Genomic DNA, 106250 nt, shown 5'->3' with positions numbered 1-106250 from the left:
AAGCACAGATTTCCACCGGTCTAATGTCCATTGCTCGTGTTTCTTGGCCCAAGTAGGTCTCTTATTCTTATTGGTGTCTTTTAGTAGTGGTTTCTTTGCAGCAATAACACCATGAAGGCCTGATTCACGCAGTCTCCTCTGAACAGTTGATGTTGAGATGTGTATGTTACTTGAACTCAGTGAAGCATTTATTTGGGCTGAAATTTCTTGTGAACTTATCCTCTGTAGCAGTGGTGATTCTAGGGCTTAATTTCCTGTGGCGGTCCTCATGAGAGCCAGTTTCATCATAGAGCTTGATGGTTTTTGCGACTGTACTTGAAGAAACTTTCAAAGTTCTTGAAATGTTCCGCATTGACTTTATGTCTTAAATTAATGATGGACTGTTGTTTCTCTTTGCTTATTTGAGCTATCTTCTGTATACCACCTCTACCTTGTCACAACACAACTGGTTGGCTCAAACGCATTAAGAAGGAAAGAAATTCCACAAATTAACTTTTAACACGGCACACCTGTTAATTGAGATGCATTCCAGGTGACTACCTCATGAAGCTGGTTAAGAGAATGCCAAGAGTGTGCAAAGCTGTCATTAAAGAAGGCTACTTTAAAGAATCTCATGTATAAAATATATTTAGATTTGTTTAACACTTTTTTGTTTACTACATGATTCCATGTGTTATTTCACAGTTTTGATGTCTTCACTATTATTCTGCAATGTAGAAAATAGTCAAAATAAAGAAAAACCCTTGAATGAGTAGGTGTGCAAAATTTTGACTGGTACTGTATACCTCTGTAATGCCATGAACGTATTTCTCTACGGCCTAATTGTTTCCTCCTTTTTCCTTATTCTATTCTTCTCTATCTCTACACAAGAGGAAATAGTAAATATGCACAGCCCTATGTTTCACAACAGAAGGACAACAGGTCTCGATTTCTATGTCATCTGGATACAATTACAACCTAGGGAGCTGGGATATATGGACATTGTTTTACTTTTCCTACGTGTTTTAATGACATTAATTACTCACTTGGACATGTGTGGTGTTTGTTTCTTTGAAATTATATCCCAGTTAGATTTATTTACATTGTGGACAATTCTCCTGTACCACTTTACTTTTGTACGTATGGGTTCTCCTCTTCGAGATGGAAAGAGGAGGTTTTTACCTGCTTTGCCTCCATCAAAGTCTGGGACACACTGCCCTCTTGTGGCCATAGTATCAATCTGCACTAGGTAGGGGAGGAAGGATGTTTCCTCAAATGGTGCTCAGCTACAGAGCTGATGTCTGGCTGGGGATCGGGAATGATACAATTGCCATGAGCAACCTGTCCCAGTTGAATTGACTCCACTCTCTCACCTTGGACTCGTGCAGATGCCTGGACTCTAACCTTCAGGTCGTACTCACCTCCCCTTATCACCACAGAGGGGTGTGGCAGAACAATCGTCAGATGGTATTACTTAATGTCTCAGTTATTAAATGGGTGTATCTGTTCTTTGTGTGTGTGTGTGTGTGTGTGTGTGTGTGTGTGTGTGTGTGTGTGTGTGTGTGTGTGTGTGTGTGTGTGTGTGTATATATATACACACTACCGTTCAAAAGTTAGGGGTCACTCAAATGTCCTTGTTTTTGAAAGAAAAGCAAAAAAAATTGTCCATTAAAATAACATAAAATTTATCAGAAATACAGTGTAGAGATTGAAGAGTGACGAAGCGACTGGGATGCTGGCCTTCTAGGTAGAGTTCCTCTGTCCAGTGTCTGTGTTCATTTGCCCATCATAATATTTTACTTTTATTGGCCAGTCTGAGATATGGCTTTTTCTTTGCAACTCTGCCTAGAAGGCCAGCATCTCGGAGTCGCCTCTTCACTGTTGACGATGAGACTGGTGTTTTGCGGGTACTATTTAATGAAGCTGCCAGTTGAGGACTTGTGAGGCGTCTGTTTCTCTAACTAGACACTCTAATGTACTTGTCCTCTTGCTCAGTTGTGCACCTGGGCCTCCCACTCTTTCTATTCAGGTTAGGGCCCGTTTGCGCTGTTCTGTGGAGGGAGTAGTACACAGTGTTGTATGAGATCTTCAGTTTCTTGGCAATTTCTCACATGGAATAGCCTTAATATCTCAGAACAAGAATAGACTGACGAGTTTCAGAAGAAAGTTCTTTGTTTCTGGCCATTTTGAGCCTGTAATCGAACCCACAAATGCAGTTGTTCCAGATACTCAACTAGTTTAAAGAAGGACAATTTTATTGCTTCTTTAATCAGACCAACAGTTTTCAGCTGTGCTAACATAATTGCAAAAGGGTTTTCTACTGATCAATTAGCCTTTAAAAATGATAAACTTGGATTTTTAACACAACGTGCCAATGGAACACAGGAGTGGTGGTTGCTGATAATGGGCCTCCATGCCAATGTAGATATTCCATTCAAAATCTACCGTTTCCAGCTACAAGAGTCATTTACAACATTAACAATGTCTACACTGTATTTCTGATCAATTTGATGTTATTTTAATGGACAAAACACGTGATTTTTAAAAAACAAGGACATTTCTAAGTGACCCCAAACTTTTGAACGGTAGTGTATATACTGAGTTGAATGTGTATATACAAGAAAAAGGTTCCATGTATAGTGTGTGTGTGTGTGTGTGTGTGTGTGTGTGTGTGTGTGTGTGTGTGTGTGTGTGTGTGTGTGTGTGTGTGTGTGTGTGTGTGTGTGTGTGTGTGTGTGTGTGTGTGTGTGTGTGTGTGTGTGTGTGTGTGAAGAATTGTTCCTGAGACAGAAAAGGGATTTAAAAAATACACCTCAAAACAGCAAATGACAAGAGGGGGTACACAAGCATGGGTACACACAGGAGCACATCCCATGTCCATGTCTTCTCATTTGAGCTGTGTATTGTCCTTTCTTGGTTCCCCCCACTTAAGGAAAAACAAATCTACATTTTTTCTTCCCCCATGCATGTTTACATCACCCTGTTGTGCACAAAAAACAAAACAAAAATGTAATCCTCACACACACGAAAGAACACCCTTTCACACAGACACACATGCCGAATCTAACTAAATGAATGTTTTATCTTTCCCTTCTAGTCTAACTGTATGGCACTTTGAAATACTTGTATGTGTTGGTAATTTCTGTATATAAATTGGGACAGTAGATATTACAAAATCTTGCTTGAAACGTTTTTTTTTTTCTTTCAATTTTTCTTTTCTCATGCTGTAGTTCTATTAAGGTGAATATATATTTACTTTCAGAATTTTGTTGGTTTTATGAGTAGACCTTATGGTAAGTTGATTTTGTAGTACGTTTTTGAGATAGTTAGGGATTTAGGTAGACTGCATTTAAGATGATGCTTTTCATAGATACAGGTGCAATATATTGAGATGTGATTCTGTGCCTCTGTTCGGATATCAGATTTTTTTTAAACAATGCCACAACCCCTTTGGGGTCATTTCTCTTTTCACCTACAAAAGCCTCAGATCAACATCTTCTCACGTCTATAACCAAGTGGTCAACATACAAGTGAATAGCATGGAAATGTTTGCTGTAGCCACGAGGAATGAATTGCCATATTTTGATTTAGCCAATATAGAAATGTTTTCAAGTTTCAAATGTAAATCATTCTCAGCTGCTGTGCTACAACATCTCGTGTGTATGACTCCTAGACACAAGTAGATTGTCACACCAATCAACTGAACCCTTAACCTATCATATTGAAACTACCTATCTATTAATTACAATGACTGACATATGATATAATGCCTTTTCTCATAGCCATTCCTGTAATCAATTTCTGTGTTTTGCCTTCCCTTTGATGCTATCCTTATGATGGGGACTTTCCCCTTTTTACTTCCCTTAAAGTTAGCCATGCCCCTTGACAAGCCATAACCCCTCGACACCCCCTCCTATTGTCAAACTTTTAATGGACATTAGGGAACGTCACAGGCATTTGTACACAGACATTAATATGTGTGCATACTGTAGATCAGGGGTGTAAAACTCATTCCATGGAGTGCCTAGTGTCTGATGGTTTTTGGTTTTTCCTTTCAATTAAGACCTAGGTAACCAGGTGAGGAGAGTTCCTTACTAATCATTGACCTTAATTCATCAATCAAGTACAAGGGAGGAGCGAAAACCAGCAGACACTCAACGCTCCGTGGAATGAGTTTGACACGTGCTGTAGATCAATGAAAAACATATTTATCAACATTTTATGAAGATATGATTGTTAATATTCCCATGATAGTAATGATTATTGTAATTATTTTGATGATTCTTGTAATTATTATTACTATTACAATGATTTTATTGATATTTACTTAATTATTCAACAACAGTTGATTTTATGTGAATAAGGGTGAAGTTTATATTTCTGGAGATTTAAATAAGTGAACAAACTAATAAATAGATTTATCTCTATCCTCCCACATGCTTTGTGTGTTCTGTCAATTACAGTGCAGTATCTAACCTTCCTACAGAGTGTTGTGATTTTGTTTAATGGAAGTCTGCCATCCCCAAAGGGACTACTATAGATGGGACGAATTGATCAAAGTTAACAAGGGGAATGCTATGTTCGCTGAAGGAGGGTTAGGGGGGTCCACAGGCATGCTCATATTAACATTTACAACAGTACATTTAGATCATAACTAAAGCATGGATTGCAGTTTCTCCCTGTCCGTAGACTGCTTTCAAGGTAAGGAAACACCATAGAGATAAATAGAGGACTAGATGGATATTTAAGCAACAAGGCCTGAGGGGGTTTGGTATATGGCCAATATACCACAGCTAAGGGCTGTTGTTAGGCACAGCGCAACGCGCCTGGACACAGGCCTTTGCCGTGGTATATTGGCCACATACCACAAACTCCCGAGGTGCCTTATTGCTATTATAAACTGGTTACCAACGTAATTAGAGCACTAACAATACATGTTTTGTCATGGTATATGGTCTGATATACCACTGCTGTCAGCCAGCCAGTGAGCATTCAGGACTCACATCACCCAGTTTATAAACCCGTTTTAGCATGGACATTGCCACAAAGGGATTCCACCATTTTAACTTACTCAACTGGGTGGGGATTCCTATTGATCAGCCAATTATCAGAGCATTGTCTTCAAATTGGGTTGCCTATGGTTTCTAAATGGCTTTAAGCTATATTACCGCCATCTGGTGGCCACAAAATATGCATGATAAAATTTGGTTCAGGACTCCAGCAATGAGGGTTCATCGCCCCGATCGATGTTTCCCACATGCTGGGTGTTTGAAAATGTGCATTTTTTCCCTAAAAAAATGTACATTGGGAAGAAGTGAAATAATACATGGGGAATAATTATTGCTAACACAAGCACACTAACTAACTACCTTTGACCACTGACTTACATCAACTATTGTGAAATACCAAATACATTAAGCAGATAAAATCTCCTGAAGACAAAATGGCATAAATACACCTTACGCACATTCCGTGTCTATTTATTGTCTCCAAAGCCAGTTCGAGCTTGGTAGGCTATGTCAGAGTGAACAACTGGAAATGTGAGTTGGTCCATATTGGAGGCAAATAAAATGCTGACCGGAGCCTGCATTTGGGCCTATTTTAATTATTGTTTATTGAGAGATGTAAAATACACCACAAAAACGTTTGTTGTTTTGAAGTCTAATTCCCTGTATTTCATCATAATATGTATAGGGTAAATACATTTGGTAAACAATTTTACCAAATATATAATATAGCTCATTACATTATAAAAACCATCAACAATTTACAGAAGGTGAATACTGTAGCTCGGTTGATGGTGACAGTCACACATTGTGTTAGATTTGAGTCCTTGACTTTAGAGGGTCGTTGCTCAGCCATTGAATGTCATAGAATTTAACCAAAGATATCTCCATGTACTGTGCCTTCGGGAAGTATTCAGACCTTTCAACTTTTTCCACATTTTGTTAGGTTAGTGCCTTATTCTAAAATGAATTAAATGAATAAAAAATCATCAGCAATCTACACACAATAGCCTATAAGGCGAAAACAGGTTTAGAGACTTTTTTTGCACATTTATTCATCATAAAAAATAGAAATACATTATTTACAGAAGTATTCAGACCCTTTGCTATGAGACTCGAAATTGAGCTCAGGTACATCCTCTTCCAATTGATCATCCTTGAGATGTTTCTACAACTTGATAGGAGTCCGCCTGTGGTAAATTCTATTGATTGGATATGATTTGGAAAGGCACACACCTGTCTATATAAGGTCCCACAGTTGACAGTGCATGTAAGAGCAAAAACCAATGAGGTTGAAGGAATTGTCCATAGAGCTGCGAGACAGGATTGTGTTGAGGCACAGATCTGGGGAAGGATACCAACACATTTCTGCAGAATTGAAGGTCCCCACGAACACAGTGGCCTCCATCATTCTTAAGTGGAAGAAGTTTGGAGCCACCAAGACTTCCTAGAGCTGGCCGCCAAAGTGGGCAATCAGGGGAGAAAGGCCTTGGTCAGGGAGGTGAACAAGGACCCGATGGTCACTCTGACAGAGCTCTAGAGTTCCCCTGTGTAGATGGGAGAACCTTCCAGACGGACAACCATCTCTGCAGCACTCCACCAGTCAGGACTTTATGGTAGTGGCCAGACAGAAGCGACTCCTCAGTAAAAGACATATGACAGACCGCTTGGAGTTTTCCAAAAGATAACTAAAGACTCTCAGACCATGAGAAACAAGATTCTCTGGTCTGATGAAACCAAGATTGAACTCTTTGGCCTGAATGCCAAGCGTCATGTTTGGAGAAAACCTGGCAACATCCCTATAGTGAAGCACGGTGGTGGCAGCATCAAGCTGTGGTGGTGTTTTTAGCATCAGGGACTGGGAGACTAGTCAGGTTCGAGGTAAAGATGAACGGAGCAAAGTACAGAGAGATCCTTGATGAAAACCTGCTCCAGAGTGCTCAGGACCTCAGACTATGGTGAAGGTTCACCTTCCAACAGGACAATGACCCTAAGCACACAGCCAAGACCATGCAGGAGTGGTAAGTCTCTGAATGTCCTTGAGTGGCCCTCCCGGGAACTCGGACTTGAACCAGATCGAACATCACTTTAGAGACCTGAAAATAGCTGTGCAGCAACGCTCCCCATCCAACCTGACAGAGCTTGAGAGGATCTGTTGAGAAGAATGGGAAATAAAGGTGTGCCAAGCTCGTAGCGTCATACCAAAGAAGACTCATGGCTGTAGTTGCTGCCTAAGGTGCTTCAACAAAGTACTGAGTAAAGGGTCTGAATACTTATGTAAATGTGATATCTGTTTTTTATTTGTAATAAATTAGCAACATTTTCTAAAAAACAGTTTTTGTTTTGTCATTAATTGGCATTGTGTGTAGATTGATGGGGGGTGGGGGGACAATTTAATACATTTTAGAATAAGGCTGTATGTAAAAAGGAAACCGTCAAGCGGTCTGAATACTTCCTGAAGGCACTGTACGTCTTTCACATGCATTTGACAGATTTTTCCTCAGATTTTTCCTCTTCAACTTTTTCCTGTGCCTTTTTCTGATATTGTACAACAGCTGATGAAACTAACTCTGTAAAAGTGTGAAACAATGTGATACGTATTATTGCTGGTTGAACATTCAATCTACACAGAACCCTCTCATCAGCAGGTTTTGTATGGGTGGAGTTTTGGCTTACCAGGTGACATCGCCAGGTGGTATATGTTGACAGACCAACAACAGAATTCCAAACCTGCCAATAACAGCTAGTTTTCAGGTTATATATCCCTCTCATTAGGCCCTTCCGCTCTGGTGGATTGATCCAAACTGGTTAATGCACTGCTGTGGTGCCCTTCCCTTCCCCACCCAAAGACAATCCTAGCAAAAGTCTTGCCCTATAAATCGTTTTTTGCTTTTGTTTCTTTCTGTTTTAATAGGAAACTATTACATTAAGGTACCTAATCATTACTCAGAAATGATTTGATATTGAGATCTGCTAAAGCAACCAACTCTAGATTAAACAGTCAGCTAACGCTTCCAGTAAACATCAGCAGAACTTAATCACTTCCTGTTGAACACGGAACGAGGGAGAGCTTGGGTTGTTGTTTTAAAAGTGTATTAGAAAGTTTCTTAACTTTTTAGTTTGGATCCAGCGACACAGTTGGCATCAGTTGCTGGGACTGCTACTCTCTGTCCAGTGATCCTGCCGACCGAGGCCGGGTCTGGGGAGCTATTTGGTGTAGCAGCTAGCCTAGCTTCTAGCTAGCTGCCTATCAAGCTAGTGTGGTTTCTTGATGGCCTGTACACAGCCTGTGATGTGATTAGCCATTGTGGCCGGATCTCTGCTGTTTGTTTTCAATCCTCCCTTTGATCTGCCCTGTCTGGAACTGCAAGGAGTAACAGCGTAACCGACGTTGCTAGCTACCATGACAAAGACCAAAGCTGGCGGGAGTATTGTTGGGGACAGTGGTGTCACCCTATCACAGGTGAAGGATCTTATAAAATAACAAAAAGAGTTCTACAAGCAGTTGTTACAACAATAAATTATCTTCAAGTGTTTTGTCCAAAAACTGGTGGATTCAACTAATAAAATAATGGACGACCTGACCAGAGAGGTCCAGGACCTGAAGAACAGCTTGCAGTTTTCCCAGGGTCAGCTTTATGAGTTGAAACAGGAGAACGGAAAGATGACAGCAATCTGTAAGTCATTGAAAGAGGACATCAGTTCTGTGTGTGAATGATAACATCTCGAGGGACAACCAAGGTGGAATAACATGGATGTGGATAGAATTGCAGAATCTCCACATGAGACCTGGACTGAGTCTGAGGACAAAGTGAGGGAAATGATCACTGAGAATTTTAAGATGGACCACAGGAAGATAGAGGTGGAGTGTACCCACAGGACTGGAAAGCCACCACCGGCCTAGGTGACAGGCCCAAGACGATAGTGGTCAAGTTCCTGAGGTTCAAGGACAAAGTAACTGTTCTGGAAAGAGCCAAGAACTTGAGAGGAACATATATCTTCTTCAACAAAGACTATCCTGAAGCTGTGCGCCAGAAGAGGAAATAACTTATCACAGCCATGAAAGCTGTCAGAGAGTGTGGGGACATTGCTTACATCCACTATGACAGGCTCATTGTCCATCCCAGAAGGGATGAGAGAGCCAAGCCTATGGGTTCATAGCTTCAACCCTGCAGCACACCCACACCAATTGATGAGTGGACTGAATGAATGTGTCTTTTTTCTCTTGTTTTGTTTACTCTTTTCCATATTATGTCTATCTCTGATAAGCTACTCAGGAAAGGGCTGAATATAGCCCAGATTAATATACTGTTTGTAACCTTAAAAATAAGGATAATGGAATCAATAACTTGCTAATATCGATAACATTAAAATATTAGCCATTTCTGAGACTCACTTAGAAAATTAATTTGATGATACAGCAGTAGCAATACAAGGATATAACATCTATGGAGACAGGAATGCTTATGGGGGAGGTGTTGCTGTATATATTCAGAGCCATATCCCTGTAATGCTTAGAGAAGATCTTATGTCAAGTGTTATTGAAGTGTTGTTGTTGCAGGTTCACTTGGCACATCTAAAACCTTTTCTTTTGAGGTGTTGCTATAGGCCACCAAGTGCTAACAGTCAGTATCTAAATAATATGTGTGAAATGCTTGATAGTGTATGCGATGTAAACAGAGAGGTCTACTTTCTTGGGGACCTAACTGGTTTTCATCAAGCTGTCCGCTCAAGAGGAAGCTTCTCACTGTAACCAGTGCCTGTAATCTGGTCCAGGTTTATTAATCAGCCTAACAGGGTGTATTCAAACACACACATTTTTAATAATACTGTAGAACTGTGTTCTAAAGCTGTATCCGTACCCATTGGATGCAGTGATCACAATATAGTGGCTATATCCAGAAAGCCAAAGTTCCAAAAGCTGGGTCTAAAATAATTTATAAGAGATCAACAAACGATTTTGATGACTCTTATGTGGATGTTTGTTGGGCTGATGTGATTAATGAGGAGCATCCAGACCCTGCACTTGATGAATTTATGAAATTGCTCCTTCCAATTAATTATAAACATGCACCTGTTAATTAAGAAACGGACTGTTAGAACTGTTAAGGCTCCATGGATTGATGAGGAATTGAAAAACGGTATAGTTGAAAGAGATGGGGCAAAAGGAGTGGCCAATAAGTCTGGCTACACATCTGACTGGCTTACTTACTGCAAATTAAGATTTATGTGACTAAACTTAACAAAAAGAAGAAGAAACTGTATTATGAAGCTAAGATCAATGATATAAAGAATGGTGGGAACAAACTTTGGAGTTCTTTAAATTAAATTATGGGCAGAAAGACAAATTCAACTCCATCTCTCATCAAATCCGATGGAATATTCATCACAAAACCATTTGATGTTGCCAATTATTTTAATGATTACTTCATTGGCAAAGTGGGCACACTTACAGTAGGCAAGACATGCCAACAACGAACAGTGAAGCATAGTATTCATGCATAAAAAACAAATAATGAAAGAAAAGCATTGCAAGTCTAAATTTGGTAAAGTTAGTGTGGGAGAGGTGGAAAAGTTGTTGTTATTGATCAATAATGACAAACCTCCTGGCATTGACAACTTAGATGGACATCTACTGAGGATGGTAGCTGACTCTGTAGCCACTCCTATCTGTCATATCTTTAATCTGAGCCTAGAGGAAAGTCTTTGTCCTCGGGCCTGGTGGGAAGACAAAGTAATTCCACTACCCAAGAGTGGTAAAGCGGCCTTTACTGGTTCTAACAACAGACCTATCAGCTTGCTGCCAGATCTTAGCAAACTGTTGGAAAAAATGGCGTTTGACCAAATACAATGCTATTTCTTTGTAAACAAATGAACAACAGACTTTCAGCATGCTTAGAGAGAAGGGCACTCAACATGTACTGCACTGACACAAATGACTGATCATTGGCAGACAGGTAATGGCGGACTGAACTAAGTTAAAAAGTGCACCTCAAGATAAAACGTAATATTCAATATTGGCAAGTTAGACTAAAATATTAGCACTACACAATCTGGTAGGTGATAACCTTCAATCTGGATAATAACACAAAACAAATCTTAAGACTAGAGACATTTATCGACAAATATTACGAAAACAAGCAACACCCAAACAGGACGGAGAGTAAGACAGGGGAACCGATTCCAAAACGAAAACGTGACTCTTCTACAGACACAGACGATTTAATATTTTCACCACCGGGACTGGTAAAGGTCAAAACCGATCTGTTAAAATCAATAGATTACAAACTGGGTATACTTGAATTAGTTAGTAAGGATATAAAAGAGTTGAAGGCAAGCCTCGAGATGAGTGATGAAAAATCTGCGACATTGGAGAAGGAAACAAACAAGTTAAAAGGGACAGTCAATAAGATTGAACCCGAAGTGAATGAAATTAATAAGAAGAACACCGTTCTGAGAGAAGCCTTACTGGACATACAAACTAGATCCATGCAAGAGAATCTGGAACTTACAGGTATCCAGGAGAAAGAAGGGGAAGTTCCTGAATCTGTAGTTAGAGAGTTCCTCCTTACAGCACTTAAGATCCCACGCGAAGCTATCGACAAAATCCAACTTTTTTTTTCCTAATAATATTGTAAAATTAACATCTGTACAGAAAGACTCATGTGAAGGCCAAATTACAGAGGAGGAACTGCTTGATGCAATTGGGGCATTTAAGGATGGGAAAACTCCAGGGCTGGATGGCATACCAGTGGAAGTATACAAAACTTTTTTTAACCTGTTGGATCTCTAGGGGCGCTATTTCATTTTTGGATAAAAAACGTTCCCGTTTTAAGCGCGATATTTTGTCACGAAAAGATGCTCGACTATGCATATTCTTGACAGTTTTTGAAAGAAAACACTCTGAAGTTTCAGAATCTGCAAAGATATTGTCTGTAAGTGCCCCAGAACTCATTCTACAGGCGAAACCAAGATGATGCGTCAAGCAGGAAATGAGCAGAATCTCTGAAGCTCTGTTTTCCATTGTCTCCTTATATGGCTGTGATTGCGCAAGGAATGAGCCTACACTTTCTGTCGTTTTCCCAAGGTGTTTACAGCATTGTGACGTATTTGTAGGCATATCATTGGAAGATTGACCATAAGAGACTACATTTTCCAAGTGTCCGCCTGGTGTCCTGCGTGGAATTCGGTGCGCAAACGCCAGCTGCTTGTACTTTTCCATTTGATTGAGGGGAGAAACCATGCTTCCACGAACGATATATCATTGAAGAGATATGTGAAAAACACCTTGAGGATTGATTCTAAACAACGTTTGCCATGTTTTCAGTCGATATTATGGAGTTAATTTGGAAAAAAGTTTGCGTTTTGAGGACTGAATTTTCGTTTTTTTTTTTGGTAGCCAAATGTGATGTGCAAAACGGAGCTATTTCTAATACACAAAGAATCTTTTTGGGAAAAACTGAGCATCTGCTATCTAACTGAGAGTCTCCTCATTGAAAACATCCGAAGTTCTTCAAAGGTAAATGATTTTATTTGAAGGCTTTTATGTTTTTGTTGAAATCTTGCGTGCTGGATGCTAACGCTAATGCTAACGCTAAATGCTACGCTAGCTAGCCACTTTTACACAAATTATTGTTTTCCTATGGTTGAGAAGCATATTTTGAAAATCTGAGATGACAGTGTTGTTTACAAAAGGCTAAGCTTGAGAGATGGCATATTTATTTCATTTCATTTGCGATTTTCATGAATAGTTAACGTTGCGTTATGGTAATGAGCTTAGGTCTGTAAATAGAATCCCGGATCCGGGTTTGGTCGACGCAACAGGTTAATATACTCAAAGGACCACTATTAGCATGTTTTAACCACTCCTATATAAATGGTAGATTATCAGACACGCAACAAGGTCTGATATTATTATTACTGAAACAGGACCCACGTGGTATAAAAAAGATCCAGTCCATTTAAAAAAATTGGAGACCTCTTACACTTCAGTGTTGTGATGCAAAAATCCTAGCAAAATGCTTGGCACATAGAATTTAAAAAGTATTGTCAGATACTATTCATCCTAATCAGACAGGTTTTTTACATGGACGATACATTGGAGATAATATAAGACAAGTACTGGGAACAATAGAATACTATGAAATATCGGGGACACCAGGCCTGGTTTTCATAGCTGATTTTGAAAAGGCTTTTGATAAAGTACAACTGGAGTTTATATATAAATACCTAGAATATTTCAATTTTGCGGAATCTCTTATAAAATGGGTTAAAGTTATGTATAGTAACCCTAGGTGTAAAATAGTAAATAATGGCTCCATCTCAGAAAGTTTTAAACTCTCTAGAGGAGTAAAACAAGGTTGTCCACTATCGGCATATCTATTTATTATTGCCATCGAAATGTTAGCTGTTAAGATTAGATCAAACAATAATATGAAGGGATTAGAAATCCGTGGCTTAAATCTAAGGTGTCATTGTACGCTGATGATTCATGTTTTCAATTAGAGTCTCTCCACAGCCTCATAGAGGATCTAGATACTTTTGCTATTCTCTCTGGATTAAAACCAAATTATGATAAATGTGTTGGAGCACAAAAAAAATACCAATTGTTGTACATTACCATGTAGTTTACCAATAAAATGGTCTGACAGAGATGTGGACATACTCGGTATACAAATCCCAAAAGAAAGAAATTCTCGCTCCTATAAATTTGTATAGAAAGTTAGCAAAAATAGATAAGATCTTGCAACCATGGAAAGGAAAATACCTGTCTATTTGTGGAAAAATCACTCTTTAGTCTTTAGTCATATCACAGTTTACCTATTTGCTTATGGTTTTGCCTACACCTAGTGACCTGCTTTTTAAATTATATGAACATAAAATATTCAATTTTATTTGGATCGGCAAGCCAGATGAAATCAAAAGGGTCTATTTATATAACGACTATGAATTCGCAGGGCAGAAATTATGAAATATTAAAGCATTAGACCTCTCACTAAAGGCATCAGTCATACAAAAGTTATAATTAAATCCAAACTGGTGCTCTAGTCAATTGATATGAATGTCTCATCCCATGTTCAAGAAGGGCCTTTTTCCCTTTATTCAGATTACACCGGCCCACTTTCGATTGTTTGAAAAGGAAATAATCTCGAAAATATCTTTATTTTTTTAAACAAGAATTAGAAAGTTGGTTGCAATTTCAGTTTAATCCACCTGAAAAGACAGAACAAATAATACAACAAATATTGTGGTTAAATTCAAATATGCTAATTGATTTAAAAAAATGTATTTTTCAAATACATTTTTTTAAAAGGTATTATTTTTGTGAATGATATCATAAATAGGACTGGTGGAGTTATGTCACACATGCAGCTAACACAGACATATGGAAATGTCTGCTCTACCCAAAATTACAACTAATTAATTACAGCATTACCACAAAAATGGAAGAGGCAAGTAGAGGGGGAAAAAAGTAAGGAACTTGTATGTCGGCCCTGTATTAAAGAACATAAATGGTTAAAAAAAAGTGTGATAAATATAAACATATACCAATTTCATATAAGGACCAAAAAACTGACAGCTGTGCCATATAAATCCAAAATAGTTGGGAAAAGATTTTCGATGTACCCATTCCATGGCACATGGTTTATGAATTGATACACAAAACAACACCGGATGCAAAACTTCAAATTTTTCTATTTAAATTACTATACAAAATTCTTTCAACTAATATAATGTTATATATATGGGGGATACAATCTTCACAGCTCTGCAGATTCTGCTGTGAGGAGGCAGAGTCATTAGAACATTTATTTTGGTATTGTCCATATGTAGCTCGTTTTTGGTCACAGGTCCAGGAATGGCTGAAGAATTGCAACATTTGCCTAGAACTAACGCTGCAGATAGCAATACTGGGTGATTTGAAAAGCCATAGTCAATTAATCAATAATATAATAATTATTTTAGCAAAAATGTTTATTTTTAATTTACAATCTGTAGAAGCTATGAGAATAGAAAGGTTCAATTTGTTTGTGAAGCATCACAGCACAGTTGAAAAATATATGACAAATAGAAATCCAAAATGGATGATGTTGAGAGATAGATGGGAGAGGTTGAATGGAGCTGAAGGGTGGGACTAATAGCAAAATAAAACATGTAAAACCTACGGGGTCTGTCAAATGTATATAGGATCAGAACTTTAGTGAAATAGCACAGTTACAAATAGAAATCTAACTGGATGGACATCAGAAATAGAGGAAGGACTAAAAACAAACAAAAAACAACTATTGTAAAATAGACTGTGTCTGTAAAATGTGTATAAGATGTATAAATTGAAGGTAAAAGCCGAAGTGTTTATTAGTTTACTCCAATTGGAGGATCGGTGGTAGTGTTTGGGTTCCTCTGGGGATCGAGGCAGCAGGCAGGGCACTCTGGCGCCATCCCAGGTGAGCCGGCACCCTTCTCACCCAGAGCCCTCTGTTGCACACATGTTTTTGTATGTTTCTTTCCCTGAGTTTTCCCCGCATTCCCAGCATAAGGCGCTCGTCGATTCAGGCGCGGCTGGGAATTTTATAGACAGATCGTTCACCCTTAGTTTAGGGATCCCCTCTATTCCCGTGGCTGTGCCCTTCCCTGTTCACGCCTTAGACAGTCGACCATTAGGGTCAGGGTTGATTAGGGAGGCCACCGCTCCTCTGGGTATGGTGACGCAGGGGCTCACAAGGAGAGAATTAGTCTCTTCCTCACTGACTCTCCTGCGTTTCCCGTGGTGCTAGGCCTACCCTAGTTAGCTTGTCATTACCCACTGTTTCTTGGCAATGGATGGCTCTCACGGGATGGTCGCGAGAGTGCTCGGGGAGTTGTTTAGGGTTTCCGTTGGTGCTACTACGGTGGAAAGTCCAGACCAGGTCTCCACCGTGCGCATTTCCCCTGAATATGCCGATTTGGCTCTCAACTTCTCCAAAAAGAAGGTGCCTCAGGCGCCTTACCACCCCATTGACGGGGCGATTGTGGAATAAATCTCCTGGTAGACGCCGCACTTCCCAGAAGTCACGTGTATCACCTCTCACAGAAGGAGACGGATGCTATGGAAACATATGTCTCCGAATCCCTGCGTCAGTGGTACATTCGGTCACCCACCTCCTTGAGTTTATTTATTGTGAAGAAGAAGTGGGGAGGTCTGCGCCCGTGTATTGACTACCGAGGCCTAAATCAGATCACGGTGAGGTACAGTTACGCGCTACCTCTTATCACCACGGCGATTGAGTCAATGCACTCTTTACCAAACTAGATTTCAGAAGTGCTATCAACCTGGTGTGTATCCGGGAAGGAGATGAGTGGAAGACGGCGTTCAGTACGACCTCAGGGCATTATGAGTACCTCGTCATGCCGTACGGGTTGATGAATGCTCCATCAGTCTTCCAAGCCGTTGTAGACAAGATTTTCAGGGACCTTCACGGGCAGGGTGTAGTGGTGTATATTGATGACATTCTGATATACTCCGTTACACGCGCCGAGCATGTGTACCTGGTGCACAGGGTGCTTGGTTGACTGTTGGAGCATGACCTGTACGTCAAGGCTGAGAAATGCATGTTCTTCCAGCGGTCCGTCTCCTTCCTAGGGTACAGCATTTCCACGTCAGGGGTGGGGATAGAGAGTGACCGCATTTTAGCCGTGCGTAATTGGCCGACTCCCACCACGGTAAAGGAAGTGCAGCAGTTCCTAGGGTTTGCCCATTACCACCGGAGGTTTATCCAGGGTTTTGGTCAGGTAGCGGTTCCCATTACCTCACTGCTGAAGGGGGGCCCGGTGCATTTGCAGTGGTCGGCTGAGGCGGACAGGGCTTTTGGTCACCTGAGGGCTCTGTTTACCTCGGCTCCCGTGCTGGCCCATCCGGATCCCTCTTTGGCGTTCATAGTGGAGGTGGATGCGTCCTTGGCTGGGATTGGAGCCGTGCTCTCTCAGCGCTCTGGTACGCCACCAAAGCTCCTGTGCCTTCTTCTCGAAGAAGCTCAGCCCGGCGGAGCGAAACTATGACGTGGGGGACCGTAAGCTGTTGGCTGTCGTCAAAACTCTGAAGGCGTGGAGACATTGGCTTGAGGTGGCTAAACACCCTTTTCTCATCTGGACTGACCACCACAATCTGGAGTACATCTGGGCAGCGAGGAGACTGAACCCTCGCCAGGCAAGGTGGGCCATGTATTTCACCCGTTTTGTTTTTTTCTCTTTCCTACAGACCAGGTTCCCAAAACGTGAAAGCAGACGCACTGTCCCGACTGTATGACGCAGAGGAGCAGCCCATGAATCCCACTCCCATACTCCCGGCATCCTGCCTGGTGGCGCCGGTAGTGTGGGAGCTGGACACGGACATTGAGCAGGTGTTACGTGCAGAGCCCGCTCCCCTCCAGTGTCCCGCTGGGCGTCTGTACATTCCGTCTGCTGTCCGCGACCGAGGGAAGCTACACCCCTTACCCATTCCACAGCGGCCTTGGTCGCACCTCTCGGTGGATTTTCTTACCGACCGGCCCCCCTCACAGGGCAACACCACAATCCTGGTCGTTGTGGATCTGTTCGCTAAGTCCTGCCGTCTCCTCTCTCTGCCCGGTCTCCCTACGGCCCTACAGACTGCGAAGGCCTTGTTTACGCACGTCTTCCGGCACTACGGGTTGCCTGATGATATAGTGTCTGATCGAGGTCCCCAGTTCACTTCGAGGGTCTGGAAGGCGTTCATGGAACGTCTGGGGGTCTCGATCAGAGTGAACCAGGATGTGGGCAGGTTTCTGCGGTCGTATTGCCAGGATCGGCCAGGAGAGTGGGCAGCGTACATGCCCTGGGCCGAGATAACTCAGAACTCGCTCTGCCACTCCTCCACTAACCTCTCCCCCTTCCATTGCATACTGGGGTACCAGCCAGTTCTGGCGCCTTGGCATTAGAGTCTGACCGAGGCTCCTGCGGTGGACGAATGGTTCAGATGCACGGAGAAACATGGGACACCGCCCATGTTCACCTCCAGCGGGCCGTGCTGCACCAGAAAGCCAGCGCAGACTGTCACCGCAGTGAGTCTGGCTCTCGACTCGGAACCTGCCCCTCCTCCTGCCCTGCCGGAAGCTGGGTCCGCGGTTTGTGGGGCAATAAAGTCCTGAGGAGAGTGAACAGGGTTTGTTATAGGTTACAGCTTCCCCCTGATTACCGTATTAACCGCTCTTTCCATGTGTCTCTCCTCAGGCCGGTGGTGGTTGGCCCGCTCCAGGAGTCTGAGGTGCGGGAGGTTCCTCTGCCCCCTCTAGACATCGAGGAGGCCCCGGCGTACTCCGTTCACTCTATCCTGGATTCGAGGCGTCAGGCGAGGGGCCTTCAGTACCTCGTGGATTTGGAGGGGTACGGACTGGAGGAGAGGTGTTGGACCCTTGTTCGGGCGGCGCATGGCGGTCAGCATCGCCGGTCTTCTAGCCATCATCGATCCACTTTTCATTTTCCATGCGTTTTGTCTTGTTTTTCGTCACACCTGGTTTCAATTCCCTCAATCATTTGTTGTGTATTTAATCCTCTGTTCCCCCCATGTCTTTGTGTGGGATTGTTTATTGTAAGTGCTTGTGCACGTTCTGTTTGCTGCGCGACGGGTTTTTGCACCCAATTATTCTTGTTATTTTTATGCTGTGTGTTTTGCTATTAAACTGCTCCGGCTATTACCAAGTTCTGCTCTCCTGCGTCTGACTTCCCTGCCACCGATTACGCACCCCTTACACCAGCACCCTCCCCTTGCGAGGATAACGACACTGAGCCTTTTTCTCAAATATTTTATAGATTGGAGAACACATTGAGAGGGTTCTTAGACCATTCCTTCATTCAGAATCTTTCCAGATCCCGGATATCCTTTGTCTGCACTTATGGACTGCCCTCTTCAATTCAAACCACGGGTTTTCAAAGGGGTATAAGTCCGGAGACTGAGATTTTTTATTTTGTGGTCAATTAACCATTTCTTTGGGGATTCACTTGCTGCCAAGTTTTAGCCCCCTGGCAGAGGAAACCAGGTTTTTGGCTAAAATGTCCTGGTAAATGGTCAAGTTAATGATGCCGTTGACCTTAACAAGGGCCCCAGAACCAGTGGACGTAAGTAGTCCCATAACATCAAAGATCCACCACCATGTTTTCTCACAAGACTTGTCTGAAGTCGGTACTGCCGATGTGACAACTTCTGCCTGTTGCGTGCAAACAGTTTGGGCCACAAACTAATATGACCCCACCATAGAAAGGTGAGACTCCCATGAACACGTACATGCTGGTTCTTTGGTTATACGATGCCAGCAAAGCTCACAATACTCATCTGAAGGTAACCCAGTATCAGTTTAAAAAATGAAACATATTATGGAAGTACATTGTTGCAAAGAAATGGGTTAAATATGGGTAAAAAAAAATCCTTAGACTCTAGGTGGTTAATCAACCCTTATTCCAATATATTTATCAATTTCTACCCTACAGAGTGCTACCCTACAGAGTGCTGTTGAGGCTACTGTCGACCTTCATTGCAAAACAGTATGGTTTAATCAATTATTTGGTGACGTGAATATACAGTATTTAGTATAATGTTATACTATATTTAGTATATCAATATTACATATTTTTTATGTTTTACTTTTTACTTTTATTAAACTCACTGAGGATGGTCCTTCCCTTCCTCCTCTGAAGGAGCCTCCACTGTTAGTACCAAAAAAGGGTTATTTGTTTCTCTCTGTAGGGAACCCTTTGGATTATATTTTTTAAATGGTTCTACAGTGCATTCAGAAACTATTCAGACCCCTTCACCTTTTCCACAGTTTGTTATGTTACAGCCTTCTTCTAAAATTGATTAAATAGTTTTTTCCACTCATCAATCTACAAACAACACCTCATAATTACAAAGCAAGAACAGTTTTTTTTTAAATGTTAAATGGCCAAATGTATTCAAATTAAAAACTGAAATATCACATTTACATAAGTATTCAGACCCTTTACTCAGTACTTTGTTGAAGCACCTTAGGCAGCAACTACAGCCAGTGTTTGACAGTGATTACAGCATAGAGTCTTCTTAGGTATGATGTGGAAAATGTGGAAAAAGTGAATGGGTCTAAATACTTCCCGAATGCACTGAATATAGAATCATCCACAAATAGTTCTACCTTCATAAGTGGGTTCTAAGTAGCAACATTAAGGTGCTATGTAAAACACATTTTTGAAGAACATCTTTTGCTGAAGATTTTTTTACTTGTGCATAAGGCATATGTTTTCTCCATTTGGAATATGATTTCATAGGACGTCAAAAGTCAAAAATAGCAAAATGTTATAAAAAACTTCACACACCCTTAAAAAGTGCTTTCTGGACCGTTTTTCGAAATTCTTTCAAATTTTGTGTCAATTACACACGTATAAGAACTGTATCAACATACTGTAGTCATATTTTATTATCATAATGTTTTTTTGTTTTTTTTTACTTGTGCATAAGACATATGTTTTGTCCATTTGCAATATGATTTCATAGAAAGTCAAAAGTCGAAAATGTGAACTTTAAAAAAAAAAACGTATCACCCTCGTAAAAAAAGTGCTTTCTGGACCGTTTTTCGAAATTGTTTCGATTTTATGTCAATTAATCATGTGTAAGAACTGTATGAATATACTTTTGTAAAATGTTATTATCATAATTTTTTTTTTACTTGTGCATAAGGAATATGATTTGTCCATTTGCAATATGATTTCATAGGAAGTCAAAAGTCAAAGTCAAAAGTCACTTTTTTGGGGGCCAAATGCCATAAGAAATTTGACATGCTCAAAAATCCTGCAGAAATGCAAAATTTACTGGCCTGATGAACTCGGGATGGCCGGGCAGTGATAGTTGTTCCTTTCCATCAATTGTTGTGTTGATTTCATCATGTCCATTTGGTGATGTTTTTTCACTATAGAATCATATTGCAAGTGCACGTGCATTTGCAATATGTTTCAATGGGCATTTACCATCACGAATTTGTCATGCTCAAAAATCATGCAGAATTGCAAAATTGACTTACCTGATGAACACAGGATGGCCGGGCAGTGATAGTTGCTCCTTTCCATCGCTCGTTGTGTTGACTTCATCATGTCCATTTGGTGATGTTTTTTCACTGTTGAATCATATTGTATGTGAACGTGCATTTGCAATATGTTTCAATGGGAATTTACCATCACGAATTTGGCATGCTCAAAAGTCAAACTATACTTTGCTCAAACTATACTTTTGTCAACTTTTATTATCATATAATTTTTTTTCACTTGTGCATAAGGCATATGTTAGGTCCATTTGCAATATGATTTCATAGGAAGTCAAAAGTCAAAGTCAAAAGTCACTATTTTTGGGGCCAAATGCCATAAGAAATTTGACATGCTCAAAAATCCTGCAGAAATGCAAAATTGACTGGCCCGATGAACTCGGGATGGCCGGGCAGTGATAGTTGTTCCCTTCCATCACTCGTTGTGTTGATTTCATCATGTCCATTTGGTGATGTTTTTTTCACTATAGAATCATATTGCAAATGCACGTGCATTTGCAATATGTTTCAATGGGCATTTACCATCACGAATTTGGCATGCTCAAAAATCCTGCAGAAATGCTAAATTGACTGGCCTGATGAACACAGGATTGCCGGGCATTGATAGTGGGTCTTCTCCATCGCTCGTTGTGTTGATTTCATTATGTCCATTTGTTTATGTTTTCTCACTTTTGCAAAGTCACTGTGCATTTGCAATATGGTTCAATAGGCATTTACCATCACGAATTTGTCATGCTATAAAAATACTGCAGGAATGCGAAATTGACTGGCCCGATGAACTCGGGATGGCTGGGCAGTGACTCTCCATCGCTCGTTAGGGTTGATTTCAGAATGTCGCTTTGGTGATGGTACCTCACTGTTTAAACATGTTGCAAATGGACAAGAGTCACCAGCAAGTCACCCTCCATCAGTCAATTAAATGTCATTCTGACACCAAACTGATACAAACTGACACCAAACCCACTTTTTCCAACTCGTTTAGTAGCCAACTATCACATACTACAGAGCTGGCCCAAAATTCACAACGCCTTTGGTTCAAACCATAAAAAAAACCGTAAAACATGTAGTTACGTTCTAGCTGCGGGTCCAGTTCTGATGTTATGTGTAGGCCTAGCTGAGGCGACCCCGAATCCCAAGTTTCGGCATGATATGTCATTTGGTGTCTGAGCAAGACCCTAATTGGTGCAGAAAATCCACTTTTTTCCATGACTTGCTACGGGGTCCTTGAATGAGCTATCAGACAGAAACCTTGGCGTCCGTCCATATGAGCTGAGACGGTCGCAATGCACCTAGTCTTGCGACTCTGGGACATTTCTAAATGTCGTCATTTTCGTGATGCAAAAATGAATTGAAGTCATTGCAAATGTACTAGGCTGTTTCTCGGTCCGAGAACCTTCTAGAGCCACGTAACTCACCACGCACTATCGACCCGAGGTCTAGAACAGGTTTCTAAAGTTTCAGAACTCTAGGTCTGATGGTTCTTTAAAATGTCCAACAAGGTTAACTAATGCAGGCAGTGTATGTCTCTACGCACCCCAATGTGTCCCTCCTTCCAAGCTGTGTTTGTGTGTGATTTAGTTTTTCTTTGAAATTTTATGGGAAAAATGACTGATTTACAGTTCATGGGGGTTGCCTAATCACATGTATGAAGTTTTGGAAAGATCAGACTTTTTAAACCCCTCAAAACAGCACCTGAGACACCAATTATGGCACTTCCGGTTGGCACAGGAAGCTAGCTATAAGTCAACACATATTCTCATTGGGGTATGCTTTTACAGAATCCTGAGTTTTAAGTCTTTACATTAAGAACTGACTGATTTACACAGGGTTGAATGCACTATGTCTATCAAACTGCAGGCAGGGTATGGATATACACTTTTAGGGTGATTTTAACCACTTCAAGGTTGGTCCAGGAAGCTTAGAATCAACACAGGTAGACCTCATAGTTGCCTGTCACCGAAGACAGGTTCATACGGCATTCATAACCCAAATAGGCTTCAGGTTGAATTTAGGGGTGCAGGCAATGTATTCCTATGGGGAGAGAAGTCAATGCAAACTGTTTGATGTAAACACCTTCTTTTAACTGTTAAGGGTTAATGCCACACGGTCAATGTTAGGCTTGCACGGATCGGGAGGACCTCAGGAACGTACCTGATGTCAAATTGTGCTTCTCACCCTAACGGTTCTCTCACTGTCACCCAAAAGCAAATGACGTTGTGGGGCAGGCTTCATTTTGGGCCTACTTTTCTCATGGTCGCTGCGCTCAGACCGAGCGAGCTACGGTCAAGCGGGATATCTCGTTGAACTCGGCACGGCCTAGAGATTATGGTAATGCCATTGCCTGCTCTCTGTGTCTTTAACCTCTTGATCCTAATTGAGACGCAGACGTCTCAACTAGGCACCTGGAAATGCAAATGCGCTACGCTAAATGCTAAATGTACTCGTTAAAACTCAAACGTTCATTAAAATACACATGCAGGGTATTGAATTAAAGCTACACTCGTTGTGAATCTAGCCAACAAGTCAGATTTTTAAAATGCTTTTCGGCAAAAGCATGAGAAGCTATTATCTGATAGCATGCAACACCCCAATATACCTGAAGGGGACGTAAACAAAATAATTAGCGCAGCCGGCGCTACACAAAAACGCAGAAATAAAATATAAAACATTCATTACCTTTGATGATATTCTTTGTTGGCACTCCTATATGTTCCATAAACATCACAAATTGGTCTTTTTCCCGATTAAATCCGTCCATGTATGCCCAAAATATCCATTTGTATAGCCTGTCTGGTTCAGGAAAAAAGCTCTCTTCCAACGCAACGTCATTTTTAAAAATTATATAAGTTGCCTATATTCTTTGACAAAACACTTCAACCTACTTTTGTAACCCAACTTTAGGTATTTGTAAACGTTAATAAGCGATCAAATTGATCACTGGGCGATCTGTATTCAATAGCAGCTACTCAAGAAAACAATGTCCATTTTTCAATCTTCCAAAATCGATTGTTGTAGGCTGGGTGGAATGACGGATCTATTGGTCATGTCTCAAAGGATTTTTGTCAATGAAAATGACGTTTTTGGCGACATCGTGTGGAAGCTGTAGGAATTGCATCCGTGTCCATATTTAATTTGGTGTCCTTTAAACAATACATGAAAGTGGCGCATGGATACTTTTTTCAGCTTTCAGTGACCAGTTTTTCTTGCGCTTTTCGATGAAACACACGCTCTGTTATAGTCACAGCCGTGATTTAACCCGTTTTAGAAACTTCAGAGTGTTTTCTATCCACACATACTAATAATATGCATATACTATATTCCTGGCATGAGTAGCAGGACGCTGAAATGTTGCACGATTTTTAACAGAATGTTCGAAAAAGGAGGGGGTAGAATGAAGAGTTAAGCACCGCACTTTGTCACTCCATCCTTGCTGTGTGTGTGTGTGAGAGCTTTTCTTTGACATCTGTTGGGAGAAATGACTGATTTACAGTTCAGGATGGTTACCTAGTCACACATATGAAGTTTTGGAGAGATGTGACGTTTTTATGACGTTTTTAATCCTTCAAAACAGACAGTGTGACCCAATTAAAGGCACTTCCGGTTGGCACAGGAAGCTATAAGTAAACACATGTCTTGATTGAGGTAGCCTCTTACAGAATCCTGAGTTTTAAGTCTTTAAGTTAAGAATTGACTGATCTACATAGGGTTGAATGCAGTGATTTTCATAATGACAGGTTATGTGTTTCAAAACACTTTTAGGGTGATTTTAACCACTTCCGGTTGGTCCAGGAAGCTTAGAATCGACACAGGTAGACCTCATAGTGTCCTGATGGACTGTCATCGAAGACAGGTTCATAAGGCATTCATAACCCACATAGGCTTCAGGTTGACTTTAGAGGAGCAGGCAATGTATTCCTATGGGGAGAGATGTCATTGTAATCTGTGAGATCAAAAAACCCTGTTTTACTGTTAAGGGTTAATGCCACACGGTCAAGGTTAGGCTTGCACAGATCGGGAGGACCTCAGGATCGTACCTGAGGTCGAATTGTGCTTCTCACCCTAACGGTTCTCTCACTGTCACCCAAAAGCAAATTACATTTAGGGCCAGGCTTCATTTTGGGCCTACTTTTTTTCACGGTCGCTGCACTCAGAGCGAGAAACGGTCAAGCGGGGCGTCTCGTTGAACTCGGCACAGTCTGGAGACTATGGTGATGCCACTTTTTCAAACTCATTTAGAAGCCAACAATCACATATGTCAGAGCAGGCCCACAATTCACAGTGCCTTCAGTTTAAAACATAATAAAAACGTAAAACACATAGTTACGTTCTAGCTGCGGGTCCAGTTCGGACATTATGTGTAGGCCTATGTGAGGCGACCCCGAATCCCGAGTTTCAGCTCGATAGGTCCTTCGGTGCCTGAGCAAAACCCTAATTGGTGCTGAAAATCCACTTTTTTCCATGCCTTGCTACGGGGTCCTTGAATGAGCTATCGGACAGAAACGTTGGGGTCCGTCTCTATGGGCCGTTTCAATGCACCTAGTCTTGCGTCTCTGAGACTTTTCTAAATGTCGTCATTTTCGTAATGGTCAAAATGAATTGAAGTCATTGCAAATGTACGAGGCTGTTTCTCGGTCCGAGAACCTTCTAGAGCCACGTAACTCACCACGCACTATCGACCCGAGGTCTAGAACAGGTTTCTAAAGTTTCAGAACTCTAGGTCTGACGGTTCTTTTTTAGCTCGAACAAAGCTAACTATTGCAGCCACTGTCTGTCTCTACGCACCCCAATACGTCCCTCCTTCCAAGTTGTGTGTCTGTGTGATTTAGTTTTTCTTTGAAATTTTATGGGAAAAAATGACTGATTTACAGTTCATGGGGGTTGCCTAATCACACATATGAAGTTTTGGAAACATCCAACTTTTTTAACCCTTCGAAACAGCCCCTGTGACACCAATTATGGCACTTCCGGTTGGCACAGAAAGCTATAAGTCAACAAATATCCTCATTGGGGTATGCTTTTACAGAATCCTGGGTTTTAAGTCTTTACATTAAGAATTGACTTACACAGGGTTGAATGCACTATGTCTATCAAACTGCAGGCAGGGTATGGATATACACTTTTAGGGTGATTTTAACCACTTCCAGGAAGCTTAGAATCGACACATGCCACACGGTCAAGGTTAGGCTTGCACAGATCGGGAGGACCTCAGGATCGTACCTGAGGTCGAATTGTGCTTCTCACCCTAACGGTTCTCTCACTGTCACCCAAAAGCAAATGACATTTAGGGCCAGACTTCATTTTGGGCCTACTTTTTTTCACGGTCGCTGCACTCAGAGCGAGATACGGTCAAGCGGGGCGTCTCGTTGAACTCGGCACAGTCTGGAGACTATGGTGATGCCATTTTTTCTGTTGATTTCAGAATGCCATTTTGGTGATGGTCCGTCTCCGTTTAAACATATTGCAAATGTACAAAAGTCAACTAGCAAGTCAGTGTCCATCAGAGCGAGCTACGGTCAAGCGGGGCATCTCGTTGAACTCGGCACGGCCTAGAGAATATGGAAATGCAATTGCAGGCTCTGTGTGTCTTTAAGCACCGCACTTTGTCACTCCTTCCTTGCTGTATGTGTGTGTCTCTGTGTGTGTGTGTGAGAGAGAGAGCTTTTCTTTGACATCTGTTGGGAGAAATGACTGACTTACAGTTCATGGGGGTTGCCTAATCACACATATGAAGTTTTGAAAAGATCTGACCTTTTTAACCCTTGGAAACAGCCACTATGACACCATTTAAGGCACTTCCGGTTTGCACAGGAAGCTATAAATAAACTCATATCCTGATTGGGGTATGCCTTTACAGAATCCTGAGTTTTAAGTCTTTAAGTTAAGAACTGAGTTATTTACGGAGGGTTTAGTGAGTGTGTGTTATTTCAGAAAATCATAGAAAATCACAGAAATCTCGCAGAGCTCCGCAGCACACTTTAAAAAGATTTGTATGAACACCCTGCAACTGGATCTGTAACTGTTTTAAAAAGAAAAACTATTTTTGAACATCACCAATTTGACATAGTACGACTTCTCTTACATGACGATAGATAAATGGCTGGTTCTTTTTTTATTGACACCGGAGGCTCCTTGACTTTGACGTGAAGCGGAAAAATTATTTCTCTATTTTCATTTTGGACCTTTAATCCCAGAAAAATGTCCATAACTCAAAAACCGTTGAGGCCTAGACGCCATCTTGTTCGGTGCCAACTGCCCATTATGCCAAACCTACGCTCACCAAGTTTTGGAGATAAGGCCACGTCGTGATTCGTGATGTTTTGTACATTTGCAATGTGATTGCATATGCCCTCTTGTGGGATTTACCGGGACATCGGACAAATGACCAAAATTTGATTATTTTATAAAACGGAAACCGAATGTCAGAGAAAGTTTGTTTGATGACTTCCCGGTAGGTCCGGCCCTGCCGCTCGGCCCGACGCCGTCCGCGAATTTTACAAACGTTTTCGGACGTCTAGTAAGGGACCGTACATTTGCAATATGGACTTTCTCACTAACCGTACGGCGAATGTCAAAATGTTCCCTTAAGGTATGTAAGTAATATTTGTAATTAATGGGTAGAATGTATGTATAAGCATGTATAAACTGTCTTCGGTCGCTGGAAAGTATCTTTGCAACCATTTTACATTGTGTATAGCATAATGTCAATTGTTAATCTTTTCTGCAAATTAAAGTGTTTGACAATATATTTTCTAAGCGCATACATGTATAAACTACTGTGTAGGTTACGTGATCATATCGAGGATTACAGTCTATGACTGTATGGAGAGATTTAGCATTAATTTCAGTCAGCACTAATACATTTTTACTGAGAATCGACTATACACAAGCCGATACTACCCCAGGCACGTGTACAGATAGGGCTCTACCTGTGCAGAGCACATACTCCTTTGCCTTTCCAGTCTCCCAAGTGCCCTTTTCGGTGATGGTATAATTTCCCCCAAAATATAGCTTGTTTTTTTGTATAAATGTTTTGTCATTGTTTATTCTGAACCCACTGCCCGCAAGTCGTCATTAACTTCTCCCCTATGTTTCAGAACCAAAAAGTTGACCGTCTTGATTGTTGACCAATGACCAGTCATCAACATTCGCGCGCAAAGGCCATAGGGGTCAAGTTTATGGTTTAGGGTAGGGACGTCCCGAGGATTCTGAATAGCACTAACCTATCCAGATTAGAGACCAGAATTAACTTGTTTTATTTCCTCCAGTTGTGCCTGGCAAAAACAGACTAGGTCTACGATTACCATCCAAGTAAAAATACAGTTTAGCAATCTACTACTACTACCGACTCATCTTTGCCAAAACAATAGGCTACCTGGCGATTTGATTGATCATTTTTATATTTTAGATAGACCTAGTTTGGGTGGCTACTGGTTATAAACTGAGTGTACAAAACATTAAGAACACCTGCTCTTTCCTGACGGACTGACCAGGTGTATCCAGGTGAAAGCTATGCTCACTTATTGTTGCCACTTGTTAAATCCACTTCAATCAGTGTAGATGAAGGAGAGGAGACAGCTTAACTAATCATTTGTAAGCTTTGAGACAATTGAGACATGGATTGTGTATGTGTGCCATTCAGAGGGTTAATGGGCAAGACAAAAGATTTAAGTGTCTTTCAACAGGGTATTGTTAGTAGGTGCCAGGCGCACCGATTTGTGTCAAGAACCGCAATGCTGCTGGGTTTTTCCACGCTTAACAGATTCCCATGTGTATCAAGAATGGACCACCACGGAATTGACACCCAGCTAACTTGACACAACTGTGTGAGTTATTGGAGTCTACATGAGCCAGCATCCCTGTGGAAAGCTTTCAAAAAGTGGGGGGAGGGAAACTCAATATTAGCAAGGTGTTCTTAATGTTCTTAATGTTTCTACAGTCAGTGTATGTCTAAAGATAGGCAGCTGTAACAATGCACTGCCTTCAATATTATGGGATGAAGATGTAACATTCTGGCCAATTTTTTACGATATTTGTGAAGAAGAACAAGGCTACCCGGCTGGCAACGAGCACTCTACAGGCAGACCTCCATAGTGATGGCATGGGTGCAGACAGAACATGCTTTCCATCCAATCCTGCAACCTCTGCTACAGAGGCCGTATAATTTTGCTTGCTCTGGACTCCAGAGAAGTGACATGATATATCCCTTTGTTGATATTGGCCACTAACGTGAATGACTTTCAGCTCCAAATGCAGGTGTAAAACACAGTTTATTTCTGTAGCCTATCTTGCATTTTGAAAATGCATCACTGTTTGTGGCTATAATGACAGGCTACATTTTCTCAGCGATTGTGCTTGTATGTTTGTGTGTGCATGAGTTCGCACGTTTTGTACCATTCTTTTTTGGGGATCGGTGGATCAAACAGTTTGAAAACTACTGGGATACATGGTAATGGTAACAAATGGAGTTGGGTTGGATATAGTAATAGTAAGTTACAGTATTTCTTACAATCTTCTATTTTGACTGGAATTGTGTTGGTCGTTGTTTAGTGCTGCATTTATTACAGTTCAAAATAGTTCAGCAAAATATTTGACTCATCAGATTGTGCTGCTTTCCCCTCTTCCTTGTGTGTGTGTGCTCTTTTATTAGTTTGAGCATATGCCCCCCAAAAGGTCTGTGCACAGCCCTATACTACCCAATGACTACCTCACTAGCAGTTGGATTAGCCATCCTAAGAAAAAGAGGCCACAGACAGGTATACTGTACATCTTCATGGTGATTTCAACTGCCTACAACTGAAACCCATTCAATGAGTTTAAATAAAACAACTGGTTAACCATTAAACCAGGGCAGAACTTTGACCTTGTGTGAATGATCATACGATCACGCTTGTGTGATGTTGGTGATAAAACACCTGAAAGCCAGGCCCAAGGAGGAGGAAGTGTACACAGGGGCATGAGTCTTACCAGTAAGGAAGCATTAGGCGGCCACACACACAGGTTCACACTGCACTTGGCCCAGATCTAAGCGAGTTCTTAGGAACAGTTTTACAGGGCTTGCCAATCAGAGAGTTCCATTGTCACCTAATTGTAATATTCAATAAGCTTAGTCCTGGGTTAAGGACATGCCATTTGAACCCAGGTGATTGAATAAAATAAAACCCTTTAATCACTGTTTAGTTTTTAGATTGCTGTGAAATACATCATTTTAGTTTGTTTGTTTCATATGGTTTGAATTAATATATATTTTTTACAATTTCATTTAGAAAGACAGTAGCATAGTTATAACATTCTGGTCATTAGCAGCCAGCCACTGAGTCATGGATGGTGCAGACTGGTCCATATTTTGACCCGAGATGTGTAAAACTGTGTCTCTCATTGGCGTCATTGTCACGCCCTGACCATAGAGAGCCCTTGTTTCTCTATGGTGTAGTAGGTCAGGGCGTGACGAGGTGTTCTAGTTTAAAATTTCCATGTTGGTGTTTTGGTTTGGTTCCTAACTAGAGGCAGCTGGTAATCGTTGCCTCTAATTGGGGATCATAATTAAGTAGCTATTTTTCCCGCCTGTGTTTGTGGGATATTATTTTGTGTTTGTGCATGTGCACCACTTAGTCACGTTGTGTTGTTTGTTTATTGTTTTGCTTAAGTTTGACTTTATAATAAAGATGTGGAACTCTACGTACGCTGCGCCTTGGTCCAGTTCTATAAGGAGAGTCAGAGGTTAGTCTGCCATTTCTTCACAAGCAGCCTATGTCTCACAGCTAGCGAGACTAATAATATTATTTATTATACAGTAGGTACAGTTTAAAATAAGAAACAGGTTCATTTCATCTTGTGGTACACAATGGAAGCCTCTCTTCAGGCCACCAACTAATCTCTGAGCAGGAATGATATGTAACTGTCCAGTGCGTGACATCCCTGACCACTCATTAATAGCAAGTGCAATAAAACATACACTGCCGTTCAAAAGTGTCGTGTCTTTGGCTATGCCAGATTAAGTGATATGACATGCTATTCTATAAAATAATTTCTCTGTAATTAATATTACCTGATTAAGCTAATCAGGTAGATAACTAACTAGAAAGTCGGGGCACCACAAAATAATGTTTATAGAGCTGTTATCTTCCAAATAAACTCTTAAAGACCTAGTAATCTTTTACATCAATAGCAGTCAATATTAATCGTCACCTTATTTCAGTCTCATCTGAACATCGTAGAATTCTTGAAATCTTCACGAACCCTGGCTAACAAGTTGAATCAGCAATACAAACTTTGGTTTAATTATTTATTTACTAAATACCTAAATAATCACACAGAATTACATAAACACAGAATGGATATTATGTCATACAGAAAACGTCCCTGGTGGACGGAGCCGACATGATGGCTGGTTACACAAAGGAAAGGTTGGGTTTGAGTGAAAGAGTAGGAAGACTGAGGGACAAAGGGAGAAGCTATGCTATCGTAAATACAGTATCTTATGCATACTACATTACCGCCCATTTCAAAAAGGAGAATGCAATAAATATTTACTCTGGCATTTCGATCGTCACCTTCACATTGAATCACGATGCTAATTTCGTTAGGTTATTATCTGACCCCTTTTAACGTAGGACTGTCGTCCACACGTCGTCGGAACAGAAATTACTATTTTCGTAAAGGGCTTATATAGTGGAGGGAGAGAAGGGTGTGTTTCATAGTTTATAACCAATGTCCCTTCACAGGGGCGGGCCACTGATTGAGCAGAGCTTTAACCTTATGGAAACCCAATTCTCTCATTTGAAAGCTAAAATTACATTTAATCTTTTCACAAATAGTTTCAAATGTAAACGTTTAAATTGCACAACAATTCTATGTGAATCTGATAACTATAATGTGTAGACTTTCCAAGATACAGTTTATGTCATCCTATCATTAATAAGAATGTCTCAAATGGCAACTGAACTGACATTATATGCATTAAATCCCAATGCACATTTTCAACTGGTTGGATTACCGAAATATGTTTCCTTTCGCCCCACCTTTTGATGTTCCCAGACTCTATATGTTTAACAAAGGCTCTTCAAGAGTCCTTCTGTAGAGTCAAGAGAGAGAGACAGGGAAGGGAGAAAGGTATTTATCGGGGGGGGGGGGGGGGGGCTGTGTCATAAACCTACCCCCAGGCCAACGTCATGACAAAAGTTTGGGGTCACTAGGAAATGTCATTTTTTTGGGCCATTAAAATAACATCAAATTGATTCGAAATACAGTGTAGACATTGTAAATGAATATTGTAGCTGGAAACGGATGATTTTTTATGGAATATCTACATAGGCGTACAGAGGCCCATTATCAGCAACCATCACTCCTGTGTTCCAATGGCACGTTGTGTTGGCTAATCCAAGTTTATCATTTTAAAAGGCTATTTGATCATTAGAAAACACTTTTGCAATTATGTTAGCACAGCTGAAAACTGTCGTCCTGATTAAAGAAGCAATAAAACTGGCCTTATTTAGACCAGTTGAGTATCTGGAGCATCAGCATTTGTGAAAAAAAAGTAAAGAAAAACAATCTGGGGATGAAGTAGGTAGATTGGGTGGGCTATTTACAGATGGGCTATGTACAGCTGCAGCGATCAGTTAGCTGCTCAGATAGCTGATGTTTAAAGTTAGTGAGGGAAATATAAGTCTCCAGCTTCAGCAATTTTTGCAATTCGTTCACGTCATTGGCAGCAGAGAACTGGAAGGAACGATGATGATGACCTAGATGACCTAACTGACTTAACCAGCCCAGCTTGTCAGGTGGGGTATCGTGACTCAGCAAGTGCGAGCAAGTAAGCTACCAAGTAAGCTAAGATGATAGCCTGGCCAGGGCTTGAGCCTCTACATTGCTCCATGTGGTCTCTACAAACAGCTGGGGAATTAGTTTTAATGGTAGACTGCCTGCTTAGCATGCGAGAGGTAACAGGATTGATGCCCGCATTCTCCAATACACATTGTTTTGAGGACCCAAGACAGCTCCTGTTCAGTGTGCCTGCATTTCAGTCTTGTGACAACCTACTGTGATGTAACAATGATGTAGCAATGTCAACCTAAAAACATCAATACTTTCTGAAGAAGAGGGCAGCACACAAAGCTTTGGCCATGCTCCTGGTGGTCAAAGGGGAGATTGTGTTAGAACCAACCTCATGCTGAAAACCAGAAGCAAACTAGGGACCTTTAGATCTCTAGTTTAATGCTCTCCCAACTGAGCCGCTTTGCTTATGTCAGTGAGCACCTTTAGGTACACCCACAAGTGGCACAGAATATGGACACTCAAAAGGCATATTGTGGCCAGCACGGGGACTGAACCCGAGATGTTGGCGTTATTAGCACCACACTAATCAACTGAGTTAACCAGTCCGGCTTGTCAAGTTGGTCAGTTGTTCCGAGTCTGAACTTAGTTCACTGGATGATTTAACGTGGTTGTTCTTCAAGCCTTGGTGTGCATATTGCAAATTAAGTAATGACCTTTGAAAACCTGAATCTAGTGATAATGGAACAAAATCTGTGAGATTTTACTAGTTAGAGATGATATGGCCAAAGGCTGATGGAGACTGCATTATACTTTCCTCCAAATCTGGAGCGTATGCTTGGACCATGGGCTCTTACTGTCCCTGTCTGTCCTCTTTCCCAGGAAAGGTCTTACTGGAGCGTATGCTTGGACCAGTGGGTAAAAGGAAATGGGTAAAAGGAAAAAGGGATATGTAGTCAATTGTACCACTGAATGCATTCAACCCGTCTTAATCAGAGAGGTGCATTGACCACCTTTGTTGTTTTCTTTTTCGAGCCATCTAGATCCAGATTAATATTTTGTCCAAGTATTATTGGTTGCAATTGGGTGGCCCAGTAGTACCACACAGGGGCGCAACTTTGGTTTTCGAAGTGGGGGGGATAAACACTCCAAACAGCCTACCCGACCGCGCGGAGGCGTCAGCGTGGTCCTAAAGCACACCGTTGCCTCGTTTTGTATCACATTCCAATGATAAAACTGTGTGGGAAAAAAATGCAATTTCAGTGAAAGTTGCGCCCCTGGTACCACGTCAAATTTGGTAAACCTAGGTCACCTGATTCCTTTGGCTGTGGAGTCTCGAAATTGAGCTCAGGTGCATCCTGTTTCCATTGATAATGTTTCTACAACTTGATTGGAGTCCACCTATGGTAAATTCAATTGATTGGATATGATTTGGAAAGGAAAATGTCAGTTCATGTCAGAGCCAAAACAAGCCATGAGGTTGAAGGAATTGTCTTTAGAGCTCTGACACAGGATTGTGTCGAGGCACAGATCTGGGGAAGGGTACCAAAACATTTCTGCAGCATTGAAGGTCCCCAAGAACACAGTGGCCTCCACCTAGACCTGGCCACCCAGCCAAACTGAGCAATCGGGGGAGAATGGCCTTGGTCAGGGAGGTGACCAAGAAACCGATGGCCCATCTGACAGAGCTCTCGAGTTCCTCTGTGGAGATGGGAGAAACTTGCAGAATTTACATATCTCTACAGCACTCCATCAATCAGGCCTTTATGGTAGAGTGGCCAGACGGAAGCCACTCCTCAGTAAAAGGCACACGGCAGCCTGCTTAGAGTTTGCCAAAAGACACCTAAAGGACTCTGACCATGAGAAACAAGATTCTCTGGTCTGATGAAACCAAGATTGAACTCTTTGACCTGAATGCCAAGCGTCACGTCTGGAGGAAGCATGACACCATCCAGGGACTGGGAGACTAGTCAGGATCGAAGAAAAGATGAATGGAGCAAAGTACAGAGAGTTCCTTGATGAAAACCTGCTCCAGAGCACTCAGGACTGCAGACTGGGAAAATGTTCACAGTAAGCACACAGTCAAGACAATGCAGGAGTGGCTTCGGGACAAGTCTCTGAATGTCCTTGACTGACCCAGCCAGAGCCCAGACTTGAACCCGATTGAAAATCTCTGGAGAGACCTGAAAATAGCTGTGCATCAACCATCCCCATCCAACCTGACAGACCTTGAGAGGATCTGCAGAGAATAATTGGAGAAACTCCCCAAATACAGGTGTGCCCAGCTTGTCGCGTCATACCAAAGAAGACTAGAGGATGTAATCGCTGCCAAAGGTGTTTCAACAAAGTACTGAGAAAGGGGTCTGAATACGTATGTAAATGTTATATTTCACTTTTTTTTTTTTTTATTTGCAAAAATTTATAAAAGCCTGTTTTTGCTTTGTCATTATGGGGTTTTGTGTGTAGACTGATGAGGGAAGAAAACAATTGAATCAATTTTAAATTGAGCATACCCATGAAGGAGCCATGGGATGCTGGGGGGGATCCTGCCCACATGCTAGAATGCCCCAAATGGCGGACAGCAGTTGCACACTGTTGCTCAGGAGAGAGGAGGTGGATGTGGTAGTGCCAATGAGCAAGGCAGCTCCTAAGGGTCTGATATGGGCAGTAGTGGTTCAGAGATGGCAGGAGAAGTGGAACAGAGACACAAAGGGCAGGCATCTACTCCAAGTAGAGAGGAAAGTCTGGGAGGGGAGGATGGTAGGAAGAGACAAGTGAGGAGGCCATCTTTACAAGGCTAAAGTTGGGACACAGCTGGCTGAATACAACATTAAATATGATAGGAAATTATCCAACAGGAAGGCGTGATTACTGAAAGGAAGCAGAGACAGGGACATGTACTAATCAGTGGTTTAGTGGAGGGTAATCACAGTTTACCCACATTTTTTATTTTTCCCAACAGTTTACCCTCCTTTAGCAGAGAAAAACTCCCTAATTATAGGGAGCATTCATTTTTTATGCGTGAGCAAGACAAAGGAGATGATAGTGGACTACAGGAAAATGAGGGCCGAACACGCCCCCATTCACACCGACAGGGCTGAAGTGGAGTGGGTTGAGGGTTTCAAGTTCTTTGGTGTCCACATAACCAACAAACAAATTATCATGGTCCAAACACACCAAGAAAGTTGTGAAGAGGGCACTTTTCAGTCCGTCTAAGCAGACTGAAAAGATTTGGCATGGATCTCCAGATCTTCAAAAAGTTCTACAGCTTCACTATTGAGAGCATCCTGACCAGTTGCTATGGCAGCTGCTCAGCATCCGACCGTAAGGTGCTACAGAGGGTAGTGTGTACAGCCCAGTACATCACTGGGGCCAAGCTTCCTGCCTTCCACGAACTATATACTAGGTGGTGTCAGAGGAAGGCCCAAAAAATTGTCAAAGACTCCAGTCACCCAAGCGAGACTGTTCTCTCAGCTACCGCGTGGCAAGTGGTACCAGAGCGCTAGGTCCGGTAGGTCTAGGTCCAAAATGCTCCTTAACAACTCTTTCCTCTTTCAGTGTGAAAGGGGATCAATGTGAAGGTGAGAAGGTGAAGTTTAAGTGTTGTAATTCTGGGAGGGAGACATAGGGCAGCATTTGGTGGATGCCAGGTGCAGATAGATGCTACAGAGGCTCAATATAGAATCAGTCATGATGCAGAGACTGTAAGATTGCTGGAACTACAGTGTGGAATGATGTTTCCATGGCTGCTCCTGTACTAAGTGGACCCAATGTCGGGGCTGGAAGTTAGTAGGGATTTATTATTTTTTAAATTGTATTTGCTTTGTTATACAGAATTTGGCAGACCATGAGTGGTCACACACTCCAGCACAGTAGGTAGCGGCCTTTGTTTATGTCAGAGAAGAAGGGTAATATCATGCCTGTTTGGCCCTGTCCGGGGGTATCGTCGGACGGGTCCCCGGTGTCTCAGCCTCCAGTATTTATGCTGCAGTAGTTTGTGTAGGGGGCTAGGGTCAGTCTGTTATATCTGGAGTATTTCTCCTGTCTTATCCGGTGTCCTGTGTGAATTTAAGTATGCTCTCTCTAATTCTTTCTTTCTCTCTCTCGGAGGACCTGAGCCCTAGGACCATGCCTCAGGACTACCTGAAATATTCAGGATTGTCTAAATCTAACTAGCTTCAGTTGGCTTCACATTCATCCATGTCACAAAGGGTGGATATTGATCAAACGCATGCCGTTAATTCAAACCAGGCTTCTAACTGCATGTGCCTGTCACACGTGGACAGCCCAGCGAGTCAAAAACTGATATCTTAATTAAAACGATGCTCACCAACTCTATCCTGATTTGGGACATACCCCCTATTCCTCAACTCTGTGTGTGTGTGTGTGTGTGTGTGTGTGTGTGTGTGTGTGTGTGTGTGTGTGTGCTGTGAAATGTACAAAAACATATGGGATTTACTCATGATATAAACTGAATGTAAGTACGACTGAAGCCTACGCTATGAATGGTTTCAACATCCATCGGGTACCCTGTCTGGCAAAGGAATAAAATGCCTTGGAATTACTATCCCTACCTCTATTGAGGCCATGTATAAAACTAAATATACTGAATTAATTGAGGTGATAACCTCTCACTGTAACAGGAAAGGTGGAAACAATTAAGATGAGTATTCTCCTCAGACTGCTATTCCTATTTCAGACGCTATCTGTTCTGGTCCCAGAATCCATATTTCAATAATAACATTGTCTAATTTCAAGGTTCCTATGGCAAGGTAATAAACCGAGGGTGGGGTACAAAACACTCAACTGCCAAAGGAATCAGGTCATCTATCAGGTCACCACTTTACGTGGTACCAGGTATGCAACTTTCACTGAAGACGGGAGGGGGGGGGGGGGGGGGGGGGGGGAGACATGTCATTTTAAAATAGCATTTTTGTCCCCCCAGTTTTATAATTGGAATGTGATACGAAATTAGGCAATGGGATGCTTTAGGACCATGCGAACGCCTCCGAGTGGTTGGGTAGGCTGTTTGGAGTGTTTCTTGGACTGGATGAAAAAATATATATTTAAAAAAAATGATGGCCCCCCCCACTTCTATAACAGAAGTTGTGTGAGGCCACCTGCCATTTATTTTACTAGGCAAGTCAGTTACAAACAAATTCTTATTTTCAATGATAGCCTAGGAACAGTGGGTTAACTGCCTTGTTCAGGGGAAGAACAACTGATTTTGAACTTGTCTGCTCAGGGATTTGATCTTGCAATCTTTCAGTTATAAGTCCAATTCTTTAACCACTAGGCTACCTGCCACCCCAGCTGTAGTGGGCAGTACAGAAGAGGTGATGGTCAGGATCAAAATGGTGAAGGCTTGCCAGTACCCATGTGGCGTAGTGCAATGTAAGAGAGAGAGGAAGTTTGTGTGTGTTGTTTTAAACACATTTTCTTCAATTCTACACATTTTGCCAAGGGGCTAAGTGAAATTGCAGTTTCAAAGCTAATTTCCTGCAATTCTACTTATTTTGCCATTGGGGCTGAGAGACATTGCCTTTTTAAAGCAAATTTACTGCAATTCACATTTTGCCATGTCTTATGTTGTGTTATAACATAACACGACAAAATCAATGAGGACACAATGCCATGGCATTTTTGGATTGTCACTGACTGTCTAGTTTGTATTTTGGTGATTTGTTAGTTTTCAAAGATGGTCTAATTTTAAAATATATATTGCTAATAGATGGTGCTATTATAATCTGATTTTTGTCGTTTAAAGCTGCAATATGTAACTTTTTGGGCGACTTGTTATAGATCTGTTATTCTCATTGAAAACAAGTCTAAGAAGCGTTCTTAAGTTGAGTTTTTGCTTATTTTACTTACGGTTTTGTACACCAGCTGAAAATGCAATATTTTTGTAAATGGAAAAGATGGTAAAACAATTCTCTACACTAGCTTTTTTTCTCACAAACTGAAATTAGGCAATCTATTACAGTTTTAGCAACTATGAAATGGCGGAGCAATTTCTGCACACCGACAGTGTCCTTGCACATGTGGTGCATACGTTGGATAAATCCAACGCATGCACCACACAGAACGCACTGCGTTTATATCTCTGTTATATTTCCCACTTTCTTAACCTCTGCCACTACAGGACACCGGCAGTCTCCTTGTTTTACCGAGGAATACCTTTATTTCTACCTGCCTCACAATCCACTGACACTGTTTCACTCCCCGCTGCCAGTAATCAGTAAAAAGTGATTCATTGGGTTGTAATTTCTTTACTAATTGGATGTGATTTATCTGTTCATTTTGATTTGTTGTGTATATAAATGTTTCTTCTTAGGGAGAGTTTAACCAATTATTACATTTCAGGGATCTGTTCATTGTGTTGCTGTTGACCACAATTTTTAGATTTTTATGTGGTGATTTTAAGACGCTAGAGAGTGCTGTGTTAGACATATTTTGGTAGGCTATTTCTATAACTCAGGTCCAACTAATTATAATAGGCTAATATTTTTTGTTATAAAGAAATGTGTATATATATTCTTAATGCCTATAGAATTAGCCTATACAGTCTGAGATTGGTTTGGATGCGGGTTTGATAGAAAAGTCAGGCTGTGTAGGCCTACCGTCCAGAGAGTTAAATAAAATATTATTAATTAGAGAGAAGTTGTCCTGATATTTGTTATACCTATCCATGCCGTCACAATCAATAAATCGGCCGGCTTTCCGCATTAGGCTACAATATTTTCTCCAGATAAGCCTAGGGCAATCCGCCGCACCATGTAGGTAGCTCATGAGTGTAAGTGTTTTCTATTCTGACGAAGGGGAGTAGTATGAAGGATCGGAGTAGTATGAAGGATCGGAGGACCAAAACGCAGTGTGGTAAGTGTTCATGTTTTTTAATGAATAACGAACACTGAACAAAACAATAACCGTGAAGTAAATCAAACCGAAACAGTCCCGTGTGGCACAGACACTAACACGGAAAATAAACACCCGCAACTCAAAAGTGAAACCAGGCTACCTAAGTACGATTCTCAATCAGGGACGATTGACAGCTGCCTCTGATTGAGAACCATACTAGGCCGAACACAGAAATCCCAAATTATAGAAAAACGAACATAGAAAATCCACTCAACTCACGCCCTGACCATACTAAAACAAAGACATAACAAAGGAACTAAGGTCAGAACGTGACAATGAGGTTGAAATTTGAGGAAGCTTACAATTTATCATACAATTTCTACCTGTGCCTGTCAGTTATAATTATTTGTATATGTGCATTTTCGTGGAACAGTTTAATTTTAATAATAACATTTTTGTTTCTCAAAATTATTTTCACGTGATTATTAATCCTTAATCTGAATTAAAATGACAATCTAAAAATTCGAACTCAACTAATGCAACAGCACCAGGTTTTGCCGTATGGACACATTGATACACTGATCCATCCGCGGCTAAAGAAATTAGCTCAGGCGGTGCGCTCCCTCACTCTTATCAGGACAGAGAAACCACACACATGCTCCTTGCTCACATGGAGCACTCCAAACAAAATACAATTAAAACATTTATAACTCTTACATGATGGTTATGAAATAAACCAAAACGTGTTTTTCACAAGTGTAGCAGGTTGTGAACTCTGCAAACAACGTTTCCACTCCAAGAATGTGAACGTTAAAGTACTGTAATATGTGGGGCGTAGAGCGTTGGGCCCTCCTAGGCCGTCATTGTAAATAAGAATTTGTTCTTAACTGATGGCAAAAACAAACAAAAAAAGCCAAATTACGGGATTAACGGTACATTTACTAGGCGTACTGATTACATATGTAATGGGGAATTGGTAGGAGAAAGCAGAGCACATTCTGGAGCGCTAAATCCATGCATTCTGGAGACACCGCCATATCTTCGCCACACACCCCTCCCCTTTTTCTTGTCTCATTATTTTGAGTTATACTTAAGACACATCATCTTCACACATTTTAGATGCAGTGACAGTCGCAACTCAATTATCAGCTAGCCCTATTGCCACGCGCACTGGCCAAATTGCTGACTTTCGAAATAGGCATAGGCCTATGTACTTGTGATTTTTTTGTTAACCTTTTTTAACTAGGCAAGTCAGTTAAGAACAATTTGTTATTTACAATGATTTCATAAATGGCTGGAACCAGAGATCAATATTTAATGACGAGATGCACATGTCTCCCCCCTAACAATGCGAGTCCTCCCAAAGGCGGGAATGCAGGCGACAAGTTTAGGTCTGCATATTATGCTCATACGAACGCATTGAGTTTATTCAGATTTTGGCGAGAGTGGGCCCTCTCGCTTCGTATCTTCCTCTCTGCTGAAACGAATGAGTACCATTTAAACTAATCTCTCAGTTGTTTGAAGTGGCCACAAGGAGCAATCAAGAGACTCCCACCCACTAGTATTTATTTGCTGACCCGCGATGGCTCATAACAATTGACCCAACTGGCAAGCGGATGGTTAGCTCATTTGGTTAAACGTTAAGAGTGTGGTGCTAATAACGGCAAAATCGAAAGCATAGATCCCAGTACTGGCCACGAGATGCCTTTTGAGTGTTCATAGTCTGTGCCACTCGTGGGTGTCCCCAAAGGTGCCACCGACATAAACCAAGAGGCTTGCCGAAATAGGTCAGTTGGGCCAGCATTATACTGAAGATCTAAACGTCTGATTCAGTCCCGGGTTTCGGCACATGATTTTGGAGGTAGGTTCCATCAGAAGTTCCCCTTAGACCACCTGGAGCATGTTCATAGCTTCGTGTGCTGCCCTCTTCCTCCGAAAGTAAGGATTGCCCTACTTTTAAGGATGACATTGTTAAATCATCGTCACTTCATAATAGGTTGTCACAAGACTGAGCTGCAGATACCCCTTCAGGTCGTTAGCACCACAGCGTGAGCTGACCACACGCCACCACATGAATTCATTCATTTACTAAGCTACTAAACCCTTATACTAATTTACAAAATGGAAGGGGGAAAGATTAAGATAATCTTTAACGAATATGCAAACAGTATGACCACAAGACGCTGCAGTAAATATAAGAAACAAGACAACGAGCCGGTGAGCGAAAAAACTATATTAAAAATGTTCGGAATTGCTTGTCCGCATTGAAATTGTGGTTTTAAAAAGGTGAGCAAACATTTTGAAACCTTGGGAAAGAAAATAGAAGACGTGACTACTACCATCCAGAACCTGGACACTACACTTAAGACAGCGGATGGCTGAGTGGGTGAACTGGAAGACAGGTGTGGTACTCCCGAAAGACCTCTCTTTCACTCTCCAAACCAACAATATTTCTGTGAGTCATGACAAATGTCAACATTTAGAATCGAGAGGAAATTGTGTGAATATATGGAGTACCAGAAAGCATGGAAAATTAGATATGCAGAAGTTCATTGAGCCCTTTACAAAATAACTATTGCATCTCCCACGCGGTTTGAACCTGGGAGTTCAGCACATCCACAGGGAGCTAGGTTCACCACCCATCGACCCCCCGTACGCCACTGAGGTCCATCGTCCTACGATTCCTGAGCTATCAAACCAAACAACTGTCCTCCACACAGCATGGCAAGCTAAAGAGCCGGTGATCCAGGAAAAACTGGTGTCGTTTGACCAACGAAAACAGAGAATATGCTGAAATCAAGAGGCAGCTGAAGAAGCAGCACATCTGATTCCAGTCACCTTTCCCCCGCCGCCCACTTTAAAGTATTCCTGCAGAGTGGCTGCGGATAGTCAACTTGGGCAACACAATCTTACACTCAATTCGTACAAAAGGTATTTCAGCAGATTTTGTGCACTTTTGCTTGTTTTTGTGTAGCTTAATTCATGTGAAAATACACACATTTTTGTGCAAATTAATTCGTAGGAAAATACATTTTTAGGGGGCAAACTTTGGAAAAACATATTTTGAAAGTTATTACAGCAATGCGTGATGGGCAATGGTATTCTGCACTGCCTTTTTTGTGACCCATATATATATTAAAATAAAATAAAAACGTGTTCACAACCCAATATTTTTAATCAACCAGGTTGTCACTTAAATAATTATTATATAATAGTAACCTTATAACCTTATATGCAATGGTGTCTGAGCTGTGCACATCCAAGGGCCAGCAGTACTGCCTTGTTCTGAGTGAATTGCAATTTTCCTAAGTCCCTCTTTGTGGCACCTGACCACACGACTGAACATTAGTCCATGTGAGACCTGCCTTCTTGATAGTGCTGTTAAGAAGACAGTGCAGTTTTATTATGGACAGACTTCTCCCCATCTTAGCTACTGTTGAATCAATATGTTTTGACCATGACAGTTTACAATCCAGGGTTACTCCAACCAGTTTAGTCACCTCAACTTGCTCAATTTCCATATTATTAATGACAAGATTTAGTTGAGGTTTAGGCTTTAGTGAATGATTTGTCCCAAATACAATAATTTTTTATTTTGAAATATTTAGCACTAACTTATTCCTTGCCACTCATTCTGAAACTAACTGCAGCTCTTTGTTAAGTGTTGCAGTCATTTCAGTCGCTGTAGTAGCTGATGTGTATGGTGATTCATCCGCGTACTTTACTTTACTCAAAGCCAGTGGCATGTCATTAGTAACTATAGAAAACAATAAGGGGCCTAGACAGCTGCCCTGGGGAATATCTGATTCTACCTGGATTATGTTGGAAAGGTTTCCATTGAAGAACACCCTCTGTGTTCTTTTAGATAGGTAACTCTAATATAAGAGGGGGTTGTAAAGCCATAACACATATATTTTTCCAGCAGCAGACCATGATCAATAATGTCAAAAGACGCACTGAAGTATAACAAAACAGCTCCCACAATCTTTATTTCACCAATTTCTCTCAGCTAATCATCAGTCATTTGTGTAAGAGCTTGTTGAATGTCCTTCCCTATAAGCGCGCTGAAGGTCTGTTGTCAATTGGTTTACTGTAAAATAGCATTGTATCTGGTAAAACACAATTTTTTCAAAAGTTTACTACGTGTTGGTAAAAGGCTGATTGGTCGGCTATTTGAGCCAGTAAAGGGGGCTGTACTATTCTATTCTTAGGTAGCGGAATTACTAGCTTCCATCCAGGCCTGAGGGCACACACTTTGTAGTAGGCTTAAATTGAAAATATGGCAAATAGGAGTGGCAATATCGTCCGCTATTATCCTCAGTAATTTTCCATCCAAGTTGTCAGACCCCGGTGGCTTCTCATTGTTGATAGACATCAATAATGTTTTCACCTCTTCCACACTCACTTTACGGAATTCAAAATTACAATTCTTGTATTTTATAATTTGGTCAGATATACTTGGATGTGTAATGTCATTGTTTGTTGCTGGCATGTCATGCCTAAGTTTGAAACCTTGTCAATGAAAAAATGATCAAAGTAGTTTACAAAATCAGTGGGTTTTGTGACGAATAAGACATCTGATTCAATAAATGATGTAACTGAGTTTGCCTTTTTGCCCAAAATGTAATTTAAGGTGGTCCAAAGCTTTTTACTATGACTCTTTATATAATTTATCTTTGTTTCATAGTATAGTTTCTTCTTCTTTTCTTCTGTTTAGTCAAATTATTTCTCAATTCGCAGTATGTTTGGCAATCGGTTGTGCTGCCAGACTTATTTGCCATACCTTTTGCCTCATCCCTTTCAACCATACAATATATAAATTCCTCATCAATAAAATCTAATTGTATTTGTCATATGCACCGAATACAATAGGTGTAGACCTTACAGTGAAATGCTTATTTAAAAGCCCTTAACTTCTTGATCCTACTTGAGACGCAGATGTCTCAACTAGGCACCTGGAAATGCAAATGCGCTACGCTAAATGCTAAATGTACTCGTTAAAACTCAAACCTTGATCAAAATTCACAAGCAGGGTATTGAATTAAAGCTACACTCGTTGTGAACCTAGCCAACAAGTCAGATTTTTAAAATGCTTTTCGGCGAAAGCATGAGAAGCTATTATCTGATAGCATGCAACACCTCAAAATGCCTGAATGCGACGTAAACAAAGACTTTGCTTATCCGGCGCTGCACAAAACGCAGAAATAAAATATAAAACATTCATTACCTTTGACGAGCTTCTTTCTTGGCACTCCTATATGCCCCATAAACATCACTATTGGGTCTTTTTTTCGTTTAAATCGGTCCATATATACCCAAAATAGCTTTCTATGGAAGCTGTGTCATTCAGAAAAAAACATTGTTTTTAAACGCTGCGTCATTTTTTTAAATTAAAAAAGTCGACGATAAACTTTCACAAAACACTTCGAAATACTTTTGTAATCCAACTTTAGGTATTAGTAAACGTTTATAATCTATCAAAATGATTACAGGGCGATGTATATTCAATAGCTCCTCGTCTGCAAATCAATGGCTGCCAATGTGCACATTGAAAACATCCTGGTGGAGACCGGAAGAAACGGAATCCAGATAGTTGGATTTTCCAACAAAAAATTCCATTGAAAATGACGACAATGTCGACATCGTGTGGAATTTGTATGAATTGCATGCAGGTCGATATTAAATTTTGTCCCCTTTTAACAACCCATGAAATTGACTTATGGAAATTATTTTTAGCTTTCAGAGAGCAGTTTTTCTTGCGTTTTTCAATGAAACACACGATCTGTTATAGTCACAGCCGTGATTTAACCAGTTTTAGAAACTTCAGAGTGTTTTCTATCCACACATACTAATCATATGCATATACTATATTCCTGGCATGAGTAGCAGGACGCTGAAAAGTTGCGCGATTTTTAACAGAATGTTCGAAAAGGAAGGGGTAGACTTAAGAGGTTTTAACCAACAATGCAGTTTTAAGAAAAATACCTAAAAAAAATAAGAATGAAAAGTAACAAATAATTAAAGAGCAGCAGTAGAATAACAATAGCAAGGCTATATACAGGGGGTACCGGTACAGAGCCAATGTGGGGGGCAGTCGAGGTAATTGAGGTAATATGTAGATGTAGGTCAGAGTTTTAAAGTGACTATGGATAGATAATAACAGAGAGTAGCAGCTGTGTAAAAGAGGGGGGGGGGGACAAAATAAATAGTCTGTATAGCCATTTGATTAGATGTTCAGGAGCCTTATGGCTTGGGGGTAGAAGCTGTTTAAAAGCCTCTTGGACCTAGACTTGGTGCTCTGGTAATGCTTGTCGTGCGGTAGCAGAGAGAACAGTGTATGACTAGGGTGGCTGGAGTCTTTGACCATTTTTAGGGCCTTCCTCTGACACCGCTTGGTATAGAGGTCCAGGGAGAGGATTGAAGCACCTTTGGCAGCGATTACAGCCTCGAGTCTTCTTGGATATGACGCTACAAGCTTGGCACACCTGTATTTGGGGAGTTTCTCACATTCTTCTCTGCAGATCCTCTCAAGCTCTGACATGTTGGATGGGAACATTGCTGCACAGCTATTTTCAGTTCTCTGCAGAGATGTTAGATCGGCTTCAATTCCGGGCTCTTGGCTGTGTGCTTAGGGTCATTGTCCGGTTGGAAGTTGAAACTTCGCCCCAGTCTGAGGTCCTGAGCACTCTGGAGCAGGTTTTCACCAAGGATCTCTACTTTGAGGCGTTCATCTTTCCCTCGATCTTTCAGTCCCTGCCGCTGAAAAACTTCCCCACTGCATGATGCTGCCACCACCATTCTTCACCGTAGAGATGTTGTAATGTATCCTCCAGATGTGACGTTTGGCATTCACGCCAAAAAGTAAAATCTTGGTTTCATCAGACAAGAGAATCTTGTTTCTCATGGTCTGAGTCCTTTACCTTTTGGCAAACTCCAAGTGGGCTATCATGTGCCTTTTACTGAGGAATGGCTTCTGTCTGACCACTCTACCATAAAGGCCTGATTGGTGGAGTGCTGCAGAGATGGTTGTCCTTCTGGAAGGTTTTCCCATCTCCACAGAGGAACTCGAGAGCTCTTTCAGAGGTACCATGGACACCTCCATGACCAAGGCCCTTCGCCCCGATTACTCAGTTTGGCCAGGCGGCCAGCTCTAGGAAGAGTCTTGGTGGTTCGAAACTTCTTCCATTTAAGAGTGTTCAGATCTGCACCTCGATACAATCCTGTTTCTGAGCTCTACTGACAATTCCTTCAACCTCATGGCTTGGTTTTTGCTCTGACATGCATTGTCAACTGTGGGACCTTATATAGAGTAGACAGGTGTGTGCCTTTCCAAATCATGTCCAATCAATTGAATTTACCACAGGTGGACTCCAATCAAGCTTTAGAAACATCTCAAGGATGATCAATGGAAACAGGATGCACCTGAGCTCAATTTCGAGTCTCATAGTAAAGGGTCTGAGTACTTATGTAAATAAGATACTTTTTTATTATATATATATATATATATATATATATATATATATATATATATATATATATATATACACACAGTGCCTTGCGAAAGTATTCGGCCCCCTTGAACTTTGCGACCTTTTGCCACATTTCAGGCTTCAAACATAAAGATATAAAACTGTATTTTTTTGTGAAGAATCAACAACAAGTGGGACACAATCATGAAGTGGAACGACATTTATTGGATATTTCAAACTTTTTTAACAAATCAAAAACTGAAAAATTGGGTGTGCAAATTGATTCAGCCCCTTTACTTTCAGTGCAACAAACTCTCTCCAGAAGTTCAGTGAGGATCTCTGAATGATCCAATGTTGACCTAAATGACTAATGATGATAAATACAATCCACCTGTGTGTAATCAAGTCTCCGTATAAATGCACCTGCACTGTGATAGTCTCAGAGGTCCGTTAAAAGCGCAGAGAGCATCATGAAGAACAAGGAACACACCAGGCAGGTCCGAGATACTGTTGTGAAGAAGTTTAAAGCCGGATTTGGATACAAAAAGATTTCCCAAGCTTTAAACATCCCAAGGAGCACTGTGCAAGCGATAATATTGAAATGGAAGGAGTATCAGACCACTGCAAATCTACCAAGACCTGGCCGTCCCTCTAAACTTTCAGCTCATACAAGGAGAAGACTGATCAGAGATGCAGCCAAGAGGCCCATGATCACTCTGGATGAACTGCAGAGATCTACAGCTGAGGTGGGAGACTCTGTCCATAGGACAACAATCAGTCGTATATTGCACAAATCTGGCCTTTATGGAAGAGTGGCAAGAAGAAAGCCATTTCTTAAAGATATCCATAAAAAGTGTTATTTAAAGTTTGCCACAAGACACCTGGGAGACACACCAAACATGTGGAAGAAGGTGCTCTGGTCAGATGAATCCAAAATTGAACTTTTTGGCAACAATGCAAAACGTTATGTTTGGCGTAAAAGCAACACAGCTCATCACCCTGAACACCATCCCCACTGTCAAACATGGTGGTGGCAGCATCATGGTTTGGGCCTGCTTTTCTTCAGCAGGGACAGGGAAGATGGTTAAAATTGATGGGAAGATGGATGGAGCCAAATACAGGACCATTCTGGAAGAAAACCTGATGGAGTCTGCAAAAGACCTGAGACTGGGACGGAGATTTGTCTTCCAACAAGACAATGATCCAAAACATAAAGCAAAATCTACAATGGAATGGTTCAAAAATGAACATATCCAGGTGTTAGAATGGCCAAGTCAAAGTCCAGACCTGAATCCAATCGAGAATCTGTGGAAAGAACTGAAAACTGCTGTTCACAAATGCTCTCCATCCAACCTCACTGAGCTCAAGCTGTTTTGCAAGGAGGAATGGGAAAAAATTTCAGTCTCTCGATGTGCAAAACTGATAGAGACATACCCCAAGCGACTTACAGCTGTAATCGCAGCAAAAGGTGGCGCTACAAAGTATTAACTTAAGGGGGCTGAATAATTTTGCACGCCCAATTTTTCCGTTTTTGATTTGTTAAAAAAGTTTGAAATATCCAATAAATGTCGTTCCACTTCATGATTGTGTCCCACTTGTTGTTGATTCTTCACAAAATATACAGTTTTATATCTTTATGTTTGAAGCCTGAAATGTGGCAAAAGGTCGCAAAGTTCAAGGGGGCCGAATACTTTCGCAAGGCACTGTATATACATTTTCAACAATTTCTAAAAACCTTATGTTTCCGCTTTGTCGTTATGGGGTAGATTGCTGAGATTTTTTATTTATTTAATCCAAATTAGAATAAGGCTGTAATGTAACAAAATATGGAAAAAGTAAAGGGGCCTGAATACTTTCCGAAGGCACTGTAACTGCTATATTGTGATCACTACATCAGATGAATATGGATACTGCTTTAAAAGCACTTTCTGCAGTACTAGTTAAGATGTGGTCAATACATGTTGATGATTCCATTCCTGTTTGTAACTACCCTGATAGGTTGACTGATAACCTGAAACACGTTGCAGGAACTGGTTATAGTTTGAAGCTTTTTCTTGAGTGGGCAGCTTGATGAAAGACAGTTTTCACAGCACTATAATAATGATATAAATTATATCAGCTTAAAAAAGGGATTATTTACAACCGATAGGGTACGAGATGTTGGGAATAGTGGCATAGGAGAGTCTGAAATTAATTAAATACCTTATCCCTAAGCTGTTTTTAATTTCAGCAGCAATTTCCAGTGAGAAATTCTCTTTCATATCTTTCAAATGTTCATATCTAGGAGACAGAATGCGCCTCCTTCCTGAGAGGTATGGTGGCTGCGTGGTCCCATGGTGTTTATACTTGCGTACTATTGTTTGTACAGATGAACGTGGTACTTTAGGCGTTTGGAAATTGCTCCCAAGGATAAACCAGACTTGTGGAGGTCTACAATTTTCTTCTGAGGTCTTGGCTGAATTCTTTTGATTTTCCCATGATGTCAAGCAAAAAGGCACTGAGTTTGAAGGTAGGCCTTGAAATACATCCACAGGTACACCTCCAATTGACTCAAATTATGTCAATTAGCCTATCAGAAGCTTCTAAAGCCTGTAGCAAAAACCAAAATAAATCAGACCCCTACCACAGCAGCCAACCCAGACCCAGAGCCACATCCTTGGGATCTGGGATCAACCATTGACTGGGGAATACAGGAAGAAACTGCCACATCAGGAAGTGACCAGCAGGGGGAGCTGAATGAACAACAGTGGAAAGAACTGGAAATAAAGCAAGAACCAACCTGCGTGAAAATTAAGAGGGAGTGGTATGAGCAGCCTTACCAAACCCACGCCAAAACGGAAGAAGATGTATGGGCATCTGTGCTGCAAGACCTAAAACTGGATTGAGTAATAATGACTTTTGCACTTACAGGCAAAGTCAGTTGCACTCACAGGCAAAGTGAATTGCACTCCCGAACATCTTCCCCCAAACTGAGTGTCTAAAAGAGATATTAAAGGAGGAGAGATCAGTGCCTAGCCATGATCCTCAACATATATGATTTGGATATCATAGAGAATCAGCAGACAAGGTAAATTACTTTATACTATACTCTGTTTGTATTGACTACTTCGACATTAAGGCACGAGCAAACTATTGACTGGTATATCTTAATAATTGTATTGTACTCTGGAAGCTCACTCAAGAAGCGAACGACGTTGAGTAGGAGAGAACTTTACCCCTCAACTGAGCGAGGTGTATAGAACTCTTGAGATCAACAAGTTCCATCTTTTGGGTGCCAGAGACGATTACAGTTTGGCGAGATTGAAAAAGCCCAGAAATAAGTAAGCCTCGTAGTAGCCAAGGGTCGACAAAAGGAAATCAATATCTAAACAGTAGGCAGTAAAAAGTGTAACCATAGGAAATTCGGACTAAATAAGAAATTATAGTATTATAAACAGCGGAGGCTGCCAAAATATTACTACTCTTATAAAGACCAGTTTCGGGAAGGACCAAGGGAATAGAGTGTTAAGGTAAATATATGGTTATTTGCTTAAGAGTTATAAGAAGTGTTTTGAGCGAATTATATTTGCAGTATTATCTGGCATAGTATAGCACATTAAGGATTGATTGAGCATTATTGATGTAATAGGACTGTATAACCATTGAATTGTAATAACGTGTATAAGACAAAAACAGTGACACTTAATAAAAGCTTGAAACTTTGACAACTAGGCCAGATTAACGATCTGGAGAGCAAACACCTTTGACACTCTCACTGAACAGAAAGTGACCCTGGTTATAGGTTAAAGTGATTGCACCAAAGAATATTTCATTGTGTGGACAATAATATATCTTTGGAAAAGTCAATACATATAACAATACCAGTTTCCAAGTGACTACTAGCTGACGAGCATAATAACTAACAGAAGATAAGTTATTAGGTATTGATATATAAAGGAAGAAGACACAAGGTTAGGGAGTATAGGAAGAATCTATAAACATAAAGTAATAAAGTACTCATCTATCCAAGGCCCCATACTAGACCAGGAAATAAGGGAGTGACAACGTGAACGAAGGAACAAACCCAACTCACGCGAAGGGCCATTACGAATAAATAGAAGGGTTGGTAGGGCCGCACGGCTAGGCCCTTGTTACACCGAAGTGACTAAAATCCTAAAGTACTCTGCCTAGCCAGAGGACGGGATAGAGGCTTTTGCTGCAGGCGACGGGCAAAAGTCAGCACCGTGACAAGCCATGGCATAATTTTCTGTCATTTTCCAAGCAGTTTAAAGGCACAGTCAACTTCGTGTATGTACACTTCTGACCCACTGGAATTGTGATACAGTGAAATAATCTGTCTGTAAACAATTGTTGGAAAAATGACCGACTTACCAAAACTATAGTTTGTTTACAAGAAATGTGTGGAGTGGTTGAAAAACGAGTTTTAATGACTCCAACCTAAGTGTGTTAACTTCCGACTTCAACTGTCGCTTAGTTGATTGTAGTGAAGACTCATTATAGTTGCAAATACCAGGTAGTTGCACTAGGGGGATTTAAACCAAACAGATATGTTTTGCATGTCATCTGTTTTCCCACATTTATTGCTGAATGAATTTCCCATCATGAAAATGTATCCCCATTCCTCAATCAAACACCTTCATCGTTGCCAGAAACAAACGGACAAACACAGCTTTGTACTCCAATCTGGCAAACCTTATAAAGTCTGACATAGCACCACTATCCCAAAGTATTAAGTAAAAACAAGCATAGAAAACAGCATTGGAATGAATTTAAAATATAAAAACGTAAGGCTACTATTATAAGTATTTCAGTGACAACCTGGTTGATTAACAATATTGGGTTGTTAACAAGTGTTTTAATATGCATGTATGGATGTGGGACACAAAAAAATAGGTGTAGAACACCATTGCCCAAAATGCATTGCTCCAATAACTTTCAAAACAGTGTTCTGAAGTTTGCCCCCCCCCCCCAATAAAATCTATTTTCCTGTGAATGAAGTCACACACAAATGTGTGTCTTTTCACACTAATTAAGCCACACAAATATGCAAAAAATACTAAATCTGCAGAAATACTTTTTGTACAGATTTGCACGAATTGATTGTGAGATTGTGTTGGCTTTTCAAACAAGTGTATGAAAAGTATTATAGATTCCTACACACATTCCACATCAATAATAACAAAAGAGAAATAAACGTAAACATATTTACAAAAAAGAAGCGAAAGAGAGCTGTTCATTCAAACCTTTTGGCTCGACTGCATCAAAGCCATCCATCCTGAAATCCTTTATCTGTTTTGTGTTCAGCTATTCTTAATTTGAGCACACATTATGTCTATCCAATGTAGACTATAGTGGCAAGAAAAAGTATGTGAACCCATTGGAATTACCTGGATTTCTGCATAAATTGGTCATCACATCTGACTTTGTCTATTGTAAGTCAGAACAATTGACAAACAGTGTGCTTAAATTAATAACAAACAAATTATTTTACTTGCCTATATTAAATGCATCATTTAAACATTCACAGTGTAGGTTGTAATAAGTATGTGAACCCCTAGGCGAATGACTTCTCCAAAAGCTAATTGGAGTCAGGAGTCAGCTAACCTGGAGTCCAGTCAATAAGACGAGATTGGAAATGTTGGTTAGAGCTGCCTTGCCCTATAAAAAAAACACACAATTTGAGTTTGCTATTCACAAGAATCATTGCCTGATGTGAATCATGCCTCAAACAAAAGAGATCTCAGAAGACCTAAGATTAAGAATATTTGACTTGCATAAAGCTGGAAAGGGTTGCAAAAGTATCACTTCAAGCCTTGATGTTCATCAGTCCATGGTAAGACCAATTGTCTATAATTGGAGAAAGTTCAGGACTGTTGCTAGGAGTGGTCGTCCTGCAAAGATGACTGCAAGAGCACAGTGCAGAATGCTCAATAAGGTTAAGAAGAATCTTAGCGTGTCAGCTAAAGACTTGCAGAAATCCCTGGAACATGCCAACATCTCTGTTGACAAGTCTACGATACGTAAAACACTAAACAAGAATGGTGTTCATGGGAGGACACCACGGAAGAAGCGACTGCTGTCCAAAAAAAACATTGCTGAATGTCTGAAGTTTGCAAAAGTGCACCTGGATGTTCCACAGCACTACTGACAAAATATTCTGTGGATAGATGAAACTACAGTTGAGTTGTTTGGAAGGATCACACAACACTATCTGTGGAGAAAAAAGGCACAGCACACCAACTTCAAAACCTCCTCCCAACTGTAAAGTATGGTGGAGGGAGCATCATGGTTTGGTGCTGCTTTGCTGGCTCAGGGCCTGGACAGCTATCATTGATGGAAAAATGAATTCTCAAGTTTATCAAGACATTTTGCAGGAGAATGTTAGGCTATCTGTCCACCAATTGAAGCTCAACAGAAGTTAGGTGATGCAACAGGACAACGACCCAAAACATAGAAGTAAAACATAAATGCTTCAACAGAAGAAAATATGCCTTCTGGAGTGGCCCAGTCAGTCCTGACCTCAACCTGATTGCCATGCTGTGGCATGACCTGAGGAGAGAAGTACACACCAGACATCCCAAGAATATTGCTGAAATGAAACAGTTTTGTAAAGAGGAATGGTCCAAACCACAACCTGACCGTTGTGCAGGTCTGATCCGCAACTACAGAAAATGTTTGGTTGAGGTTATGTCACGGTCTTCCTCCTCTTCAACTGAAGAGGAGAGGCGAGAAGGATCAGAGGACCAAAATGTGGCCTGGTATGTGTTCATAGTGAATATTTAATTAAAGAAAGTACTGAACACTGCATACTAAAACAATAAACCAATAACGACCGTGAAGCTACAAATGAGAACTGTGCTGACACAAGCAACTAGCATAGACAATCACCCACAAACAAACAGTGCAACCCAGGCTACCTAAGTATGATTCTCAATCAGAGACAACTAATGACACCTGCCTCTGATTGAGAACCATACTAGGCCGAAAACATAGAAATGCCCCAAAACATAGAAAAACCAACATAGACTGCCCACCCAACTCACGCCCTGACCATACTAAATAAATACAAAACAAAGGAAATAAAGGTCAGAACGTGACAGGTTATTGCTGCCACAGCCAGTTATTCAATTCAAGAGTTCACATACTTTTCCCACCCTGTACTGTGAATGTACACTGTGTTCAATAAATACTTGTTTTTTTACCTTTATTTAACCAGGCAAGTCAGTTAAGAACAAATTCTTATTTTCCATGACAGCCTAGGAACAGTGGGTTAACTGCTTTGTTCAGGGGTAGAACAACAGATTTTTACCTTGTCAGCTCAGGGATTCGACCTTGAAACGCTCTAACCACTAGGCTACCTGCCACCCCACGGTATGAGAACATAAACATTTTTGTGTGTTCTTAGTTTAAGCAGACTGTGTTTGTCTAGTGTTGTGAGCTAGATGAAGATCAGATCAAATTGTATAACCAATTTATGTAGAAATCCAGGTATTTCCAAAGGGTTCACATACTTTTTCTTGCCACTGTATGTACACAACATGGGGCTATACTTTTGCTTAGACCCAGGCAGACCTGGCACAATTAGCCACTATGCTAAGTACGACCATCTGAGCACAAAATTATATCCAGCAACAGAATTCTGTATCAGCCAATTAAAATCAGCGTCAGCGTAGTTGGACTTGATTCAACACTTTTTCACAAAAGTGTCCAGAAGTCCACCAGCACGTTCTGATAATCAAACTACGTAGATCACAAGAGGTATGTTACTGGACAAATAGTTCATAGCATAGAGCGCCACGCAGATTGGGATGGGTTTTTTTTCTCCTTTGAAATGTACAATTACAGTGCCTTGCGAAAGTATTCGGCCCCCTTGAACTTTGCGACCTTTTGCCACATTTCAGGCTTCAAACATAAAGATATAAAACTGTATTTTTGTGTGAAGAATCAACAACAAGTGGGACACAATCATGAAGTGGAACGACATTTATTGGATATTTCAAACTTTTTTAACAAATCAAAAACTGAAAAATTGGGAATGACACACTTTCATCTGCACAACATCTATAGACCTTCATCGCTGTACTGAAAATGACGTATTTGGGTGTTTTTGGAGCCTTTGTTCATGTTTATCTGTGCCTCTGCAGCTGTAGAACGAGCGTAAAAAAGTTTATCGCTGGTGGATAAGTTTCTCAAATCAAAGTGAAATTGTTAAAAAAAAAGTGTCTGCACACTTCTGTAACATGGCATTTACCTTAAAAATAGAATTATGTTGAAAAAGGGAACTTGTCCTTTAATTCAAAGGTTCTTTATCGGGCAAGAGTTCTCCATGGACCTTAAGCACTGAGGAAGAACCATTTATGAACCTTTATTTCTGTCTGTATTGGCTGGTACAACTGTGAAACCAGACACGTGCCCAAAAGGGGCAGGAGTGAGGTGTAAAAAAAACAAGTCAGCGCATCCCACCATGACCATACACTTCTTAAGAAGATGATTAGAGTCTCTGTCTCAACTGTACTTAGGCAGATCCTCTCTCAATCTCTATCTTGAACATGAGAGCCCAATTCCGGGGAGTTCTCACCTTGGCGCTCATGGTCGCCGTGTGCGCATTGCTCTATGTGCTCCTGTATGGACAAATCTCTGATCATAGCATCGGGTATGTATTCTGCACCAACAAATAGCAATATATCTGACTTGTTTAGCTAGTCAACGGACGGTATTTAGCCTTTAAGATGACACATTGTGGGGGACATTCACAACAAGGATAAAAACTCACAAGTAAAACTCAAACTCAATCATATTTTTTTCTTGATCCAATTGTTGTATTTGATGCCTATTTGAGGCATTTGACCACATAAATATAAATGAAAATGAGTTAATTACAGTGCACATATTACTGTGTAATTAAGTATATTCATTCTTACACTAATTGCACTGTACAGCAGTAACCATAACACTGCAGTGTATTTAGTGTAAAAATTATTGATTACAATACTTGTTCAACTGTACTTGCATTAATAATTACATATTAATAATGACATGTAATAATGGATAATAATTATTACTGTTTGATTTGATCATAATGTTCCAAAAAAGAGGTGAAATGATGAAGGGAAACTGATGTTTTCTGATACTTTCAAAATACATTTGTAGCCCAACATTTTTCTCTATGGTTTTGTCTGAAAAAAAATATTTTTTAAACATTGAAGTGCTAGTAAGATATTGTCATTATTGTGTGTATGGATCCTATCGTTCCGTTGATAGAATCCTAGATTTACATGACATCAGTGCATGACTAAGTGAAAATTCGACCTCAGTGGAAGTTAGGATTTACCTCTGAAGGCTGTTAAAATTGGCCAGCTAAAGGGACATTTTACCACTTTTTTGACATCATATTCATAATTTCTTTGCACCATAACAGTGTTTCAATGTAGCCTATAAATCTGAATCTAAAATTGTATAACTGAAAAAACAAAGATGTTCTGTACTCAAAAAGATAAGAAGAAAATATAATGAGAAAACCCCCTATGATGTCATCTTTTATATTGTTTAGCTATTTTCAAAAACTACAACTAGCTCCTCGGGGAGGGCGTCTCTGCGAAACGAATTGTCCTTGTAAAAATACAACAAGAGATGTTTTTACGGCTGGATCCGGGTCTGCACACAAGGAGACCCCCATGCTCCGGCTGCAAAAAAAGGACTTCAAGCAATATCCCATCTGGGCTTCTGAGGATGTTTATGTCCGGGACAAGCAAAAGAGGCAGATGGTAAGCATGTGTGTTTTAGAGTAGACCGTCACTGGTCAAGGATATGCAAATCATTCACAAATATCCTAGATAAACTGTATATGTGTGTGTGTGTGTGTGTGTGTGTGTGTGTGTGTGTGTGTGTGTGTGTGTGTGTGTGTGTGTGTGTGTGTGTGTGTGTGTGTGTGTGTGTATGTGTGTGTGTGCCAGACCTGTCCCCAGTCTCTGAGGAACTCCCAGAACACAGGCTTCAAGCAGGCCTTTATATCAGACATCCAGATGTACCTCCACGGAGAACTACTCAACGTGTCAGAGTGGAACAGACTAGCCTACTTCAATAACCCCTTTGGCTTTATGGACTACAATAACTACACAGGTGTGTGTGTCCAGGAGTAGAACTATCATTTGTCAGGCAGCTCAGCTCATAGAGCCAACTCCCTCTCCAGCTGTGTAGACTTTTGAATACGAGATATAATGACACCTACTTTCATTATTTACAGTGCCTTTGGAAAGTTTTCAGACCCCTTGAATTTTTCCTCATTTTGTTACGTTACAGCTTTAATCTAAAATGGATTAAATAAATATATATATTTTTTTAAATGTTTTAAAAACAAAAAAAATGAAATACCTTATTTACATAAGTATTCAGACCCTTTGCTATGAGACTTGATATTGAGCTCAGGGGTGCATCCTGTTTCCATTGATCATCCTTAAGATGTTTCCACAACTTTATTGGAGTCCAACCGTGGTCAATTCAATTGATTGGACATGATTTGGAAAGGCACACAACTGTCTACAGTTGAAGTCGGAAGTTTACATACACTTAGGTTGGAGTCATTAAAACTTGTTTTTCAACCACTCCACAAATTTCTTGTTAACAAACTATAGTTTTGGCAAGTCGGTTAGGACATCTACTTTGTGCATGACACGGGTAACTATTCCAACAACTGTTTACAGACAGATTATTTCACTTATAATTAATTGTATCACAATCCCAGTGGGTCAGATGTTCACATTCACAAAGTTGACTGTGACTTTAAACAGCTTGGAAAATTCCAGAAGATTATGCCATGGCTTTAGAAGCTTCTGATAGGCTAATTGACATAATGTGAGTCAATTGGAGGTGTACCTGTGGATGTATTTCAAGGCCTACCTTCAAACTCAGTGCCTCTTTGCTTGACATCATGGGAAAATTAAAAGAAATAAGCCAAAACCTCAGAAGAAAATTGCAGACCTCCACAAGTCTTGTTCGTTATTGGGAGAATTTCCAAACGGCTGAAGGTACCACATTCATCTGTACAAACAATAGGACGCAAGTATAAACAGCATGGGACCACGCAGCCATCATACCGCTCAGGAAGGAGACGCGTTCTGTCTCCTAGAGACGAACGTACTTTAGTGCGAAAAGTGCAAATCAATCACAGAACAACAGCAAAGGACCTTGTGAAGATGCTGGAGGAAACAGGTACAAAAGTATCTATATCCACAGTAAAATGAGCCCTATATATACATAGCCTGAAAGGCGCTCAGCAAGGAAGACGCCACTGCTCCAAAACCGCCATTAAAAAAGCCAGACTACGGTTTGCAACTGCTCATGGGTACAAAAATCGTACTTTTTGGAGAAATGTCCTCTGGTCTGATCAAACAAAAATAGAACTGTTTGGCCAAAATGACCATTGTTATGTTTGGAGGAATAAGGGGGAGGCTTGCAAGCCGAAGAACACCATCCCAACCATTACGCACGGGGGTGGCAGCATCATGTTGTGGGGGTGCTTTGCTTCAGGAGGGACTGGTCCACTTCACAAAATAGATGGCATCATGAGGAAGGAAAATTATGTGGATATATTGAAGCAACATCTCTAGACATCAGCCAGGAAGTTAATTGAGTGTACTTAAACTTTTGACCCACTTGGAATTTGATGAAAGAAATAAAAGCTGAAAGAAATCATTCCTCTCTACTTTTATTCTGACATTTCACATTCTTAAAATAAAGTGGTGATCCTAACTGACCTAAGACAGGGAATTGTTACTAGGATTAAATGTCATGAATTGTGAAAAACTGAGTTTAAATGTATTTGCTAAGGTGTATGTAATCTTCTGACTTCAACTATATATAAGGTCCCAAAATTGACAGTGCATGTCAGAGCAAAAACCAAGCCATGAGGTCGAAGGAATTGTCCGTGGAGGTCTGAGACAGGATTGTGTCGAGCCGCAGATCTGGGGAAGAGTACCAAAACATTTCTACAGCATTGAAGGTCCCCAAGAACACAGTGGCCTCCATCATTCTTAAATGGAAGAAGTTTGTAACCGGCAAGACTCTTCATAGAGCTGGCCGCCCGGCCAAACTGAGCAATCGGGGGATAAAGGCCTTGGTCAGGGAGGTGACCAAGAACTCGATGGTCCCCATGACAGAGCTCTAGAGTTTATCTGTGGAGATGGGAGAACCTTCCAGAAGGACAACCATCTCTGCAGCACTCCACCAATCAGGCCTTTGTGGTAAATTGGCCAGACGGAAGCCACTCCTCAATGAAAGGAACTTGCTTGGAGTTTGCCAAAAGGCACCTAAAGACTCTGATCATGAGAAACAAGATTCTCGGGTCTGATGAAACCAAGATTGAACTCTTTGGCCTGAATGCCAAGCGTCTGGAGGAAACCTGGCACCATCCCTAAGGTGAAGCATGGTGGTTGCAGCATCATGCTGTGAGGGTGTTTTTAAGAGGCAGGGACTGGGAGAATAGTCAGGATTGAGGAAAAGATGAACGGAGTAAAGTACAGAGAGATCCTTGATGAAAACCTGCTCCAGGGTGCTCAAGACCTCAGACTGGGGCACAGATTCACCTTCCAACAGGACAACATCCCTAAGCACACAGCAAAGCAATTGCAGGAGTGGCTTTGGGACAAGTCTAAATGTCCTTGAGTGGCCCAGCTAGAGCCCGGACTTGAACCCAATCAAACATCTCTGGAGAGTCCTGATAATAGCTGCACAGCAACACTCCCCATCCAATCTGACAGAGCTTGAGAGGATCTGCAGAGAAGAATGGGAGGAACTCCCCAAATACAGGTGCGCCAAGCGTGTAGCGTCGTACCTAAGACTCAAGGCTGTAATCGCTGCCAAAGGTGTTTCAACAAAGTACTGCGTGAAGGGTCTGAATACTTATGTAAGTGTGATTTTATTTATTTTTTTAAATGTATTAGCAAACATTTCTAAAAACCTGTTGTTGTTCTGTCATTATGGGGTATTCTGTGTAGATTTATGAGGGGGGAAAACGATTTAATACATTTTAGAATAAGGCTTTAGAATAAGGCTTTAACCTAACAAAATGTTGAAAAAGTCAAGGGGTCTGAATACTTTCCGAAGGCACTGTATCCTTTGGTACTTATCATACCTGGCTAGATCACAAAATAATACGGCGTTAAAGAGGGCAGGTCTACATTGGCTAAAGGAGTGCATTGGGCTTATTACCGCCCAGTAGTAAAATGACACGTGACCGTTGAGTTACGGTAATCTCCTTTTATGCACACTGGCCATGTGTTGGTAGTACCCAACTCACTAAACAATCATCAGGTCACTTTTGGTTGGGTATTCAGGGCTCTGTGGTCCCTCTAACCACTCTGACATCAATGCAAATACAATGGAAAATCACACCAAACACTTAAAACTCACCGTGATTGACAAATTTGAAGAAAGACGTTCAACATTAGATTGAAACTGAGTGGAAAACATGGGAGTTGTGGATGTTGTTTCAAAGCCTAACAGCTAAAGCCTAACATAAGGAAATTGACAGCTTTCTAAGGGGATTTATTCATTCAAAACACCCATACCCATATTAGAGCTTAAGCATATGCGTAGGCCCATGCTTTTGTAATTGCCTTTGAGTATGGTCAGTATTATTATTACTGGATGTACTGTTTACCTTAATGCTACTCTTCAAACATTCTATCCATGAGTCTGGGAGACAACATACAGTGCCTTGCGAAAGTATTCGGCCCCCTTGAACTTTGCGACCTTTTGCCACATTTCAGGCTTCAAACATAAATATATAAAACTGTATTTTTTTGTGAAGAATCAACAAGTGGGACACAATCATGAAGTGGAACGACATTTATTGGATATTTCAAACTTTTTTAACAAATCAAAACCTGAAAAATTGGGTGTGCAAAATTATTCAGCCCCTTTACTTTCAGTGCAGCAAACTCTCTCCAGAAGTTCAGTGAGGATCTCTGAATGATCCAATGTTGACCTAAATGACTAATGATGATAAATACAATCCACCTGTGTGTAATCAAGTCTCCGTATAAATGCACCTGCACTGTGATAGTCTCAGAGGTCCGTTAAAAGCGCAGAGAGCATCATGAAGAACAAGGAACACACCAGGCAGGTCCGAGATACTGTTGTGAAGAAGTTTAAAGCCGGATTTGGATACAAAAAGATTTCCCAAGCTTTAAACATCCCAAGGAGCACTGTGCAAGCGATAATATTGAAATGGAAGGAGTATCAGACCACTGCAAATCTACCAAGACCTGGCCGTCCCTCTAAACTTTCAGCTCATACAAGGAGAAGACTGATCAGAGATGCAGCCAAGAGGCCCATGATCACTCTGGATGAACTGCAGAGATCTACAGCTGAGGTGGAAGACTCTGTCCATAGGACAACAATCAGTCGTATATTGCACAAATCTGGCCTTTATGGAAGAGTGGCAAGAAGAAAGCCATTTCTTAAAGATATCCATAAAAAGTGTTGTTTAAAGTTTACCACAAGCCACCTGGGAGACACACCAAACATCTGGAAGAAGGTGCTCTGGTCAGATGAAACCAAAATTGAACTTTTTGGCAACAATGCAAAACGTTATGTTTGGCGTAAAAGCAACACAGCTCATCACCCTGAACACACCATCCCCACTGTCAAACATGGTGGTGGCAGCATCATGGTTTGGGCCTGCTTTTCTTCAGCAGGGACAGGGAAGATGGTTAAAATTGATGGGAAGATGGATGGAGCCAAATACAGGACCATTCTGGAAGAAAACCTGATGGAGTCTGCAAAAGACCTGAGACTGGGACGGAGATTTGTCAATGGAATGCAATGGAATGGTTCAAAAATAAACATATCCAGGTGTTAGAATGGCCAAGTCAAAGTCCAGACCTGAATCCAATTGAGAATCTGTGGAAAGAACTGAAAACTGCTGTTCACAAATGCTCTCCATCCAACCTCACTTAGCTCGAGCTGTTTTGCAAGGAGGAATGGGGAAAAAAATTCAGTCTCTCGATGTGCAAAACTGATAGAGACATACCCCAAGCGACTTACAGCTGTAATCGCAGCAAAAGGTGGCGCTACAAAGTATTAACTTAAGGGGGCTGAATAATTTTGCACGCCCAATTTTTCAGTTTTTGATTTGTTAAAAAAGTTTGAAATATCCAATAAATGTCGTTCCACTTCATGATTGTGTCCCACTTGTTGTTGATTCTTCACAAAAAAATACAGTTTTATATCTTTATGTTTGAAGCCTGAAATGTGGCAAAAGGTCGCAAAGTTCAAGGGGGCCGAATACTTTCGCAAGGCACTGTATGTGCCTAGGCGATGCTGTTGGTTCGTTCATTGATTGTGCAGGGTGACTTATAGAGTTACCCTACAACTATAGTGAATTTGTATTTGATTTGGAATGGCCTACTACTAGGGCATTATCTTTAGTGACAGAATATCTCACCACCTTGCATTTCCATCTCCCCTCTCCTTCATTCCTTTCTCGAGCACGCAAAGACAGGGACTGTCAACAGTGTAATGAAATATGTTTTGTTGTGAAAACATGTTTCTATTGATGTTCCCAAACAGATTTCACTTGGTTCCCAAATTAAAATCTGGGTAGCTGCAGGAACAGGGTTGGAACGCCCATGGCATACAGAGTTTTGGCGGAATATCACCTTTCACGCACGGAGAGGCAACATTGCTCCTCAAACAGTTGTTGATGTGTGGAGTGAAATAACCAGAGTAGCCTGCTGTGCACTAGTGAAAAGAGAACCTGTGAATAAGTGCCTCCATTTGCTATTCCAGTGCATATGGACAGGGGTGCAACTTTCACTGGGGACAGGGGGGGCATTCTGAAATTGCATTCTTGTCCCCCCCAGTTTTCAGGACCATGTGGATGCCTCCGAGCAGACGGGCTGGCTGCTTGGCGTGTTAATCCGACTGGGTAAAAATATTATAATAAGTAAAAACACAAATATTATGTCCCTCCCGCATCTAAAACCAAAGATGCACCCCTGCATGTGGATGGTGTCACGGCCGTCCTCCTCTTCATCCGAAGAGGAGAGACGAGATGGATCTGAGGACCAATACGCGGCGTGGTGAGTGTCCATGGCAAATCTTTAATCAAGAAAAAACTTAACACTATACAAACGAGTAACAAAAACAATAAACCAAATACGACCGTGAAGCTACAAAATGAGACCTGTGCTGAAACAAGCCATCAACATAGACAATCACCCACAAACAAACAGTGCAACCCAGGCTACCTAAGTATGATTCTCAATCAGAGACAACTAATGACACCTGCCTCTGATTGAGAACCATACTAGGCCGAAAACATAGAAATGCCCCAAAACATAGAAAAACAAACATAGACTGCCCACCCAACTCACGCCCTGACCATACTAAATAAATACAAAACAACGGAAATAAAGGTCAGAACGTGACAGTACCCCCCCCCCAAAGGTGCGGACTCCGGCCGCAAAACCTTGACCTATAGGGGAGGGTCTGGGTGGGCGTCTGTCCGCGGTGGCGGCTCTGGCGCGGGACGCGGACCCCACCTCATCATTGTCTTAGTCCGCCTTATTGTCCGCCTCCGTGGCTTTCTCAGCATGACCACCCCTCTCAATGACCCCACTGGACAGAGGGGCAGCTCGGGACAGAGGGACAGCTGCTCGGGACAGAGGGACAGCTGCTCGGGACAGAGGGACAGCTGCTCGGGACAGAGAGACAGCTGCTCGGGACAGAGAGACAGCTGCTCGGGACAGAGAGACAGCTGCTCGGGACAGAGGGGCTCCGGCAGAGGCGCCGGACAGGCGGGAGGCTCCGGCAGAGGCGCCGGACAGGCGGGAGGCTCCGGCAGAGGCGCCGGACAGGCGGGAGGCTCCGGCAGAGGCGCCGGACAGGCGGGAGGCTCCGGCAGAGGCGCCGGACAGGCGGGAGGCTCCGGCAGAGGCGCCGGACAGGCGGGAGGCTCCGGCAGAGGCGCCGGACAGGCGGGAGGCTCCGGCAGAGGCGCCGGACAGGCGGGAGGCTCCGGCAGAGGCGCCGGACAGGCGGGAGGCTCCGGCAGAGGCGCCGGACAGGCGGGAGGCTCCGGCAGAGGCGCCGGACAGGCGGGAGGCTCCGGCAGCGGCGCCGGACAGGCGGGAGGCTCCGGCAGCGGCGCCGGACAGGCGGGAGGCTCCGGCAGCGGCGCCGGACAGGCGGGAGACTCCGGCAGCGGCGCCGGACAGGCGGGAGACTCCGGCAGCGGCGCCGGACAGGCGGGAGACTCCGGCAGCGGCGCCGGACAGGCGGGAGACTCCGGCAGCGGCGCCGGACAGACAGGACCACCTGCAGGGAGGAGACAGAGAGACAGCCTGGTGCGTGGGGCTGCCACAGGTACCACCAGGCTGGGGAGCCCTTCAGGAGGCTTGGGGTTAGGAGGAGGCACCTGAAGGACCGGGCTGTGGGGGAGCACTGGAGCTCTGGTGCGCAACCTTGGCACCACCTCCCCAGGCTGGATAACCACTCTAGCCCGGACCGTCCAGAGTGCAGGCACAGGTTGAACCGGGCTGTGGGTAAGCACGGGAGATCTAGTGCTTACTACACGCACCTCTCCCTTCGGCTCCATTCCCACATTCGCCCGGCACGAGCGGAGCGCAGGCAGAGGACGCACTGCACCCTCCCAGCGCCCCGGAGACACAGCACGCAGAGCCGGCACAGGATACCCTGGACCAAAACTGCGTACCGGCGACCAGACCCGCTGAGCAGGCACCATACGCCCTGGCTCGATGCCCGCACTCGCATGACACTCTCGGGGGGCTGTCCTATAGCGCACCGGGCTATGGACACGTACTGGCGACACCGTGCGCTTAACCGCATAACACGGTGCCTGCCCAGTATCGCGCTGCTTATAATAAGCACGAGGGGTGAGCGCAGGTCTGCTACCTGGCTTAGCTCCACCCCTCGTGTGCCCCCCCCCAAAAAATTTTTGGGGCTGTCTCTCGTACCTGTCGCACTGCCGTGCTGCCTCCTCATATCGCCGCCGCTCAGCTTTCGCTGCCTCCAGCTCTGCTTTGGGGCGGCGATATTCCCCAGCCTGTGCCCAGGGTCCCTCTCCGTTCAGTATCTCCTCCCATGTCCAGGAGTCCTGTGATACCGGCCGCTGTTGTTGTTGCTGCTGCTGCTGCTGCTGTCGTCGCTGTTTTCTACCACGCCGCTTGGTCCTTGGTTGGTGGGTGATTCTGTCACGGCCGTCCTCCTCTTCATCCGAAGAGGAGAGACGAGATGGATCTGAGGACCAATACGCGGCGTGGTGAGTGTCCATGGCAAATCTTTAATCAAGAAAAAACTTAACACTATACAAACGAGTAACAAAAACAATAAACCAAATACGACCGTGAAGCTACAAAATGAGACCTGTGCTGAAACAAGCCATCAACATAGACAATCACCCACAAACAAACAGTGCAACCCAGGCTACCTAAGTATGATTCTCAATCAGAGACAACTAATGACACCTGCCTCTGATTGAGAACCATACTAGGCCGAAAACATAGAAATGCCCCAAAACATAGAAAAACAAACATAGACTGCCCACCCAACTCACGCCCTGACCATACTAAATAAATACAAAACAACGGAAATAAAGGTCAGAACGTGACAGATGGCATGTATGTTTTCCCCTGCCAGTGTTCCTGTCCATTTAATAATGGGACATTCTAAATAAAAAAACTCATTTTACATATTAGTAAAGACAAGATAAAATTGAGAATATTCTGATGGTGGAAAAATATGATCACTTGATGAGAGAACAGTGTGTGCACCCTGAGGCAAGGAACAAAGCTTTTTTTTTTGTGACATTCTCAAATGCTCATTAGCCTCAAGTTACATCATGCAGCTCATTAACACTATCGTTCAAAAGTTTGGGGTCACTTAGAAATATCCATGTTTTTGAAAGAATAGCACATTTTTCGTCCATTAAAATAACATCAAATTGATCAGTGTAGAAATTGTTAATGTTGTAAATTACAATTGTAGCCGGAAACGGCTGCTTTTTAAAAATGGAATATCTACATAGGTGTACAGAGGCCCATTATCAGCAACCATCAATCCTGTGTTCCAATGGTACGTTGTGTTAGCAAATCCAAGTTGATCATTTTAAAAGGCTAACTGATCATTAGAAAACTATTTTGCAATTATGTTAGCACAGCTGAAAACAGCCTACACCAGTCTCAACATCAACAGTAAAGAGGCGACTCCGGGATGCTGGCCTTCTAGGCAGAGTTGTACGAGATCTTCAGTTTCTTGGCAATTTCTCGCAAGGAATAGCCTTCATTTCTCTGAACAAGAATAGACTGATGAGTTTCAGAAGAAAGTGCTTTGTTTTCTGGCCATCAGCTGCTTGCTTGTACAGTATTTATGGAGGCCTGTCCACGCTGAACTGTTTATGTTAATTAAAGGTAAATTACCGTGAGACCGGCAGTCTTTCGCATGACAATAACCGGCTGATAAAACACAGCCCCAGCCCTAGGTGTGCAGCCTCAGGAATATGACATAAAGAAAGAAACAGCAAGACAGAGAATGGAAAAAGCAAGTAGCATATGCATTTGATTGCCCAAAGGAAGTCCTTTGCTTAAAGCTGCTATATGTAACTTTTTGGGTGACCCCACCAAAAACACATAGAATTGTGAGTTATAAATCTGTCATTCTTATTAAAAGCAAGTCTAAGAAGTGGTAGATCTCTTCTAAGTTTCCATTTCTATAGTTCCCTTTCTTAAGTTAAATTTTTGCTACTTTCAGTTTTGTACAGTGGCACCTATTCATGGATGCCAAGGGAAGTCAGGCTTCCCCAAACAATTGACAAAAGAAATAAAGAAAAAACTGAGTGAGCTCAACTGTGAACGGTCCTGCCTCACCAAAAAAATAACATTAAGGGAAGCCAGTTTGGATTTGGCTTTCCTCCAATCACATCAAATTGAGAGCAATATGTAGCTAGATTAAGACTAATGTTAACTAGCTAACGTTGCCCATGAAAGCAAGGTAGGGTAGCCTGCAAGCATTTTAGCCAGGTAGCCTAGAACAAAAAGGAATAAAAGTGTGTACTGTATGACAGTGCGATAGACTGTTTCGTCAACATGAAAGAGAGGAGGATGGCATTGGTGTTTCTCCACAAGTAGGGTGAGTCAACAACTTTTTTCTACTTGCACAAACACAGAAATTAGAAAGATGGACAGCCACATCATATTTAGCTTATGTGGATAGGACTAAATCCTTTTGGGGATCTTTTAATTGTCTCTGTATTAGACCAAGCATAAGTGATTTGATGATGTTGAAATACTGAATTTGAAACGGTGCTGAAATAGTGGAGTTAGCTCCTGTTTTTATTTAGACTTGGTTCTAAATCAATAGTTGTTTAATAGTCCAGAAATGTCAGAAACATTAACTTGCTTGACCGTGCTGTAGGTCACGTAACTGTTTGTTACATGCAATATGTTTTGTGGACTCCACCAGGCAGATGTTGTTCTCTAGTTTTGTAATGAAACAAAGGTGTGGTTGAATTTATTCTGCCACTGTGTCTTCTTATTGTCTCAGCCTTAGGTCTATATATCACAGTGGCATGGCATATGAACTAACAGGTTATAGAGCAAAGAACGCAATTATTATTAACACAGGTTGTAATATGGCATTTTCTTCCTGGCTTGCCTTCACCAGTGATTTTACCAACACACTGTTAAGTACACCAGCGTACACCATATTCAAACAGCTGAAAATACAATATTTTTTCTTATGGAAAATATATTTCACAGCGGATTAGATGGTACAATGATTCTCTATACCATAGTTTCTTGTTTTGTCACATAAACTGAAATTAGGCAAACTATTAGAATTTTAGCAACCACGAAATTGTTGAGCGGTTTCTGCATATTGGACTTTTAAAGGGACACTGCAATGAAAAATGGGAAATAAAACTATTGGCTATGGTTTAACCTTCATGTCCTGGTCATTTATTCAACCTTCTGTGCTTGTTTCTATTATCCAAGTGACTTTTGCGCATTTTAACATTTGAGCAATGTTTGACACATTTGGAATCTCTACCCTATAGGCCCTTTTGGTCAATGTCATAGTGCTTTGTATGCATGCTGGACCAGTTTGACTGGATGTTTTAACTCCATGAATCTTGGAAACTCCAGAAGCGTCATGGGACCGTTCAGATCAAGTTAACTTTATTCTAAAACTGAATAAAACCGTCTTGTCTCGGCTGTTGTATCTGTACCGGGCTTGAACTTTTTCCAGATTTTTACTGCAGCCTATGCAACGTAAAGTGTCAGAGTTTATTTTCATCAACGAGCCAATGGTTTATTTACTGTTTCTACTGGTATGCAGATCTACTTGGCCTTTATTATTAAGACATTGTGAAGGGAGTGGTTACAAAGTATTACCAAAGTGCCCCTTTATTGAATCCCCCAAAAATAGGTTTTGTATCCGTGTGTTTACAGAGATAAAGGCAGTGGTGGATCTGATTCCCAAGCCCAGAGAGCCGCTGCTCTTGCCACGGGGAAACCCTGGGTGTATACGCTGTGCTGTGGTGGCAACAGGAGGAATACTCAACGGCTCTAGGATGGGCAAGGAGATAGATGCTCACGACTATGTGTTCCGGTCAGTGGGGCCATTGTGGTCTGTGTGTGTGTGGTGTGTGTGTCTGTGTGTGTTGCTGTGAGAGCATGCATCAGCACATTGCAATGTACAGTAGAAACAAAATGCACCAATCAGGAAGGATAAAAAGCTAAGCTAATTAAAACAAACATGTTGATATTAACGTTTCAGCTATAACCTATTTTTGGTTCTGGATCATGACTTTGTGTTTGAAGTCAGGAGATAGACTCCCATGAGAATAAAACGAGCTGTGAGTTTAACTCCTGGCCGTACTCCTGGCAAGCACTGGAGGTGTTCATCAGGATAGTCCAAATAACTTTATTTTCTCCAGTATGTTCGCTACATCAAATGTTTGTTGTACTTTGTTTTATTAAGGTATGGTTACAGTATGTTTGGAATGGGATTTATTCAGCAACACACACACATAGACATACAGAATAAGCGTTTAGTTTACAATATTGCTATCTGGACGTTGTCACTCTCTCCGCCCTGGAGCCACCATTTTCTTTTATCTGACAGGGTCCATTTGTGTCAGGGAGGGAAGGGATATGAGACACACCTTTTAAGTGCATTGTGGGATTGGCTGGGATGCTGATGGGGACTGACTGCCTAGAAATGTCTGCATGCTTAGCCTGAAGCATTGCGGGTGAACGAAAGGACTGATGTAAACTTTTCAGGGGCAGAATGGTCGCCATGTTAGCTGGGCTGCTCCACTGGTTCACCTGGTCTGACTTTGTAAAGGTTATTAAAGGATTTCGGACTGTGGAGCCTGTGGAAATAGGGCTGAATGATCGACTATGAGCTCATACATAGATTAGTAGGTTGAATCGCATTAGAATGATACAGACACAGAATATCAGAATCTGATATTGCCAATTAGGATTAGACATGTTACAATATAGTCAACACAACTGTTATGTGTGCAACATACTTACCAATTATCATGATCGTGTCAATGTAATGGAGGTGGTCAACATTTGCGTGATGAGTGGTAACTAACCTTGCCTTTCTCTTCCTGTCTCTGTCCCTGTTCCTGTCTCTGTCAGGATGAATGGTGCCGTAACCAAGGGTTACGAGGAGGATGTAGGCAACAGAACCTCGGTCTACGTTCACACCGCCCACTCCATCACCCAGTCTCTTCTCATATTCAAGAAATATGGCTACAACAGTGCACCGCATGACAAGGTAGGTAACCGAAGTGCTGCTGCTGTACTGACACGAGACTACAGTGACTTTTTAAAGGTTCATGACTGAGATGGTATTAAGTTTTCATTGTAATGGGGACATTTAAGATCAATAAAGTTCATATTTTCAGTTTAGAGTGCAATGTTTAGAGTGCAACACAATGTTAAGCATCTTTCTATGTTTTCCCTTTCTGTTTTACACATGATTTCCAGTGTTTTGTTTGTGACACTGGGTGCAGCTTGATGGTCACTAGACTTGAAGCTGAATGTTATGGATTGTTCTCTTATCTGTTGATAGCGATTGACGCCAGACTGGAGGACCAAGTTCAAGGACCAAGGACATACTGATTATTCACTGTTGGTTTGTCTTCTGTGGAAGAACACAGTGTGGTTCTGTAGCAGATGACAAAGTCCCTGCCTTTTGTTTTGACTTCCTACAAGCCTGTCGGGCTGGTGTTTACAGAACAGTTGTCTGCTGATTAGGATATAAGGGTCTTCTCAGAGAAGGCCAGTTAGACATTTTCTCTGCTTCTCTGGTGTAGGTGTCTCCCTGTTGCAACTTGTAATAAACCAGATTGATTTTTTTATTGATTTAATCTGCGACTGCTCTGCTCTTTAGGTCACATGGAAATTCATATTACACTCACACACACTCACGCACCCACACGTAGGCATGCACACACACATACTGCTGAGTGCTGAGTGTGCCTGTTCTGTGCAGGGTATAAAGTATGTGCTGATTCCAGAGGGGCTGAGGGATTTCCAGTGGCTAAAGGGTCTATTGGGGAGGACAACTGTCTCTGATGGACCCTACAGGAACAGACGGTAAGCCTGTGACGTGGTCTCACACACTGACACTCTTTGCTCTCACGACTATCTATTGGTCCATTGTGCAGGCAAGCTCAGCTAAAGTCATTTTTAGATTTAAAATAGTTTTTGAACCCAGTTCTGACGCATGCACGCACGCACACACACACACACACACACACACACACACACACACACACACACACACACACACACACACACACACACACACACACACACAAACACACTGCTCAGTGTTGTGTTTGCTGCCTTATCTGCAGACCGTGGATGCAATACTCAGGAGAGTTTGATGAGAACCGCTTCTATGTTCTTCACCCTGACTTCCTCAGATACGCCCGTAACAGGTATAACAAAAAGCGTCCAATAACAGTTGTATGAAAGGAGAGAAGGCTTGCCCTCTGCTTGAGAAGGATGCAATAGGTCCTAGTGTAGCCTAGGCACCAGTCTGTTTCAGCTCTCTTGCCAACTCCATATGGAATTGTCTTCTCTAGCAAGGACACGGTGTACAAGGAGTGAAATGGTAGCCAAACAGACTAGTACCCAGACTAGTCCTAGTGGCCTTCAACACACATACGGTTAAGGAATTGCCAGCTACTTTGTGGCACATTCAATGTGGTCAATTCTGGCTCTGTTGATAGGGCACGGTGCTAGCAATCCCATGATTGTGTGTTCAATTCTCACTGGGACCACACATGTGAAACTGTATGCACGCATTACTCTAAATTGCTATGGATAAAAGTGTCTGCTTAATGGCTTATATTATTTTTAAGGAGACACACAACATAGAAATTACTAGTATAGTAATGGCGCCAAGTCAGCTACAGTGCCTTCAGAAAGTATTCACATCCCTTGACTTTCTCCACATTTTGTTGTGTTACAGCCTGAATTTAACATTTATTCAATTTAGATTTGTTTTGTCTCTGGCCTACACACAATACCCCATAATGTCAAAGTGGAATTATGCGTTTGGAAAAATGTTTGAATTAAAAATGAAAAGCTGAAATGTCTTGAGTCAATGAGTATTCAACCCCTTTGTTATGGCATTCCTAAATAAGTTCATGAGTAAAAATTTGCTCAACAAGTCACATAATAATGGGCTCTGTGTGCCTTAATAGCGCTTAGCATGATTTTTGAATGACAACCTCATTTCTATATTCCACACATACAATTATCTGTAAGGTCCCTCAGTTGAGCAGTGAATTTCAAACACATATTCTATCACAAAGAGCAGGGAGGATTTCCAATGCCTCGCAATGCGACTTGAAAATGGTTGTCTAGCGATAATCAGCATCCAATTTGACAGGTCTTGACTTTTTTTTTTTAAATAGTTATGGGAAAATATTGTACAATCCAGGTGTGCAAAGCTCTTAGAGACACCCAGAAAGAGTCACAGCTGTAATCGCTGCCAAAGGTGATTCCAACATCTACTGACTCAGGGGTGTGAATACTTATGCAAATTAGATATTTCTGTATTTCATTTTCAATACATTTGCTAAAATTTCTAAAAACATGTTTTCACTTTTTCATTGTGTATAGATAGGTGATAATTATTTGTTTAATCCATTTTGAATTCAGGCTGTAACACAACAAAATGTGGAATAAGTCAAAGGGCGTGAATACTTTCTGAAGGCGGTGTAGGTAGAACCACGTGATCACATAGTGCATGCAGTGCAGTACAGCACTCGCTTCTATGTTACAGTTGAAGTCAGAAAGTTTACATGCACCTTAGCCAAATACATTTAAACTCAGTTTTTCACAATTCCTGACGTTTAATCCTCGTAAAAATTCCCTGTCTTAGGTCAGTTAGGATCATCACTTTATTTAAAAAATGTGACATGTCTGAATAATAGTAAAGAGAATGATTTATTTCAGATTTTATTTCTTTCATCACATTCCCAGTGGGTCAGAAGTTTACATACACTCAATTAGTATTTGGTAGCATTGCCTTTCAATTGTTTAACTTGGGATAAACGTTTCAGGTAGCCTTCCACAAGCTTCCCACAATAAGTTGGGTCAATCTTGACCCATTCCTCCTGACAGAGCAGGTGTAACTGAGTCAGGTTTGTAGGCCTCCTTGCTCACACACACTTTTTCAGTTCTGCCCTCAAATTCTCTATAGGATTGAGGTCAGGGCTTTGTGATGGCCACTCCAACTGACTGATGTCTGACTGATGCCTGACTGATGTCTTGAGATGTTGCTTCAATATATCCACATAATTTTCCATCCTCATGTAGCCATCTATTTTGTGAAGTGCACCAGTCCCTCCTGCAGCAAAGCACCCCCACAACATGATGCTGCTACCCCCGTGCTTTACGGTTGGGATGATGTTCTTTGGCTTGCAAGCCTCCCCTTTTCCTCCAAACATAAAAATGGTCATTATGGCCAAACAGTTCTATTTTTGTTTCATCAGATCAGCGGACATTTCTCCAAAAAGTACTGTCTTTGCCCCCATGTGCAGTTGCAAACCGTAGTCTGGCTATTTTATGGCGGTTTTGAAGCAGTGGCTTCTTCCTTGCTGAGCGCCTTTCAGGCTATGTCGATATAGGACTCGTTTTACTGTGGATATAGATACTTTTGTACCTCTTTCCTCCAGCATCTTCACAAGGTCCTTTGCTGTTGTTCTGGGATTGATTTGCACTTTTCGAACCAAAGAATGTTCATCTCTAGGAGACAGAACGCGTCTCCTTCCTGAGCGGTATGACGGCTGCGTGGTGTAGTACTTGCGTACTATTGTTTGTACAGATGAACGTTGTACCTTCAGGCGTTTGGAAATTGCTCCCAAGGATGAACCAGACTTGTGGAAATCTTGGCTGATTTCTTTTGATTTTTCCAAGATGTCAAGCAAAGAGGCACCGAGTTTGAAGGTAGGCCTTGAAATGCATCCACAGGTACACCTCCAATTGACTCAAAAATGTCAGTTAGCCTATCAGAAGCTTCTAAAGCCATGACATCATTTTCTGGAAATGTCCAAGCTGTTTAAAGGCACAGTCAACTTAGTGTATGTAAACTTCTGACCCACTGGAATTGTGATACAGTGAATTATAAGTGAAATCATCTGTCTGTAAACATGCACAAAGTAGATGTCCTTACCGACTTGCCAAAACTATAGTTTTTGTGGAGTGGTTGAAAAATGTGTTTTAATGACTCCAACCTAAGGTTATGTAAACTTCCTACTTCAACTGTACTTCTGAAATGAAACTGTGTGTGTATCTGTGCTCCTCATTTGTAGGTTCATGTGGTCCCAGGCGCTGAAGGGTTCTTATTGGGCTATATGCAGACCTACTAACGGAGCATTCACACTCTTCCTGGCCCTGCACACCTGTGATGTGGTCAGTCTGCACCACACACACACACACACATACACGCACACGCACACACACACACACACACACACAATTTCAATTTAGAAGTAACTTAGAAGCGAGTGCTGTACTGCACTACATCTACTGAATGTAATTACGTTGTTGTACATCACTGACTTGGCGCCATGACTATGCTGAAACAGACCATCGAGTTATTTGATGGTCTTATGATGCTGGTCTTCTTTATTGAAATTGGGGCTCTAGTTTAAAGTAGTGCACAATAGTGTGAGAGGAACATGGTAGCATCTGAGATCATCTATCTCTCCCTCTGCCCTGTCTCAGGTGGATGCGTATGGATTCATCACTGAGGACCACAGTAAATATCCTAACTACTATGCTGAGAGACACTCCAAAACCAGAGTCATCTTCTACGCTAATCACGACTACAACCTAGAGATCAAGACCTGGAGGAAACTACATGACACCAAGATCATCAGGCTTTATCAGAGACAGGAGAGCCCAGAGAGAAAGACAAGAAAGCCAACAGAACCATAAAACCCTGTCTGACTGCAGAGATGAGCAAAGATACATTGACATGTCATGTATCTTGTTACAAAATAAACTAAAGACCAATGCATTTATATCTGAATAAACAACAAAATACTGGTGCCAAGTAATGTATTTAATTCAAATGCATGTATTATCCATCCCATGCCATCAGGGGCAACAGTGAAAGCTGTTACGTTCAAGTAGGTTTAAGTTTTTCTTGGGCGTTGTGGACGGGGATGGCAAATAGGTATCTGCCTCAGGTGCCAAAGGTAGCACACTCGAATCCAGCAATTGAAAGTTGTTTTTTCGATTTTTGTTTTAAGCCTATCCCAAACCTTCACTCTTACCTTAACCATTTGGAGTTCATGCCTAACCTTACAATTTCAGAGTTAATGCCTAAACTTAATTCTAACATTTACAATTCAGAGTTAATGCCTGAACTTAATTCTAACACTTAAAATTCAAAGTTAATGCCTAAACTTAATTCCAACACTTACAATTCAGAGTTAATGCCTGAACTTAATTCTAACACTTAAAATTCAAAGTTAATGCCTACACTTAATTTCTAACATTGACAATTCAGAGTTAATGCCTAAACTTAACCATAAATACTTAAAAATGTGACTTTTGCAACAACTTTGAAATTTGACGTTTGAGAAACATGGACGAATGTCTATTTCTGACTTGAGACTGCGAGAGCTAGTTGACAAATAGCCTATAATACTGGTGCCAAGTAATGTATTTAATTAAAATACATGTAAAATACATTTGCAAGTAGCCCCCTTTCTATATCGTTTGTGTTAACATTGCTTTAAAGTAATTTGTCAACATATTGTGACGTGGAATCTACATGGAAAATACATTGGATTTGGAAAAAGTAATCAACTGTTGTTTTGAGGGTGAAATTTCAACCATTGGGTTATGTCTTCGTGGTAACCAAATTTCAACATACACAAACCTTGTATAAAATATATTGAATGTGTACCTTTAACCCTCATGGGAATTGGCCTATATGGATAGGGCTAATGTAAATGCTTCTTACAGAAGTAAATGCTTATTTGATCAATTATTAATTGATAGACAAGCTGACATTAAAGCCAAACTAAGTTAGTGGCACAGATGGAACTATCGAAGCAGAAGATAAATCTCCTTCAAATGTTGATATTTGATATTTGCGTTGACAATCAAAGGTTTCAATAGCACTTTTGAAATACAATAAATAGCTTATTAAGTTGTTGATAAGTTAACAAGTTATATGTTAAATTCACATTTGCAAGTCAACCTAAAATAAATGTTAATGAATGCAATTAAACGATATAATCTCAACTGCAATCCAGGTAATTTGGTTGTGCTATTAGATGAAGCACAGAGATAACACATTAATATGTTGTATGAATAAACCAAATATCTGACATTGTATTCACATTTGAACATTGCTGTGCTTTTAAATGGTTGAAAGCACAGTGATAGAGATTTGGGTGACTAAGCCAAAAATGGAACATTGTTTTTCCATTTGAAATCGGTTGTGCTTTAGATGGTTGAAAGCACATTGGAAACTCAATTAAGTTTTTGCTCTCTTTTTGAGCGGGTGAATATAGTTTGTAAGGGGTGCACACGAATGCTCACAGCTCACAGCTAAAAACGAAATGCTGATATCGGGACCTTGACAAATTTAGCAGTGAGTATGTGAACACCATGAAAACACACAAGACTGATGGCTATGGCTATGCTCAACAAGTATATTATTATTCTGGCTTTATCTAGTTTTATTTGTGATATTTTACCTTGCCTCACTGGCTTGCTAACTTCCTAGGTAATCAATCCTCCGATGACATCTGTGATGTTGTAGACGATAACCACCGAGGTAAAGATAGTTTCAAGTTGGAACTTTGACGGATTTTCGATGGATTTTCACTCTTTCAGACCTCAATAGCTTTCAAACCACTTGAGCCACAGACTCCTAATAAGTGTCATGATGTTGGAAAAATTGTGCACAACATTGCTCAGGTCTTATTTTCACGATTTGGACATTAATTCACTTTCCAAAGCTAATAAACATGTGGAAATATGAGCAGCATTTTGTATTCCTAGTTGAACTAGTTAGGGAGCATAAACAAAGTACAAACTTTTTACATTCAAATTTCCATAGCTCCTTGGTCATGTGACCTACTTGACTCAAACAAGGTTCAGAATGTCCACTGACTACCCTTCTATGTTGCACAACCTTTGGTTTGTCCATTTTCATCTCACACATTTTTACATTATTTTTTCGAAATTTCAAATTTCAATAGCTCCTTGGTCATGTGACCTACTGACTTCAAACAAGGTTCAGAATGTACACTCAGTGGGCCTACACACTGCACACCCCTTAGTTTGTTCATTTTCATCTTCATTTTACATAAATTTTTCAAAGTGAAAAACTTCAATCACTCCTTGGTCATGTGACCTACTAGACTAAACTTCAGAATGTCCACAGGCTAGCCTTATATATTGCACACTCTTGTTTGTGTACGGTAAAATCAAGCAGTGTAACATACATTTTTCATAGTTTTACATTTCAATAGCTCCTTGGTCATGTCAATTACACACCTAAGAAGCGTGCAGTGGATATACATCCATATTGCATAACCTCTTGTCATGTATCTTCTATATTGTTGTACATTAATATTAGTTTGACAATTAGGGGGTTCAGTCCAGTGTTGTGTATACCTTTTTCTTTAATATTTATTGATAATAATTGGTAGTCCTAAGTACTTATTTTCCCTGTTTTTTATTTTGCCACAGTATTTAACAGCGGTACACAATAGGAGAGAGACAGATAATATTTCCTTTCGTCGTTAATATCAACCATAAAGGAAAAGGGCAAAGTACTGTACAAGAGTCATGTTATTAATTGTCCAAAGCAGGGATGGAGAGTGAGCTAGTGAGGTAGGCTGCAGTGGGTTTGCTGGGCAATACATATACTGAACATGTAACCACAGTAATGGTGGCCATAAAATCAATGAATAAAAATGGAATATTGACAAATTAAACATAAATTGTAGACTTTTAATCTTTCCAACATGTCAACAGACACTTTACTTCAAATAAGTACAGAACATTTCACCGTGTTAACTTTCTCTTTGTCCATGGTTGATGTACATGTCAGAGCCTCTTCAGTGTGGATGGGGTATAGTATACATTTTCAAAAACAAAGACTGCACTTCCAGTTTGTGTTCTTCAATCTGTTGAACTATTTTGTCTTCATTCCGAGGCACAGCACATGGAACCACTGTTGGCATGCAAAACATTCAATCTAAAACAAAACAAAGCGTAACACGTTATAAATAATATAAAATTTCAATGCAGTATGACAAATTAGCCATACATTGTGTTATCATAAATTGTCTTACATGTTTTGACTGTTGTCAAAAGATTCTAAACATGTTAAATAAAATTGCTAACTGTGAAAGGACCACCAGAGGGCAGGCTTGGCTCACGGATAGTAGCCCAACAAGGCATGGGAGACAAGGTAACCAGAGGCAATTAAGCACAGCTGACGGTACTAATGACATATTCTCCTTCCCCTATAAGAGAGAGTATGGAACCAGCAGAGAGGGGGGAAAAACTATCTCTGGAAGATGGCCACCGAGACAAAGGAGCTATCCATGAAGAACCACTAAGACGGTGACAATCTCGTGACTTTTGTTATAGTTTAAAGATAATCGTATTGTGTTCCTGTTTCATCTGGAGAAGAAAATGTATGTTTTTCCTTGGGAGATTTTCATTGATTATGTTGGAATGTTTGTGTTGACCAAATGCCCTCAATAGAGAACTGTGTTCAATCAAGAGAACCTACTCCTGACTCGTTTATTCCACCTTTCCGCTTTAGAGTGACGCCCAATTACTTGGTCCGCTCACATAACCCAGTCAGTCTTTGGGCCACATGAAGCAGTTGTTGGCTTTGTTGAACTCTGAAATCATAGGCATGAACTGAACATATGGTTGTCCAACACAACTGCAGTCGTGGCCAAAAGTTTTGAGAATGACACAAATATTAATTTTCACAAAGTTTGCTGCTTCAGTGTCTTTAGATATTTTTGTCAGATGTTACTATGGAATACTGAAGTATAATTACAAGCATTTCATGTGTGTCAAAGGCTTTTATTGACAATTACATGTAGTTGATGCAAAGAGTCAATATTTGCAGTGTTGACCATTCTTTTTCAAGACCTCTGCAATCTGCCCTGGCATGCTGTCAATTAACTTCTGGGCCACATCCTGACTGATGGCAGCCCATTCTTGCATAATCAATGCTTGGAGTTGGTCAGAATTTGTGGGGTTTTGTTTGTCCACCAGCCTCTTGAGGATTTCCCACAAGTTCTCAATGGGATTAAGGTCTGGGGAGTTCCTTGGCCACTTAGTTATCACTTTTGCCTCATGGCAAGGAGCTCCATCATGCTGGAAAAGGCATTGTTTGCATTGGATGCTTTACTGTTGACATGACACAGGACTGATGGTAGCGCTCACCTTGTCTTCTCCGGACAAGCTTTTTTCCGGATGCCACAAGATTCATCAGAGAAAATGACTTCACCCCAGTCCTCAGCAGTCAAATCCCTGTACCTTTTGCAGAATATCAGTCTGTTCCTGATGTTTTTCCTGGAGAGAAGTGGCTTCTTTGCTGCCCTTCTTGACAATAGCCCATCCTCAAAGTTTTTGCCTCACTGTACGTGCAGATGCACTAACACCTGCCTGCTGCCATTCCTGAGCAAGTTCTGTACTGGTGGTGCCCCGATCCCGCAGCTGAATCAACTTTAGGCGATGTTCTTGGCGCTTGCTGGACTTTCTTGGGCGCCCTGAAGCCGCCTTCACAACAAAAGAACCCCTCTCCTTGATGTTTTTGATGATCCGATAAATTGTTGATTTAGGCGCAATCTAACTGGCAGCAATATCAGTGAAGCTCTTTTTGTGCAAAGCAATGATGACGGCACGTGTTTCCTTGCAGGTAACCATGGTTGACAGAGGAAGAACAGTGATTCCAAGCACCACCCTCCTTTTGAAGCTTCCAGTCTGTTATTCAGACTCAATCAGCATGAAAGAGTGATCTCCAGCCTTGTCCTCGTCAACACTCACTCACACCACACATCACTCACTCACACCTGTGTTAACGAGAGAATCACTGACATTATGTCAGCTGGTCCTTTCGGGCAGGGCTGAAATGCAGTGGAATTTTTTGGGGGGGTTTCAGTTCATTTGCATGGCAAAGAGGGACTTTGGAATTAATTGAAATGTATTTGATCACTCTTCATAAAATTCTGGAGTATATGCAAATTGCCATCATACAAACTGAGGCAGCATACTTTGTTAATTTATATTTGTGTCATTCTCAACTTTTGGCCACGACTGTACATAAAAATAAAGAATCTACTTTGAATTAAATGTCATTACATACCAGAGATTTTAGTATATCCTCAGCCATTTAATTTCAGTTGCTCCATGTGTTTTTGCGAAGGTTCTATATCAATTTAGGAGCGGATGTTGGGGATGTTCTGTGCAACTTTCTTGGCCATCCACACCAAAAAATTAAATATAGTTTTTGAACCAATTGTCACAACAGCTAACCATTCATTATTGAAAATGTAACTATCAAACCTGCATTCCAACAACCCTGCAGCTGAAGGTGTCCTGCTGCATGGTGTGAGTTATTTCCCCACCTTTCCACTTATGTCCACCCAGTTGTCTTTTCCGTGGCAGGATCTTCTCATTTTGAACAATTCTCTTTTTTTATGTAATCATAATGGAATTCTGATTAGTTATAGGCAAATGATTACACAGGCCAAAACTGTATGTTGATTTCCTTATCCCTATAATTGTCACACCCTGGCCATAGAGAGGCTTTTATTATCTAGTTTGGTTAGGCCAGGGTGTGACTAGGGTGGGCATTCTAGTTTCTTTATTTCTGTTTTCTATTTCTTTGTTTTTGGCCGAGTGTGGTTCCCAATCAGAGGCAGCTGTCTATTGTTGTCTCTGATTGGGAATCATACTTAGGCAGCCTTTTTCCCACCTGTGTTTTGTGGGTAGTTGTCTTCTGTATAGTTTATTTGCCTTACAGAACTGTTCGAGTGTTTTTGAGTAATAAATAATCATGAACACTTACCACGCTGCGCTTTGGTCCGATCCTCATTCTGACGAGAGACGTGACAACCTAGTAGAGGTAATGTCCTTTATGCCCTAATCTACACACAGCCTAAATTATAGGCACTGAACCATTTACAGGAGAAAAATAAAAGTATCATGTAGGACAGACATTAGACATTCCCACATACAGTATAGCCTGTACATAGAGGCATTTTTCAGCTGTGATTTTACCACTCAGAATCCAAAATGGATATGACAATGGGACCTGCACAGACCTAATACACCCTTACAACAATCTACTTTTTGATCTTCTTGGCCTCTTATTTGGAGAACTGCTACTATGTGTCAAGAAAAGAGCCCCAATTAGGGGTTAGTGTACTCCAGTAAAAAAAGGGGCTGGTTTAGATTAAAAACTATTGCCCTGTGTCCCCATTCATAGTGGCATGAGAGACTAATCAGTGGTACAATTGAGTTGGCACTTTATTGGCCCAAACACCCACAGACCCACAAGGTTGAGGTTAATCATGGACAGTAATTAGTATTTTTTATTTTTTTGCATTGACACATTGTTTCTTTTAACTGTCCAAGATTGGGATCCAAGTGTTAGGGAATATTTGTTCCCATAAATACAGTTGAAGTCAGAAGTTTACATATACTTAGGTTGGAGTCATTAAAACTTGTTTTTCAACCACTCCACAGATTTAACAAACTATAGTTTTGGCAAGTCGGTAAGGACATCTATTTTGTGGATGACACAAGTAATTTTTCAAAAAATTGTTTACAGACAATATCTTATAATTCACTGTATCACAATTCCAGAGGGTCAGATGATTACATACACAAAGTTGACTGTGCCTTTAAACAGCTTGGACAATTCCAGAAAATGATGTCATGGCTTTAGAAGCTTCTGAGAGGCTAATTTAAATGTTCAAGTCAATTGGAGGTGTAACTGTGGATGCATTTCAAGGCCTACCTTCAAACTCGGTGCCTCTGTGCTTGACATCTTGGGAAAATCAAAAGAAATCATCCAAGACCTCAGAAAAAAATTGTAGACCTCCACAAGTTTGGGTCATCCTTGGGAGCAATTTCCAAACGCCTGAAAGTACCACGTTCATCTGTACAAACAATAGTACGCAAGTATAAACACCATGGGACCATGCAGCCGTCATACCGCTCAGGAAGGAGATGCGTTCTGTCTCCTAGAGATGAATGTACTTTTGTGCGAAAGGTGCAATTCAATCCCAGAACAACAGCAAACGACCTTGTGAAGATGCTGCAGGAAACAGGCACAAATGTATCTATATCCACAGTAAAATGAGTCCTACATCGACATAACCTGAAAGGCCGCTCAGCAAGGAAGAAGCCACTGCTTCAAAACTGCATAAAAAGGCCAGACTACAGTTTGCAACTGCACATGGGGACAAAGATCGTACTTTTTGGAGAAATGTCCTCTGGTCTGATGAAACAAAAATAGAACTGTTTGGCCATTATGACCATTGTTATGTTTGGAAGAAAAGGGGGAGGCTTGCAAGCCGAAGAACACCATACCAACCGTGAAGCACGGGGGTGGCAGCATCATGTTGTGGGGGTGCTTTGCTGCAGGAGGGACTTGTGCACTTCACAAAATAGATGGCATCCTGAGGAAGGAAAATTGTGGATATATTGAAGCAACATCTCAAGACATCTGTCAGGAAGTTAAAGCCTGGATCTTGGGTCAAATGGGTCTTCCAAATGGACAATGACCTCAAGCATGCTTCCAAAGTTGTGAGAAAATGGCTTAAGGACAACAAAGTCAATGTATTGGAGTGGCCATCACAAAGCCCTGACTTCAATCCTATAGAGAATTTGTGCTGAAAAGGCGTGTGCGAGCAAGGAGGCCTACAAACTTGACTCAGTTACACCAGCTCTGTCAGGAGGAATGGGCCAAAATGTACCCAATTTATTGTGGGAAGTTTGTGGAAGGCAACCTGAAAAGTTTGACCCAGGTTAAACAATGTTATAGCAATGCTACCAAATACTAATTGAGTGTATGTAAACTTCTGACCCATTGGGATTGTGATGAAAGAAATAAAAGTTGAAATAAATAATTATCTCTACTATTATTCTGACATTTCACATTCTTAAAATAAAGTGGTGATCCTAACTGACCTAAGACAGGGAATTTTTACTAGGATTCAATGTCAGGAATTGTGAAAGTTTAAATGTATTTGGCTAAGGTGTATGTAAACTTCCAACTTCAACTGTACAAAGGAGGATGTCTGTCGTCATTCCTCTGGCACTTTAGTCAGACTGCCAGACTGTGTAAAAACTTTATGATGGGGCCAGGTCCCATTGAATAAGCACCATGGAGACCAATCAGGAGAGAATACATACAAATCAAGAGTGCCAATTGAAAGTCAAAGGGCGTGTCTGTGTCTTTTGGATTACACTCTCTTTACAGAGAACCCCTGTGGTTCAAGTCAAGAGCTACCCTTCCCCTTCCAGTCTGCTCTGCGCATGTCTGAAAGTGACCGAGCCAGCAGCCAAGAGAGGTTTTCACAGTATGTCATAAAAAAATATTACACTTACAAATGTAAAATGATAATATGTATTAGATCCAGTACAATGGAATAACTATAGTCAACTGACTATATAAGGGTAGTCAATTGCATGAGATGAAAATGGACAAACTAAATGGTGTGCAATGTGTAGGCCCGCTGAGTGTACATTCTGAACCTTGTTTGAAGTCAGTAGGTCACATGACCAAGGAGCTATTGAAATTCCCAAATGTAAATAAATAATTTAAATAGTGCGAGATGTAAATTGACAAAAAAAAGTCTGTGCAATGTGTGTCTATGCCATCGGGTTAGCGACAACCCGTTTTGAAAGCTTTAGGAGTAATGGTTAAATAGCTATTGAAATTTGAAAAATTTGATTTGTCTATGTGTTGACGGTCCCTAACTGCTGTTGGTGGACGTAAGGAAAACTACAGGCGAATATCCGTTGAATATCCAACTTGAAACTGCCTTTACCTCGGTACGATAACCATCTGTGTATGTTAACTTGCGCAAGCTGCATTTGAAGTTGCATGTGACTTCCATGTAAACAAACCCCTTTCTGCTGCTCAAATTCGCACACAGCTTTTTATTGAAGTGGCTGGAAAATGGGTCTATATTGTCGATCTATGTTGGTCTGTCTGACTGACTGTCTGGGCCAGTAGTGTCAGGTATGGTCACAAGGATGCTTTACATATTTTACATACTGACATACTGAAACAATACAAAAGGGGTCACCAGCTTCTGTTTCGGTGAGAAGCTGAGGGATGATGCCTCGAGAAATGTAACCACTCTCAAATTCACAGACTATGGATGCAACGACTGACCATCCATGATATCAAAAGGATAGTTTTAACCATGTTTTGAGGCTATAATGTGTTTGTTACGTTTACGTTGTTTACAAACATTGGAGTAAAACAAGTTCTGATGAGGTATGACAGTTAAACTACACTAAGCTTATGAGGCATTTATAAGTTATTTTCCTTAAGAATCTATTTTTTAAGTCCAAAAATGAATGTAGAAACTAAGGATTCTAGCTGTGATGTATTTGCATATGTACATTATGTTCTCTCCTGATTGGTGAATGAATAGATAAATGGAAGGAGCCTGACAGCTGCTGTGGAAGCGGTGGTTGTGGTTGTGGTAATTACAGGTCAGCAACCCTTGTGGAAAACCAGAATAACTTTGTAACCCTGTGCGGTAACATTTCTTGTGTTGTGTCATTTTTATACTCACAGTCTCATTGTGAACTTGTGGAGGGAATACTCATTATGACTGTAAAGGTTGTTGGTTTGATGTCAGTTTGCAAATGTCAGAGTTTGATGGAAATCATGCCATTGATGTATTCAACATGGTGTCAGTACAGTGCAGGGATATAAGGTACTTTTTATGGGTCAAGGATTTTACTTAACAGAAATGGTAAATTCATGTTTTACTTGAAGGTGGTCTTATTCTCCTGAGTGGAATGCACTTTTTACTTCTGTTTGCTTTTGTGATCAAATGTTTTTCAAAATCAAGTAAAGTTTTTATTTCCTTTAAAAATGGTCTTATTCCTTTGATGGTTTTATTTTAATTTTATTTGTACTTAGATATGTTCCATTTTTTTTCCCACCCTGGTTTTCTTCTTCTTTTTAGCGTGTAGATATGTTCACGTGAAAAAGAAAGATTCATTTGATTTAGTTTTAACTCATCCTCATTCTTTCCGGGATTATATCTGAGAGTATGAGTGTGTCTTAAATGTCTGCTAAATTAATCAAATATAAGAATTTCAACGTTTGCCTTGACAAACACTTTGTCCACCACCACCTTGGAGGATGGGTATGGAAGATGGGGTGTGTGTGGATGAGGATGGGGGCTTGACGGTGAGGGATTAGACCTTGGATAAGACCCTTCAGACTTTTACGACTCTTGGAACTCTTCACAGAGGAAGCTACGCATAACCTTCGAAAAACAAACACTTCCTTAGATAAGCGTCTGTTCTTTTTGTAACGATGGACCCATTGAAACAAAAGCTCACACCTTGCTTTTCTGTGGGTTTTACAACGACATTCTGTTTCAGCAACTATCCAGCCTTAATGAAAATGTTAACATTCTAGATTAAAATAATAATTTGTGTGAAATCTTATCAGATAGCAATAATGTAAATGCCTGTGCCAAAGCCTGCCACCTTGTCATTCAGCAGAGACGCTTTTTTGTATGTGCCTAAATGTCATTTTATATACTGTACTTAATTTTTGTTTATGCATACATGTGTACAGATGACGTAATGTATAATAATTTATATAGATTATGCAATATGTTATAGATTACTCATATAATAATACTAGGGTCTGTCTGCATGAACGTTCTGATTTGCCTGGTTCAGTTCCCTTGCTCCTGCAGCCAGTCAGAGTCATATGGGGAGCATCATCTAGCTACAATTCTCTGACTAAACTACTGAATTATCATGCCATATCTTTTTCTGCTTTCTATCCAATTCCTAGTACACCACCATACATTCCTCCATGATTGCTGTGTACTGTAAATTGAGCATTTCTCTCTGGCCAAGTAATCGTTCTCAAGCTGATAAAGTAAAAGATGTTGCTTGTACTCCGAGTGATGTGAGAGCTGTAGGTCTTAACTGTGCATGTGTATTTGTCCAAATCTGATCTCTGTTTTGCAGGAAACCAACCTATTCTAATAAAGTTTAAGAAACATTTCAATTTGTTTAGCAGCTTTTTGACTCATTATTTGAATCGTGCCATTCCGGACATCTTAACGGCAGAATGAAGCGCTTTTCACAATTAATGGAAACACTCAGGAAGTGGATACATTATTACCCAGCGTCCCCATTGCGTGTGTATATGGAAACGATATTTGATTATTTTCCACAATTCAACCAAAAACATCAGCACAGGGATCATCTACCTAGTGTTCGTGAGTGGATAGCCAGGTGACCAGACCGTAATTACAACTAATTTGTAGACTGCAAACTGACCACAAGAAGCTCAAAAATATATATTTGACTAAAACATAATACTTGCAAAACTTTGCTTACATATATCTCTCTATAATATATGGGAATACTTTGGAATAGATTTACAAAATGAAAATCACTTGGAGCTGATTTGCTGGTGTTTTTACAGTATTTTATGTCCAACAATCTGTTGTTTGTTATGAACATTTAGGAGGATGTACTCTTCTTTAATTAAAGAACTGTAACACAAATCTGCTCGTAGGTTCTCAACGGTCACCTACGTACGGGTGGTCGTTGACCAGCTCCATTATTCAGAGAATTAATTGATATTAAATGAAGATGATTGTTTGAAGAACTGACTGTCTCTCTCACTTGGTTAGAATTTCCACAACACATAGTCAAATTGCTGCAAGGAAACCACTACTTAAGGACACCAAAGAAGAGACTTGCTTGGGCCAAGAAACACGAGCAATGGACATTAGATCGGTGGAAATCTGTCCTCTGGTCTGATGAGTCCAAATTTGAGATTTTTGGTTCCAACCGCCGTGTCTTTGTGAGACACAGAGTAGTTGAACGAATGATCTCCACATGTGTGGTTCCCACCGTGAAGCATGGAGGAGGAGGTGTGATGGTGTGGGAGTGCTTTGCTGGTGACACTGTCAGTGATTCATTTAGAATTCAAGGCACACTTAACCAGCCTGGCTACCACTGCATTCTGCAGCGATACTCGATCCCATCTGGTTTGGGATTAGTGAGGCTATCATTTGTTTTTCAACAGAACATTGACCCAGCACACCTCCAGTCTGTGTAAGGGCTATTTGATCAAGAAGGAGAGTGATGGAGTTCTGCATCAGATGACCTGGCTTCCACAATCACCCGACCTCAACCCAGTTGAGATGGTTTGGGATGAGTTGGACCGTAGAGTGAAGGAAAAGCAGACAACAAGTGCTTAGCATATGTGGAAACTCCTTCAAGACTGTTGGAAAAGCATTCCAGGTTCATTCCTCATGAAGCTGGTTGAGAGAACACCAATAGTGTGCAAAGCTGTCATCAAGGCAAAGGGTGGCTACTTTGAAGAATCTCAAATATAAAATATATTTTGATTTAATACTTTTTGGCTTACTACATGATTCCATATGTGTTATTTCATAGTTTGATGGCTTCACTATTATTCTACAATGTAGAACATTGTAACAATAAAGAAAAATCTTTGAAAGTCCTCGTTGAAAAGTAGTTATGAGCTCAGAATAAAATGATGTATCATGCATGGAATTTCAGACTTTGGACACTACATGCAATACGTTGGACACTACATGCAATACGTTGTATTGTAGATTTGCAGTTTAATTTATCAACTTTGTCTACCAAATTTGACCACTGAGTAGCCATAGAGCCATTGAGTTGCTGAAAGTAATTTCTTGCTATTTGCTGAGCCCACTATAAGCTTCTGTGTTTGTGTGCTGCTTCAGAGCTGCTACTGCCTGTCTTGTTTGGCACACAACATTTTCATCTCTGTGTATTTTGTTCTGTGAAAGTATAAAAGTTGAGACAGTAATGACATCCCTCTTTATTGAGCACCCTGTCTCGCTGCCTTCTTCTAGAGATGTACTGCCGTTTATCCCATCCATGACATTAGAGGGCCACCATGTGGCCGTGTGATGGATTGCACTACAGTCCTGATTGATTCTGAGAATCCTGTCTGTTTGCATTCTTATTTTTTATATGATTTACAGTTATGTTCATCATTTGCTGATGTTTTTTATTTCCATTGTATTTTCGTTTAATTATAAACCGTAATTGTGGATTACCAATAATAGACTACTGTTCTTACTATTTTTAATTGCAGACATGTTGGGAACCGTTGCTGTGAATCCTGGTGCTGCCAACCCAGTCCTTGGCTGTGTCAATAAGTAAAAGCAGAGAACAAGTGAGGACTACAGAGATGAACCCGTGGTAAAAACGGGAATGTAATACAAATACTGTATACATAAAATATAAATGACTAGGGAAAAGCAAAGTAAGTTATAAGATACATTTTATAAAATGTCTACAGTTCCGTCCACCCTCATCTTCTCTGGCAGGCTGTTCCAGAGGCTGGGGCAGGCCCCCAGTGTCCGGTCTGGAAGTGTCCGGTCTGGAAGTCCTGAAGTTACTAGCTCTGCTGGTATAGCAACCTAGCGGTGCCATAGTCATGGGAAGTAGGGGTGACGAGAGTGCTGCAGCGCCCCTTATAAATCACAAATTACATATTTTTTCCCCCACCAAATTAGTGCACTAGGCCTTTATTACTCCTGTATGAGTGAAGAAAAACTTGTCAGCAGAACAGTGCCAAAAGCCTTGGTCTGCCCTAAAAATCCTACGTAAATCACGATCGCCAGAACGGCCACAACCTTAGACGCCTGCTTTGGTCTCTAAAATGTGTTTTATTATGATCAAGTTCGACCCCCATGGTCAATTCTATAAAAGTTCAATACAAATCGAGATATTTGTATTTAATATTTAATTAAATAGTGATCCATTCTGACTACACATTTGACGGTCACACAGGACCACGTGCTGATACAGACCAATCACGAGCCGGTAAGCTATGACGGAGGCTCCAGGTTGACTCTCTAAGGCAGGATGAAAACAACTACATTGACCATGATCCTTTGCTCGTTTCGGACACTTTCACCATGATCCTTTGCAATTTTTGGGGGTGCCATTCAGCCGCATTCAGCAATATGGCATGCTTCAAATTCTAAAACTTCCGGCTTCATGCTCCATCTGGAGTTTTCCATAGGAAAACATTAGCGCTATCACTGCTAATGGTTTTAATGTCTTTGGACTGGGGACATAAAAACTGAAAGCTGTCTCTCCATGCCTCTTGGTCCTAGGCTTTGGGATAGTTAAAAAGCCAGTGCCACAGGACCTGAAGGACCTACTGGGTACATGCTTATATATATATGAATGTGGACACCTCTTCAAATAAGTGAATTCGGCTATTTCAGCCATACCATTGCTGACAGGTGTATAAAATAGAGCACACAGGCATGCAATCTCCATAGACAAACATTGGCAGTAGAATGGCCTTACTGAAGAGGTCAGTGACTTTCAACGTGGCACCATCATAGAATGCCACCTTTCCAACAAGTCAGTTCATCAAATTTCTGCCCTGCTAGAGCTGCCCCAGTCAACTGTAAGTGCTGCTATTGTGAAGTGGAAAACATCTAGGAGGAACAACAGCTCAGCAGCAAAGTGATAAGCCACACAAGCTCATTGAACAGGACCGCCAAGTGCTGACAATTGTCTGTCCTCAGTTGCAACACTCGCTACTGAATTTCATACTGCCTCTGGAAGCAACATCAGCACAAGAACTGTTCATTGGGAGCTTCATGAAAAGGGTTTTCATGGCCGAGTAACCACACAGATAACCATGCTCAATGCCGAATGTCGGCTGGAGTGGTGTAATGCTCGCTGCTATTGGACTCTGGAGCAGTGGAAACGCTTTCTCTGGGGAGATGAATCACACTTCACAATCTGGCAGTCCGATGGATAATCTGCCAGGAGAACGCTACCTTCCCAAATGCATAGTATCAACTGTAAAGTTTGGTGGAGGAGGAATAATGGTCTGGGGCTGTTTTTCATGGTTTGGGCTCCTTTGTTCCAATGAAGGGAAATCTTAACGCTGCAGCATACGTGATACTCTAGACTATTCCGTGCTTCCAACTTTGTGGCAACAGTTTGGGGAAGGCCCTTTCTTGTTTCAGCATGACAATGCCCTGTGAACAAAGCGAGATCCATACAGAAATGGTTTGTCGACATCGATGTGGAAGAACTTGACTGGCCTGCACAGAGCCCTGATCTCAACCCCATTGAAGACCTTTGGGATGAATTGGAATGCCGACTATGAGCCAGGCCTAATCGCCCAACATCAGTGCCCAACCTCACTAGGAGCTGCTGCGCCTTCTTCACCACGCTGTCTGTGTGGGTGGACCATTTCAGTTTGTCCGTGATGTGTATGCCGAGGAACTTAAACCTTTCCACCTTCTCCACTACTGTCCCATTGATGTGGATCGGGGGCTGCTCCCTCTGCTGTTTCCTGAAGTCCACGATCATCTCCTTTGTTTTGTTGACATTGAGTGTGAGGTTATTTTCCTGACACCACACTCCGAGGGCCCTCACCTCCTCCCTGTAGGCCGTCTCGTCGTTGTTGGTAATCAAGCCTACCACTGTAGTGTCGTCTGCAAACTTGATGATTGAGTTGGAGGCGAGCATGGTCACGCAGTCATGGGTGAACGGAGTACAGGAGAGGGCTGAGAACTCACCCTTGTGGGGCCCCAGTGTTGAGGTTCAGCGGGGTGGAGATGTTGTTACCTACCTTCACCACCTGGGGTGGCCCGTCAGGAAGTCCAGGACCCAGTTGCACAGTGTGGGGTCGAGACCCAGGGTCTCGAGTTTGATGACGAGTTTCGAGGGTACTATGGTGTTAAATGCTGAGCTGTAGTCGATGAACAGCATTCTTACATAGGTATTCCTCTTGTCCAGATGGGTTAGGGCAGTGTTCAGTGTGATTGCGTCATCTGTGGACCTATTGGGGCGGTAAGCAAATTGGAGTGTGTCTAGGGTGTTAGGTAGGGTAGAGGTGATATGGTCCTTGACTTGTCTCTCAAAGCACTTCATGATGACGGGAGTGAGTGTTACGGGGAGATAGTCATTTAGCTCAGTTACCTTAGCTTTCTTGGGAACAGAAACAATGGTGGCCCTCTTGAAGCATGTGGGAACAGCAGACGGGGATAAGAATTGATTGAATATGTCCGTAAACACACCAGCCAGCTGGTCTGCACATGCTACCTTTAAAGCATGTATGTCATGTATTGGGGTGCACGGTCGTTAAGTGATGTAAAAATCTATTCTAAAACTCAGACAACCAATGCAGAGGATTTAATATGGGTGTATTGTGTGCTCTCCATCTGGTCTTGGTCAGTGCCCGTGCTGCTGCATTCTGTATGTTTTGCAGTTGACCAATGGTCAAATCCTTTAAAGTTGTGTATTGGCTGCATAGCCGTGCTTTCTGTTAACCCTGCCAAGGGGTAACATATATAAACTGAACAGAACCGGAGCCAATATTGAACCTTGTGAAACACCACACGTGATATCTATTTACTCTGAGTTACAAAAGACTCTTGACCGGTTAAATAGGTCCTAAACCAGTTAAGGACTGGAGAAGTCTGTCCAGAAGGACATCATGGTCAACAGTATCAAATGCTGCACTCAAATCCAAGACAAGGAAGAGCTTTTTGACGTCTATGTTGATCTTAAAATATGCCACAAAAGCATCTCTGAGCTATGGGGGTCACAAAATCCAGATTAGAAATTCAAAAAAATACAATTGGGACTTTAAAATTATGTAGCTGTTTGAAAACCAATTTCTCCAGAATCGAGAAGGCAGGTAGAAGACTTTAGGTGTGATATTAATATTAAGTATTATTTTTATCCAACCAGTTTGTAGTAACAAGCTTGACGTCGTCATTACGTGCTATTAATATGGGACCAAATGGTAAATGTTTGATTACTTTCATAGACTATAAGTGAATTTGTCCAAATACTTATGACTTCTTCAAATGGAGGGACTAGATACATAAAGTGGGGGAGAACCGGGGCGTAAGTAACACTTATTTACTCAGAGATTGTTAGAGCTAAAGCCACCATATTTTATTATAAACAACTTATACATGTCCTCTAGCAACTGTAATTTCATTTCTAGGTTATTAAAGGACTTCAAATGAAATAGACAGAGAACAGAACTACTGCAACGTTACTTTTGTACCTGCTGTGGGCCAAAGTAACACAGGCTTGGGTTGGAAGTCTGGCGAGAAGTGCACAATATCTGTCACTTCTGTGCCCTACCAATGTTACTTCCGCCCCACCCCTCTCTCCTGTACCTTCTCCTTGGTTAGCATCCAAGACTAGCTGTCAATATATTTTCAACCTATGCTGTAATTTAGTCACTAGATCGGTTAAGAAAATAACATATGTTTAGAACCTTAAAAAAATGAGCACAACATTTATTTTTACTTTCCCTCACTCAAAACAACTTTTGTTGATAACTTGTTGAAATGTTGCAGGTCTTCTGCATTAGACACTTGCGCGTATCGTTAAATCATTCTAGCGTCTGTATTATTTGAGAAAATGTCTTAGATGGTATACAGCTACAAACAGAATTTACTTTTCATAGTAGGAGAGGAGAACTTACGCAGTGGGTTAGGATACTTAATGTAGCAGGTTAGGATAATTAGGTTAAGGTTAAAACAATGGTTAGGTTTAGGGTTAGTTAAAATGCTCAAATTCTCTGCGAAACTAACATTTTGACGATTTATGCCTCACTTCCGTCTGTAGTTGTTTGTATACCATGTAGCCACAATCCGGTTCTTCCCTTCTTTTTATTCTTAACGGGAAAACCGATATGTATGAAAATACCCTCAGATAAAAGGTGACATTTTGTACTGTCGCCTCATATGAAACATTTGATCTCAAATCCAAAATGCTGGAGCAGAGCGCCAAATTTAAACATTTAGCTTCACTGTCCAAATAAATAAAGAGGGAAGTGTAGTGATTTTTTTATTGAGAGAATGGGTTGGTAGTGATGAGGTAAAATGGGTTATTATTGAAACTATAATTCCTAAATTGAGAAATGAAGCCGATTTCAATAATCAGACACAAAACAAACATGCTAAGGGATGTATGATTGGAAACTGATTTCTGTGAAAATGAATAGACAACAAATTACAATAGAGACCACAGGACCAGTTTACAAGTTTTAATGATGTTCCAGATTACTACTGTCTGTCTTTGCATGTCAACAACATTGGTCTTGGCACAAATTCAAATGACTTAAACAGAAGGTTTGTCTGGTTCCAATTCTTGGTGGACTGGTTTTGGCTTCTTGTAATTGTGTTGATTCGGTCCAAAAGGGTCAGGTTGTTGAAAAAGAGATGCTTTATTGGCTGAGTGCCTTGGTCTGGTCCATCACCTTGCGGAAGAGGTCTTCTATCTGAGCCTGGACGTTGTCGACCAGAGGCTTGAGCTGAGCCTGCATGTTCTCAGCCAGGGGCTTCAGCTGGGCCTGCATGTCATCGGCCAGTGGTGCCAGCTTGGCCTGGATCTGCTGCAGCTGGGCCTTCCCATCCTCTAAGAAGGTCCTGTTCGGAAGGGAGTGGGTGATTAGTGGTCTGAATACAATATAAACTAAGGTAGTGCCAAACATATTATTGAAAAATAGGATCAAAACACATTGCTTGTTAATGCTTTTGCAGGCCATTGGCCTTTTTTCATCTAATTTTTGTGTATATTATTTTTGACCCTACATCCATTATTTTGCATTGCTTTTGGCTGCTCCCTTCATTGTTTCTTTGTTGTAAATTATAAGGCAGTAGAATGAGGATGACTTGTGTTTTTTCTTCAACTTTTTATTTAGGACTTGGTTGGAAGGGCTGGTTCTTCAAAAGTGTATCAAATAATGTAATAGTTAAAAAAAAATGTCACTCACTCTGACTGGATCTTCTGCACCAGTTCCTGAGTGGTGGAGGTCAGCTGAGCTGACAGATCCTGGAAGTACTGTGTCAGTTTCTCAGCCTCGGGGCACTGTGCTGCTTGGCTTCCTAGGGGTAGCCAGAGGGTAACGTCATTAACAGAGGCCCACATTGTACACAAACCATTTATGCCCATACAGCATACAACAACACATACAAGACCCTCTACACATACAGCCGTTAAAAATAAATCCACCAACTCTGGAATATAACATTTCCATATCAAGCATATCTCTCACTGTTATTATATTATATATTGCACATATGTGAAATGCAGTTATAGAACCACATACAGAATGAAATATATGTGATTTTTAAATTCTTTTTTTTTAGCCGCGATTGTGTATTTAATTCCGAATGCTACCACAGGGGAGAAACTAAAGACAGAGTGAACCTTTCAGATATGAAAAACTTTCTCTTACCATGTGCCAGAGCAAGCACAACAACCAGGGCGGCAAGAGAGAACTTCATGGCTGTTGAGTAGGGCACCTAAGGAGAGAAGAGAGTGGTAGAATTAGCTTGACCTCATAGGTCTGTGGAGGCGTGGTTTGATCACTGGATGGCAGTGATGTAAATGAACTAAGTAAAATGACTTTGAAGTACTACTTAAGTCATTTTTTGCTGCATCTGTACTTTACTATTTATATTTTTGACTACTTTTACTTTTACTCCACTACATTCCTAAAGAAAATATGTTTTTTTTAATCCCATACAATTTTCCTGGCACACCAGAGTACTTGTTACATTTTGAATGGTCAGGCAGGACAGCAATGTGATCCAATTCAGCGTTGTCATCACTAGTGCCTCTGATCAGGCGGGCTCACTAAAGACATGCTGCGTTTGTAAATTATGTCTGAGTGTGGGAGTGTGCCCCTGACTATCCTTAAATTAAAACAATAACATTGTGCAGTCTGGTTTGCTTAATATAAGGAATTTGATGTAGGTCTGTCGCATGTACTTTTTACTTTTACTCAAATATGACAAATTATTACTTTTTCCATCACTATACTTAAGTACATTTAAAACCCAATACTTCTAAACTTTTACTTAAGGTTCTTTTACTGGGTGACTTTCACTTTTACTTGAGTAATTTTCTATTAAGGTATCTTTCCTTTTACTCAAGTATGACATTTGAGTACTTTTTCCACCACTGCCGAATGGAAGGATGGCGGTCTCTAAAGCATTTTGTAGTTTCAAGGTTTTTCTCTTGGCATAACAAACAAGTGCACTCGGTGGCAGGTTTGAGATCAGTTCAATTTAACTCAGTTAATTCAAGAAGATTTAAAATCAGCAAGATTTCATATCATAATAAATTGTCTGAATAGTAATGTAGTTCGCCAAATGCCCATTACCCCGACTCCCTAGGAAATTGCATGTTCTGACTGTCTGAGCAAATTTGGAATTGAATTAGACATGGACTCTGTTTTGATTTACATCTTAATTTGCCTTTCTGAAATCCCTGAGAAGAATCATCTTGATTCACATCGACAGTTTACCTCTTGGAAAACAGTAATGAAACATCTATCGAGCACTCTAAAGATCACTCTCTAAACTACTGCTCATAGCAATACTGCTTAAATGAGCAGCTTACAATGTGGTTGGGAAGGAATGTCCCTCTATAATTGAATGCCCATTTTTGCAGACACCTGACTCACTACTAAACAACATATTGCAAGAAAAACAAACGTTTTACCGCATCAAGCATAAGATTTCCTTGGCAGAGAAAGAAACGGGACCACTCACCTGAGTTGCAGGACAGTTTAAATCGAATGGTATCTTTCGTTGGGCCTCCCAAACGTCTTATAGTCCTTCAGAAATGATAAGGCCCACCTCAGACGCAGACCCATTGGCAGCGTAGGTTGAAGTACAGGACTATCATTGGATGTTTGTGCTAGCATGTGACTGCAGGCTGACCCTTGCTGCTCAGCTTGCCACCAAGGCAATCCACTCTAAAGTCCAAGAGTTCCCCTCCTGCGAAGGAGTGCTGATTGCTGAAACGCAGTAGGTGTCTTGTCAAAGCATCGGATTAAAGAAAACATACACAGGACATTTCATCACAAGAAACAACAAAACAGAGAGAATGACAACCAAGCTGTTAAAACACAACAAGAATTGCAAAAGTATGGAAACATGGCAGCCACAGTACTGTCCAGGGGTCAGCCTGAAGATGACTGTTCAGCTGTTTCAGACTGTACGTGTGAATCACATGTTAACTGTTTATGTTTGCTGTTCTAATTCTTGTGTGTGTATTTGTTTAAAACAGGTCATCTATGAATACACAGATTCATTTTCTAAATGTTCCCATATTGAATAAATCCAAGTTAATCTATCAATATTACTTAGTTCCAAGCCATGGAATATATTAGTCAATTTCCATGACATAAGAAAGAAATAAAACATTTCTAGAAATGGTGTGCAGCATAAGATGAGATATAGAAAGTGTGTTACCTTCTATCTAATATGGAGGATGACATTTGGGGATGACTGGAGAAAATGTACCTACAATAGAGACTTTGCAGGGTAAAATATGACCTATGACCTAACTGAAACATTACTGAATTGAAGTCCCAGAAACTTAAGTTCTGTACGATTATATACTTACAATACATACTATTGTGTACTCAATATTTGTCTCATTTTACACTTGGTGAGGATTGTCATAATTGGGTACAAATGTTGAGTATAACATCATCAAGAATTTCAAACTGAAACTACATGTAGTTTTTACAATATACATACAGTGCCTTGCGAAAGTATTCGGCCCCCTTGAACTTTGCGACCTTTTTCCACATTTCAGGCTTCAAACATAAAGATATAAAACTGTATTTTTTTGTGAAGAATCAACAACAAGTGGGACACACACAATCATGAAGTGGAACGACATTTATTGGATATTTCAAACTTTTTTAACAAATAAAAAACTGAAAAATTGGGCGTGCAAAATTATTCAGCCCCTTTACTTTCAGTGCAGCAAACTCTCTCCAGAAGTTCAGTGAGGATCTCTGAATGATCATGAAGAACAAGGAACATACCAGGCAGGTCCGAGATACTGTTGTGAAGAAGTTTAAAGCCGGATTTGGATACAAAAATATTTCCCAAGCTTTAAACATCCCAAGGAGCACTGTGCAAGCGATAATATTGAAATGGAAGGAGTATCAGACCACTGCAAATCTACCAAGATCTGGCCGTCCCTCTAAACTTTCAGCTCATACAAGGAGAAGACTGATTAGAGATGCAGCCAAGAGGCCCATGATCACTCTGGATGAACTGCAGAGATCTACAGCTGAGGTGGGAGACTCTGTCCATAGGACAACAATCAGTCGTATATTGCACAAATCTGGCCTTTATGGAAGAGTGGCAAGAAGGAAGCCATTTCTTAAAGATATCCATAAAAAGTGTTGTTTAAAGTTTGCCACAAGCCACCTGGGAGACACACCAAACATGTGGAAGAAGGTGCTCTGGTCAGATGAAACCAAAATTGAACTTTTTGGCAACAATGCAAAACGTTATGTTTGGCGTAAAAGCAACACAGCTGAACACACCATCCCCACTGTCAAACATGGTGGTGGCAGCATCATGGTTTGGGCCTGCTTTTCTTCAGCAGGGACAGGGAAGATGGTTAAAATTGATGGGAAGATGGATGGAGCCAAATACAGGACCATTCTGGAAGAAAACCTGATGGAGTCTGCAAAAGACCTGAGACTGGGACGGAGATTTGTCTTCCAACAAGACAATGATCCAAAACATAAAGCAAAATCTACAATGGAATGGTTCAAAAATAAACATATCCAGGTGTTAGAATGGCCAAGTCAAAGTCCAGACCTGAATCCAATCGAGACTCTGTGGAAAGAACTGAAAACTGCTGTTCACAAATGCTCTCCATCTAACCTCACTGAGCTCGAGCTGTTTTGCAAGGAGGAATGGGAAAAAAATTCAGTCTCTCGATGTGCAAAACTGATAGAGACATACCCCAAGCGACGTACAGCTGTAATCGCAGCAAAAGGTGGCGCTACAAAGTATTAACTTAAGGGGGCTGAATAATTTTGCACGCCCAATTTTTTTCAGTTTTTGATTTGTTAAAAAAGTTAGAAATATCCAATAAATGTCGTTCCACTTCATGATTGTGTCCCACTTGTTGTTGATTCTTCACAAAAAAATACAGTTTTATATCTTTATGTTTGAAGCCTGAAATGTGGCAAAAGGTCGCAAAGTTCAAGGGGGCCGAATACTTTCGCAAGGCACTGTATGTATAACTATACATTTTATATTAGTATACATTGAGTATACCAAACATTGGGAATACCTTCTAATATTGAGTTTCACCTGGATTCACCTGGTCAGCCAATGCCATGGAAAGATCAAGTGTTCTTAATGTTTGTTATTCATAAATATTACATTTTGAATAATTGTTCAGGATTCTGTAGTTATCTTGGGAGGAATTTCTCCACAAACATTTCTAAGTAACATTTGTAGAGAAATAACTTTTGCAGTGCTATGCTCATTCATATACATTCCATGCACAACATCATCAGAGGCTTTCACTGGGAGAAGATTAACATGACAAAGCAACCAGTTAGCTGAGCAATTTACACACAAACACTCCCTGCATCCCTCATCGAAAGGCAGATGAAATCAAAGTCTCAAAAGATTAGCTGCGTTTGCATGTAACCTGTGCCCAGATGTGTCCAGCGTCTTAGAGTAAGATTTACCTTGGGTTAATCACAGACTGTGTTAATTCGTGCAATGCCCTCGAGCCCTTGGGGGGGGGGGGGGGGGAATTTCACCTTTGTTTAACCAGGTAAGCCAGTTGAGAACAAGTTCTCATTTACAACTGTGACCTGGCCAAGATAAAGCAAAGCAGTGCGACACAAACAACAACACAGAGTTACACATGGAATAAACAAACATACAGTCAATAACACAATAGAAAAGTCTATATACAGTGTGTGCAAACAAGGTAACATAAGGTAGGTAAGGCAAAAAATAGGCCATAGTGGCGAAAAAATTACAATTTAACAATTAAACACTGGAGTGATAGATGTGCAGAAGATGAATGTGCAAGTAGAGATACTGGGGTGCAAAGGAGCAAAAAAAAAATAACCGTATGGGGATGAGATAGTTGGATGGGCTATTTAAAGATTGGCTATGTACAGGTGCAGTAATCTGTGAGCTGCTATGACAGCTGGTGCTCAAAGTGAGAGATGGAGATATTAGTCTCCAGCTTCAGTGATTTCTGCAATTTGTTCCAGTCATTGGCAGCAGAGAACTGGAAGGAAAGGCGACCAAAGTAGGAATTGGCTTTGGGGGTGACCAGTGAAATATACTTGCTGGAGATCGTGCTACGGGTGGGTGCTGCTATGGTGACCAGTGAGCTGAGATAAGGCGGGGCTTTACCTAGCAAAGACTAATAGATTACCTGGAGCCAGTGGGTTTGGTGACGAATATGAAGCGAGGGCCAGCCAACGAGAGGATACAGGTCGCAGTGGTGGATAGGCTATGGGGCTTTGGTGACAAAACGGATGGCACTGTGATAGACTGCATCCAATTTGCTGAGTAGAGTGTTGGATGCTATTTTGTAAATGGCATCGCTGAAGTCAAGGATCGGTAGGATAGTCAGTCATAGTTTTACGAGGGTATGTTTGGCAGCATGAGTGAAGGATGCTTTGTTGCGAAATAGGAAGCTGATTATAGATTTAATTTTGGATTAGAGATGCTTAATGTGAGTCTGGAAGTAGATTTCACAATCTAACCAGACACCTAGTTATTTGTAGTTGTCCACATATTCTAGGTCAGAACCGTCCAGAGTAGTGATGCTGGACGGACGGGCAGGTGGGCAGGTGCAGGCAGCGATCAGTTGAAGAGGGTGCATTCAGTTTTACTTGCATTTAAGAGCAGTTGGAAGCCACAGAAGGAGAGTTGTAGCTCGTCTGGAGGTTAGTTAACACAGTGTCCAAAGAAGGGCCAGAAGTATACAGAATCGTGTCGTCTGCATAGAGGTGGATCAGAGAATCACCAGCAGCAAGAGTGACATCATTGATGTACACAGACAAAAGAGTCGGCCCGAGAATTGAACCCTGTGGCACCCCCATAGAGACTGCCAGAGGTCCGGACAACAGGCCCTCCGATTTGACACACTGAACTCTGAGAAGTAGTTGGTGAACCAGGCGAGGCAGTCATTTGAGTAACCAAGGCTGTTGAGTCTGCCGATAAGAATGCTGTGATTGACAGAGTCGAAAGCCTTGGCCAGGTCAATGAAGACAGCTGCACAGTATTGTCTCTTATCGATGGCAGTTATGATATTGTTTAGGACCTTGAGCGTGGCTGAGGTGCACCCATGACCAGCTCGGAAACCAGATTGCAGAGCAGAGAAGGCACGGTGGGATTCGAAATGGTCGGTGATCTGGTTGTTAACTTGGCTTTCGAAGACCTTAGAAAGGCAGAAACCCTGTTGACCAGGGTAGGGGTAGCCAGGTGGAAAGCATGGCCAGCCGTAGAAAAAATGCTCATTGAAATTCTCAACTATCGTGGATTTATCGGTGGTTTATCGGTGGTTCCCTGAAAAGTTGCATATCGTGGGGGCTATTCGATGCTAATGCAGTACGCCACAGAATGTTTTTGTGCTGGTCAATGGCAGTCAGGTCTGGAGTGAACCAAGGGCTATATCTATTCCTGGTTCTACATTTTTTGAATGGGGCATGCTTATTTAAGATGGTGAGGAAATCACTTTTAAAGAATAACCAAGCATCCTCTACTGACGGAATGAGGTCAATATCCTTCCAGGATACCTGGGCCAGGTCGATTAGAAAGGCCTGCTGTGTTTTAGGTGGTGTTTGACAGTGATGAGGCGTGGTAGTTTGACCGCAGACCCATTACGGATGCAGGCAATGAGGCAGTGATCGCTGAGATCCTGGTTGAAGACAGCAGAGGTGTATTTGGAGGGCAGATTGGTTAGGATGATATCTATGAGGGTGCCAGTGTTTAGGGATTTAGGTTTGTACCTGGTAGGTTCCTTGATAATTTGTGTGAGATTGAGGGCATCTAGCTTAGATTGTAGGACGGCCAGGGTGTTAAGCATGTCCCAGTTTAGGTCACCTAACAGTACGAGCTCTGACGATAGATGGGAGGGCAATCTATTCACATATGGTGTCTAGGGCACAGCTGGGGGCATAAGGTGGTCTATAGCAAGTAGCAACAGTGAGAGACTTGTTTCTGGAAAGGTGCATTTTTTTAAAGTAGAAGCTCAAATTGTTTGGGCACAGACCCGGATAGTATGACAGAACTCTGCAGGCTAACTCCGCCCCCGTTGGCAGTTCTATCTTGTCGGAAAATGTTATAGTTAGGGATGGAAATTTCAGGGGTTTTGGTGGCCTAAGCCAGGATTCAGACACGGCTAGGACATCTGGGTTGGCAGAGTGTGCTAAAGCAGTGAATAAAACAAACTTAGGGAGGAGGCTTCTGAAGTTAACATGCATGAAACCAAGGCTTTTACGGTTACAGAAGTCAACAAATGAGAGCGCCTGGGGAATGGGAGTGGAGCTAGGCACTGCAGGGCCTGGATTAACCTCTACATCCCCAGAGGAACATAGGAGGAGTAGGATAAGGGTACAGCTAAAGGATATAAGAACTGGTCGTCTAGTACATTCGGAACAGAGAGTAAAAAGAGCAGGTTTCTGGGCACCGAATAATAGATTCAAGGCATAATGTACAGACGATGGTATGGTAGGATGTGAATACAGTGGAGTAAAACCTAGGCATTGAGTGACGATGAGAAAGGTATTGTCTCTAGAGACACAATTTAAACCAGGTGAGGTCACCGCATGTGTGGCAGGTGGAACAAAAGGGTTAGCTAAGGTATATTGAGCAGGCTCTACAGTGAAATAAGACAATCACTAACCAAAACAGCAATGGACAAGGCATAGGGAGAGGCATGCGTAGCCGAGTGTTCATGAGTAGCTAGGCGGGCTGGAGACACTCTGATTCAGACAGCTAGCGGGCCGGGGCTATCTGGCTAGCAGAAGGGCCTTAGGGGGACGCAGCGATGCAAGAGTCAGTTATATCCAGTCGTGATGGATCAGCAGGGGTCCGTGTAGTAAAAGGGTCCAGGCCATTTGGCAAAATAGGTATTGTAGCCAAAGAAAATTGGCCGATGGACCTCTTCAGCTAACAGTCCGATATGCTCTAGACAGCTAGCGGGCCTCAGCTAGCAGGCTAGCAGATGGGCATTCAGGGGACGTCGCAACGGAGGAGCCTATTGAAAACACCCTCGGGCGGATTACGTCGGTAGACTTGTCGTGAACGATCGGCGGGGTTCCGTGTCTGCAGTAAAAGGGGTCCAGGCCAATTGGCAAAATAGGTTTTGTAGCCCAAGGAGTGGCTGATGGACCTCTTCAGCTAGCTGGGAGATGGGCCTAGCATAGACTAGCTACAGGCTAATTGGTTTTTGCTTCGGGACAGAGACGTTAGCCAGGAGTAGCCACTCGGATAGCAGCTAGCTAGCTGCGATGATCCAGGTGAAAAGGTTCAGTGCTTGTGGTAGGAATCCGGAGATGTGGGGGAAAAGAGTCCAGTATGCTCTGGGTTGAATCACGCTGTGCAGACTGGCAGGAGTTGTCCGGGCTTAAGGTTAGCTGATGACCTCTAGCTGACTACTAGCTAGTAGTTAGATAGCTGGTTTCTGTTGGGGGTTCCGTTTCTAAAGTAAAGAAAATAGCAGATCCATACCACATTGGGTGAGGCGGGTTGCAGGAGAGCATGTTGGAGTTGAGGTTTAAAAAATATATATTTTTAAATCTATATTAAATATATGCGAAGAAAAAAAAAAATATACACGGGACACGACAAGACGAAGACAAAGACGCCAGACTCCTACGCCATCTTGGATTTATAGTGTTCACTATTGTGGCATGGTGCTGCATAGGACATTCAATATCCTCTGTCATTTGGTGATGCAAGTCCAGCATGACAAACAGAAACAGAATATATATATATATATATATATATATATGTGTATGTATATATATGTATATATATGTATATGTGTGTGTGTATTCAGTGAAAACAGTGATGGTTGACAGTGTAGTAAAAGCTTGAAATCTTGGGATCTGTTGTGATACTATGTCAACGGATTTTGGTTGCTGTGGTGGCTTAAAGTTAGTCTGGGATTTGAAAAAAACTGGGGCAGGAGAAATGTAACCACTCTCAGATTCATAGACGGCACTACGGGTGTAAGAACTGACTATCAAAATCATATTTTTAGGTCAGGTTTCAAAACATATTGCACTGGACAGCCGAGAATGTGTCTTTATGTATCAAGTGCGCGGATCTAACGCTGATTGAATTGAATGTTAAACATGTTTGTTTGTTTTGTTGAATTTTTACCCCCTTTTTTTAAACAATTGGTATCCAATTGTTTAGTAGCTACTATCTCGGGAGATAGTAGCTCGGGAGAGACGAAGGTTGGCGAAGGTTGAAAGTCATGCGTCCTCCGATACACAACCCAACCAAGCCGCACTGCTTCTTAACACAGCGCATCCAACCCGGAAGCCAGCCACACCAATGTGTTGGAGGAAACACCGTGCAACCTTGGTTAGCGTGCACTGCGCCCGGCCCGCCACAGGCCCGCCACAGATCTTTAATAAGCTTACGTATCGGCCTCACGGCCTTCGTCAGAGTTTTTCTGACGAAGGCCGTGAGGCCAATAAGTAAGCTTATTAAAGATCAGTGATACTATCAAGAGCAGTGTGCGGTTTCCTTTTTCCTTCAAGTTGTAACACAACAAAATGTGGAAAAAGTCAAAGGATCTGAATAGTTACTGAATGCACTGTATATCATAACATTCAAAAATGTATGTACCAGTCCCATATTGTCTCTCTTTGTAGTGGCCAAGTGTATCCTAACCAGAAGAGAGTCACACAATGTAACATCATTACCTCACTTGATCTGAGCAGGATTCTTGCTATGCCAAAGTGTTTGGTCAAAGGTCAGCCTTCTTCCTAATCTATTAGGTTGTAGCGCCTTACAAAAGTATTCAGACCCCTTCGATTTCTTCACATTTTAGTGTTACAAAGTAGGGTTAACATGGATTTAATTGTCATTCTTTTGTCAACAATCTACACAAAATACTCTAATTTCAAAGTGGAAGAAAAATAATACATTATATTTTATTCATAAATACTAAATATAGAAAATATAGTTGTTGCATAAGTATTAAGTCCATCACATTTGGCAGCAATTACATCTGTGAGTCTTGGGTAAGTCTTTAAGAGCTTTGCACACGTGGATTGTGTAATATTTGCCTGCTATTCTTTTCAAAATTCTTCAAGCTCTGTCAAGATGTTGGAGATCATGGCTAGACAGCCATTTTCAAGTCTTGCCATAGTATTTCAAGTAGATTTAAGTCAACTGTAATCTGGCCACTAAGGAACATTCACTGTCTTCTTGGTAAGCAACTCCAGTGTAGATTTGGCCTTGTGTTGTAGGTTATTCTCCTGCTGAAAGGTGAATTCCTCTCCCAGTCACTGGTGTAAAGTAGACTGAAGCAGGTTTTGCTCTAGGACTCAGCCTGTGCTTAGCCCTATCCTGTTTCTTTTTATCCTGAAAAACTCCCCAGTATCAAGCATACCCATACTATGATGCAGCCACCACCATACTTGAAAATAAGGAAGCAGTTACTCAGTTATGTGTTTTGTTGGATTTGCCCCAACATAGATAGGGCTTTGCATTTAGGCCAAAAAGTGTATTCATTTGCACTATTACTTTTGTGCCTTGTTGCATACAAGACATTTGTGTCCTTATTTTCTCTCTGTAATTTAGGTCATTATTGTGGAGTCACTACAATGTTATTGATTCATCCTCAGTTATCTCCCATCACAGCCATTGAACTCTGTAGCTGTTTTAAAATCACCGATGGTCTCATCGTAACAGCCATGAGCAGTTTAGTTTCATTCCTGTCCCGTAGCTCAGTTCAGAAAGAGGACTACATCTTTGAGGTGTCTGGGTGGTTTAATACATAATGCACATTATAATTATTAGCTACATCATTCAATGTCTGATTCAACGTCTGATGTGTTGTTACCCATCTAACAATCCCTACCCTTTTTTTGAGGCTTTCGAAAAGTTCTGTGGTCTTTGTAGTAGAATCTGTGCTTGAAATTCAGTGCTTGACTGAGGGACTTTGCAGATGTTGAATGTATGGGGAACAGAGGAAGGGTTAGTCATTAACAAATCATGCCAACCCCTATTAAAGAGTTAGTCCATGTAATTCTTTATGTGATTTGTTAAGCCAAATTTGACTCCTGAACTAATTTAGGCTTGCCTAAACAAAGGGGCTGAATTCTTACGCAATTACTATATTTTAGTTATTACAATTTTTATTAATCTTAAAAAGAATATAAAATGTTCTTCCACTTTAACATTACGGAGTATTTTCTGTAGATTGTTGACAAAAAAATTACAATTAAATCCATTTTAATCCCACTTTGTAACACAACAAAATGTGAAGAAATCCAAGGGGTCTGAATACTTTTGCAAGGCACTGTATATATTTCTCAATAATCAAAGACTATATATCATAACATCCAAAAATAGATGTACCAGTCACAGATTTCCCCTTTAAAGATATTTCACTTTCAATGTATTTTTCGTTCGCATTTATTATTTTTCAGTATACTATATACTATGGTTAAGCAATAAGGCCCAAGGGGGTGTGTTATATGGCCAATATATTTATTTAAATGTCTCCTCTTATGTTTGTGTATTGTATTGAATCGTATATTGTATTGTATTGCATGCTATTGTATGTTTGAGTGGGCTATGAATCTAGGAAGATTAACCCTGATGGATTAATGAATATATTAATAAAATAAACCAAAATTAGCTACAGACATTGAATCTTGAGTTTGAGCTGATACACAACACATTCACCAGCTCAATGCAACCCCAGTGCCTTATCACACTAGGTAATACATCAGGTGAGGAGAGTAGGGTCAATCAATATAGGGAGCAATGATGAGTATCCTGGGAAATACATTTTTCGAATAGGCTATATGGTAGCACTTTACTGTAGCCGCCCTTATGTATGCATTCAAGCGTACAAGCCTTTATAACTGCTATGTAAGGCATTATAACATCGTCATAGGAAGTCATACAAATTTAGAACAATGTCATAAGACATTATAAACGCAGTTATAAATGCATTTATAATGGGCATTAGAGATGACAGGTAAATTTGTTGTCATGTGCTCTTATGTCAACACAGGCTACACAATAATGTAATATAACAGTTCTACTTTAACATTCTACTTAGGAGGCTATAATGCCATTCATAAAGCTTTGTGTCACATATCTCAAGGCACACTATAGTGAATGTGTGATGGGAGTCAACTGTGTCATGTGAACTTACTGAGTATACATTGCAAGCTTAAGTAAAGTGACACCAGTTTGGTGTGAC

General features: G+C 41.2%; 2 protein-coding genes across 2 annotated transcripts; one reads left to right on the top strand and one right to left on the bottom strand.

The window, feature by feature from the left end:
* The first annotated feature begins 8556 nt into the window (after positions 1 to 8556).
* On the top strand, positions 8557 to 77656 carry LOC139391923 (alpha-N-acetylgalactosaminide alpha-2,6-sialyltransferase 2-like). Its single transcript, XM_071139533.1, has 14 exons — positions 8557 to 8662; positions 16606 to 16711; positions 17221 to 17329; positions 17522 to 17752; positions 17918 to 18096; positions 18210 to 18362; positions 56765 to 56900; positions 57090 to 57255; positions 68604 to 68763; positions 69807 to 69945; positions 70666 to 70769; positions 71033 to 71116; positions 74003 to 74102; positions 74418 to 77656. The coding sequence occupies exons 1-14, from the start codon at positions 8557 to 8559 to the stop codon at positions 74628 to 74630; spliced, it is 1986 nt and encodes a 661-aa protein (XP_070995634.1). The 3' UTR covers positions 74631 to 77656.
* A 15515-nt stretch (positions 77657 to 93171) lies between these two features.
* LOC139392387 (type-4 ice-structuring protein-like) lies at positions 93172 to 95578 on the bottom strand. Its single transcript, XM_071140346.1, has 4 exons — positions 95546 to 95578; positions 94225 to 94291; positions 93760 to 93871; positions 93172 to 93412 (listed from the first exon to the last, which is right to left on the bottom strand). Exons 2-4 carry the CDS (start codon positions 94271 to 94273, stop codon positions 93211 to 93213), a joined length of 363 nt encoding a protein of 120 aa, XP_070996447.1. The 5' UTR covers positions 94274 to 94291; positions 95546 to 95578; the 3' UTR covers positions 93172 to 93210.
* Between the last annotated feature and the right edge of the window lie 10672 nt (positions 95579 to 106250).

The sequence above is a fragment of the Oncorhynchus clarkii genome, chromosome 32 (assembly GCF_045791955.1).
Source record: "Oncorhynchus clarkii lewisi isolate Uvic-CL-2024 chromosome 32, UVic_Ocla_1.0, whole genome shotgun sequence".
Lineage (NCBI taxonomy): Eukaryota > Metazoa > Chordata > Actinopteri > Salmoniformes > Salmonidae > Oncorhynchus > Oncorhynchus clarkii.
This window is presented reverse-complemented; position numbering and strand designations above follow the sequence as displayed.

Coding starts and splice junctions, on each gene's coding strand:
- LOC139391923 (XM_071139533.1), top strand. CDS start 8,557: ATGGACGACCTGACCAGAGAGGTCCAGGACCTGAAGAACAGCTTGCAG. Junction 16,712..17,220: donor GAAGTGCAGCAGTTCCTAGG/GTTTGCCCATTA, acceptor TCTTTCCTACAG/ACCAGGTTCCCAAAACGTGA. Junction 17,753..17,917: donor CGATCAGAGTGAACCAGGAT/GTGGGCAGGTTT, acceptor CCTTGGCATTAG/AGTCTGACCGAGGCTCCTGC.
- LOC139392387 (XM_071140346.1), bottom strand. CDS start 94,273: ATGAAGTTCTCTCTTGCCGCCCTGGTTGTTGTGCTTGCTCTGGCACAT. Junction 93,872..94,224: donor TGTGCTTGCTCTGGCACATG/GTAAGAGAAAGT, acceptor GGCTACCCCTAG/GAAGCCAAGCAGCACAGTGC. Junction 93,413..93,759: donor GTGCAGAAGATCCAGTCAGA/GTGAGTGACATT, acceptor CCTTCCGAACAG/GACCTTCTTAGAGGATGGGA.